Source organism: Coffea arabica, chromosome 6c (assembly GCF_036785885.1).
Source record: "Coffea arabica cultivar ET-39 chromosome 6c, Coffea Arabica ET-39 HiFi, whole genome shotgun sequence".
In the NCBI taxonomy this organism is placed as follows: Eukaryota; Viridiplantae; Streptophyta; class Magnoliopsida; order Gentianales; family Rubiaceae; genus Coffea; species Coffea arabica.
This window is the reverse complement of record NC_092320.1, coordinates 24,290,932-24,435,110: the sequence shown is the minus strand read 5'-3', so window position 1 is coordinate 24,435,110 and position 144,179 is coordinate 24,290,932. Positions and strand designations below refer to the sequence as shown.

The window sequence follows — 144,179 nt, the reverse complement described above, 5'->3', positions numbered from 1 at the left end:
ATTTTTCCATTTTTGGACATACCAAATTCAAGATCTGATTTTTACCAAGTTTGTCGCGCAAAACTGAAATTCTTGATTTCTTAGGAAATGTTTTTAGGAACTTTTCATTTCCTTTTGATATTGATAGTTCGTTTTAAAACCGATTTCATGGAGGATACGAGTTTTCTCTTGTGACTTTAAATCCTCACTTTTGAATCTTGAATTTCAATAGAATGAAGCTCTTTTGAGACATTGTCCTATGTCTAAGCAAATGCACTTTCTTCCTCGAATAATAAGTGGTTGTGAATATATGAGAGTGATTGTTGGTCATTTTTCTTCAGGCGCTCAAGAGGATATTGAAGGAAACCTTGGAGCAAACCACTAAAGACTTTATTTACTCACTTACCTTTGATTTAGTGAGTGTCAAGTGCATGAATTGTTGCTATATACTTGAATTGTTCCTTATGAATTGAGTATTTTGAAATTATCGAGACGAGCGTGTACTTTATTGCACTCATTCTCTTTTAAGTGAATTTATAATTAAATTGTGTGAAGTGAAAATTATATTTGTGTTGAATCGATGTCGATTGGAGTGAATCTCATCGACTTATACTTATAATCGTGGGGGACGCCCAAAACTCATAGGCTAACCTTGTGACTCGAGCTAGCATGGGTTTGGTCGAGAAGTTTGGTGAACCATGAGATAGATTTTAAAGCATAATCTATTTGAGAGATCTTGCTTGGCATACTCGAGTAGTATTGCCTTTTCTAATCGACGTTCGAACCCGGTTAGGGAGTGTAACGGTGGATGGAAACTTGACGTTAAGTGGAGTTCTACGGACTTGATACCTACCCGATTGACAGAGTGTCATCACGTGAAGGTATTGGATCGAGTCTCGACAAAGCAAGTGGAATCTAGCTCCTGAGAGCTCCCGTATCCTTATTGATTGTGTTTTATTATTTATTGTGAATTACATGAACTTTCTAGCTTTATCTTTTATATAAGTGTTATTGTTACTTGAACTATGTGTTTGCATAATTTTCTTGGCCTCACTAAGCGTCAGCTCACCCCATTAGTTTGTTTTCCTTAACAAGAGCTTGGATTGGAAAGATTTTGGAGAAACCGACTTAATTACTTTTGAGTGGAAATCTTGGGATGTAATTGACTAGTCGATTTATGGCGGTTGTATATTTTGGGGATTTGATGTACTTTTGAAAACTTCATGATGTAGGATTTGAATATTTATATAAGAAAGTGACTTTTCTTTATTTTGGCTTTTATTATTGGTGGTGTATCATTAAGTTTAAATTTGACTTATATCGAGTCCTGGCGAGAGCTAAACAGGTGTTCTGCGGATACCCTTGGATTCGCCCTAAGGAGAAGTGGAGGTGTCGCACCTTTTCTCCCTCTTGTTTGAGTACTGAGGTGAAAGAAATGTGGCTTGGTCTCTCTCTCGGTCCTGCTCTTAATATTTGTCTGGTAAGAAAGGAAGTAAAAAGGTGGTTCTCCACTCAGCCACCACCCAACTAATTTGCCACCGCTATCTCCTTTCTCCCTTGGCTATCACCTTACTTAGCAGATAAATGGCAGCTAGCTTAACAGGTGTTGTTCACCGCCCAAGCTAGTAACCAGTTCCTACATGTTTCTCCCTTCCACCGCTTAGATAGCAGATAGTTGCCTAGCTTCCATTCAGTTCCAATTCCTACGAGTATCTTCCTCTCTCTCGGTTTTGTTTTATGAAATTCTGATAGCTCGTTTCTTGGTTGCATGGTAGTTAGTCTAAAATTCCATGGTTGTTTTAGCCTTTTCATTTTAGTTCATTTGGTTACCATGAGTCCGTAATTTTATTGTCTCGTACATTAATTCAAAATTTCGTTTGTTCTAATTTGCATTTACCTTGAAAAAATTCTCTATGTGAATCACGTAGATTTTCACACTTTTGATTTTCAAGAAATTTAACTAAACGTGCAACTGGTTCAACTATATAACATATTCAAATGACACAAATTATATTATGCGTATTATATATTTATTTCACTCATATAATTAATAATTGTTTTAAATTAATTAAAATTTTTTTTCTACACCATTCTAGGACATTTCTAATTTCTCAATTTCCTAGAATTTTAAATTTAGATATTTAATTTGGTTGATTATTTGTTATATATAATATTTCTAATGATGAAATAAAGGTAATAATGGCTAAGCCTATTCATGATTTTCTCGAGTCATCACAGTTCCTATCCTAAATGTGGCGAGACTCCTATGATGGATCCCTCGATTGATGATGAAGAACAAATACCTATGGCAGTGTAGGTGTTACCTAGGAGGTCCAAACGGCAACAAAGTCAACAAAATCTACCATATAGGAGATCACAATGGAGATGTGACTGCTCTATCATTCTGCATGACAAGGGCAAAAACATACGTTGATAGGTAAAATTCAGACAGGATTTTTTTTCCTTAATATATAAATTCTTAGACATTGATATTTACATCATTTTTATACATTTAAACATCCCGACTTAATATATCACAGCACTTTTAATTTATTTATATTCGATAGGTATAATTAGACATTAATTATTAGAGTCTTATAAATAATTGCTATATATATTGAAATGAATACAATTCATTATTCCACATTTGTAGTATGATCCTGTTTGTGTTTACAGATATTAAGTCCCTAATAGTAATTGACCTACCTAACAAATTACACATAAAAACCAAAAAAATTTTGAAAGAAAAAAGTTACAAGCTAATCCAACGGATTTAAATTTGCAATAGAATTTGTATTTTAAAACATAACCTAAACCTCGTTACTGTTCATTGATGATCAATCAATATCTAGGATAAAAAAATTACAATCGTAAAACAAAATTGATGTCTTAAAACAGAACCTAATCCATGTTACTAGATACTAATAGATGATCAATCAATGGCTAAAATAAAAAAAATTTTCAATTTTAAAACCTAAACATCATTATTAGTCATTGATCAGTAGCTGATCAATGGCTAAGATTTAAAAAAAAACCTTTGGGTTGCTACATCCGAACCGAATGCAGTGACTGCAAGAACTAAAAAAAATTTTCTTCGCCACATCAAAAAAAAACTTTTCATGCAGCAACTGGGACATAAATAAAAAAATATTTTTTTACAGCATTTTGACATATAACAAAAAATTCAAAAAGAAAACAATATTTCATGGTTGCTGCATTATGTGGGGAAGAAATTCCTCACATATATTGTTGATATATGAAAATATCATAAATACAGTATTCTATGGGAGTTGCTGCTGAAATATTTGATTTATTTTTTTATTTTTTTATTTTTTTCAGCAGTTTAAGATTTTTATACTGTGGATGTGTCAGACTCAGTGACCATTGATTAAATATGATTAACGATCGTGGTCTTAAGTGGCTAATTTTTTTTTGTTTTATGCTTTCGCGGCAGATTAAATTTACAACAAACGTTGGGTTTTAATATTTTTTTTTCTAAAGCCACAAATCCAATTACGAAAAAAGTTGGATTTGATTTTTTTTGAAAAGCGGCACACTAATTTGAGTCTAAAGCTACCGGACATTGTCTAAAGTGGCTGAAACCAATTTTTTTGTTCTATAGCTGCAGATTAAATTTACGGTGAAGGCTAGATTTATTTATTTTTCTGAAAAGCCACACATTAAATTTGCAGCGAAAGCTACTGGACCGTTGATCAAATGTGATCAATGGTCATGATTAGTTGAATTTTTTTTTATTCTATAGCCACAGATTAAATTTGCGGCGAGGGCTGGATTTAATTTTTTTTTTGAAAGCCGCACATTAAATTTGCGGCGAAAGCTGTTGAACCATGGATCAAATGTGATCAACGGTTGTGATTTAAAGTGGCTGATCAAGGTGAACGGCTTGATTTATTCAATACACATGATATGATCGATAAGCTAAAGTTTTGCTATAAAAATAGCCCAAGTTTAGCTTTTTTTCTCACACTAGTATTTTGTATCCCCAAATCCCCCCTTCTTCTCTAATGTCTTCTAAAGCGAGTGGTCTTTGAAAGGGTCTTTCCGAAAGCAGATTTAGTAGCAAGTATATTGCCAAAACCATTGCCAAAGTAACGTTGTCGGTATTGTCATTCCAATTCTCAGGCAGACTAAAGAAGTGGCGTCCTATCTGGTCCAAACTCTCAAGCAGTCAAAGTAGTGGTCTGAAGCTTTAAAGAAGTTACGTCCTGTTTCAGGGGCGGATTTACAGCGGGGGCACTGGGGGCACGGGCCCCACTGCCCTCCTTAAATTCCTATAATACTCCTATAATTTTGATATAATTTTAATGGTGCCCCCAGAATTTTTTTAAAAAAATATGAAAGAATGGGTCACAAAATTTATATCATTCACTTTCTTCCTCTAAGGACCAAATATCAATTATATCGGTCATTACTTTTGGTCCCTACTCTCCAAGTTCCCTTTACTCCTGTGGTCCCCCATTTCACTTCACAACCCACGATTCCTCTTCTTCCACACCCAACTAACTACTCTTTCTTTTTATTACTTCATCCAATCATCATTAATCATTTACTTCCTTTGTCCCCATTCCCCAATTTTCTTTTCCTCTTTTGCCTCTTGGTTATCCCCACTGAAAATGGTCTCTCCAATCAAATAGTCCGATCCTGGTTTTCCTGTCATGAAAATGGTGTTGTTGACTACTTCAAACAGTGTTCCATTAAAGGAGTAGGCTTTTTGAAAACCAAGACCTGTTTTCTTCAGTTCAACCGCAAGAAACCAGTCCTTGAAGATGACTTCTTTCCAATTAAATAACGTGATACGGGGCACAAAGGAAGTAAAGGGACCTGAGTCTGCCACAGTGCCACTGATTTGCAACTCTTTTCACCAATTTTGGGAGACCATTGAAATCAGGTTTTAAACAATTACTTCTTATTATTATTATTTTAAATTTGTTTGCAAATATATTTCTAGAGCATGAGATTATTACTGTTTTAGAGAAATTTGAAAATTGATTAGTTAATGTAATAACTAATAAATGGGTTATTTGATATTTGATAAATATTTTAACTTGTGAAATGGTGATTTTATAGATTTATAATTTATTTTTTATTTTCCATGATTAGTTTCTTATTTGGAGTTAATGTAATGATGAATAGAGGGCCATTTGACATATATTTTAACCTTTAAATTATTCTTATATGGATCCTTTTGTCTAATTAACTTGATTAGGTTCATATATTCTAATTAATGATTTGATATAGTAATGATATGTTGTGATTAATGATTTAATAAATAATTTTAACTTGTAAAATAGTTTTTGGATAGATTATTAGATTTTATTGTACATTTAATATTTTAATTGGATTAGTATCTTATATATTGATTTTAATTTCTTTAGCTATGGAGAGATATTTCAAGAGGAAATCAATGGAAAAAGAGCCATCTAATAAAGAAGAAGCCAAGGATAATGAAGGTGCAAAAAATGACAATAAAAGAAGTTTTTAAATAAAATTATTATTACATTAATAATTTTGAGTTTGTCTTTTTATGTTTTTCATGGAATATACATATCAATTGTACTTGTTAGTGAATTTATTTATTTTTTGCTCAAAAAATTAAAAAAAGAGTAGATAAAAAATGTTAGTATTATTTGTGCCCCCACTAAGATTTTTTTCTGGCTCCGCCCCTGTCCTGTTTGTGCCTACTTTGCAAGCTTTGAAGCAGTGGCTTTATATTCCTCTTGTCAACTACCAAAACTTGTTGAAGAAGTTTAGATCCGAAAAAGGTAAACAGTTGTCATCCAATTAAGGTACATTTCGTTAGTAATTAATATTAGTAATTATTTTATAGGGAATTTCGCCAATTCGGTCCCTAAACATTTTCACTTAAACCAATTTCCTCTTTAACGAAATATTTTAACTAATTTAGTCATTGAACTAGTTTTTTACTTCCAATGTAGGATTTTTCACTGCATTTTACTCAATTTGGGTGGACCAACGGGGGTATAATTGTCACACTAATTTAATCTTTTGCAATTAATTGACGAAACAAATTAGAGATGATTACAAAAAAGGGGCGGATTGCTCCCATACATTCCAGTTTTTCACCTCCGCCCTCTCTTTGCCCATCAGATTAATTGGCTGCCAATGCAGCATTCAAATGGTAAGACATTTTTATCAATTTGACTGAAAATCAGATTCAAGCAGCAATATTTTGCTCTAAGAAGTACCGCTTACATATGAGAATTCGAAGCGGTGGCCATGACTTTGAGGGAAGCTCCTGCACTTCTAACGTCCCATTTTTCGTCCTTAACATGTCCAACTTTCGTTCAATCTCCATAGATATTAAAGGTCGAACCGCATGGGTTGGAGCTGGAGCAACCGTTGGGGAAGTATACAACAGCATTTATGAGGCGAATAGCACTCTGGGATTTCCAGCTACCTACTGCCCTACTGTTGGCATTGGTGGGCACATCAGTGGCGGAGGCTATGGTCCATTGGTAAGGCAGTTTGGCCTGGCCGAGGACAATGTCATCGATGCAAACGGAAGAGTTCTCGACAGATAGAGCAGGGGTGAGGATCTCTTTTGGGCTATTAGAGGTGGAGGCGGAGCTAGTTTTGCTGTCATTCTTGGATACAAGTTGAAATTGGTTGAAATTCCCGACAAAATTACTGCCATTTCCATCAACAGAACCTGGGAACAAAATGCAACTCAACTTCCGTACAAGTGGCAATATATTGCCCCAAAGTTACCACTGAACCTTGTTATCACACCCCAAATTGTCAGTATCAATTCAAATCAAATAGGTAAGAGAACTGTACAAGTTACATTTGTGTCTGTTTTCCGTGGCAAAGTTGATGAACTGCTTTCAATCATGAACCAACAATTTCCTGAGTTGGGTTGAAGAAAGAGGACTGCACCGAAATGCTATGGATCAAATATTTTGCTTATGCCGGCGGTCTACCAACTAGTAACATTAAAGAGTTCCTGACCAGCAGAGTCTCTTCAACTAAACTGAATTACAAGGCTAAATCCGATTTCGTCCAAGAGCCTATCCCTGAAAAAGGGATTGAAGAGATATTGAGAAAGCTTAATGAATTACCTCCCTTTGTGGGAATGCAGGAGTGGAATCATTTTGGAGGAAGGGTAATGGAAACAATTCCCGAATCATCTCTAATTTGTTTCGTCGGTTAATTGCAAAAGATTAAACCAGTGTGACACTTAAACCCCCGTTGGTCCACGCAAATTGAGTAAAATGCAATAAAAAATCCTACATTGGAAGTAAAAAACTAGTTCAAGAACTAAATTGGTTAAAATATTTCATTAAGGACGAAATTGGTTTAAGTGAAAATGTTTAGGGACCAAATTGGCGAAATTCCCTATTTTATATAATGGATTTCATGCTATACATGAAATTTTGAGTAATTATTACTCCTTCCATCCCAATATTAGAGTCATTTTTTGGGAATCCAACTTTTTCTAGAGACATGATAATCATTATATCTAAATGAGGTGGCATTGATAAATTTACATATGTATCCTTTGAATTCAAAATATTCTCTTAATAAATGTGTATTGGGGTTTTACTAAAGTTACTTTTTTAAATGACAAGATTGAAAAGCATGTGTTAAATTTGAAATAGTAACTCTTATTTTGGGACATCAATAAAGTGAAAACATAACAATAACAATGAAATAGAGGGAGTAGCATTTAGTAATATTTTATGTGAATTACTAAATAGTAAATAATAGGAACCATGCAGGTAGGCGTGGCAGAAGAGGCATCTCAACATATGATGTTGATGTGTCTGACACAGTGGTTACGTAGAGTTCAACACATACTGGATTCGACCCACCTATAGGCACATGCTTTCCTTAAACTGCAGCTTTCTTCACACCTACAGTTGTTCCGACTTTCAGAGATCATTTCAATGTGGCACCTACTCTGATATGAACATGTGATTAATGATGTCAAATTCTAAAGATGATTCAAGATAAAAGAGTGGCTGATCCATTGAAACTCAACAAATCCGGATTCCTTCGTTGGTTTGGAGTAATTTTTCATAGTTTATCATTATTTTAGCTTATAACTATAATGTATCGTTTGCTTGAAAAATTCCAGCCAAGTATATTTCACTATTTTCAGCAAATAGTAGGTGATTAATTAGTTAATGTTGAGTTGTTAGTTTCATACAATAAATGCTAAGGTCATGTTGACTATAGTTAAGCCAATTTGATTTATTTAGTTTCCTATTCTAGTCGAATTACAGTTTTAGAAAAGTAGTTAATTGTTCCAAGTTGGTTTAAGTCTTTGAGTCTTGTAAAAAGCTATAAATAAGCCTCAAGTGTCAACGTTTATTATAGTTAAGTCAAATGATGAATAAAATTTGAGAGTTTTCTCTTTTTTGTTCATTGGAAATGTTCCTTGATACAAAGTGAGTCGTGTCTCTTTTATTCAAGTTTTAACTTATCAATTCAAAACTACGTTGATTTGTGGTGTCTTCCACTAATAAGTCTTGGTTTGCTAATTCGTTAAGTTGTGAGTCACGACTAAATTTAAGATTCACAATTACGGGGTTTAGAGGGGTCGAAGTTTTTTCATCAACTTTTGTTTTATAACCTAATCAAGATAGATTCTTTTGCTACCTGTGCCATTCGTTTCTTTAAGAGTGGGAATTTGGAGAATCGGGTTAACATCAGTTGGTATCAGAGTTTTGACTCTTGATTTAAGTTAATATCTTTTTCTTTTCTTGTTTTCCTTTTTATTCTTCTTACCAAACCCTACCCAATTCAAAAAAAAAAGTCTGTTCATTATTCTAAGGTTTGAATCTCGTGTGACCACCTTTATTATCATTCATTTAATTCTTGTTTCTTGTTGAGTCATCTTTGTTTGTGTTTTATTGAGTTAAAAAAAAAGACTATAGTATCATTACTGTTCATCGGGTGATAGGATGCTAAATTGCTATTCAATTTATAATTATTTTTCCTTTTATTTTATCAAATATTGCGTTAATCAGTGGATTCTACTTATATTTGGTAATTGTACTAATTGTAGGAAAGTGGAGCAAAAAGTGATTAATTGGGGCAATTTTTCGAGAAACTCTTTACCAATTTGACGTGGGTGCGGTGGAGGGTTGCTATCAGGTCCAAAGATGTGGGATTTATCGCGCATGGCAGTTTTTCAATTTAAATTGAAGTTTTTTCCAAGATAATTAGATTTCCATTTTGTATTAGGAAATAAGTATTTATCTTTCGTTAATTTAGGAAGTATTCCTTTCGTGGAAAAGTAAAAGTATTAGTATAGTAGTTTAGGAAAGAAACGTGCGGAAAAAGGATTTGGCTTTTGCTAACTTTTAGAAGTCTGTCTTCGTGTTTCGAAGAGAATCTATCTATTTAGTCTAGGACTAAGGCAAAAAAGAGGAGGTGGCTGGCCCTAGAGGTGATTAGTTTTAGAAATAGAAACAGGAAGCGCCGTCTCCTCCCTTTTGTTTTCTTTTGGTTATTTTCCATTGTTGAATGCTCGCCAGTCAATGAAATTGTGCGAGTTATTCTCAATGGAAAGTAACTAATTCTCTTTTCTAGTCAAGAAACAACGAAGGACTTAGTTCATCTAAAATTTTGAAATCAAATTAATTATATTTATTTCCTTTATTTTATTAGTATTTTTATGTTCTGTAATTTGATTTCTTATGGTTATTATTTAATTTGAATATCAAGGGCGCCCGATGTTTAATTTAATCTAATAACCTAAAACCAGTTAGAGCAGTTAAATTCATAATTGTTTAATTATTTTAAATTAGTGATGGCTGACATGATTGGATTTGTGTTAGGAAACATATGAGATAACTTAAAATAACCCTCGTAGTATATTGTTTGGTTAGAATAGGACTTCTCTAACTCTTAAAGCAATTCGGGAATCGAATTCTAAGGTCGTACCTAAGGTTATTTCTTAATTAGGAAAGTGATTAACGGTCATACCTTGATCACTGATACAGTAAGGAGAAATTAATTGTCATCACGCATTTTGTAGTTATAACTTATTTAATAGTGAGTGAATGAAATTATTATTACATCCATGATCAATTGAATGAACCATCTCCAAAATTATTTCTTGGTTAGAGTTTATTTATTATTGATTAAATTGTAGTGAATTATTATTTAGTCCTTTTTATGGGAGTTATTTAATTAATTTTATTTTTATAAAAATTCCCCATACTCTGAACTCTAGAAGATACAAATTAACCTCAGTTCCTGTGGATTCCACCCTACTTATCCTATATACAAAATTTATATTTTTCTCGAGTAGGTATTTATTATTGAACAGACTTGACACTTGTCAATTTTTAGCGCCGTTGCCAGGGACTGATGCCTGATTAATTTATTTCTTTTTTTAATTCATCTTATTTTTTATTTTTTTCCTCTTATTTTTTTTACTAGTTTATGCCTGCTAATATTGAATATTTTGGGTGATAAACTGGATTTTATTCCTAGAAGAGGTAATGAAACTTGTGTTTTTTTTAATGATCAATATTTAGATTCACTAACCTCTCATATAGAACATTTGGCTATTGTAACTTGTAAAATTTGTTATGTCTCGGATCATTCAACTGACATGTGTCCCGCATTTCAAAATGACCTAAGTGTCCCAATCAATACTTTTGAATATTTTTCACCTTAATCTCGAACATAGTATAACCCTTATTCACACGGGTATGATAAAAAATGATGGGATAACTCCAACTTTAATTATGTAATAGAGTCAATTGAATTTCAACATCAATATCAATAACAAGAGTCTCAAGAATCATCATCCATGTCAGGTATATCTCTTGAAAAAATGATGGAATTACTAACTCCTAATACATATCGATTTCAACAGGAGACACAAATGAGAATTAGAAGCACGGAGACTGGAATGCGCCAACAACCATTATCCATATCAAGTATGTCTTTTGAAGAAATGATTGATCATTTTTAACAAGAGACACAAATGAGAATTAGAAGAATGGAGGATCAAAGGCGTCTATTTGCAGCTATAATGAGCCAATTTTTTTCCAATTTGTGAAAAATTTCTCCCACAAATGAGCATTCATAACCTGGCAAATCAAGTGTGTCTATTGACATCTAGAATAACCTAATTGGATTCTCAAATGTGTGTAGAATTGTTCTCACAGACTATCATCGACTTTGAGGAAGACGAGAGTGTAATTACCCTAACATGTGACGAGAAGCTGCAAGAGTCCTAAGAAGAAGGATCTACAGATGCAGTTGAAAAGGAAGTTGAGAATGAAAAAATAAAACTCCAATCTCTAATCGTTCAAGTGAATGAATCCAGTGAATAATTCTCAAATATGGTGACACCTTCTCCATTCTCTATCCAACATTATCCTAACTCTTATTCTATAATTTCTGCTAGTGCAATTGATTTTGTTATATCAAAAAGTTTTGAATCTCATGATAAGAATAAGTTAGGAGTTTCTATGGCCAAATATCTTGAACCAATAAGTGGTCGTGATAAAGAAGCGAGTGAAGAATTAAGGTCACTATTTAAATGCTCGGTGTCATCTACTAATCAATGGAAGAAAGCAACTCGTGTGCTTAAAAATCATTCTATTTACGAGGGTTATTAGGATTATATAGAGGATGAAACACTGAAACGAGATATAAGATTTTATCATCCGTAAACAAAAATGGCAATGTCTTGCCAAAGATATTAAAGAAAGACGCTTACTGGGAGGCAACTCAATTCACTTTTTAGTTATTTTTATTATTAGTTTCATTATGTTATCTTAAGTTTTTCATATTTGGTGTGTTTAATTTTTATTTTTGATATTTGAAGGGTCAGAAGACTTCCTGCCGACAAGACGTGCCCACGTCTTAAGGGCACGTAGTAATGCGCAAATACCAATTCCACCATCAGAAGATTACTGCCCAACATGACGTACCCATGCCTAACTAATTGGAGAGCTCATGTTTCAATTTCAGAAATTCTGGAGGACTAGGTGACAAGATGTGCCCATGCCTAATTGACTGGAGAGCTCATGTTTCAATTTCAAAAATTCTACAAGTCTAGGCGACATGACATACCCGTGCCTTGAAGGCACGTGCTAATGTGAAATTGCCCAACCTCGCCATTAGAAGACTATGAACCAATAAGACGTGCCCACGTCTTGTTCCAACAAGGGGGAAGTTAAAAAAACAACAAAAGATTTTTTTTTCTTTTCCTTTTCTCTTTCTCTTTCTTTCTTTTTCCTTTCTTTCTTTCTTCTTCTTTTTCTCTCTTCTTTTCTTCTCCCCTTTCCTTTTTCTTCCCCACTCATCAGCCATCATCACGCATTGCTCGCTACCCGCCGTCAACTCAACAACTTATAGCAATTCATTGCCCAACTTGAGGAACTACTCAATGAGGCATCTCACTTGTGTGGTCAAATTCATCAAATGGATAGTCGATTGGCCAACGTCAAATTTTATATGTCTTTTACCCCTTACCCGTAGTTGTTCACGGCCTCTCCCCATCTTCAGGAAAGTTTCATTGTTCCTTTACCTTTCTTTTATTCTTTATTTCTTACATTGTTCTTACATTGGGGAAAATATAAGATTTAGGTGTGGGGGGTAGTATATTGAAAAAGTGCAATTGTGGGCATTTTTGTTAAAATTTTTTATTCGACTTTGTCAAATTTTATCCAATTTTTGTCACTTCTTATACATTTTTGTGGTTATTCCTGATAAGCGATGGTTAGATATGTCAAAATTTTCTATCACTAAGGTGTTATATGATAATGTGTTAAATTTAACGTGATAAGGTTTAAGAGTTTCTCTCTGGTGAATAGTTGAGATTTTGTGACTTTTACAATTTTTTGTCAACTCTTCTACGTATTGTAAATATTTTTTGGACATTTTTTCATGTAAATTGGTTCAACTATTTATCTTAGCTCTCCATATTTGGGAAACGAAGCGGGCTAATGTGGTCTTTAAATTTATTTTTTTGTACTTATTTATGAAAAATATTTAGATATACTCTACTAGTTATCGTTACCTAGTAGTTGGGAGTTTTCACCAAAAGTGTTGACTTTCGCATTAAAAAGTGATAATAACCATGAGTGTGTGGTCCTAAAGCGATGAAAGTTGAGTAACCAAGTTTTTTTCATTTGGTAGAAGTCGGAATTCACGTCAAAAAACTTGAATGGCTAAGAACTAAACTTTCTCCAAAAAAAAGAGAGAGTTCAAGTATAGAGGTATTTTAAGAAAAAAAAAGTTGTGAAAAAAAATGAAAAAGTGCATATGAAAGTAAGAGTGTGTGAATGGTAATATTAGCTTTCTGATCCATGAGTTTAATATTGAGATTTTGCTTAATAGTTGAATCATTTGCTGAAAATGCTAGTTGAATATTTTATATTCTTAGATTGGTTAATCAACAGTTGGAAAAGTCCTTGGTTTTAAAAACTAAATGAAGAGTTATTTTTTGAAGCTAGTCACTCATACTTGACGTGTTTTAATTGTATTTTGGTAATAGAAGACTTGAGTGATAGCCATTGTTTGAATTCAATTGCTGATTTGTTGTTCTCATACTTGAGAACAAGCATGATCTAGGTGTAGAAGGAATTGATAGGGTGCAAAATTACTATTCAATTTATAATTACTTTTCCTTTTATTTTATCAAATATTGCGTTAATCAATGGATTCAACTTATATTTGGTAATTGTGCTAATTGTAGGAAAGTGGAGCAATTTTTCAAGAAACTCTTTATTAATTTGACGTGGGTACTATAGCATAGTATTGTTCATCGGTATTGTAGCATCATTATTATAGCGATATTGTTCATCATTATTGTAGCAGTTACTGTTCATCCGAAATTTTTTTTTTTTAATACCTTGTGCTTGTCTCTTGTTGTTCTTGAGTCTTGTTGTTGGTTTGGGTGTTTTTTTTTAAAATTCTTGGATTGTATTATTGTGATTCTTGAAAATCTTGAATCAAAAATTTCAAAATCTTGTGATTCTTGAAACTCTAGTTCATCTTCTTAAACTTAAAATTGTAGCTATTCTTGTTTCTTGGTTTGAATTGAAAGAAAAAAAGGAGAAAAAACTTGATCCCTGGAAAAAAAAGGAAAGAAACAAGTTCTTGGAGGGATCATAGTTTTAAATTTGGAAATAAGAAAATAGTCTTGAATTTGGAAACCTAATTTGAATTGGATTGTTGCCAAAATCTAGTCATATAAATCCTTGCCCAATTTGATTTGTTAAGCCGCTTGACACACTTAGGAAAGATACTTAAAATAACATCTTGCTTTCGAAAAGTGAATCCAAGAATCAATCGATCTAAGTTTCTAAATTCCAGCCAAGTATAACTGGGTAGAGTCTCTAAGTTTCCAAATTTCTACCGAGTTACTATTTTATTAATTCTAGCCATTTGTTTCTTCTGTTCTAGTATAATTTTGTCCATTTTTGAGTCATTTTTTTTAAATTTATTTGAGTCAAATCTTATCATTTCCTAACCATTCGCCTTAAAACTCCTAGCCATTGCCACTATGTTGATTGAATTGTTAAACTTTCTTGATCAATTGTGAGCAAATTCAATTTGTTTCAAGAATTTGAAAGAGTGGTGAGATTAATAGAGCGTGCTTATTTGAATATAAATACAAGAGTGAGTGCATACACGTAAGGGAATGTTGTGAGCAAATTTCTTTCTTGTCATTAACCATTCTTGTAGAGTCACATACACACTTTTTGTTGAATGGAGAGATTCGCTTCTAGATATTCAAGTGGAGGAACTTATCAAAGTCATGATTGGCGACGTCATAAGAAGGAATTAAGAGAATATCGAGGAGTTGGTTCTTCTAACTCTAAAATATTCATACCATCTTTTAGCAGTGTTAAAGATCCCGATGCATACTTAACATGGGTAAAGAAAGTGGAATGTTTCTTTAGACATCAATCTTATATGGAGAAGGAGAAGGTAAAAGTGGCTACCCATACTTTTAATCATTATACTTTAACATAGTGGAATCAATTTGTGAAGGAACATCAATTACGTGGTCTATCATCAATTGACACTTGGAGTGCATTGAAGAGGATAATGCGTAAGAGATATGCTCCTACTTACTTTAGAGATTTGTTACAAAAATTTCACTTACTTAATCAAGATTCTAAGACTGTGGTTAAGCATTTTGAAGAGATAGAATCAATAATGAAGCAAATTAGGATTGAGGAAGATCTAGACACTACCATTGATCAAATTTTGAGTGGATAGAAAAGGAAGATTGTTGACCGCATTGAAATACTACCTCATATGAAGTTGAGGGATGTGGTAAGTATGGCAATTAAAATTGAAAGGCGACTTCAAAGAAGGAAAGTGGAGGTTCATCTGACAAATTTCACACCTAAGTCTAAGAATGTGTGAGAACTCGCAAAATTCTTCATATTTTCTTAAAATTCCCTATTATTTTGAATAAATTACTTTTTAATACCTTTGCTACTCATTTACTTCCTCAAATAGTTGTAATAAATCGTAGAATCAAGAGTTTCATCTTTAGTTTTATAGTTAGTGTAAATTTTTGCCTATTTCGATAGTGTGATTAGTTGGTGAGGTGTGTGTATTAAATTTGGTGGTTAAGAGTGAGTTTTAGATAAGAGAAAGTGTGTAATAGAAGTACTAATAATAAGTTAGTAAATCATAAGTGAAAACCCTAGTACGTGCGAGTTAAGGAAAATCGGTTTGAACCGACGTGTACCATTGGTTACCGATTGAATATACCACTTGAACACTACTTTATTACCTTAATATTCTTGCTATTATTTCAGAAATATAAGCCCTTCATTAGCCTTAAGTGGCCAAAAATGTTGACCAAGAAAAGTGGAAAAAAACAAAAAATTTGAGCTTTCTTGCGGCGACACTTGGCGACAATCCATCCAACTTTGACCAAACCAATTCCTATCTTCTTATCATTTTTTTAGCTTCATTTCTTCTTCATTTCTGACTTGTTGGCCGAGAGTGAGAGGAGAGAACAACAAATGAGGAAAGCTAGCAATTTCAACATTGAATCCATCTTGTTTGAGTAAAATCTCAAAACCTAAACCGATTAAACTTACCTTGTGGTGTTTGGCAAGCTTTGTGTGGTAAAATTTTTGGAAGTAAGGGGTTGGTTTTCACCTACAAGCAGATTTTGTAAGGTATAATGGTTTCCTTTCCTTTTCTTGTACTTAATCTTGTTAAAATTGGGAAAGAAGCTTATATCCTTGGTTTACTATGGTTAATTATTTAGTTTTGCATGATATGGTGGAATGTTTAGATAGGCTTTACAAATTTCAGCCTTGATTAGGGTTGATTACCTGGTAATTGAGGGTATTGAGCTAGTAATTGATAGTTTTGATGATGTAGTACTTGATAGTATTGAGCTAGGATACGAGGAATAAAGTAGAAGTGAATTTCCAGCAATTGTAGTGGAATCTGTCCTGTTTTTGCACTGCATATTTGTCCATGATAAGGGCCGAATCAGGTCTTACTCAAAACATGAAAGTTATGTCGAATGGAGTTAGCTATCTACCTACAAAAGTTCAGCTCAATCGGAGCACTGTATCTTTTGAAATGACTAAAATACCCCTAACTGCCCAAATGCCCTCTTTCACGGGCAGCTTCTGTTTTCTCTGACATTTCATATTTTGACCTTGAAAATGCACGAACTGGGTGTTGATGTCTTCATAAGAAATGTATCTCTCTGTCTTAGCTTCGAAACTCCATAAACTTTACATCAATCAGATAAACGTAGCTTTAGTTGTGACCAAAATATCGAAAGATGTCAAACCTGTTACTTAGTTATTCTTCTTTAATACTAGTTTCCAGCTTTGATTTGGATAGTTGTATTGCTAGAATTGCCTTGTATTGGGATGACATTGAGCCTAGTGAAGGGCTATTGTGTGAAGATTGTTTATGTGTGAATTTGAACTGAGTTGAGGAAAATAATGAAACCATAAATGACTAAAAAATAGCTAAATACAAAAGGAATGCCGCCCAAATTTTCACTCGAGGGTTAGGTGTGTGTACTCGCGACTTGAGTAAAGATTTCAGGTCGAATTGAACTTGGATTGGCTAAGGTATTCAAGTCTTCTTTTGTAGAGGTATATAAACTGAAATTTGGCCGAAACTCGTACCTTTGGAAAAGTGAAAGTAGCGACCATTCGGAATATGTTTTCCTCGTCCTTTAGCCATTTTTCAAACTTAAACGTTTTAACTGCTTCCTTGCCAAAACTAAAAGAACGAGCATGAGTATTTTAGGGTGTGTTAAGTAATATGAATATTACCCAAATGAGTTTCAGTTACTTGATTTTCGTTAAACGAAAAGCTTAAGTTTCGAACCCTAATTGATTTCAAGCTGTTAAACGGAAATTTAATGCAGATTTGGACTCCAAACAAGGAGTAATACCTGAACGTGATCCTAAGAAGTACTAAATCTTTGGTGAGTGCTTCCAAATACCTGATTGAACTTGACACTTGTTTTCAATACTTGACCAATGTGATCGAATGATTTTGATTGGTATGGTCGGGTAAGGGTGTACTTTATCACACTTGCCCTAATGTGATATATTCTTGTTTATTGGTTGCTATTGACTTGATATACATATATATGATTCATATCTTGTCTGGAATTCCAGAAACCCTGGGCTAGTTAATCGAGTCGAGCCGGCAAGGGTCTGGTCGATTAGATAACGAACCCTAGGTTTCTAGTTTATCGAGTGGAGTATTATCTTCTCGACTAATCAGTATACTCGAGTATTACCACTAGTGTTTATCTTGGAGTTTGGGCCTGGTAAGAGGTTTGGTCAGTGGACGGAGGTTGGAGTTAAGTGGTGTACTACTGGACTAGTTATCTTACTTGAAAATTGACAGAGTGTCAACTACTACTTGATCAAGTTATGGTGGAGCTAGTTTGCAAAAGCAACTGTATCCTTTTACTTAAACTGTTGAATACTTAATGTTTGGCCACACGAAGTGTTATCGCTCATTTTCTTGACTTGTTATACTCGCTACTTTGCCACTTTGATACTTTCACTTTTAATTAATGGTCAATTTATTATTTGGAACCTCACTGAGTTTTAACTCACTCTATTAGTTTTGTTTTCCGTACAGGGGGTACGAGCGAGGCATGAGACTGGTACAGGCTAGCGTAGCCTAGTTTTTAAAAATTTTGTAATTGTACTCGCACTAGTCGCTCGATTAGGGTTGAATGTACTTAGAACTCCAATCTTTTGATGTATTTGGAATTGTATGGAAGTTTGAGACAGAAATGAATGTATTTGTATGTTCCAAACTTAGAAATTGTTGTTCCATTTACGTTCGAGGTCATGAATTATTTTATCTGAAATAAGTGAGTGAGTCCTAACGAGAGTTGGGTAGGTGATCCGCTAAACTCTGGGATACGCCCTAGGGGGAGGTGGGGTCGTCACAGAATGAACCACATGTTGAGTCATGGTGGGATGTCTATCAACAAATTCTACATGAGAAACAACTAAAGGAAAAAGTTGAATGCAATACTCAGGAATCTTCTAATATGGACTTTATGGACACCATTACCAATGAAAATTCACCTAAACCCATTCAAAGTGAAGTTGAATTTGAAGAAATCATTATTGAAACTGTGAAATGGGAGGAGGAAGGTGAGAACGAATTCAATAATGTATGAAGTATGTGTGAACATGAAGTGAAAGTCGAGAGAAGTGATAATGAAAAAGAGAGTACATTGTGCTTGAGTGAGAACATAAGTGAGAGTTCTCTTGAGATCGAGCATATGATTGTAAAAATTGAGAAAATTAGTGAGAGTACTTATTTGTTGACTAACAATCTTAACTTTATTTTGTTTAGTGTTTCTTATTTTGTGCAAATTAAACAAAGTGCAATCACCTTGAAGAGTTAGTGTGTTGCTTATTTTGTTCCATTCCTACATCTATTGGAGAGTTAGAGAGCTTTTAAGGAGTTGGAGTTTTGAGTGTTGCTTCGTTTGCCATTAACATGTGTTCAAACTTCAAGTTAGAGATATTTTACTTGGTGATCAGCCAATTGCTTTGTCAAAGGGAGTAACTACACTTGAATTTTGTTCCATAATTTTTTATAATTTCAATAATGCTATTCCAATCTTTCTTTGTCGATTTTCTGGTTCGTTCGACACTAACTTCATTGTTTCATTTGTAGATTTCAAAACTTTTCATTCTTATTTAGTTTCATCCATGCAAGATATATAAAGTTGTAAAGATGTGCCACATATATATCAACTGGTGATGGATTGTACTACCTTGCATAACCAGATTAGGAGTTTTTCTAGTCTATTTGGGTATCGTTATGAAGATCCCTATCTAGTAGATGCAAATGATAAGTTTTCAAGTGATTTCATATCTATAAGTACTCACTATTTAATTTCTTTTGTAGGTGTCAAATTTACAATCCGTAACAAAGAGGTCATGTGAATGGTTATAAAGATTGTTCGTGAACATTTCAGAGTAAAGTGGTGCTACAATCAATTTCGGATGCATTGGTACATCCTTTGGTTGAAGACATTGCTCGTGAATTCCTTACACTTGCATAAGTACCATGCAACATGGTATGCTCGCATGAAGGTGTTACCTGAAATGCTGCATTTTCTCTAACCAGTTGATTTGAGGGCAAATCATTTTCAAAAGGAGAGAAATGATATGATCATGTGATCAATGGCATCAAATTCTAAAGATGATTCAAGATAAAAGAATGGCTGACCCATTGAATCTCAACAAATCCAGATCCCTTCCTTGGTTTGGAGTAGTTTTCCATAGTTTGTCATTATTTTAGCTTATAACTATTATGTGTTGTTTGCTTGAAATATTTCAGCCATATGTATTTCGCTGCCGCACCCCATTTTTCAATAAAAAATAAATGTGTAGAGAATAAAGAAAAAGGACCTAAAATGGGATTTAAAAGTGTGACGATTTTGCCTCAAAATGATAGTTTAAAAAGGGTTTTTAATGAAAAAATAGGAGTCGCCACTTGGTATTGAGTTAAGGTGTACTAAGTCAGCTAAAATGAATTTTTAATAAAAAAAAATAGATAAAACCCTTTTTAAACGACTCCAAATCTACAAAAATCAAAAGAAAAAATCTCGGGAGTCACGGTTGAAGAAAGGGAAGATAATGATAAAATCAAAAACACCCTTTCAACCTAGCCAAAACTAGTTGTGTGATTTAGTAAAAAATTTTCTTATTTTAATTTGAAAATTTATCACATTTGGATGTCACTATATGAATGCAAATCTAGACCTAATGTATATCGGAAGGGTCAATATGTCTCTTCGAATTTTAGTTGGTGCAAATCGCATTAATTGCGATGCCCAAAAGTGACTCTTTGAAAAGGTCACAAAATTGTAAAAAATGAGACTTGAAGAAAAGAAAATAATAATATACAAATATACATGACCTAAAGGAAAGCATCATAGTAGATACGGAGAACTAATATTCGTGATTTGAATTCTCCCTTTAATAGAGGGAATACGAGCGTGCTAAGACTAGAGAGCCATACTCGTCTATATCCCATATTCGAGGGGAACTTCTTCTATCTAATCAAGCAAATGATCTAACCTAGTTCTAATTTTCTTAAATGGAATGCATGTCTACATGTCATGTTTCACACATAGGAGTAAGAAATATACATATAGGGGATATATGGCATAAGGGATATACATATGGTGAGAATATGGGATAAGCGATACACATATAGGGGGAATATGGGATAAGGGATATACATATAGGGGGAATATGGGATAAGGGATATACATATAAGGGAAATGTCATGCAAAATGAAAAAAACCCTAAAAAGTAGAAAATATGCATACAAACATGATCTAGCGCGTGGATGGTTCCTAAGAGTTTAGCGTTGGACTAACTCATGTCTATAAGTTTTCACTAGCGTTGGACTAGTAAAAAATCGGAACAAATGGCCACAACTAGCGTTGAACAAGTGTAGTGACGTCATACATTTATTAGAACTAAGCAAATCATATAAATCTAATAAAAGCAAGTAAGCACATAAGTCACATAGAGCACATAGCATATAAGCACAATATCTAGATGCAAAAACCCTAAAAAGCGAGTAACATGTAAGCATACAAAACACACCTAGCAAATAAGAGCAAATAGAGACCTAACTATTACATTTGGGGCCCTATCTACAATCTAAAAAAGGGGGAAAAGAATAAAATAAATAAAATAAAATAAATACCCAACTATTACATATTCTATCTAAATACATGTCTTGAACCCTCTAACTATTACAATTTGGCATTTAAATGCCCCTTGAATAATCAAAAATTAAATTAAGATGAATATACGAAATTACAAGAAACAAATAAAATGCATAAATAAACAAAACAAAACAAAATAAAAACATTCAAAAAAACATGCAATTACACACATAAAATCACATAGGAGCACATAGAATCAAATAAAATAAATATAGAGGAATAGAGTATACCTCCCTTGAATTGGTGACCTATTGAAATGAAATTTCTCTTATTTATCCTCCAACACAAAGAAAATGATTAAAGCACCACTTTAATTAACAAATAATCATAAGAGATGGAAATAAATATGAAATTGAATCAATTAAAGTATTTAAATGAAAGTAAACAACCCATATTCAAGAAATTAAAACAAGCAAGGACCCAATTGAAAGAATTAAAGAAGTTTGAGGGGTTAAATCATTATTATTGTAAATATTAAGGGTCTAAATTAAAATAAAATAAAATTAAGGGCTTAAGATGAAGTATACCAAAACCAAATGCTAAACTTCATAAAATGAATGGAAACCCATTTGTTATAATTAAACAACAAAATTACCCAAGATTTTACTAAAATCCAAATCAAAACTATAAATCTATCAAAAATTATTAAACCTTCAAATTCTCTCCTAAAACTTTTGAATAATTTGTTCAAAAATCTCATTAAAGCATGCCAAAAAAAGTTAACATTTTAAAAGGACAAAATTTGATTGATTTTTTCAAATTTTGGGCCATAGTGAAATAAGGAGAAACTTGAGGGGCTAAAGTGAAATTTTGAAAAATGTTTCATGCCAGTCTCGAATACAACTTTCTTCTTCAGCAATAATTCTTCTACAATTTTTCTTATGCAGCCGAAACATGCTCATGCGAAGTAATGCAATAAAGCCTATCGATTTATCCACCAAACCCAAATGCTATAACTTCCAACCCATGTTGTTAACATCGCCCAAATACAATTATCTACCCCCAGAAAATCCAACAAAGAAACTGGACATAAAATAAAGCAAAGTGCCATGAACATTTGATGAAACCTCAAACTCTCCAGATCTTCAAGCAAACAGACCCAAATCATAAAACAAACAAGATAATGAAACACAAAATCCGTTGTTCATATCCCTTCGGCTTCACGGATGAGAGAAAATTGACGACCCTTGTTCATAAGTTCCCAACAAGAAACTTCAGAACCCAACGTTGATTATAAGTCACAAGACTTGGGTTGAGAGCATGACAAAAAACAAGAAAAAGAACAAGGAAACTTTAAAATCTCGGGTTCCTTTCGAATTTCTGATCAAGAAAAATTATTCCAACACTGCAAGCTTACTCACATTCAAACACTGAACTCAAAGTGAGAGAAAAGGGGAGAGGCTATATGTGACAGCTCCACCTCCCCCTAGGGCGAACCCAAAGGGTTAGCGAACTGCCTGCCCAACTCTCGCCACGACTACTAAGTCGAAAACACGAATATCAAGTCAAACGGAACAATGGAACTTCGATTAAACACTCCGACAGAAAATCACAAGGCCAGCTGCCACGTCAGAATCCGGCCAAAAGTCGGATAGATATCCAGCTGATTATCGGTTGGATTCAAGGTAGTGGCTAAACGAAAATTTTTTCAACTTCCCCTGACAATCCGGCCATGTATCCGGCCAAGATATAGCTGGATATACGGCCGAATTCGAGGTAGAACCTCACTCGGGTTTCGACCATTTCATAAGATATGTACAGGTACAACCATAGAGACATCTACCTCAACCAAAACACTTAAATTACATAAACGAGGTCTATTATAAATATACATTGGGATGTTCATTAATTCAACGGCAATACAAGCCAAACTATCCACAAGGTTTCAAAGTACAAATTAGGTTTCGAATATAGAGGAGCTTCATCAAAAAAATGTCTATAACTAGCTCTACTCTTACTTCAAAATCACGGTTCCAAAATATTGTTCCCTGTAAGGAAAACAAAGATAACGGGGGTAAGCTTTCGCTCAATGAGGTACCAAAAGTTCAACCAGTCAAGAATCATGTAACATTACTTTTATTCAATCAAAGGTCTATACCAAATAAAGAGATGAATAGTCACCCGAATTAATCACATTAGTTCAAACAAAAAGGATACTGATGGCTCTCAAGAGCCAAGTTTCCGTTGCAGTACTTGATCCAACCTCGTTGACTCTCCGTCACCGTTTAATGAAGAAACATAATCGTAGACCCCACTTTACACCAAATTCCGTCCACCAACCATACTCCTTACCGGGCCTGAACACCAAACAGAAACAGAGGTGGTAATACTCGAGTATACCAAATATCAGAGGGGTTTCAGTATTCAAATAATCAGAAACAGTATCCTCATGGTTCGTCAATCTACCTTGACCAAACCTCTTGCTGGCTTGATTCGATTAACTATCAATGAGGTTGAGCTCAAATTTTACAGTAAAGTCATTGGATACAAGCCTCTAAACGACATCAAATCATGACAAATATTAGATTCAAATATACACAGTAAACCATTCAAATAAGCAAGAGAAACAAGCGTGATAAATTACACCCTCGTCTCGTCCAGAATAAACGGAAATCACAGTCATTCAAGTCACAGATTTCAAGTACAAATAAATCAACGAATCAACAATTCATGCGAATGATACACTCACTAGTTTAAACAAAATAACTTCAAATGTTTCCTCTCGAAGTACGCCTTGAATCACCGGCACATCCTACGAATAATTAAGGTAAAACAATTATGGTTCTCGCAACTGAAACCTAGTAAATGGAATTCAAAAGTGTGACTCGACTACGTGTTGTACGCCACTAGAACAAGGATGCAAGATGTGATTTTTGGGCAAAAAGGAGACATGTGAACCTAGGGACACGAGCAACCCAAAAGCCTTTCATTTCTATTAACTTAAAAGAACCAAACGACTTCAAACTTTGGACAGCATTTCCCCTAGATTACTTTACTTTTTCCATCCTACAATCAATCACCAATCTCATCTCAATTATCCTCAATTGCACATACAAATCATAAGCTATAGAACACACTTAATTAGGACCATAATACCCTTCAAATACAACCAATTGGTAGCTCCAAAACTAACCCTAATCATGCTCAAATTAGAAACCCTAAAGCTAAAATTTAGGCACATAAGCTGGAAATTCCTTTAGACAAGCTAAACTACCACATAAAACCTCAATATAACACATGGCAAAGTTATCAAACCATGGCCAATCATAAAGCATTATATAAAGGCAGAAAATTTCCCATAAAAACTGAAAATTTTCATATTATCACCTCAAACCACAATATTTCTCATAAATCACAAATATTGCCACCCTAAACCACAAGTATGCTAGTATTAGAAGTAAAGAAAAATTTCTTGTCTTGCATACCTTAGAATCTCAAGAAAGATGGAAACTTAGGGCTTCCTCCTCCAAAATCACTCCACCAAAACCTCTAAACCTTCTTAGTGAGCAACTTTTATGGAGTATTTTGCAACTTAATCAGTTGGAACTCAAGATTCAAGCAAGTTTGGGAGTTGGAGAATGAAGTTTTCTCTCTCAAGGTGGCCAGCCAAGCTAGAAGAAAATGAAGATGATTTTGGTCAAATTTTGTATTTAGTAAAGGTGGAGAAGGTTGGTCAAAGTCCACCTTCCAATGGTTTCGCGACAATTGTCGTCCTAGGGTTTAATTCTCATCTACTTGTTTTCCCATGATAATCTATCTAATTAACCTCTAATTATCTCTTAACACCGTATAAAATAATATCCCTATATGCAAAAGTCACATAGTCATCAATATTTTTATCGCACTAACAGCACTAGCAGGTCCCACGTCCATATTACACTTCAAACTTAGCATGAGCTAACTTGTACCAAAAAATTATTCAAAAATTGTACTCACTGATAAAAGTATCTAGAAATTGAAGATAATAAAATAAAATACGAAAATGCATGGGAGAAAATAACTAAAATAATATTGGAATAAGAAAATTTTTTGCGTCCTCACACTATAGATATTCAGAATGAATACTATACCCAGAGCTACTGCCTATGAACACAAACTTCAGCTGGAGTAACTAATGTTTCAAAATTGCAAAACAATGTCTATTGTTGGAACAGACAATCGAGAATCCCTATCCGAGACTATACTCATTGGGACTCCATGCAATCTTACAATTTCATCCATATATAATTGAGTCAATTTCTTCATAGAATACTTCATGTTCATGGGTAAGAAATGGGCCGATTTGGTTAACCTATCGACGATTACTCAAACAGCATCATGACCTTTTTGTGTCCGTGGCAGGCCTGAGAAAAAATCCATCATAATATTTTTCCATTTCCATTCAGGTATCTCGAGGGGTTGCAACAAGTCAGAAGATTTTTTATGTTCAGTTTTAACTTGTTGATAGATGAGACGAGTTTGCACGTACTGGGCAATTTCCTTTTTCATGTTATCCCACCAATATAACCTTTCAGATCTTGATACATTTTACTACTACTCGGATGGATTGTGTATCTTGATAGATGGGTTTCCTCCAAAATTTTCTCTTTCAACGTTTCCTCATTCGGCACCACTACTCGATTCCGATATCTCAAAATTCTTTTGGGACTTAAATTGAAATCAGGCATTTCCCCCATTTTCATCTTTTTCATACACTTTTGTACCATCGGATCCTCCTTCCGAGCCTCTTTGATTCGATCCAATAGAGTGGAAGTCACCCTAATATTTTCACAAATCACCTTTTGACGTTCAAGGCAAGGGTTCTACTCACTAACTCTTTCTAACATCTCTCATTCTTTAACCATTAATCCAGTCATTTGAGCCTTTTGATTTAAGGCATCTGCTACGACATTTGCTTTCCTAGGATGGTAGTTAATCATGCAGTCATAATCCTCTAGAAATTTCATCATCGACGCTGCCTCATGTTCAACTCCTTTTGAAAAAATAGGTATTTAAGACTCTTATGGTCAGAGTAAACTTCAAAGGTTATCCCGTATAGGTAGTGTCTCCACTTCTTTAGGGCAAAGACAACGACTGCTAAGTCCAAGTCGTGGGTTGGATAGTTTTGCTCGTGAGGTTTTAACTTCCTAGAGGCAAAGGCAATCACGTTCTTATTTTGCATTAGCACGCACTCAATCCTTCTCTCGAGACATCAGTATAAACAGTGAAATTATTCTTTCCGTTAGACAAAACTAGAATTAGTGTCATGGTCAACCTTTTCTTCAATTCTTGAAAACTAGTTTCGCACCTAGCATCCCACATAAAACGGTCATTCTTCTTTGTCAGATCGGTTAAGGGACCGACAAGTTTTGATAAGTCTTTAATAAAGTGACGGTAATACCCTGCCAATCCTAGAAAGCTACAAATCACAGTGGAATTTTCTGACCTCTTCCATTCAGTCACTACCTCTACTTTTGCCGGATCTACAGCGATACCCTCTTTTGAAATCACATGCCCTAAGAAAGAGGTTTTCTCCAGTCAAAATTCACACTTACTAAACTTGGCATATAATTGGTGCTCTTTCAGGGTTTGTAAGACGATTCTTAAATGTTGTTCATGCTTCTCTCGGATATTTGAATAGACCAAAATGTCGTCGAGAAACACAACTACAAATCGATCCAAGTAGGGTTTGAAAACCGGATGCATCAAATCTATAAATGCGGCATGGCATTGGTCAATTCAAAGGGCATGATTGTGAATTCAAAATGTCCATATCTAGAATTGAATGCAGTTTTTGGTACTTCCTCCTTCCTAATTAGCAACTGATAGTATCCTTGTCGGAGGTCTAACTTTGAACATACCACTACTCCTTGCAGTTGGTCAAACAATTCATCAATATGGGGCAGTGAGTATTTATTCTTAACCGTCACATTATTTTAACCCCCGGTAGTCTGTACACAATCTTAAACTCCCGTCTTTCTTTTAACAAAAAGTACAGGTGCTCCCCATGAAGATCCACTTTTTCGAATGAATCCCCGCTCCAATAGGTCTTGTAACTACAATTTCAACTCCTTAACTTCAGCAGGGGCCGTCCAATATGGGGTTTTGGAGATAGGTGATGTCCCCCGTAACAAGTCAATTTTAAATTCTATTTCTCTCTCTGGTGGTAAAGTCGCTAGTTCAATAGGAAACACGTCCAGATATTCCTTCACTACCGGTACATCTTATACTTTTAATTTATCGGTGGAGGTATTTATTAGAAAAGCTAAGAAACCTTACCCCTCTTCACTCAGTAGTTTCCTAACTCGAATGCCCGAAATAAGGGTAGATGAGACTAATCTACCCCTTACATCTAGCCTTAAGATCTTCTTCCCAGGAATATGAAACTCCACTAATTTTCTCTTACAATCTAACTGGGTATCATATCAAGCTAACCAATCCATGCCCAAAATTACATCGTACCCCTTAATGGTCAAGTTTATTAGATCTCCCAACAGTATTTTCTCTCCTATTCAAACCTCACAATTCTTATAAACCATACTAGTGATCAAACGGTGGTCACCCGTAGGAGTAATGACTTTTAGATCATATGGTAAACTAGCAGGTTTCACATCAATTCTACACATAAAATTGGGGTTGACCAAAGAATGAGTAACACTACGATCTATTAAAATTTTCGTTAAACGGTGAAATATAGGGATCGTACCTTCTACGATTTCAAAAGAATCGAGGACCTGCTGTGGCTCTAGAGAATACACCTGAACCAGTACTTTCGGTCTAATCCCTTCCATCTTAGATTGTTCAGGGTTGGTCTTAGTCGGTTGCTGGCTCTCACTCCCTTCTTGTGGTAGAATTGGACAATTGGCAATTTGGTGATCTGCACTCCGTCAATGCAAACATTTCATTTCCTTCCTCTAACAATTGTCCTACGTGTGATTTGGCTTCTCACAATACCCGCAGGGACCACGAGATACAGAAACCGAATCTCCCTGAGAGCCACCCCTTTGTTGTTCTCGCCCAACTTGACCCCCTCTCGACAGGGCTCCCCTTGACATCTCCGGAAGTCTTGCTCCTCTAGTTCTCCTTCCAAATTTAGGAGGGGTACTCTTATCCCCTTACTCTGAGTTACTTCCAGAAAATTCCCGTTTCTTCGTTTGTAGCCTTGCGCTTTCAACTCATTGGATTTTCTCCACCGCATCACTAAAGGCACTGATTTGGGCTATTGCTAGATCCCTCTGAATCTTAACATTTAATCCCTGTACAAAACGTCTTATCCGTCTTTGTTCGGTCATAATTAGTTCGGGAGCAAAATTAGATAATCGAGTAAATTGATTCTCATATTCAGCTACAATCTGAGTTTCCTGGCGAAATCTGATGAACTCATCCTCCTTCCTTTCTTGAATTAGGAGTGGGAAATACTTGGCATTGAATTCCCTCATGAAGTTCACTCACGTCCTTAGTGTCTATTCTCTTTCTCATTTTAGTCTTATCACGTTCCACCAAGAACGGGCTGCTCCCTCCATTTGGAAGACAGTAAATGTCACATGTCTCTCCTCAGTGTAATGCAAAATAACCAAAATATCAATCATCTTCTCTAACCACCTCTCAGCCACGTCAGGATCAAGTCCTTCGAGAAATTTTAGTGGAAAGAACTTCTGAAATCGTTCGAGGGCTCTATCCTGATCCTCTACATGGTTACCGGGATTTTCAGGTTGAGGAATAGGGTTTTGATCCTGATGTTCCACTACATGGGCTAAGAGATCGGTCATACGCTGGATAGCGGCGGCTACCTGAGTATTAGGATCGATCCCTGGTTCAAAATTTGGTTCTCGATTACCTCTTTCATTCGAGGGTTGCCTACGTCCGCATCCACGATCTCGTCTACTACGAGTACTCTCCATTTGGTTTAACCAATTTAGGGTCAAAGTACGAATATAATATTAAAGAGAAATATATGCATGAACAAGTGACAAGAGGTATACACAGATCAAAAGGCAAATAGACATATAACACAACTTTATCAGACAAATCACACAATAACAGTCAGTCAGATACAAACAAAAGTAATCCCATAAAGGTAGCGGGGTCGTCAAAAGTACTATTTACAAACTAGGCCAAAAGTACAAAAGCAACTAATTAAGAGTTTTCCTTAACTACCCCTCACATGGGATCAAAACATGGCTCCAAGAAGCTCTAACTTAGTTTCCGACTGAGCCCACGGACTCTCTCTCATGGCTAGAGCTAGCTAGGTGTGTTTCCTTCTCTAGGTGCTCCATCGCTCGGAACCTCCATTTGTGCGTTAGCACCAATCACTCCCTGAATTAGCGCCTCACACTGATCTATAATACCTCCAGACCGATCTCTAACCTTCCTGACCACCCTTGTAAGACGGTCATTAGCTACTTGTAACTGTTTTCTAAGAGCATTTGTGCTTTTTTGCTCCATAGCTATGTCCCATTAGAACTCCTGAATCCGATCCGCTTGCATCCTCATGACGCCCCTCAATCTCACCATCTCAGTTTGGTCCCTAGCGGTGCCACGCCTAATCCTCCTTCTCTCGTCTAGTACCGTCACGACCACATGATCAATATAGGAGTAGTTCTGGCAACGAGTACAATGCCCAGTCCGACTAGCAGTACTCCAACGCCAAATCGGTACTCCGAGCCTCTCCTCGTAATCGATAACACGAAAGCACCTCCGAGACTTCCCGCCTCCACCCCTACTAGCTCCGTCCATAACTTACAAGGATAACCACAGTTTATAACTTAGACAGGGTTAATCAGATTTAATGATACCCTAACACAAGTTCCGTAGAATCAAATTTCTAATTCGTTTAAGTCATTTCTAACCTAAGATCTGATACCAACTGTGACAGCCCCACCTCCCCCTAGGGCATACCTCAAGAGTTAGCGAATTGCCTGTCCAACTCTCGCCAGAACTACTAAGTCGAAAACATGATTATCAAGTCAAACGGAACAATGGAACTTCGATTAAACACTCCGACAGAAAATCACAAGGCCGGATTATTGGCCGAATTCAAGGCAGTGGCTAAACGAAAATTTTTCAACTTTCCCTGACAATCCGGCCATGTATCCGGCCAAGATATGGCCGGATTCGAGGTAGAACCTCGCCTCCAAATTTTTTTTTCGCTCGAGATGCACACTCACTCGGCTTCCGACCGTTTCATAAGATATGTACATGTACAACCATAGGGACATATACCTCAACCAAAACACTTGAATTACATGAACGAGATCTATTATAAATATACATTGGAATGTTCATTAATTCAATAGCAATACAAGCCAGACTATCCACAAGGTTTCAAAGTACAAATTAGGTTTCGAATATAGAGGAGCTTCATTAAAAGAAAGTCTAAAACTAGTTCTACTCTTGCTTCAAAATCACGGTACCGAAAAATGATTTAAAAATTGTACTCACTGATAATAAAATAAAGTATGAAAATGCATGGGAGAAATAACTAAAATAATATTAGTATAAGAAAATTTTTCGGGTCCTCACACTATAGACATTCAGAATGAATACTATACCCAGAGCTACTGCCTATGAACACGAACTTTAGCTGGAGTAACCAATGTTTCAAAATTGCAAAACAACGTCTATTGCTGCAATAGACAATTGCCATGTTGCAGCCTGTTGTTATACCACACATTGCTGCAAGTTATACATAATAGCACATTCTAATAGCCAGCAAACCGAAAGTTCAAGCAAACCTAGACTTCATGTAACCAAACAACGCATCAGTCACCACTGCTAGAACAAGCCAGGAGGTTGAAGCTTGTTGCAGCAAAATTTGATGCTCAGTTTTCCTTTTTGAAACTTGATGGACTCGACTATCTTAAAGGATCTAAGAGCAAGAACAGGACATCACATCCACAAATAAAAATCATCAACATAAGTCACAACAATGGGCATCCGAATGATAAAATAAGAAACCACAAGCAAAAACAACTCAAAATCCCAGCTTATGCACTTGGATTCTCAAAAAATGGTGTTAAAGCAACAAAAAGGAGAAGCTACAGTTACCCTGGGACCTTTGTGAAGAAGATCAAACGTGAAATGATCCCGAGAGAGCGTGGAAAAGGTGCAAAATCCTTTTGACCCGCAACTCCAGAAGATTGTAAGAGATGATGTGCTTCTGTTTTTAAGCCTCGATTTAGATGCCTTCCTGGTGTTATTTCAGAAAAATCTCTGAACGAAAATTCTTCCCTTCACTTCATAGATATCCTAGATCGCTTAAACCACCCAAGAAAACATCTATTTGATTGAGAAAATTATAACCCAAAATAGCCGAAAATCAACCTGATCCCAAAAGGGTTTCTGCAAAAATTTCTTTCTTTTTTTTTGCCCTTCGTCTCTTTTGCTGTTTTCTCCTCTAATTCCCTCCAAACTCTCCCTAGGTTTTTTCTTTGCTAGTTTCTTCTTTTTCCTTTCCCCTTTTTCTTCATTTTTCCCTTTCCTCCTCTTTTCTTCTTGCCCGAAACCCTCTTTTCCCTTTTTTCTCTTTCTTCCCAGATTTCCTCCACTCTCCACGGTCTCCTCCTTCTTCTCTCACTCTCCTCAGATGCTCCTCCTTCTTTCCCTTCCAACCCTCTTCCTTTGCAGCCTCTCTTCCTTTGCTCTCGGTCCCTCTTTTTTTTTAAGTTTTTCTTCCTCTTGTTTCTTTCTTGTTCTTCCTCTCGCTGCCTCCTTTTTTTTTTGTTTCTTTCCTTTGCTTTCTCTTTCTCCTCATTCCTGTAGCTTCTTTTTCTTATTTCTCATTTTAAGATTTTTTTTTCCAAAATCCCCCAAATCAACAAGTGTTACCATCTAATCTAGTAAGTGTTGTGTTATCAACAAAAAATGAGAACACTTGCCTAACCCTTACCTATCCCACTTAGCTAGTTTGCATGGCCTCCACATATTTTTTCTTTTTAATTTTTTTGTTTTCCAAAACAAATTTAGGATAAATACCAAATGTTACATTCCTTTTTTTTATTTAACCTTGCAAAAATTCATTTTATTTTGTTTTGAAAAAATTGAAAGGATAAAAAAAGATTGGAATTTTTGTAAGAATTTTCTTTTTTCCAAAATTTAATGCAAAAATATCTTAAAAAGAAAAATGACGAACCTAATTTACTAAAATAAGCAAAAATAAACACTAACTATCGTTTTGCAAATTTAATCAACTAAAATAAAATAAAAACAAGAATAAATAATAAAAGTAAAATTGAATTAAATAAAAATTAAAATTTTAGTGTCTACATTCACTATTTCCAACAAATAGTAGGTAGTTAATTAGTTAATGTTGAGTCGTTAGTTTCATACAATAAAGGTTAAGATCATGTTGACTATAGTTAAGCGAATTTGAGTTAGTTAATTTCTTATTCTAATGGAATTAGAATTTTAGGAAAATAGTTAATTATTTTCAAGTTGTTTTAAATCTTTGAATCTTGTAAAAAGTTATAAATAAGCCTCAAGTATCAACGATTTTTATAGTCAAGTCAGATGATAAATAAAATTTGAGAGTTTTCTCTTTCTTGTTCCTTGGGAACGTTCGTTGATACAAAGTGAGACGTGTCTCTTTTGTTCAAGTTTTGATTTATCAATTCAAGACCACATTGAATTGTGGTGCCGTTCTATTAATAAGTCTTGGTTCGCTAATTCGTTAAGTTGTGGGTCACAATTAAATTCAAGATTCAAAACTTCGCGGATTAGAGGGGTCAAGGTTTTTTTATCGACTTTGTTCTATAATCTGATCAAGATAGATCCTTCCGCTGCCTATGCAATTCGTTTTTTCAAGAGCGAAAATTTAGGGAATTTGGTTCGCTTCATACTCCCATACCCGTATTCAGCTATACGTCTACTACTACGCCGCATGCATCATTTCAATCGAAAAATGAGTTTGAGGATGACCTTACTCATATCTACAACTTTCTAGGGATCTGGATGGGCTTTTCACCTGTTTTTCAGATGAAAACCGACTGTGTTCCCGTTCATGTTCCTTTCTCGACGTTTAAAGATTATTGTTGTCTTAGATACAGTTAGACTCCCATGGTTAATCCCTCAATTGCGAATGAGGAAGACCAAATGCTTGAAGGAGTGCATGCACTATCTCGAAGGTCCGAACGGCTACAACTGCGGCAAGATCTACCACACGAGACAGTACATTGGAAATATGATCGTTCTACCACTTCGCGCGATAGGAACAAGAGCCACGTTGGCGGGTGATATTCAGATTTTAAGACTTTTTCTTGTCAAAATTCTCATTAAATGATAACTGAAGTTTTTATCTAGTTACTGTACTAATTTATTGTTGAATGCTGCTGATAAGTGTTTATTATGAGTGTTTTTAAGTAGCTTTTTCTGCTTATTTTTTTGTAAAAATTAGGATGTTTTAAGATGTAACTTACTCCCTAAATTTCTAAATTTTGTGAGTTTTAACTGAGCAACTTAATATGCAAAGTTGGTTATATATGCAGTGCAGGAATTGAGGTGAATTACCAACGTTGGATCGAGATGGATTCAATTCAAACTCAGTAGTGCTTGACTCAACAGCAATTTGGGAAGTAGAAGAGCATCAAATGCAAGTATTATTGGTGAAATGCATGAACAAGCACTTGGACATCTTGCATGCGATGATAGTGATCAACTGGAGCAGAAAAGAAGCAAGAAAATGTGCCTAAAAGCAATACGCGACCTAGAATACCTGGGATTAGGTCACGTATTGTAGGGTTACGTATTGTGCCCCTTTTTTTGTAACTTATTATGCAATTTGCTCTATTTTTACACTGCTTTTCATCTCAATTTTAGCTCAGAATTTTGGCTGCACATGCTCAAGATTCCTTAGGAAAAAAATGAGGTTTATGTCATATCATTTTTCACTTTTTGACTTTCCTAACATTTTATATGTAAGAATCATTATATGCGGTTCTTCGAAATTCTTGCTATTTCTTGGTAGAAATTAGTTGTAGTGTTTTCTTGTTTCTTTAGCCAGAAATTGTAAGAAAATTTTGAAAAACTCATTGTATCACTCATTTTGTTGTAAAAAATAGAAGATTGGAATCTTGTTCATCACCTTGGTTAAGCTTTCTCTATTTTTCTCTTTACTTGTGATTCGTTATGTATCCATGCAATGCAATTGTTCTCTTTTTGGTCTTATATCACATAAGTGACTAAATTTCTAGATCTAGACAGTAGATGAAACTTATAACTACTTGATATGAGTTGAATATGATTTACATTTGCTGCCTCTTGTATTAACTTGTCTATTTATGTATGCTTATTACTTGTTATTGCTTGGTTACCAACAGTAAGTTTTTAGTTATTTTTATTCAATGAAAATTGGTAATAATGATGAAACAACATAAATCAAGTTTAAGAAGTAGACTCATGAGAATATAGGTACACTTAAGTGGATTAACCTTGCATTTCATGAAGAATAAAAGAGTAGATCTAGTTATTCACCATGAGAATAAGGAAAACTAAACTATTCTAAGCCACTATATCATGAGAGTGAGTTTTGGTAAATTTGAAAATGAATCTCTAGTTAAATAAGAGTAGTGACAAAAGATAAATCTATTCACTTGTATCTTTTGTGCAATAAGTGGACTCTATTTTTCTAACTCAAGTATTTAGTGACATTTCTCCATTATTATCTTGCAAGATATTTAGTTAAAATAGTTAGTAAATATTGTTATTTCTATTACCTTTATTTGATAGATAGTCTAAATAATAGAGCAAGTAAAGGACCTAGTACTTGTAATAGTTGTTCGTCATGGGATCAACCCGATATATGTCCTAAACTACTATTTGACCTGTATACTTGTAGTCAAATAGGTACATTTTGGATTAACTAGCAGTTAAATTGAGGACTCATCAAATTTTTGGTGTCGTTATCAGAGAGCGGCAATATTAGGATCTAACAAATTTTATTAATTTAGATATTTTCTTTATTAGTTATTTGAATTATGTCGATAGATAGATTAGAATTTTTATTTATTTTTGCAATATAACTACTACATTATCTCCTTTCTTATAACTTGTAGTATATGCATTGGACATTACGTGTAGTTGAATCTTTTGATCTGAAAATTAAAAGGATACTAAGATGACAAAGAAAGGCATATACCACAAGAGGAAGAAAAGGTTCAACATATCGAGAGAATTGCTATAGAGTTGTCTTTCGAAAAAGAAATGACAGAAAACGAAACAAATAGACAATCTCTTAAAAATTTTGCCCTACCATGGACTCAAGGATCACAAACAAACATAGCACGGCAAAAATAGAAATTATCAAGCAAATGCCAAATCCAAGCAATGTCAAGGGAATAAGGATCTTCCTTAGACACCCTGGCTTTTATAGAATATTTATTAAAGATTTTTCTAAGATAGTTAAACCATTGTGTGATTTATTATGGAAAAATACTCCTTTTCATTTTTATGACAAATGTTTAATTGCTTTTGATAGGTTGAAGAAGGAATTAACTTCTGCACCCATTATAATTTAACCAGATTGGTCGCTACCATTTGAATTGATGTATGATGCAAACAACTGCGCAGTTGGAGCTGTTTTAGGTCAAAAGAAGAACAGAAAGTTGCATGTCATTTATTATGCAAACAAGTTGCTTAATGAAACATAACTTAATTAGGCAACCACGGAGAAACAGCTATTGACGATGATATTTGTTTTAGATAAGTGATCATTTATATGGATCATTTAACTCTTAAATATTTGCTCCATAAGAAAGATGTAAAATCTCGTCTAATCTGATGGATTCTCTTATTGTTGGAATTTGATGTGGAAATAAAAAATAAAAAGGGATTGAAGAACCTTGTGGCGGATTACCTATCATAACTAGAGTACATCCATACCAATGATCAAATTCCAATTAAAGAAAATTTTTCGGATGAATTTGACTTAGCAATTATTAATTCTCCTTAGTATGTAAATTTTGCCAATTATTTGGTATGTGGAATAATGACAAAGGATTTTAATTATCATCAAAAGAAAATATTCTTGCATGATGTGAAAAATTACTTTTGGGAGGAACCACTGCTTTATAAGTATTGTATTGATGGTATGATATGTAGTTGTATTCCCAAGAGTGAGGTACATGATATTTTATGTCATTGTCATAACTTAAAAACGAGTGATCATTTTAGTATTTCAAAAATAATAGCAAAGGTATGACAATCAAGGTTTTATTGGCCAACGATGTACTGGAATATTAGAGAATATGTTAAAAATTGTGATACTTGTCGAAGAATTGGGAACATATTAAGAAAAAATGAAATGCCCCTCACCATTTTCTTAGAAGTTGAATTGTTTGATGTTTGAGGGATAGATTTTATGGGACCATTTCCTAATTCTTTTAATAATAAGTACATCTTAGTAGCCGTAGATTATGTTTCCAAATGGATGGAGACAATCACTTTACCTACTAATGACATTAAGTTTGCACTTCGATTTCTTAAAAAGAACATTTTTAGTAGATTTGGTATATCTAAAGTCATAGTAAGTAATGAAGAAAAGTATTTTTATAATAAATAATTTGATTTCTTATTGTTTAAGTATGGTTGTAGGTACAAGAATTCACTTCCATACCATCCCCAAGCAAATAGACAAGCGGAGTTAACAAATTGAAAATCAAGCTCATCTTGACGAAAACGGTGAACAAATTACAGAAAAATTGGGCAAAAAAATTGGATGATACACTTTGGGTTTATCGGACGGCATTTATGACACTATTGGAGATATCTCTGTATCGTTTGATTTATGGAAAAACTTGTCAATTACCTGTGGAAATTGAACATAAAGTATATTGGGCGATTAAACCAATTAAAATGGATTTTAATCTTGCAGGTGGAAGAAGATTGCTTGAATTAAGTGAATTAGAGGAACATCGACTACATGCTTATGAAAATACTAAAATTTATAAAGATAAGATCAAATATTGGCTTGATAAGGATATTATCCTAAAGCCATTTGAGGTGAAATAAACAAACTTTGATCAAGGAATTCAACTCTCAATTTGAGCAAATGTTATTTTTGCTTTATTAAGAAGGGGTAAAATGAGTGTTTTGATCATTTTACATGTGCGCATATGGATTTTTTTTACAAAAGAATGATTTAGGATGTATTTTGAGCAATTGGGGCAATAAGTATAATTTTTAAAAAGTTAGAAATTTCTGTAGACAAAATGCAAAATGAAGAAAATGCGAGTTCAATACGCGACTTAAGGTTGCGTTTTCATAGTCGCATATTGCATTCTCCAATTTTTTTAACAGGAAACGTGGACATCAAAACGCGACCTAAGGTCACGTTTTCTTGAGCCCACATTTTGTCTTATGTAAATTTAAAGCGAAAAATGCGAGTTTAAAAACGTGAGTTCAAGACCACATTTTCATGCAGTGTTTTCAATACTACTTTTAAAGGCATGAAAAGTGGGGTTTTTTTTTGTCAAGGCAATTCCAGTTTTATTTTATTGCAGGGAAATAATCAAAAAGTCAAAAGAAGTTGCTTTTACATCCGTCTAACTTTCCTAACCGAAGGCATTCCTATCCTATCCAGCCGGACTTCCCCACGGGCTTGCCTCGGAAGCATGTGAAAATATTCATAGATTTTTACCTGCTGCTCAGGATGAGTTATTCCCACATTAGCCAATGTATCAGCAACTTTGTTAGCCTCCCTCTAGCCATGCGAAAACCGAACAGGGTCCTCAACTAATTGCATGATTTGCCGCACATCTCGTCGAATATGCCACGGACATTGAATATGCCGGTGAAGAATTCTAACTAAGACCAATGAGCCCGATTGCACACATAGATTATCAAAGCCCCTCTGCGCATGCATTTGAAGACCCATTAGAAGGGCTCTAGCCTCCGCACGCAAACACGTAGTGTCTCCTAAGAAGGCCGAGAAAGCAAAAAGGGGTAGCCCAGTTGAATCCCGAAGGACCCCACCACCTCCACCTACTCCTGGGTTACCCTTAGAGCAGCCATCCATATTAAGTACAAGCCTCCCAACCTCCTTTGCCTCCCAGCAAACAACTTTGAGGTCATACCCACCAACAGGCGAACACGACCAATCATATAGCTGACAAAACGCCTGTGCTCAAGGAGATTGTTTGAATTGGATCTCGACAATGGATCTAATCTCTGAGAAAATGGCCTGACAGATGGCATCAGATCGCATTCGGACTCCCTCAAAAATTGCCTTATTCCTCGCCTTCCAAATATGCCAACAGGCAATACTCGGAAGCACACAGAATCTTGTACCCGCAACCACCATCCAACTATGTGAGCCCGCAAAGGAACCACTTGGCAGCTCAACCCACATAGGCCCCAAAAATAATTCAAACCTCCAATGCTATTCGACCGCAAGAAAAGACATGTTTGATTGATTCCTCAGACGCCTCTTGGCAACAAAAACACTTTGAGGGCAAGTGAAAGCCAAGAGTACGTAACGTATCCAGGAACGGTAATCTTCCTAATAGCAAGCGCAACATAAAGAAAGACACTTTCACAGGGATCCGAGGGTACCAAACCTTAGCCAACACCATTGACAAGTTATGAGCCTGCCGAGCCTCCCGAAAAGCTAATGCCAAAGTGAAGGTGCCAGAGAGCGAGGATGTCCAAACAATTTCATATGCACATCCTCCATCAGGAACTGGGTGCTATAAAATTGAGGAAACAATCTCTCTTGGAAAGGTGTGAGACAAAAGGCTGACATCCCAGTGCCCAGTGACAATGAAAGTATAAAATGATAAATTTGGAACAACCGGAACACGTAGGAAAAGTGCACCAGTACCCAACCAGTTGTCATACCAGAAATGGCACGACCCGTCATGGACTAACCATAACATAGAGAGTTCCACTTGGCAACTCACATTCAACATCCTTCGCCAGATTGCCGAGTCTGTTACCCATACCTCTGCTTGACAAGGATGGATCTCTCTGCAGTACTTGGCGTGCATGAAAGCCGCCTACAGCGATGACCCTGCTCAGAACACCCACCAAAGCTTACAAGAGAAAGCCGTATAGACGTCCCTAAATCTCTGAAATCCCACGCCCCCTTTCTCAACCGGGAAACGCAACTGTGGCCATCGCATCCAATGAAACTTTGACTCTTCAGAGGAGGACCTCCAAAGGAGGGCCGCGCAGGCCTTCCCTATAGTGTTAAAGACCACACCCGGGATCACCGCCGCTAACAACAAATGCACAAGCATATATCAAGGACAGCACATGCTTAATTAAAGTTATTCTGCCTCCAGACGAGAGTAACCTTGATTTTCACAACAAAATCCTCCTTAAAATGGTCCTACACACCTCCCCAAAATAAGCTGATTTGCATCTCCCAAAATAGAGCGGAAACCCTAAGTAGCGTATAGGGAACGATTGCCAAGCAAAAGCGGTGACTCATTCAACCACCCTTCTTCGAGCCGGTAGCAGCGCTGGATGAATCAAGTAGCAACTCTTTTGAGCATTTATCAATTGGCCCGAGCATCGTTGTACCTTTCCAGCACTTGCATAATGTCCTTCAGAGAGGAGGAGGACCCATTCGCAAATATAAGCACATCATTTGTGAATGCCAAATGAGTAATAAGGGGGCACCCGGACGAGACTATGAACCCCAAGAACCCTGGGTTTGCCATGAGACTATTCAAGCCTCTCGACATAACCTCGACTCCTATAATGAATAATGCTGGTGACAGTGGATCACCTTGCCGTAGCCCTCTTGTAGATTTAAAGAATCCATGCGAAGACCCATTTATAATGATCGAGAACCAGACGTTAGACAAGAGCTGCCAAACCATATCTATAAATCGCTCCTCGAAGCCAAACTTCCGCAGCATACCTATAATATGACCCCATGATACTCTATCATAAGCCTTTGACATGTCTAACTTCAAGATAACGTTGTTGCTTCTAGATTTCTTGCCAATCCCCGACACGATCTCTTGAGCTAGCAAATAATTCTCTGTTATATTCCAGCCCTTCACAAAACCTGTCCGCTGGGGGGATATAATCCGTGGCAACTTGTTAAAAAAGTTGCACAAGCAGATTGGCCGAAACTGAGAGAAATCCCTAGGGTTTGGAGTTTTAGAAATCAGCACAATCGAGATAGAGAAGATGAACCGAGGCAACTCTGCCCCACAGAAGAAACTGACTACCGCATTATAGACATCCTGGCCGATCACCTCCCATGCAAAGGTAAAAAATTTACCAGTGAACCCATCCGAACCAGCTGTACTATCCCCATCCATTGACCTCATCACCCGATGGACCTCCTCTATAGAGGAAAATGCCTCTAGCATCCTATTATCCTCCCCTGACAGTGTGGGAGGGATGAGGTGTAGCATATCCGAAACAGCTATCGAAGGGCCCGAGAAGAGGGTAAAAAAAATAATTTATTGCCTCCCGTGCTATATCAGCATCCGTATCCACCCAAGTACCATCGGATGTATTAATTCGATGTATCATTCCTCAAGCCCATCGCTGCCTTACTACCACATGAAAATATCTCGAGTTACGATCCCCATGACGAAGCCATCTTACCCAACCCTTTTGACTCCAGAATTGCTCTTCAGTAGACAGCGCATAGCGCAGCTCCACCTGAGCTTTCCTGAGCTCGAGTTGACCATCCTCCGAATCAACTTGATCCGTGGCCTCCTCTGCTTGTTACACTGCAACCTCCACCTTGCGAACAGCATCGAAAATATCCCCAAAGCTTTGTTTGTTCCAGGCCTGAATAGCCCTCCTCTTTACTAGTAACTTTGAGGATAGAACTCGCAAAGGAGGCCCACTAACCTCTTGACCCCAGGTCTGCCGAATCACCTCTAACAACTCGGGTTTAGTCATCCAGACATTCAAAAAATGAAAAGGCCGTGGCTTGTTGTCTAAACGAGTAACAAACGACATCTTCAATGGTGCATGGTCCGAGGGATGTCGTGCCAAATGGGTCACCGAGATGGCTGCAGAGAGATCCGAACATGCCCCACTGACTAAGAGTCTGTCCAGCCATTTTGAAACTCTAGCTCTACCTCTTCGGTTATTACACCATGTGAAATTAGAACCCAAAAAACCTATATCAAATACCCCAGTCTCCTCCATGAAGGACAACAGTTCCACACCCTCCCCGACTGTAAACGGACGGCCCTCCCGTTTTTCAGAGGAGCCATGATTACGTTCAAGTTACCCCCAATACACCATGGGGAAGAGCTAGGCTTATCAGCCAATAAATTGCACCATAAGTCCCTGCGTTCCTCTACTGAGCACTTTGCGTGAACAAACGACATGGTAAGTGACCTAGGCAGCAACGGATAGTGAACAAAGAGAGATATATGCTGGTTCGAATTGCCAACAACCGAACACACAAAAGGACTACTATAAAATACCCAAATATCACTCGATAAATTAACACACACAAAATCAAATGATAACCGTAACCGAATGGAGTATAATTTCGACACCGCTAACTTTGGCTTACAAAGTACGACAAACTTAGCATGATGCAACTTAACTAATTTTACCAATCTACGTAGATTAGGGGCTTTAGCCACCCCTGTAATATTCCAAAAGATGTCATTAATCATGAGAAACAACCTGGAAAGAATTGTAGGAAGATGTCGCCGACCGTAGCTGTCGATTAGATAGAATACGAGCCCGCACGCCTTTCCCTCGTACTTGTTTGAAGTCAGTCTCCGCCAGCATAGGTTGATCAATGTTCAAAGCAGCCACCGACGGCTCTAGCACCCTTGCTTGTTGGTCAAGCCTCCTTGGAGATAAGTTACCTGCAGCGCTTGAGATCGCAGCGTCGGGCTCCCCGTGGATTCGTCGATCACCATCCTTCTCCCCACACAAATCGACAAACAGACTATGAATACTCTGCTGCCCATCACCTACCCCTTGCTCTATCGCTTCATACACTACCTGATTCCCTTGTCCAGCAAGCCCCAAAGCTCCAGTCTCCTCACTTAACGATCGCGCAACGCCAAAGGAATGATTGGGGTCAGTCTCTGCCATGGCGTCTTCGTGCACAGCTGCAGGTACAACCTCAGTAGAGCTACTGGGGTGGTCATTCACTGCCACGGCGCCATCGCTCCCAGCCGCAAGCGCTTCCCCTGCAGCACTGGGGTCTGCTGTCATGGAACTTTCGCGCACAACCGACCCAACATGGGTCCTGTCCTCCGCTTCAGTTGCAAGCCTGGCACCTGATGCATCAGAGTCTGTTAGCGGCTTGTGCAAGAAAGAGCCCTCCCCTGCCGCCTGCTGTACCTTGTCCCTGCTAGCCGTGACATCCTCACCAGCCTCCTCATTCTTGCCCCCAATAGCAGCTGGGTTTCGCACAGGAGCAGCTACCTGCCCACCGCGCCCCTCAAAGCGAGGGTCACGCTGCAACCTCCTGTGCTTATGCCCTTGGTTCAGAGACAGACTCTCAGACGATACCTTCTTGCACTCCTTATCTGAGTAACCCAACCTCCAACAGGAAGAGCAGTACGCCGGTATGTTGTCTGTTACAACCCGTTGCCAGAAACCAGTCTCTCCTTTGACCGCCACCCACACTCTCGAAACGACTGGCCTCGCCACATCAATTTCAACGCACACCCTGGCCATACTATGACGTGTGCCAGTGGCCGTTGCCGAGTCCAGAAAGAGCGGTCTGCCGATAGGAGACAATATAGAGAACAGGCAATGTTTATCAAAATAATGTATAGGTAGAGCCGGTAGAGACACCCACACCGGAGCCAACGACGATTCCTTATGCACATGGAAATCCCTTGTCCAACGTAACACGCGCATTGGAAATTTTTCCAGATGCCAAATCCCCCTTGTCCAAATCCTATTGAAATCTACCTCTGCTGAACACTTAAGCAGCACATGCCTGTAATCCATCAAGCCAGTAGAGACGTGGTCTCTCAAATTTAACGTAGCAAAAAATTTCCTAATCCCCTCCAAAGCAGGGCGTCCATGTGAGAATTTTCCAACCAAAGCCCAGCGAAACAGAGCCGCAAGCCTGTCCGCATCTGCTCTAGAGAAGATGATTGCAGCCTCGCCCTTGTACACTGTCGCCAGCTGAATTTGGATAGGAGATGCTGCCGGCTGTGAGAAGAGGGCGGAGAATGACTTCTTCGCCGAAGGAGACACACTTTGCCCCTCAGCCGCGGGCTGAAGGGCTGCCATGAAGCACCTTCGTGGAGCAACCGCAGTCACAAAACCCTTCCGTGAAAATCGCTGATAATCAAGGACTTTTTGGACCTTGCAAAGCGGGTTTATTGTTGTTGTTCTTCTCTTCTTCTCGTCAAGGCCACATATTCTCACACACTACCACACACACTTCACAAATCTTTATTTTTACTCCATTTCCTTGGACGCAAACATCAACCCAATACCTATTAACCTTTCAAGAGTCTTTTTAACCGATTGAAATCCAAGAAAAACAATCCAAAATTTGATTTTTAAGAAATTGGAGGTTAGGGTTCTTAACTCTTAAATTCATCAATTTGAGGTCAATTAGGGTGTTTTTCATAGATTTTTTTTTAACATAATTTTCTTCTCTAAACATTCTTCTACATGATTGAGATAAGTTTCTACATTAAATCTTTGTATTTTAGAAGTTAGTATTTTTAAATTTCCTAAACTTTCTGATATCTTCTAATTTCAAATTTTTGATGATGTTTATTGATATTTTTGGCCAATAATATGTTTATTAAGGTTGTTTAAGCATGTCTACATGTTCAAATGTAGCAATTTGATGTTTTATTAGTTGTTTAAATTTTAAAATTGCTATATTTGGATAAAATTGAAGAAGTAACTTAGATTATTATTTGAGTCCTTTTTATTATTGATTATGACTAACAATGGTTAGTTGATGATGTTTTAGCATGTATATTATGTATAAAGAGCAATTTTGATGAATCTTGTGATTTTTGTGGTAATTTTTGTTTAATCATGTTTATGGCTAAATATGATTTATTGTTGCTAATTAACTATTTTTTTATCAAAATGGCATTGTATGTATCGTTGTTAATTAATATTTGTTTTAAACTTGGTTATTGCCAAATTCATGAACTGGAACATATTTGTTGTCTATTTTAATAAATTGGTGATTTTGACAATTTTTTGCAAATTTTTAATAATTTTAATGTCATGTCTCTCATGTTATAATATTAGGTATTGTTGAATATTTAATTCATTATTTATGACATGGAAATGTGTATTTGTGGATAATAGAGCTAATTTTAATCCCTATACGTGAATGATAATTCTATAACATGCCTACGGCTGCTATAAGTAGCAAAATTCTTCTTTAGACATTTTATAAAAATTACTTCTTGTATAATATGTGAGGTGTACAAAATTTTGGTCTAGTATAAGAAACTAATTGTACTTTCTTTCTTCGAGCACCGATGATAGTGAAGGAAGCGAAGAGATGGAGGAGAACGAGAAGAATGAAGAAAGTGAAGAAGAGATGTCTCCTTTGCTCCAACCTGTGACGAGGCGTCAACGGGGGAGTATATTTAGATGCTCAGAGGCCATTGTTTATGATAGTGTCAAGCTTTCAACTCGAACAAACCAAGAGTGGCACAAAACACATGCTAATTTAGAGTTCATCTTTGAAAAGCATGTTAGTTCAGAGATAGAGACGGTTTATCATATCTCTGAGGTGTTTACCCAACTTGATTGAGCGCATACTCTCACTTTACTGACTCATTACTACTCAAATTTGGTGCATGAATTTTATACCAATATAGTCAACAGGCAAGCCACAATGGAGAGTTGGTAGACTCCTGGGTACGCGTTACTCAGATTTACTTGACTCGTGATCTCATCACATGCATTTTGGGTTGTAAAACAATTGGTCTAGTCATCGATTTGAAGAAAGGGTTCATTGCTCCCAATAAGAGATGGGATCCATTGCACGCCATGTCTCGATTTAGTCCGAAATACCAACCTTTCTCTCCTCCAGGAAAGAGAAGATGGTTGCTAGCGTTTTCGACACTCGCAATCGCCTTATTATGTGAGAACTCGAAAAAAATATATGTATGCTATGAATTTCTTTTATTTTAAATACTTCGATATTAGAAATGTTATAACGAATAAATTGTTAAATTAAATGCCTAATTGAATTTATATAAAAATTGAGAATTTTAAAAAATATCCTAGAATGGTGGTGTAGGAAAAAATTAAAATATTAATTTAAAATTAATAATATGAATCACATAAACATATGATATGCATATTACCGTTGGTGTCATTTGAATATACTATATAGATGAATAAGTTACATGTCTAATTAATTTCTTTAAAATCGAATATGTGAGATCTACGAGATCAATATTAAAAAAAAATTTCCAAGGTACATACAAATTAAAACAAACGAAATTTCGAGACAATGTGTGAGACAATAAAATTACGGACTCATGGCAACCATATAAACTAAGATAAAAGGACTGAAGCAACCTTGGAACTTTAAACTAACTACCATGCAATTACGGAACCAACCCTCAGAAATTCACAAAACCAGAACCGAGAGAGGGAAAATAATTGGAGGGATTGAAACCAAATGAAAGCTAGGTAACTACCTACCAAGTTTAAGCGGTGGAAGGAAGAAATTAGTAGGACTTGGTTTTTAATCTTGGGCGGTGAATAACACCTGTGATGACAGCTGCCCACTCAATTGCTAAATGGAGTGATGACCAAGGGAGAAAGGAGACAGCGGTGATAATGCTTGGGCGGTGGCCGAGTGAAGAAACACATTTCATTTCCCTTCTTACCGACCAAGATTAAGAGCGAGACTGAGAGAGAGACGAAATCATATTTCTTTCATCTCAGCACTCAAACCAGAGGGAGAAAAAGGAAAACAACTCTGATTCTCTCTTCCATCCAGTTGCGACCGAGAGAGTGAGGAGGAGAGTTAGATATTGCTAGTTGCATTTCTCCAGTTTGTAACCTCAGCACGGTGAGCCAAAGTCAACATGAAGGGGAGTCTGGTGCGGTTTGGAACTGAAACAGGAAAACTAAACGTGCAGCCTGCGACTTTCTTTCAAACACCAGGTGGAAAGAAAGAGGTAAAGTGACTGTGATATTCTTTAGTCCTTCTGGAATAACCGACTGCCTAGGTTGCATGCTAAATTCCAGATAGGAAATGAGTTTTAGCTGAAGAATAACGTTACTAAAAGACCAACTAAAAGTTGAAAGGAAAAACTGGGAAACCAGAAAGAGTAAGCTGGAAATGAATGGCGTTAGCTGCAGGAATTCTTTCAGTTTGAGCCGAGGGAAAAGAAAGAACATTATCAGGTTCCCATATCGATTTTGGCTCCAAAATTTTACCCTGAAACTTGATTCGTTACATAGTATCTCAGCTTTAACCTGCATGGAAGATTGGTATATAACTAAAAACACTTTGAAGAGCTTTATGTTGCATAACTAGTTCCTGCAAGAATTTTGTTTCAAGTTGGCCGAGAAGGAGGCCTGTTTCAGCTATGGGTTTCAGTTCCCTTGGCTGTACACTTTACGTTGCTGTTAAGATATACTGTGGCTGAAAGTTACCATTTGTATGATAAGTAGGAAGTGAGGAAATGAAGAACTCGAGAAGGATAGTTTTGCTTTTGGAATGTTTATAGCTGACATGTTATCATTCGGTTTCTGATGTGGGAGGTGCGAGTTTGCAAATTGATTTATAGCGGATCCGGAGTTAAACATGATAACATTAAATATCATGAATTACAGATCTTCATGTAAAATACAAATGGAGGGCAAAACAGCCACAAACTCTAAGGAAAATATTAGTTATATCTACTGTCATTTGGCTGGAGTAAAGTTAACATGTTGCGGTAACAACTAAGAACTCATCCGAATAGTGTTAGGGGCTGATTTGAGTTTAATTATGAGCTTGAACTATGGGCATGGATGAACCTTAGCAAGGCATGTGTTGACAGCAGGTAGGGAAAGCTAGAAGATTAGCAAATTTACGTAAACTTTAAACTATAGGCAGCTTAGAATCTAAGTTGGTTAAAAACAATGCATGTAAAGGCTACTTGCCTTAACCTTAGAATAGTGGATAGAAATGGTTTAATCTTGATCTAAATATTTTAGAAGTCTTTAAACTTGAATTATATGTTTACTTCTTCAGTTAAATTGACAAAATTGATAAGTTTGAGGTAAAAATATAAAATAGAAATTAAATATATCTTGTTCTAAACCAAGACGTGAATTTAATAAGTTCAAGTATAAGGTGACAATGATAAAGGCAATAGGTTACAAAATAAAATGTAGAATAAATAGTGAATATATTATATTTTGTATTTTAAGGTCAAACTTGATTTTAATAGTTTAAATAATAAGATAAGAATAATAAATGATCCTCGACAAATTATGTATTCACTTGAAATTATTAATTTGCCCCACGAAATAGCTGTGAGCCAAGAAACAAACTCGAGACTCACGAATAGTTCATTGAATCTTTGGTAAGTGTTTTCCGAATTTATGTGTTTAACCTTTTATGTGTACCTAAGTGTAATTATGTGACAAATGTGCTTATTATGAATTATTACTAAATGATTTATTGTAAAGTATATTTCAAATGTCCCTTACCTTCTAAGTCGAGGGTGTACTTTATCGCACTCGGTTTAGTTGGGCTTGAAGGTTGATAATTGATCAAGTGATATTGTAAGTGTGCATGACTGTAAGCCGTGTGTGTACTTTATCACACTAGCTGAACTGGCCCCAAAACCCTCTGTTCAACGGACTATTCGAGCTAGCAAAGGGCTTGGTCGGGTAGGACGGTAGCTTTGGGTAAGTCTTTCGATATATTCGAGTATCACCACAGTGTAGCAAATCACTGATATTGATATGGCCATCTAAAATTGAGGAAGTGTTTATTGTTTTGGAGGTTATAAGGAGGAGTTTGGTAGAATGTGTAGTGCATTGAAGTGGCTCTAATGCGAGTACCGTATCCTTTTAAAAGTGATTGTTCGGTGAAGTGTTTTCTCAATTGTTTAATGAAAGTGATTACACAGTGAAATGTGCACCACTCGCTTAATTGTACTGATTTAAGTGTTTATTAAATGTATTTGCTCGGCAAACCTCAATGAGCTTTAGCTCAACCCGTTTAGCTTCGTTTTCCTTACAAGAGTTGGAGATTGAAGAGTGATTGGGTTGAATTAGAAAGTTTATTTTAGAAGATCCGTTAATGTGTATATATTGTACTCAAGGTTTCTTTGGTACCTTGAAATGGTCGAACTTTTTATCATGAGTTTGGTGTGCTATTAAGAATGGATGTTTAGAACATGTATTTTATTTCATTTATTGGACAAATTTATGTTTCAAGCTGATTGAAGTTGTGCTTAAGAGTGAATATTCAGTTGTTCAATGGTAATGTTATCTCTGAAGTTAATGTGAGTGAGTGAGTCCTGACGAGAGTCAGGTAGATGGTCTGCTAATTTCTAGGATACGCCCTAGGAGAAGGTGTGGCTGTCACATATTATTTATATGATGACGCACAATGTGATCCCAAAGAAGAGTGGTCACGGGGAGATTTGAAAAAGTGATATCTATTTGCTAGACTACATGTTTCACAATCAGGAATCCTCCTACGCCCGCATTCCGCTATCAAACATCATCATCAGTTATATAAGGTTGACGGTGAGATGGCACACTACTTCCTTCAAGTTTGCATTTCCCCGTCTCCTGTTGTTAGTGTTCAAGCAGATTGGAGTTAATTTGAATGGAGTAACTCCGATAGCTGTTAGCCCCAACACAGAACAATCCGTTTCTTCATTCCGTGTCATGGGAATTGCTATATAGCATATTCCTTCGCCTACTCAGGAGCGACGATAGAAGGCATGTCATTGCCAAGATGAAACTGGACTATCAACTGCTGCTTCACCTCCTCCACCACCTCAATCCAATTGGCGGCAATTTTTTAATTGATTGGATACAATTGAATATCAAGTAAGGTCAATGGATATTCGCATGCGGCAGATTGAAGAGCATTTGGACATACCTCCAGCTCACTATGATAATGATGATGCCGTCGATGATTGAAGACATGCCGGCCTCTTGATGCCTTTTGCTTTTGCTTCTGTGTTTATTAGTAGTTTTCTTTATATCTTTTCCTTGTAGAATGTTTAACTTGCACTTATCTTTTTGCACTTGGGACTTATGGAAATTCTAATTGATTTTCGTCATTGATTGCCAATAGATCGTGACTCAAGGTTGAACTAGATCTCAACCATTGATTTGGGGAGTAACTTCTTTTTATTTTCTTTATTTTTTTTCCCTACACATTGAGGATAATGTGTATGTTAAATGTGGGGGAAGGAATGTCCTACATAGAAGTTACTTTAGCATTTAAATATTGGACATGTTATTGGAAAATTATTTTGTGCTTTAAATTGTTGATTCTTGGGTATTTTTGACAGGGAGTTTCATCTAGTTTTAAGGGGAAGCTCTATTACAATTTTTTCAAAATCTTGTCCACAATTCAAAATTTGCCCTAAATTTTTAGTACGTCATTCATTTGAGTCCATAAATGCATGACAATTAAGTCCCTTTTTATTTAAAATTCTCCTATATTAGTGAAATGAAGTAAGTAATTGGAGAAGTCAATGTTCACTTGACTTGAAAGCAATTATTATGTGATTACTACTATTACATATGAGAAAATATCTTATAAAATAGGAAAAATTATGCCTACAATTTTGCAAGATAAATGAAATATCTCATCTTACTTGTTTTTACATGTAATTAATTTATATAGTTCCTAAAGTTTTTTCTTTCTTGTATCTACATTATTGAAAGAATTGCTCATAAAAACAAAGAGAGTTTCAATAAATTATTATATTGAGTAATCGGGAGTTTTCATCTACAAATGTCGACTTTCATGTAAAAAGATACTTGAATTAAGGAGAAATAAGTGAATTGTTGAATAATCGAAAATCTTCATCTAAAATATCGATTTTCATGTAAAAAGACACTTTCACCCTTTTAAGAATGAATAAAAGAGAAGTAAAGTGAATAGTTCCCTCTTAAAGTTCGTAAAGTTAACATTTCATTTCAAAGGAAGAAATTCTAAGGTGATTATATAGGTTAGTTATTTGTGAGACTATGCGAGATAAAGAGATTGATTTTGTTAGGTTAAATTTTGGTATAATTATCTCTCTTTTGCTTGATATGATGAGTATTGAGCGTGCTATGAATGGTTGCATAATGAAAACTTGCCGAGTCGAGAGAAATTGATGTTCAAATTCATTTGATTCATTTTACTTCTTAAATCATTATTGGATCATTTTTCTTATTGTTTGATGACAAACAATGGTTCAAGTGTGGAAAAATTTAATAAATGTTTATTATGAGTGTTTTTAAATAGCATTTTGTGCCTATTTTTGGTACAAATTAGGATGTTTTAAGATGTAACTTGCTCCCTAAACTTCTAAATTTTGTGAGTTTCAATTGAGCAACTTAATGTGCAAAGTTAGTTATATTTGGGAAGTTGAAGAGCATCAAATGCAAGTATTATTGGTGAAATAGATGAACAACCACTTGGACATCTTGCATGTGATGATAGTGATCAATTGGAGCAGAAAAGAAGCAAGAAAATGTACCTGAAAGCAATACACGACCTCGAATATGTGGGCTTAGGTCACGTATTGTAGGCTCACATATTGTGCCCTATTTTTTTTTTGTAACTTGTTCTGCAACTTGCTCTATTTTTACACTGCTTTTCAGCGCAATTTTAACTCAGTATTTTGGCTGCACATGCTCAAGATTCCTTAGGGAAGGAAATAGGAACTTTATGCCATATCATTTTTCACTTTTTGACTCTCCTAATATTAATATGCAAGAATCATTGAACAGAGAAGGAGTTCTTAGAAGTTCTTGGTAGAAATTAGTTGTAGTATTTTCTTCTCATCTCTAGCTAGAAACTTTTAGGAAAAATTTGAAGAATTTCATTGTATTACTCATTTTATTGAAGAAATAGAAGATTGGAAGCTTGTTCATTACCTTGGCTAAGATTTCTCCATCTTTCTCTTTACTTGTGATTCATTATATTTGCATACAATGAAGTTATACTTTTTATGGTCTTATATCACATGAGTGGCTAAATTTCTAGATCTCGAGAGTAGATGGACCTTATAGCTACTTGATATGAGTTGAATATGATTTACACTTGCTATCTCTTGTATTAACTTGTCCATTTATGCATACTTATTACTTGATCACCAATAGCAAGTTTTTAGTTATTTTATTCAAAAAAAATTTATAATAATGATGGAACAATATAAATGGAGCTTAAGAAGTAAACTCATGAGAATAAAGGTACACTTAAGGGGATTAACCTTGCATTTCATGAAGAACAAAAGAGTAGATTTAGTTATTCACAATGAGAATAGGGAAAACTGGACTATTCTAAACCACTACATCATAAGAGTGAATTTTGGCAAATATGGAAATGAATTTCTAGTTAAACAAAAGTAGTGACAAGAGGTAAATATATTCACTTGTATCTTTTGTGCCATAAGTGGATTCTATTTCCCTAAACTCAAGTATTTAGTGACATTTCTCCATTGTTATCTTACAAATTATTTAGTTAAAATAGTTAGTTAGTAAGTATTGTTGAGCAAGTAAAGGATCTAGTACTTGTAATAGTTACTCCTCGTGGAATCGACCCATATATATTCTAAACTATTATTTGTCCTTTATACTTATAGTCAAACGGGTATATTTTGAATTAACTTGCACTTATATTGAGAACCCATCAAGTTTTTGACCCCATTGTCGGGGATCGACAATATTTAGATCTAACAAGTTTTATTAATTTAGATGTTTTCTTTATTAGTTAGTTGAATTGTGTCGATAGATAGGTTAGAATTTTTATTTGTTTTTGTGATATAGCTACTACATTATCTCTTTTCTTCTTACTTGTAGTGTATACACCGGACGTTGTGTGTACGTTGTTGCACCTTTTGATTCGAAAATTAAAAGGACACTAAGATGACAAAGAAAGCGTGTACCACGAGAGGAAAATGAGACTCAACATATCGAGAGAATCGCTATAGAGTTGCCTTTCGAAGAAAAAATGGCAAAAAATGAAACAAATGGGCAAGTTTTTAGTGATTTTGCTTTATCGAGGACTCAAGGATCACAAACAAACATAGCACGACCAACGATAAACGCTAATAATTTTGAGAGTAAACCATCACTCATTCAAATGAATCAATAATCTCAATTTGGAGGTGATACTATAGAGGATTCAAATGCACACTTAGCCACATTTTTTAAAATATGTGATACTATTAAAATGAAAGGAGTTAGTGAAGTAAGGTTAAAGTTAGCCACATTTTGCCATTAGGTTAAAGTTGTCCCTGTTTTCTTTGTGAGATAAACCTAAAGTTTGGTTGTATTCTCATGCTCCAAATACTTTCACCATTTGGGATGCTCCAAATACATTCACCAAATACTTTTCACTCGATAAAATGGCTAAATTTAGAATGGACATAACTATTTTTAGTCAACAAGAGAGTGAATTATTGTATGAACCTTAGGAAAGGCTTAGAAATTTGCTATGAAAATGTCCTCATCATGGACTTCCTGATTAGCTCATTGTCCAAATCTTCTATAATGGTTTATTTTTCTTGACTAAAACTACAATTGATACAGTTACAAAGGGAACGTTAGTGGGTAAATCACTCCAAGAAACTCAAAATTTAATAGAAAAAATGGCGGCAAATAACTATCAAAGGGCGAATGATCAAAGTAATTCTCGACAGCAAGCAGATATGATCGAAATGGACACTCTAAATATGTTAAGTGCCCAAATAAACAACATAGTAAAATTGCTAAGTAGACAAGTCAAAGTTGGTCCAAATTCTTCACCTAATGTACATGTTGCTTATTGTTCTACATGTGGGGGTGAACATAATACGAATGAGTGTATTGATTTTGAGCAAACTTAATTTGTCAATAATTACAATAGAAATATTCAAAATAACCCCTACTTAAACACATACAATCCGGAGTGGAGAAATCATCCAAATTTTGGATGAAGAATCAAAGCAATCCTTAAAAGTTGACTAACTTGCTAGAATTTCAACCAAAACAATCACAAACGGACACTAAATCAGGTTCGGAGATTGCGATGGAAAAACTGGCCAACAGCACCTCGAAAAGATTTGAGCGACTAAAGGGGAGATTGGATCAATTGACCGGGATGTATAGAAATATGGAGGTCCAAGTAGGTCAAATTGTCAATTCTATTAACAATAGAAACCAAAGAGAAGGAAGGTTAGAGCTGTTTTAGGTCAAAAGAAGGAAGGCTGCATGTAATTTATTATGCAAACAAGTTGCTTAATGAAACACAACTTAATATGCAACCACGAAAAAAGAACTATTGACAGTGATATTTGTTTTAAATAAATTTAAATCCTATTTAGTAAGATCTAAAGTGATCATTTATATGGACCAATCAACTCTTAAATAGTTGTTCCATAAGAAAGATACAAAACTTCATCTAATTCGATGGATTCTTTTATTGTGGGAATTTTGATGTAGAAATAAAAGATAAAAAGGGATTGAAGAATCTTGTGATGGATCACCTATCACGACTAGAGTACATCCCTACTAATAATCAAATTTCAATTAAAGAGAATTTTTTGATTGAATTTGTCTTAGCAATTGTTAATTCTCCATAGTATGCAGATTTTGCCAATTATTTGGTAAGTAGAGTAATACCGAAAGGTTTTAATTATCACCAAAAGAAGAAATTCTTGCATGACGTGAAAAATTACTTTTGGGAGGAACCACTGTTTTATAAATATTATACCGATGGTATGATACATAGTTGTATTCCTGAAAGTGAACTACGTGATATTTTATATCATTGTCATAACCTAGAAACGGGGGATCATTTTAGTACTTCAAAAACTGTAGTAAAGGTATGACAATTGAAATTTTATTGACCCAACAATGTACTGGGATGTTAGGAAACATGTTACAAATTGTGATGTTTGTCAAAAAATTGGAAACATATTAAGAAAAAATGAAATGCCTCTTACAACTTTTTTAGAAGTTGAATTAATTGATGTTTGGGGGATGAATTTTATGGGACCGTTTTCTAATTCTTTTAATGATAAGTACACCTTAGTAGTCGTAGATTATGTCTCCAAATGGGTGGAGTTGCACGTTTCACCTATGAATGATACTAAGGTAGTATTTCTATTTTCTAAAAAAAATATTTTTAATAGATTTGGTATACCTAGAGTCATAGTAAGTGATGAAGGAAAGTATTTTATAATAAAAAACTTGATTTCTTATTGATTAAGTATAATTGTATGTACAAGACATCACTTCCATACTATTTTCAAGCAAATAGACAAGCGAAGTTAACAAATTGAAAAATCAAACTCATCTTGGAGAGAACAGTGAACAAATCACAAAAAGATTGGACTAGAAAACTCGATAATACACTTTGAGCTTATTGGACGTCATTTAAGACACTCTTGGAGATGTCGCCATATTGTTTGGTTTATGAAAAAGTTTATCATTTACCTGTGAAAATTGAACATAAAGCATATTGGATTATTAAATCAATTAACATAGATTTTAATCTTGCAGATAGAAGAAGATTGCTTGAGTTAAGTGAATTAGCGTAACACCGACTACATGCTTATGAAAATACCAAAATTTATAAAAAAAAGATGAAATATTGATATGATAAGCATATTATCCCTAAACAATTTGAGGTGGAGCAAAAAAGTACTTTTGTACAACTCACGCCTTAAATTATTTTCAAAAAAACTCAAGTCAAGATGGTCAGAACCATTTGAAATGACTCAAGTATTTCCTTATGGAGCCGTTGAAGTAGTTAATGCAAGAAATGGGCGGTTCAAGGTCAACGGACAAAAATTAAAACCCTATTTGGCGGGTGAAATCATCCCCAAGGGACTTATATGTCCTTTGGGTGATTCTTCTTCAACCTTAGGAGTCAATGCTTTTGAATCGAGAAAGCAGCTATGAATAAAAGCACTAATTGGGAGACAACCTAATGTCTTTATGATATATATTAATTTAGTGTGATTTTGTGTTTAAATTATGTATTTAAATTATTTTATTATTTTTGTATTATTGGTTTTGAATATAGAAGCAAGGATGATCATTTGATGTGAAAAATGTGAACTTTGATCAAGGAACTCAACTCCTCGATTTGAGCAAATGCTGTTTTTTATTCGTTAAGAAGGGGTAAAATGCATGTTTTGATCATTTTACATGTGTGTGCATTGATTATTTTGACAAAAGAATGATCTAGAATGTAATTTGAGCAATTGGGACAACAAGTATAATTTTAGGAAAGTTCGAAATTTCTGCAGAAAAAATGCAGAATGAAGAAAATACAGGCTCAATACATGACTTAAGGTTGCATTTTCATAGTCACGTATTGCATTCTGCAATTTTTCAACAGAAAATATGGACATCAAAACGTGACCTAAGATCAAGTTTTCTTGAACCCACGTTTTGTCTTTTGTAAATTTAAAGTAGAAAATGCGAGTTCAAAAATGTGAGCTCAAAGCCATATTTTCTTGCTGCATTTTCAATACTTCTTTTAAAGGCACTAAAGTGACTAAACGTGGGTTCATTTTTCTTCTTCTTCTTCTTCTCCTCCTCAAGGCCACGTATTCTCACACACTTCTCCCACACTATTACACACACTTTACAAATCTTCATTTTTATTCCAATTCCTTGGAAAAAAATATCAACCCAACACCATTTAACCTTCCTAGAGTCTTTTTAACTAGTTGAAATTCAAGAAAAATAACCTAAAATTTGATTTTTGAGAAATTCGAAGTTAGGGTTCTTAACTCTTAAATTCATCAATTGGAGGTCAATTGGGGTGTTTTTCATAGGGTTTTTTTGCATAATCTTCTTCTCCAAGCATCTTTTTACGTGATTGATGGTAGTTTCTTCATCAAATTTTTGTATTTTAGAAGTTGGTATTTTTCAATTTCTTAAGCTTTCTGGCATCTTCTAATTTCACATTTTTGATGATGTTTATTGATGTTTTTGGCTTCTAATAGGCTTATTAAGGTTGTTTAAGTATGTTTACATGTTCAAATGTAGCAGTTTAATGTTTTATTAGCTGTTTAAATTTTAAAGTTACTATATTTGGATAAAACCAAAAAAGTAATTTAGATTGTTATTTGAGCTATTTTTTTTGTTGATTATAACTAACAATGGTTGGTTGATAATGTTTTAGCAAGTACATTGTGTATAGAGAGTAATTTTAATGAATTTTGTGATTTTTGGGGTAATTTTTGCTTAATCATATTTATGGCTAAATGTGAATTATTGTTACTAATTAATGCTTGCTATAAATTTGGTTATTACCAAATTCATGAATTGGAAAATGTTTGTTTCCATATTTTAATAAATTGGTGATTTTGACAAATTTTTGATCATTTTAATGTCATGTCTTTCATGTTATAATATTATGCATTATTGAATATTTAATTGATTCTTTATGACATGGAGATGTGTATTTGTGGATCATAGAGCCAATTTTAGTCCCTATATATGAATGATAATTCTATAATATGCCTATGGTTGCTATAGTGGCAAAATTCTTCTTTAAGCATTTTATAAGAATAACTTCTAGTATGATATGTGAGGTGTGCAAAATTTTGGTCTGGTATAAGAAACTAATTATACTTTCTTTCTTAGATGCCATGACAAGAGGAAAAAGACATGTTATTCGTAAGCCTTCCTCTTCGAGCACCGAGGATACTGAAGGAAGCGAAGAGATGGAAGTGATTGAGGAGATTAAATAAAGTGAAGAAGATAGGTCTCCTTCACCCAATCCATGACGAGGTGTTAATGGGGGAGTACATCTAGATGCTCAGAGGTGAATGTTTGTGATGGTGCTAGGTTTTCAAGTCGAAGCAATCAAGAGTAGCACGAAACACATGTTAATTTGGAGTTCATCCTTGAAAAGCATATTAGTTCAGAAATTGAGACGGTTTATCATATTTGAGACGTTTACCCAGCTTGGGTGGGTGCCTATTCTCACTTTGCTGACTCATTACTATTCAGACTTAGTGCATAAATTTTATGCCAACATAGTCAACAAGGCAAGTCACAGTGGAGAGTTGGTGGACTCCTGGGTGTGCTGTACTCAGATTTGCTTGACTCGTGATCTCATCACGCACATTTTGGGTTGCAACACTAGTCCAGTTGTTGATTTGAAGAACGGGTTTGTTGCTCCCAATGAGAGATGGGATCCATTACATGCCATGTCTCAATTTGATCTCGAGTACCAACCTTTCCGCTCCTCTAGGAAAGAGACGATAGTTGCTAGCGTTTTTGACACTCGCCATCGCCTCATTATCTATATGATGGGGCGCAATGTGATTCCAAAGAAGAGTGGTCACGAGGAGGTCTAAAAAAGTGACATCTACTTTTTTGACTATGTGTTTCACAATTGGAATCTTCCTACGCCTGCATTCCACTACCAAACATCACCATTAGTTATATAAGGTCGACGATGAGATAACGCACTACTTCTTTCAAACTTGCATTTTCCCATCTCCCATCGTTAGTGCTCAAGCAGGTGGGAGATAATTTGAATGGAGTAACTCGGATAGTTGTTCGGCCCAATACAGATATGATACCTCGACTTTTAAGATATTACGGTTTCTATATTTTATTTTGTTTTAAGACATTGTTTTGTTTTAAAGATTAGAAACCCTACTTGTACTTAAAACCCTAGTTTTATATGTGACTAACAGGTTTTCTTAAATCTCTCATATTTTACTCGAAACCCTACTTTTAATCTATGGAATTGTAAAATCCCTTATATTTTTCTTAAAATTCCCTTTTATTTGGCATTTATTACTTTTTTAAAAGCCTTACTACTCAATCACCCCACAATAAGTGCAAATGAACATAGAATTAAGGGTTTTCCCTTTCGTTTTCAAGTTATCACAAATTAGGGTTTTTACGCCTTTTCGTAGTGTGACTATTCGGTACGAAGTGTGTATCAAATTTGGTGATTAAGAGTGAGTTTTAGATGATATTAAGTGTGTGATTAAAAGTGATAATACTAGGTTAGTGAATTATAAGACAAAACCCTAGTATATGCGATTTAAGGAAAATCGGCTCGAACCGACGGGTATTGTTCACTATCGATTGAATACACCACTTGACCACCACTTCATTAACTTAATCTCATTGTTATTAGAGCCAAAATATCAGCCCATAATCAGCATGTGATGGCCGAAATTCTTGACTAAAAAATCCGAGGAAAAGAAAAAATTTTGGAAGCTAATCTCTTGGTGACAAGTGGAAGCAATCTAACTATCTTTGACCCAACCTAAAACCAACTAATTTCTGCCATATTTATCACCAAAAACACTACTCAAATTGTTCTTCATTCCACCATGCCAGCCGTGAGAGAGGAGGAGAAAAACAAGAGAAAAAGAGCTTCAATCCATCTTGGGTTTTGCTTGATTGATTGAGAAAATGAAAAAACTAAACCGATTAACTTGTAAATTGAGAGCTTGGGAAGTTTAGGGAGCTAAATTTCATAAGGAAAGGTGAAGGATAACTCTTGCAAGCCCTTTTATTGAGGTATTATGGCTGACCATCCTTTCCTTTTCCCTTACTCTTGTTTGAGTAATGTAGTAACTTGAATTCATACTTGGTGATACCTAATTTAAGTGATTTTGATGATTGTAGTGATGAATTTTGAGTTAGGGTTTTAAATGGTTTACTTGTAATTCTTGTTTTTTGGATGGTATATGGTGTATTTAGACTTGTATAGGAGGTAGTAGTAGTGGTTTTAAGCTAGAAATGTGAAATTTCACCTTGAATACCTTAAATTCCAGAATTGAGATTCTTCATTGCTCTGTTCTGCCCAGTTCTGTTTGACCATGATGGAGGCCGAATTAGATTCAGCACAAAACATAAAAGTTATAGGGAATGATGTTTTATAGCTTTCTGTAAAATTTCAACTCAATTCAAGCACTGTAGCACATGAAAAGACAAAAATACCCCTAACTGCCATAGGTAGAGATCTGTGGACAGTGTCGACATTTCACCTATCTGACCGCATCTGTTCACCCTGATACGTACTGAATTAGCATTTGGCTAAAACACAGAAGTTGTAGTGTTATGTCTTAGCTTTCCAACGGCCCTGAAAAAGCCTCAATTGGACTTCAGTAGCGTGAGTTATTGTCATTTACGTATAGTGCGGTTAACTAGCCTGATTGTGAGATTCTGGTTTTGTAATTTGAAATTTTGACCTGGATACACTACAAACTGGACTGAGTGGTCTTCATCAAAGTTGTAGCCCTTTATCTTAGCTTCAAAATGGTATGAATTGCACATAAATTTGATAAGCGTAGCTTTGGCTGTGTCCGATACGCTAAGCGACGTTAAATCTATCTTTTGTTTTATGACTTAAACTTCATTTCCGGATATTTTCCTAACTTGATTTTGTACTGTACGACATTGAGCCTATTGAACGGCTATTGAAATGAGATTACTTTATGTGTGACTTTGGGACTGATTGAGGAAAAGAATGGGGCCATAAATGGCTGGAAAATAGGTAAATACAAAGGGCGTGCTGCCCAAATTTGCACTCGAGGACTAGGTAAGGATTTGAGGACGAATACCACTTGAACCATCTAGGATATTTGTGTCTTCTTTTATCGAGATATATAAATTAGAATTCGGCCAAAACTTGTACCCTTGAAAAAATGAAATTTACGACTAAAAGAAATACGTTTTCTCCATTTCTTCGACTCAAATGGTATGTCAAATATAATTGCTTCAAAGTTTCAAAGTTTTAAGAGCGAGCATGAATTGTTCGGAATTTGATAAGTATTTTGAATACTACTTAAACGAGTTGCATTTACTTAATTTTCTTGAAGCGAAACTCCTATGTTTCGCACTCTAGAGAGTTTTACATTCGCAAATGATATTTATCGCAGATTTGGACTCCAATCAAGGAGTTGGACCTGAACGTGACTTTGAGAGGTACTAGACTTTTGGTGAGTGCTTCCAAATACTTGATTGAGTTGGACACTTATTTTCAATACTTGACCAATGTGATTTAATGATATGTCATTTGTTTGATTGGGCAGGAGTGTACTTTATTACACTTGCCCTAATATGAGGTATATTTGTTTATTATTGCAATGGATTTGATATATTTGTGTATATGGTGCGCACTTCCTGGAATTCCAGAAACCTTGTGGCAAGTTACTCGAGTTGAGCCGGCAAGGGCTTGGTCGATTGGGTAACGAACCCTGGGTCTTTGTTTTGTTGAGTAGAGTGATATCTCCTCGACTAATCGGTATACTCGAGTATTACCACTAGTGTTTATTGAGGATTTTGGGCCCAATAGGGGGTTTGGATGGTGGATGGAGAGTAGTTTAAGTGATGCTCTACGGGATTGGTTACTTACTTGAAAGTTGACGGAGTGTCAACTATTACTTGATCAAATTCTGGTGATGTTATGGGAATTTGGCTCCGAAGAGCCATCCATATCGTTATACTTTGGAATGATTAGTACTTAGCGTGTTATTGTTTCGTTTTAAAAGAAAACTTTACACTCGCTCATTTTGAGAATTGCTACTTGAAGTGTTATTGTCCACTTTTATGAACTTTTCATGCTCATTACTTTGCTACGTGATACTTGCACGTTTAAAAAAATGGTCAACTTGCTATTTGGAACCTCACTGGGCTTTTAACTCATTCCACGTCATTTGTTTTCCTTACAGAGGCTACGAGCGAGGCGTGAGACGTGTACAGACTAGCGTAATCTAATTGTTTTGAATTTTGAATTTGTACTCATGCTAGTACCCGACCAGGGTTGATTGTACTCGAATTGTAAACACTTTGAAGTATTTTGGTATGTAGAAGTTTTGTATCTAGATTTGAACATCAATGTATATATTAAGTTGAAGTGGATGTGTTATTTATTTTCTGTGGATGTACATTATTTTTCCTAAACTATAAGTGAGTGAATCCTGACGAGAGTTGGGCAGGCGACCCGCCGAACCCTGGGGTACGCCCTAGGGGGAGGTGGGGCCGTCACAACAGAGCTATTCGTTTTTTCACTTCGTGCCATGGGAATTGCTATAGAGCATATTCCTTCACCTACTCAGGCGTGACGACAGAAGGCATGTTATAGCCAAGATGAAAGTGGACCATCAATTGCTGCTCCACCTCCACCACCTCAATCCAATTGGTAGCAGCTTTTTAGTCGATTGAATACAATTGAATATTAGTTGGGGTCAATGGATATTCGCATGCAGCGAATTGAAGAGCATTTGGGCAATATCTCCACCTCACCATGATGATGATGGCGCCACCGATAATTGAAGATGCACCGGCCTCTTGATACCTTTTGCTTTTGCTTCCATGTTTCTTAATAGTTTTCTTTTTATCTTTTCCCTGTAGAATGTTTAACTTGCACATATACTTTTGCACTTGGGACTTGTGGTGGTTCTAATTGATTTTGGTCATTGATTGTCGATGGATCATGACTCAAGGTTGAATTGGATCTTAGCCATTGATTTGGAAAGTAACTTGTTCTTATTTTCTTTATTTTCTTTCCCTACACATTGAGGACAATGTATATATTAAGTGTGGGGGGAGGAATGTCCTCAGTAGAAGTTACTTTTGTATTTAAATGTCGGACATGTCATTGAAAAATTGTTTTGTGCTTTTGAATTGTTGATTAGTAGGTATTGTTGACAGGGAGTTTCGTCCAATTTTAAGGAGAAACTCGGTCAAAATATTTTTAATAAATTCTTGTACTGAGTAACTGGGAGTGTTCATCTATAAATATCAATTTTTACATAAAAAAAAGTATTTAAATTAAGTATAAATAAGTGAAATGTTGAGTAATTGGGGATTTTCATCTAAAAATGTCAATTTTTGCATAAAACGACACTTTCACCCTTTTAAGAATGAACAAAAGAGAAGTAAAGTGAATAGTTCCCTCTTAAGGTTCGTAAAGTTTGCATTTCATTTTAAAGGAAGAAACTCTAAGGTGACTATATAGGTTAGTTATTTGTGAGACTAGGTGAGATAGAGAGATTGACTTTGTTAGATTGAATTTTAGGTATAATTATCTTTCTTTTGCATGATATGATGAATATTGAGGGTGATACAAATGGTTGCATCATGAAAGCTGGCCAAGTCAAGAGAGATTGATGATCAAATTCATTTGATTCGTTTCACTTCTTAAATCATTGTTGGATCATTTTTCTTATTGCTTGGTGATAAGCAATGATTTAAGTGTGGAAAAATTTGATGAGTATTTATTATGAGTGTTTTTAAGTAGCATTTTGTGCCTATTTTTGGTACAAATTAAGATGTTTTAAGATGTGACTTGCTCCCTAAGTTTCTAAATTTTATGAGTTTCAATTGAGCAACTTAATGTGCAAAGTTGGTTATATTTGTAGGAATTGAGGTGAATTATCAACGTTGGATTAAGATGGATTCAATTCAAACTCATTAGTGCTTTGACTCAACGGCAATTTGGGAAGTAGAAGAGCATCAAATGCAAGTATTACTGGTGCAATGCCTGAACAAACACTTGGACATCTTGCATGTGATGATAGCGATCAACTGAAGTAGAAAAGAAGCAAGAAAACGTACATGAAGGCAATATGCGACCTCAAATATGTGGGCTTAGGCCACGAATTACAAGGTCGCGTATTGTGTCCTGTTTTTCTGCAATTTGTTTTGCAATTGCTCAGTTTTCTTACTGCTTTCCAGTTCAATTTTAATTCAAAATTTCGGCTGCACATGCTCAAGATTCCTTAGGGAAGAAAAAAAGAGGTTTATATCATATCATTTTCCACTCCTTGACTCTCCTAACATTATATATGTAAGAATCATTGAAGAGAGAAAAAAGTTCTTGAAAATTCTTGCTAGTTCTTGGTAGAAATTAGTTGTAGTCTTGGTAGTTCTTGGTAGAAATTAGTTGTAGCCTTTTCTTCTTCTCTCTAGTTAGAAACTTATAAGAAAAACTTGGAGAACTCATTGTATCACTCCTTTTGTTGAAGAAATAGAAGATTGGGAGCTTGTTCATCACCTTGCCTAAATTTTCTCTATCTTTCCTTTCACTTGTGATTTATTATGTTTAAATACAATGAAGTTATGCTCTTTGTGATCTTATATCACACGAGTGGTTAAATTTCTATATCTAAAGAGCAGATGAAATTTATAACTACTTGATATGAGCTGAATATAATTTACACTTGCTACCTCTAGTATTAACTTGTTCATTTATGCATACTTATTACTTGTTATTGCTTGATCGCCAATAACAAGTTTTTAGTTGTTCTTATTCAATGAAAATTGGTAATAATGATGAAACAACATAAATCGAGTTTAAGAAGCAAACTCATGAGAATAGAGGTACACTTAAGTGGATTAACCTTGCATTTCATGAAGAACAAAAGAGTAGATCTAGTTATTTACCATGAGAATAAGGAAAACTAGCTATTCTAAGCTACCATATCATGAGAGTGAGTTTTGACAAATTTGGAAATAAATCTCTAGTTAAATAAGAGTAGTGACAAGAGGTAAATCTATTCACTTGTATCTTTTGTGCAATAAGTGGGCTCTATTTTTCTAACTCAAGTATTTAGCGACATTTCTCCATTGTTATCTTGCAAGTTATTTAGTTAAAATAGTTAGTAAATATTGTTATTTCTATTACCCTTATTTGATAGATAGTCTAAATAATAGAGCAAGTAAAGGATCTAGTACTTGTAATAGTTGCTCCTCGTGAGATCGATTCGATATATGCCCTAAACTACTATTTAACATGTATACTTGCAGTCAAATGAGTATATTTTGGATTAACTTGCACTTATATTGAGAACCCGTTAACTGCATTATTTATCATAATTTAAATTAACGTTAAAACCAAAAAATTCAAAAATGGAGGACTTGGGAAATTTTCATTTTAAATTAATTTTGTATTTTCAATTGGAACCTAAAGGAATTTTGAAAGGGTGATTGATCACCGTTTACGAAAATAGCACAATTTTTAGGAGAATTTTTGTTTTACATAATATCAGATTGTAGGATTTAGGGTTTATGGTTTAGGGTTTAGACTCTAGGGTTTAGTACTACAAAAATTAAATTTTTATATTTAAAATAAAAAATGGTAGCCACTATGAATAAAAATGCTTCACCGCGTGTCAAATGGGTGGCAAAGCCTTTTCAACAAATAAAAAAAATCGTTCATTTTTACTTCCTTAGCAGCAAAAAATAAAAGAAATTTAAATCAAATTTTTAATAAAGCCTCAATTGTCAATTGCTGCGACCCTTAGATTAGAAACCAACCTCAAATACACCACTTTTGTAATATTTTCTTGTAGGGATAATATATAGAGAAATTCCCCCACAAAACACCAAAATTGTGAATTTTTTTAAATTGAATATTATTGGTTGAAATTTGTCTCTTTCTAATGGATGCTCTGAGTACTTGTTAATACATCTAAATTATATTTAATTTATCATGTGAGTGTACAAACTCACATCTATTGTACTCCTACATAAGAGTGTAAATGAGTTTAAATAAATTGAACACCCTAGTGTTCAAGTTTATTTGATTATTTTGACGAGATTGAATATTGTTCAAATTTGTCTTGTTTACTTCTCGAGTCGAGATCGAACAAACTTTCATCGAATCGAACTCAAGTCAAGTTCGAGTTGCTTGAATTTTTTACACATACATTTTACTTATATGCTAATCAAGCTGAGTTCGAATTAAATTTAAAAGTTTATTAAACGCAAGTTTTTATTTAAACTTGATTTGATAAATTAGCGAATTAAATTTGAACGAGTTTTAACTCGATTCGAGTAATTTGATTTGTCTTTTAATTCTACTCTTATATTTAAATACTTTTTTGAATTTATTTATAAAAAATAAACACGCTTAACGGGTGCCAATTAATGTCCCTTGGCCAAACTCAATAATAAATAAGTACTTTAAAGTATGGGATGCTTGAGTGCTGCGCACAACTGATCAACATTTTTTTTCCCCACCGAATAAAGTCCTCTGGCCGTGCGAGTGTAGAATTCCAGCAATTAGAAAGCGAACACATATGGCTTTCTTGGCATGGAACATTTTCTAGTACAAGAACTATTAGTTGTAGTATTCTATATTGCCTTGTCACCGTCTTTTCTTCACTTTATTTTTCCTTTCTCTGTCGTTTTCTCTAGCTCCGCTCATGTAATTTGTTACTATTCGCGTTGGTCTGACGTTGTACCCAAGATGAAAAGATATGCTCAATTGATTTTGTTAGCTTCTAATGCTCATCAACAGATACATAATTGTCCCAATTCAGTTGCATCTATGCATTTCCAAGGCGTCTACAACTCCTTTCCTCTTCTCTGTTCCTGGATTTTGGACTAGGTTTGTATCAGTTTGTTTACTTGATTTGAATTCTGATGCATGCATGATTAAAGTTCTTGTTTAGTTTCTATGGGTACATGTGTCGAACTGGTGTTTTGTTTTTGTGTAATTCTTTAAAGCTGGATTGAGCTAATCAGTTGTTTCTCTGTGTCTCTGCTATGCTGGCTTTGTTCTGAGACGATTCTTGCTTCTATGTTTGTGATTTTTTTGAGTTTTGAGGATACAGTTCTTGAAACTTGCTTCTTTAGGATCATAATTTCTTTGAAAACGGCCACTCTGCTCTGTATTCAAAACTCATCAGTTGAAAATTTTTATTTTATTATGTGCAATTCTTTGTAATTTGATTGAACAAATCAGCTACGTCTTCCCCCCTCTGCTACATTGCTTTAGTCTGAAATAATTCTCGGTTTCAGTTATGTGGTTGGTTGTTTTTTGACTATACAGATCTTGAAATTTTTTTTCCGTTAAGATCATAATGTCTTTGCTCTGTTCTGTATTCTAGTCTCATGAGGTGTGATCAGTTTAAAGTCCTTATCAACTGGTTTTTTTTCGATGGGCCATTTACTAATCGTACACAGGACAGCAATCAAAAATTAAACTTGTTAGATTTAGAATTTTCAGAAGAAAGTATATATCTAACTCTTTAATTTGGAATAACAAAAAAAAAAATAATGAATGGTGGAAAAACGCACTGTATGATATAAAAGAGAGTCTGTGATCCTCAAACAAATTGGTAGAAGCAATATGCAAGAAAAGAAAAGACAGTCTTAAAGGAGATGGCTCTAAAGGAAAACTGATAGCTGATGGAAGTAAAAGTTATTTGGTCCTTAAAACCCTTAGTTGTGTTTTAGCGCTTGCAAAATCTCTGAAGAAAAAAATGAAAATGAAAAGGGAAAAGTACACTTCAGTGTTCCTCTCAATAATATCTGAGTGTTGTCAATTATTTTTTATCTATTCAAGTGACAAGGGGATTGAACTTACTTTTGCTGATGTTGGACTTCAATATTCAAAGTGATTGTGTCATAGCTATTCACTGTTTTCAATTAAGTATTACAATAAGGGTATGTTGATGTCTATTCAGAACTTTTGAATGGTGTACATAGATCAAAGAGCATAGGGTACTTCTTCTTTTTCTTTTTCTTTTTCTTTTTAACATTGATAGATTTCTTGAGTGGCTATTGTGCAAAAGCATATTTAGCTGCCAGTTATGTGATTATGAATTTCTTTTCATTTTGGAAACCTTAGCAACTGAATGGTTAATTGGTGCAGCTTCAAGATGGAGGGAAAAGCTAGTAAGGAACGCAAGTCCTATAGGAGTGTTCTATCAAACTACAGGCTGGGCAAGACATTGGGTGTTGGATGCTTTGCTAAAGTCAAACTAGCTGTTCATAATTTGACAGGGATTAAAGTTGCCATAAAGATCCTTGATCGTCAAACGCTTGATGAGTTTGAAACTATGAAAGGTACATTTTAAAGTTACAAGTCTTCTGATAAATGGACCACTGCGTTTGCTTCATTGTTTATCGGGTCTTTGCAAGAATCTGGTTTTATCTTGCACTTAAACAGACTTCTTGATGACATGCATGTAACAGCAGTAGAAAAGGAACAAAATCTGTTGCAGTCCATTCCTAATTGTCTAATGATGAAATTATGTTAATGAACTTTAAAGTAAAAGGACTAAACATATATTGTCTGCATGTTTACCATTCTAAGTGTTCCAACTGAATTGGTTAATTTTGAATATGATAGGGAATAAAGTTTCTAAGTCACTCTCTGATAACAGCTATTGAACCTGAAACAATAGACCAGTGGACCCTCCAAAGCATTTCTACATCAGTGTCATTACGGTTATTTGTTGGACATACTGGGAGTTCTTTCTTGAGAGCAGGTTTATAACATAAATTTCTTGTATTTTAGTTCCTTTTTATTTTCTTTTTGGTGGGACAAGCAGTACAGCCTGTAACTCAGAAATAGGCCCGCCTATTTTCCCTTTATGCTTAATCATTCTATATGGAGGCACAAAGCAGGGAGCAAAATTTGTAAGATAAAGCTTTAAGGAGTTATCAGTGAATGGACCATCTTCTTCAGTAGAGTAAATTCTCAGGACCATCTTCTTCAGTAGAGTAAATTCTCAGCACGAAAAGAGTACTTAATTTTGATTTAAAATACCAAAAGTGAATCTGGTGCTGTGTATGGTAAATAATTCAGAATCTAACATCACTGTCCACCAAAATTTCATCTTTTCATATGGTCTGAATTAGACTCTAATTTAGTCCAATAAAAATGTTTTATTTTTTTTGTATATTCACTTGCAATTTATATCTTCAAAACATTTAATGTCCTTCTATAGTAAAGTGTTCTCTATGGCAATGTTCATTAATAAGGTACTTTTGATTAGTTTGAGCCCACAACATATTAATAAGATTATTTCATAAGATTTTTCATCTGTCCAAGATTTGCAATTTTAAGTATACAGTTCACTTGCCTGAACTTCTATGCCAGCTATCTGTGTTTGATAGGCATTAAATATTCATTGCAACAATGAATACTCTTAGTCATGTATGGACTTTGATTAGAAACTGTGATCAGTAATTTGTTCTTGTACTTAAGCTCAGTCCATTTGACGAAATTCCAGTGCATTTAAACCAACATGGGTATTTGTTGTTTCAATAATATATCTTTAAGCAGAATATGTTCTTACTTAAACTTGATGATTGTGAAGTTTAGGTTGGCTTTATTGCTTATGTTCTCCATGATTATCAGAAAGCAGCAGAATTTGGGTTGTGAAATGCATGTGTAAGAACATTTAGGCGACAGAATTTGACTGGATTCACATTCTGAGTGTGTATCTAATCATCCTGACGACACAACTATTTTGAATAACCACATAAGTTTTTTCGAATAGATGCAGTCGAATGGTTTTCCAATTTTATGACAGCAAATGTGCTTTAGCCACTAGCTTTATCCCGAAGCTTTTGGGAATTTTTTTTCCTCCACTGTTCCAAGCTCACCATTGCCTCCTTAACTTGATAACCACCACAGCAAGTTTGATATGTGCCTTGTCCCTGATGAATTCCATGGTATTATTCTTGTTAATCTTTATTCATCAGTTAGCTAGATCTATCTTGAGTTTGGATTAAATATCCAAATTTGTCAACTGATTCCAGGTCTGTGACAGTGGGCGTTGGATTTAAACCAGTAGAATAAAGATGGTCTTATGTGCTCTCTAGTTGAAATGTTGTTGCATATATCATTATCTGAATTGGATATGTGAATCTGAGCTATCAATTGATCATATTCTCCTCTAACTTGTTTTCACGTTTGTGCCTCCTACTTTTCACCAACAACCAGGAACTCCACTTGGTGAAGCTCTGCCTCTAACCTATCCCATATATCTCTTCTCTATTTTTCCATCTTGTGTTTGAAATGAACTTAAAATTTTAATGAGCAAATAAAATTCAAGAAACATGGCACTTGGAATTACTGGAAATTTTGAGATTATAAATTTCAAGTATGCTTGCATTAGAGGAAGACTGGCAAAAATTGATGGAAGTCATGGCTTTCTTGGTTCTGTCGATATGCAATTTCAGTATGTCCTGTCATTCGCAGTATGCATGACCTATGGAAAAAATTACTCAGTGTCGAACCAATATTCTGTTCAAAGCGTTTCATGCCACCAAAAAACTTGCTTCTTGATATAATTGATCTTTTGTCCTAATTTATTACTAGAAGGCTGAAGCCTTTCTAAATTTAATATTTGACCAAATAAACATCCTTTTCCTCTTCTGGTCCAGTTAGACGAGAAGTTAATATAATGAGGCAGCTTTCACATCCTCATATTGTTCGGCTCTTTGAAGTTATAGAAACAACTTCCCACATATATGTGGTTATGGAGTATATGAATTCTGGTGAACTATTTTACTACATCACAGAGAAAGGTAGATTGAATGAGGATGAAGCCCGCCACTTCTTTCAACAGGTGCATTCAGTAGCTGTAATGGAAAATTCATCCCAGTATTCATTTTCTATATGGTTATATGTTATTTTATTCAGACACGTGTTATTGACTAAACAAGCATGCACCTTGAATAGTTTAAGTTTCTGCACATCTTGGTTAGTTTGATTCAAGTAGCTTTTTTGTTTCATCTGCTTTGATATTTTATGCAGCTGACATCAAATATAAGTGGACAATCAGAAATCACTAGCTTGGTCTTTTCAACTAAAATCTTCTCGTTCATTAACTTAAAGGGATGGGACAGATGACAAATGTGCCATAAAAACTGAAAAGGAGCTCCCATATATGCAAACAAAGAGAATCTTATATTATGTAAGAATGGAAAAGGGAAATAGGAGCATCACCTGAGATGAATCAATCATTCAAGTACTTTCACAAGCCAAAACCAAGATATAATTCTTATTCATAATTAAGAGATTGAGAAGGTCGAAATTGTAACACTAATAAGATATATGAATATTTACTCCAATGAACATAAGACTATTATCTGGAAATAGAATTTGAAAAGTCATTTATCTAGGAAAGCTAGAGTTAGTAGCAGAAACATATTTAGCAGGGCAAGGCAACCTGGATAGGAAGCAGAAAATAAATGTGTAAAGGGAGTCAGATGCTGGTCCTATGCATATTATCTACTTAGACCTTTTTTTTACCCTTTTCTCCTGAAGTTTGAAACAAAGTGGTTGCAAAAGATGTCAAAGCGGATCAATGTGCAAGAGTTCAATGAAGTATGGATGAAACTCTTGTGGCTATTAATGAAATGAGGGTTTTCTTTTGGTTGTGAAAAGTTCAACCAAAAAAATCCTCAAATTGTCAGCTTGAACTTTATGGTGGCAGTAGCTGTGATTATAAAATAGCTCACCAAAAGAAGGTGTCAACTTTCTTGGGGTGAATGAACCCAGAAACATGTTGAAGCCAAAATCAATGGCCTAAAGTGGTTGGTCCCTAGTTGCTATTATTGTATTGGCTGTAGTTTACAACTTTAGTTGCAGAATTAGAGTATTTCTCAAGTGTTGAATTGGAATGTACTGGGGAGTACTAATTCTCATCTAAACACTAGTACCAATCAATATGCTTTATGGTACTGGAAGGAAACTTGGATGGGTACTATAAGGAGCTAAGACTCCGACCTATGCAGCAGATAGTGAAAAGCTTTGGGAATAGAACTGTTTTGGGCATAGAACTGTTTTTCTTTGTTTGAAAAGTTTTGGGCATCACTTTCTTTATACCTCTTGCAATGGCTTGGGTATAGATGGTCAATAATGAAGGCTCAAACCATTTGTCTAAAACTCCTTAAGCACAAGTCTGCATAGAACCATTGTAACCATCTCCATAGAATATATGTCTGACAACGTATTACATTTCAGTTATGCTAATGGTTGAATTAAGCCATAATATCACTTGATATTTTTCTGTCCTAGTTGACTTCTACATGTGATTAATCAACTTAAAAGCTTGACTTCTAACAGTGAACGAACCAAACAGAAGCATATCATGTAAGGGGCAGAGAAAGACTGGGATAGAAAACACTCATAGGCACTTTATTGGCATTAATGTTTGGTATGTAATTTCTCGTGCAAGTAACATAAAAGTTTGTAGTCAAACTTCTCCTTGGATGTAATTCATCTCAGAATTTGGATTCAAGAGATAACTTAAATGTGTTTCTTTCAAGTGTTATAGAAGTTACAGTTGGCCTGAAAATGGACTGATTAAGATAAATAAACATTTTAACTTCATTTGAACTCTTTTCTTCCAGGTTGAATCATTTTTTTTTATTTCAATTTCCAATAATACTGTCATACACTAACAAGGATTGTAGCCATACAAGTCTGAGAGAGCATATGCGTGTGGAAAAGAAGAAACATCTCGCTGGTATAAAAGAATGATTGCCATTATATACGTGTAACTCATACTTCTGGCCCAAAAACATATTGATTACTGATAACAGAGATTTTAAAGGGATTGCTTATTTTAGTTTCTCGTATTCTGGAATAAAGCTTTCTGCTTCTTTGGCCTGAAAGTATGTTTAAACAACATATCACGGACTTCACGCCAAATTGGAGACTCTGAATTTGGACTAGATAATTATTACTAAAAAGTTTCACATCAATTATTTGTGGATCCTCCTTAGCAAAAGATTCAAGTCCTTCGGCTCGAGGACAACATAGTGGAGAATCTTCACTTTAACCTCCCAAGCAAGAAAATCTTCTGGTCCTGTCAAACTCTTGCTGTAAATAATAGTTATGTTTGCCATGTAAATAATAGTTATGATGTTACATGGCAAGCAAAGCGGGCCCTGACTAGTCTAGGGTGCAGAGAAGCGCTCATAGTCAAACACAAGCAAGATATAAATTGTTTTGTTGACAATTACCCAGATAATTCAAAATTTCTTCAAAGAGTGCCATTCATTTGAAAGTAGTTGAAGTATGAATCTTTCTTACAAGTTGTTTTGTGGGAAAGAGAGCAGTGGAGGGGCACAAGGAGGAGAACTATTATACAAAATACTGAACTGCATTATATTATATTACAGATGTGGAGTTGCTTGTATGTGGGGTTGGGGGATGGGAACCTGTGAACCCCTTGCTCACATGTTTACTTAGTATATGGTGTCACTCATACCGTAGACTTAGCTAAAACCTAATGCATTAGCCTCTGATGTTTATGAAGCTTGCAATCTATTAAATATGCTTTATCATCTTTGCAAGTGAATGCACATATAATTCCTTGTATAATAGTACGCAATGAGATTGAATGCTTGGAAAAGTAGTAGTTAGGGAACAGATACAATGGGACGTTCTTTATGTTAAAGCATCCTTCAACAGTTTAAACTTAGGATAAATTATATTGCTCAAGCTTTTTTGGATGGTTTCACACTTGGATGTGTTGGATTCTTTACTCTGGATGACTTATATGCTACAGTTCATAATACTTAATTAAATAAGAAAATGTTTCAACTTTAATTCTTTGGATGTAATCTAATGTGCTTTCTAGATTTTGTTTAAGAGATAAATGAGGTTGTCTGTACTAATCAGATAAAGTTTAAAGTAGATAATCTCAGGTATTGAGTATTGCCACCATCACATGGTGGTTCATCGGGACCTCAAGCCAGAAAACCTACTGTTGGATTCTAAACGCAATGTCAAAATTGCTGACTTTGGACTTGGGAATATAATGCGTGATGGCCATTTCCTCAAAACAAGCTGTGGGAGTCCAAATTATGCTGCTCCAGAGGTTGGGTCTACATTCTTAATTGGTTACAACTATATAATGTTGTGCACAATGACAATTGCATTGTTCTGAACTCAGGTTGTGGGTAATCGACTTTATGCTGGTCCCGAAGCTGATGTATGGAGTTGTGGAGTTATCTTATATGCTCTAATCTGCGGAAGGCTTCCTTTTGATGATGATAACCTTCCTGGATTATATGCAAAAATAAGGGTAGGTTAGATAATTGAAATTCTTTTCCTAAATGTTCACTTTTTCACTCAGCAGTCTTGGTTCTTTTGCTGCTAGAATGGTAGTTACACAGTCTCAAATCACATGTCAAGGGGTGCAAATGACTTGATTGCAAGGATTTTTGAGGTCAACCCTGTGGACCGCATATCCATTCCTGAAATACGCCGGCATCCATGGTTTCAGCAACACATCCCGCGGTATATATCAAATGCAACAATTGAGTCATTATATGATACAACAAAGGTGATATGAGCAGTCTCTTGATCACAAAGTAGTCCAATTTTTGGTAGATTGCATGTCTGCCATTGTTATAATTTTAGTTTTTTAATTGGCAATACTGCAATAGCAACTTATTATAGGAGGAAAACATGAAGGATATTTGCCTTAGAAATGAGGAACATTTTGAAACATAATGAGTTAGTTTCTTTCAGGCTTAGATCTCATCATTGGATTCATGCTATTATTTATCCATCATATTCTACAACCTGGTAATGCAGTTGCATTGATAGGATTAGTAAGGTGCTTAACTTTATTTTGTTTCTCTTTTGTTGTTTTTGTTAAAAGCTAGTGTTTAAAAGTAAAAGGTAATTATTTGTCAGATAGGATTGGTGTCATAATTAATAAGAATCACTTTACCTGTCTCAATAATGATTTCCTTCTTATGCAAGGGCATGCATGTTAAACTTTGTCTCTGTCACTGACACTGTCACAATAATTTACCTATGTGATTTCTCTAACCAATGCTTATGCGCACAAGAAACATTAATCAGTGCCCCGGAATTTTGAGTATTTTTCTCCAACTGCTTGTTATATGTTTGGTACCAACTATTTTATTTCCTGCATATTTCCAGTAGCACTTGTCTTAACTATAATACCCTTTGGTTTTCCCTAACAGGACTTCAAAATTTTCTTCCCAGAATATATATACACTGGACATTGAAATGTTTTTCTAAAATATATATTTCCAAAAGCTTTGATAAAAACAGTATCATGTTCCTTAATTCAACTTTAGGTCAACTTGAAGGTTTCTTTTTCTTCTTGAAGTATATTATGAAGCCATAGTCCCATATATATGGAATTGCACCTTACATTAATTATGTAAACAATGAAATGCTTGACTTGTGAAAACTAAGAAAAAGGGAGAGAAAAAATACTCTTTTTCATATCTCTTTGGACTACACAATATACAAATATATATACACAAGTGGATACTATAATCATATGATACTATAATCAATCAAATCTAATCTTTCCTAATATTTACAATATCAAATCTTTCCATAATATCAGATTACATATCTTCAACACTCCCCCTCAAGATGGAGCATAGATGTTAATCATGCCCATCTTGCCACAAATGTAATCAATTCTCGGACCATTTAGAGGTTTAGTGAAAATATCAGCTAACTGTTCTCCAGTTCTCACATGACTGGTTGAGATCAAGTTTTGTTGAATTTTTCACGAACAAAGTGGCAATCAACTTCAATATGCTTTGTTCTCTCATGAAAAATTGGATTTGATGCTATATAAAGGGCAGCTTGATTGTCACACCATAATTTCATTGGAAGTGAATTATTGATTCCCACCTCACACAATAATTGATGTATCCATATAAGCTCACAAGTGGATTGTGCCATAGATCAGTATTCGGACTCTGCACTAGAGCGAGATACTACACTTTGTTTCTTACTTCTCCACGATACCAAATTACCTCCAACGAAGACACAATATCCAGTTGTAGATCTTGGATCAATTTTAGAACCTGCCCAATCCGCATCTGAGAAGCATTCAACATGAGAATGACCATGATTACCATATGGTATCCCACGTCCTGGAGCTCCTTTAAGATAACATAAGATTTGCTCTAAAACTGCCCAATGGGTGGTTCTTGGTGAGGACATAAATTGACTCACAATACTAACTGGATATGCAATATCCGGACAAGTCACAGTAAGATAATTCAACTTCCCCACTAATCTCCGGTACATTTCAGGATCTGAAAATAACTCCCCATCATCTGCTGTAAGTTGCATGTTGGGGATCATTGGTGCACTGCATGGCTTAGCACCTAGCTTTCCTGTTGCTTTCAAAAGATCAAGAACATACTTCCTTTGGCATAAGAAGATACATTGTTTACATCTTGTAACCTCAATGCCTAAAAAGTATTTCAACATACCCAAATCTTTTGTCTAGAAGCGCGATTGAAGAAAATCTTTAAGAGCTGTAATACCTGCATTGTTACTACCAGTAATAACAATATCATAAATATAAACCACTAATAGAATAATATCAACTTCAGATTGTTGATAAAAGACAGAATGATCAGAATTACACTTCTTCATGCCAAACTCTTGAACCACCTCACTGAATCTCCCAAACCAAGCACGTGGATTCTGTTTTAAACCATATAGTGATTTTCGGAGTTCACAAACCTTACCAGACTCCCCCTGAGTAACAAATCCAGGTGGTTGCTCCATATAAACTTTCTCTTGCAAATTCCCATGAAGGAATGCATTCTTAACATCTAACTGGTACAAAGGCCAATTATTAGTAGCAGCAAGGGAAATAAATAATCGAACAGAGGTGAGTTTTGCTACGGGAGAAAACGTGTCTGAGTAATCCACCCCATATGTCTGAGCATACCTTTTAGCAACAAGACGAGCTTTGAGGCGAGCAACAGAACCATCAGGATTGACTTTTACAGCAAACACCCATTTACAACCAATAGGTTTCTTACTTGTTGGTAGATGAACCAAATCCCAAGTACCATTATTATCTAGAGCCATCATTTCTTCCTCCATAGCAGCCCGCCAACAAGGATGCTCCAAAGCCTCAGATAAGTGTTGAGGAAGAGATATTGAATCTAAGGAAGCAGTAAAACAACGCAAGGAGGGAGACAAATGGTCATATGAAGCAAATGATGAAACTGGATAAGTGCGCTGTCTTTTACCTTTTCTTAAAGCAATAGGCAAATCAAGACTAGAATCTAAAGACTGAGGAAGCGGTGGATCAGGACTTGGATCTGTAGACAGAGAAGATGGTGGAAGATGCGAGTTTATGTGTTGAGAACGACGAGAATACACTTGAGTGATCGGTGGTCTTGTAGGAACAGTTGTTGTAACAGTGTAGACTAGAATATCATCTCCCTCCCCTTGACTACTGTAGACATTAGACTCAAGAAAAAATAGATGTGCCTCAAAAAATGTAACATCAGCAGAGACTAAATAACGATATAAAGTTGGAGAATAACATCTATACCCTTTTTGAAGACGTGAATAACCCAAAAACACACACTTGAGCGATTTGGGATCTAATTTAGACACCTGAGAACGGGTATCACGAACAAAACAAGTACACCCAAATATGCGTGGCTCAATGGGGAATAAAGATTGGGTTGGAGACAAAATTGAATAAGGAATCTCACCAGCAAGCACAGAAGATGGCATGCGATTAATTAAAAAACAGGCTGTTGAAACCGCATCTGCCCAAAATTGCTTAGGAACCTTCATGTGAAATAGAAGGGCTCTAGCAATTTCTAGTAAGTGCCTATTTTTCCTTTCAGCAACACCATTTTGTGGTAGTGTGTCAGGACATGAAGATTGGTGAAGGATTTCATTTTCTGACATATATGAATTAAAGGGTTTAGAAAAGTACTCTTTTGCATTATCACTTCGCAAAATGCAGACAGACACATTGAATTGTGTTTTTATTTTAGAACAAAAGGAACAAAAGATATTAAATAAATCTGAATGACTTCTCATTAAATATAACCAAGTAACACGAGAATAGTCATCAACAAAGGTGACAAAATACTTAAAACCAGACATAGATACTATTGGACAAGGGCCCCAGATATCAGAGTGCACTAATTCAAAGGGAAATGAAGCCCGTTTATTGACTCTAGGCAAGTAAGGCAAACAATGATGTTTGGCAAATTGACATGACTCACAATCTAAATGGGATAAATTCTGAAAATTTGGACACAACTTTTTCAAAATGGGTAGAGATGGATGACCCAAATGACAGTGAATTTCAAGCGGAGTCAAGGTGGAGGAACATGCAACAGGTTTCGGCACTTTTGATGAAGGGGTTTCAAGTGTATACAGACCGCCAGACTCACGTCCTTTACCAATAATCTTTCCGGTCATAAAATCCTGAAAAACACAATATTCAAGAAAGAATGAGACAGAGCACTTGAGAGCTTTTACTGACTGAGAGTAAATTAAACGAAAAATTAGATAAGCATAAGACTGAATATAAGGGGATAGATGACACAAGAATTGCTATACCAGAACCCACAACTAAAGCACATGACCCATCAGCCAAAGTAACATTCGGATGATCTTTGTTAGGATTAAAAGAGGAGAGGATACCTTTATTACCGGTCATATGATCTGTTACACCGGAATCGATGACCCATTTGTTAGAAGATGACATAAGGCATGTAGTAGGTTTACCTGAGTGATCAATAGAAGGAAGATTGGTACTAGAAGATGGGTTAGCAGATTTTTGTGAGGCTTGGAACTCAGTAAAGCGGGCAAACTCATCAGCAGAGATGAGTATGGATTTGTCAGACGGCACATAATTATTTTCCTGGGATGCGAAATTTGCAAACGGGGGCTGCTGTTGAGGTCTACCATGAAGGTCCCAACACGTACGCATGGTATGGCCTGGTTTCTTATAGTGATAACAGACTCGCTGATTTGAGTTGTATTGTCCATGACCAGCAATCCCACCAGTTCCATTTTTGCCACTGTTTCTACCATTATGACCAGCTCCACTTCGACTCGCGAGAGCACTAGTAACATTGGAAGTAGACAAAGATCCCTCGGTTCTCAACACTCGTGTGAAAGTTTCATGGAAGGAAACAATCTCTGGGCTAGAGAGAATTTGTGTTCGAGCAGCATCAAACTCAATTGGTAATCCTAAAAGAAAACTCATTACAGCCATTTGTTCCCGTTGAGACTGTTGAGTTTTTACATCAGTACTCAAAGGAAGGAGAGAATTCAATTCTTCATACACGTTTAAAATTCATAAAATATTCTGTAAGAGATCTTTGCTGTTTTTCCGGACCGTAAAATTCCTTGCAAACATCATATATATGATTTAAATTACCCTTACCAGAATACAAGAAAGCCAAATAATCCATGAGATTTTTAACAAACTCACAATGATTGATGAGATTGACTATCTCATTATCAATAGAGTTTCGGATTTGCAAAAAAAGTTTTGCATCTTCCCTTAGCCAAACCTTCTTTTCTTCCCCATCAACGGGTGGGTCATCAGTGAGATGATCATCTCTATCGATGCTGCGCAGATATATCCGAATAGTTTTACTCCAATCCAAAAAAATTTTTCCACTCAATTTATGTCCAGTAATTTTTGATGTTGTAGGAATAACATTAGAAATTACTGTTTTCATCTCTCTACTACTACCTTTCATATCTGCCATTATAATTCACACAAGAAAGACCTAAAAGTGACTCAATAGGGTCATGTCAAAAGACAAACTGATAACAGAGATTCACACAAGAAAGACCTAAAAGTGACTCGATAGGGTCACGTCAAAAGACAAACTGATAACAGAGCCTGAAACTCTGATACCATGAAAGCTAAGAAAAAGGGAGAGAAAAAATACTCTTTTTCATATCTCTTTGGACTACACAATATACAAATATATATACACAAGTGGATACTATAATCATATGATACTATAATCAATCAAATCTAATCTTTCCTAATATTTACAATATCAAATCTTTCCATAATATCAGATTACATATCTTCAACAACTTGAATATCATTCCATATTTGGTGTTGTGGATTATGCTTAACAGCTATTTCTGAAGGACTTATCTTCTTTACATGAATATTACACGCAATCCTAAGCGTAATTGACTTAAATTATTTCACAAATGGTGATAAGTCCAATAACTTTATTACACTTGCATGCTCAAATATTCTATTCATTTTTCTTGGTCTATTTTAAACATTGTTAGGATTAAATCTTAAATTATTATGCATTTGTATGGTGAATTTTGTATTGCAACAAGTTTCTGCTCTCTAAATATTGCATGTACTTGGTGATGTCTGATCAACAATTTCCAGCAATTAACCAAGTTTTCTGTTGCCTTTGACAGGTAGATGAGGAAGTTGTTAGAGAAATGGTTAACATGGGCTTTGATATTTGTGAAGTGATTGGGTCTGTTCTCAATCATCTGCAAAATGAGGTGTTAAAGCTTTATCAATTACAATCTGAATTCTCAATTTGATTGGTCGTCTGACATGCTGTAAAATTTCAGATCACAGTCACATATTATCTGCTGTTGCATCGTCAGTTTCAAGGTCGCTTTAGTTATGGTAGAAGCGAGCTTGGGGAATCTTCCGTAAGTTGATTCTTTCCTCAATCCCATCTGCACCAAAGGAGGGGAAGAGAAAAAAGCAACCTAATTTAAAAAAAATTATTTTGTTATGTAGATGAAAACCATTTTCTTATGATTTTCCACTGATTTTTCAGTGGAAGTTGTGATAGGAATATTTATATAAATGGCCTGGGAAGGTGGGGTGGGAAGGTAAAGCTGGAAAATGAAGGTAGACTAGAGCACCACTTTGTCTTTGATAATTGACAGATTCCTGGTAATTCCTGTATAAAGTGCTATTAGACTAGCAAAATTGTCCAAGGCCAAATATTTTCTAACAGTAACAACAGATCCTTGAGACAAAACTGCATAGAAAACCATATCATGCACTAGTAAATTACTTAGCAAAGACTTTCAGTTGAAGTAATTTTGTTGTAGTCGCAGGAGTTGTTCGACCATACTCGAATTTTCTTGAGGTCTGTTTCTGCTCTTGAACAGAAGTGGACACTTGGGTTTAAGGTAACATTGATCAATCATGCGAACATAATTTTAGTTGTGATAACGGATATTCTTCTCTGAATTTAAACATTGCTGGTTTCATTTATGTCCAGTCTCAGGCATCTCCGCATCAAACTATGATGGATGTTTTAAAAGTTTTTCATAGCATAAATGTGCAGTGGAAGCAAATAGGACCTTATAACATGAAATGTCTATGGAACCCTCCATCTTCCAAAGCTTTAAATGGAAAATTTGTTGATCAGTTCCCCCAAATACCTCAAACAAAGCCTGTCGATGGCAAAACAGAGCCAAGTACAGCTGCTAATGGGATGGGCATTAGAAAGCATGATGTTGTTAAGTTTGAATTGCAGGTGAGAAACAGTTTTTGGTTTTCTACTTATGTTCTTGAACTTGAGAAATGGAATATCATGAGAAAATGTTGTTACCATTTGGTTATAAGTTTACTGCATAATCCACAAGGCAGCATGGTACAGCATGTTGTACTTGACTACAATAGCCACTTTATGTTCAAACAAAAGTGGCTCTGATAAGCAGTTTTTCTTGATTTTGAGTCAAAGTTGATTAGGGCCTTCTAATTAGTCTGAACTTGTGTGATCTTTGATCAGCGTCAGGCACTAATTGTACCAGTCGTTGAGTTTATGTGCTTGCTTGTTGAGGTAAAGCTATTCCTTCTAATGGATGAATTAAACAATAAGAATAATGCAGTGTGTAAGAAGAAAAGCATCATTATGCACTAACAAGAAAGATGAGATTTCCTTGTTTTCATATTTAGCCAGTAGCTGGTTTACTCGTTTTTGATACATGAGGAACTAGCAATGTTCAGTAATCACTCAGCTAAAGCATAGAAACTGTGCAATAAATTGCAACGTTCTTCAGGACTTGTCCGTAACATATTTTTCTTTTGCATGAGATCATATAATTTCATGAATTAACATTCCTTTTTCCCTACAGCTTTACCGAGGTAGCACAGAGTTGTACGTTGTGGATTTGCAATGGTTGAACGGGCCACCATTTCTCTTCCTTGAAATTTGTGCATCGTTTCTTTTTGCTGTTGGAGTAATGTAGCCTGCTGGATGCAGAGTGCAGAATGGTTTACAGCTCCCTGAGAAGCTTTTGGCAGTCTGCTGTCTTCTTTGCTGAAGAATTGAACCTATACAGGTGGACTGATGGGTTAATTCATAACCTCTTGCTGTTTCATGAGGGCACATCTTATATTGATGCTACCTTTGGATGTTTTAGCATGATGATTATACAATAACTAGTGACTTCTACAGATGAGAAATCTTAACGTGTATTTGACGAGTGCTCTGGTCATTGCTCAACATTTCATATATACAGAAATTTGCCTTTGATTTATTCGAAATTTTTGCCTCTTATATGTGGGACTTTGTTACTTTCCTTTGTTTCTGGTTCAAGATTGTGTTCAGTTTGGAGAGCTTCCATGGATACAACAGCCTATATGCTTAATTGCTTATGCAAAGATTAGACAAGTGATGAAAAGGTCCTATGTCGATGGCAATAGTTGATAAGGAACCATAGATTTTTGTTTTCTGAGACCTCTAACAGGATGAAATTCTGTTTAGTCATTGTGTGCCTGAATCAAGGACAAAAACTTGCATGGAGAGACATCTCTTGGTTATTAACCAAGTTCCCCCTTCCAGCTTCCACTTCTTGAGAAAAATAGAGGTGTCGTGACTCGTTAAAGTTATTTTTAGCAAGATTTGATGTGACAATGCCTCTGTACCTCCCTCGCTTCTCCCTCGCTTCATGTGGCAGCCCTAACTAAAAGGGGGAAAGTCTCCAAATTGCAATCCGAACAGCATAACCTGAGTATTCCCATTACAAAGGGCAATCCCTTGATCGAGAAAGTTTGTGATCCAAGAATGTAACCTTGTCCATGTCATGAAGCAGAACTTAAGCTATAGGAAATGTGAAGGCGTGGTTCCAGAAGAGAAGACGTGGAATGAAGTGAAGAGGAGCTACGGAAGGCGTGGAAGTGAAGTCAAACTTTCACTGGGAAAACAACTCAGAGAATGTGACTGCAATGGTGTAACAAATTTTGACATCAGCAGGACATGTGGACCAATAGGATTGTAGTTGTAGACAATGGAATTTTAATTAATTCTTAAAATACCATTGGTCTATAAATTATTTTTGTGGCTTATTTCTATCCAATCGGGTATTGTCGTATGTCATGTACATTTGAAAACATTGGTTATTAAATGGCCAATTATATTTTGCCACGTGTCAAGGAGAGGTGTTCCAAATTCAAATTGCAGGGATATCTCCACCAACCAAATCATATCATATCACATGCCTATTAGATAAATATCTAAGTACTTATTTTTTAATACTTAGAGTTGTTTAATCCAGGTATATTTCTTATATACTGTGATAGGTTGTCCAATCAAATGGCGCCACGTCACGTGTTCCTACAAGATTGGCCAATCAAGGAATTAGTTATTAGTATTATCTCTTTATTAATAAATACAAAATAAAGAGATAATATTTAACTGGTACAGTCCTAATATGACTGCACGTCTTGCAAGACAAGTAAAGTAGTACACAGGTCTTCAACCTCTACCTCTTGCTACAACTATAAATAGAGGTCTGTCAACCAAAACATGGACACAGAAATCCAGAGGTATCTCATACGCTCAAACATTGAAGTTCCAAGCCACGAGAGGTCCGGGTCTTCAAACTCTTCAAGTCTCCCATATATCAAGACTTGAGTTTCAAATATCTTCCAAACCCTTCAAGTCTTCCATATCAAGATTTGGAGGAATTGGTGGTGGATCCAAGAACAAGCTGCGAAGCCCTTGGATTGGTGTTTGAGGAGGAGAATCAAGGGAAACTCTCCACAAGTTCGAGAAAACCCTAGAGATTGTACTCACATATTTTCTTAAATTTATATATCACACATTTGTCGTGTATTTTTCTTGTCTTTTACAGATTTGAAACTTTATCGCGTACAAATTTTTGGCACGCCCAGTGGAACCATCTCTACCTTCCATCTCTTTTTCTCGAATATTCAACTACGTATATCACCAATGACACCAAAGAGCAACAAAATCATGATTGCACGTTCCAAGACTACTGATGCTAAGCCTGTTCAGGAAGCTGCACATGTTGCCACCAATACCCGCGCTATTGGGCCTGTGACAAGGAGTATGACAAGAGCCTCCACCCAAAGTAGCATGGAAGCTCCATCAGCACCAACTCCCGTCTTCAGTTCGACATCACCAATGAGCTATTCCTCCACGATGGGGATCCAAAACGTTCCTGCCTCTATTGAGAAGGCTCTTGCCATGCTCGAATTTGGATCCGAATCCAAGTTTTCTAAGCATGACGATGATTCATCAAGCACTGGATCAGCCTCTTCACATGAAGCTCTTCATTCAAAATTTTGTATTGAAGATTCTGCTGCTGCAATGCCTGCCATGATGACAAATACTTTGAGTCTCGAAGAACAAGTTTCAAACATGTCCAAGATGATGGAAACCATGATGAAACACATCAAGGACCAAGATGTTCTCATTGCTCAACTGCTCACCCAGAAAGATCACGCTCCTGAAGGAAGCCATGCGAATCCTAAGAAGCACCAAGAGCGTGAAATTTCCTCATCTAAAGACAAAGACAAGGTGAAGGAAGTATATGTGACCGCCGATGGAACTATCCCCGTGGAACAACTAAAGGAACTTGTTGAAGGCGTGATCAAAGATAAAAAGGAGGATGGTTCAAAGTCAAGCTTTACCTACTGCAAGTCTTACACTGCTAGAATCGACAACCTAGCAATGCCTGCTGGATATCAACCACCTAAATTTCAACATTTCGATGGGAAAGGTAGTCCAAAGCAACATGTGGCCCATTTTGTCGAAACCTGCAATAACGCTAGAACCTATGGTGACTTGCTTGGTGACTTGCTAGTCAAACAATTCGTCCGATCCTTGAAGGGCAACGCGTTTGATTGGTACACTGATCTCACTCTGGAGTCCATCGACAGTTGGGAACAGTTGGAACAAGAGTTCTTGAATCGCTTCTATAGCACTAGAAGAACCGTTAGTATGCTGGAGTTGACTAACACTCGTCAATGGAAGGATGAACCTATGGTCAACTACATTGATAGGTGGAGAAGTCTGAGTCTTAATTGCAAGAACAGACTGTCTGAACCCTCTGCCATAGAAATGTGCATCCGAGGAATGCATTGGAGCCTAAGCTACATTCTACAGGGTATACGTCCGAACACATTTGAAGAATTAGCTACTCGTGCTCATGATATAGAGTTAAGCATCACGGTCAATGCAACTGATGGGTTTCCTATTCAAGCTCCGCGAGTGCAACCGCCTCGTCAAAGCAATGAAAGGCAAGAAAATAAAAAGAGGGGCAAGCCTCCTTCAAAATTCAGTAATAAGGAGTCCATGGCAATAAACACAGCTCCCATGAAAATTGCTATCAAGGTGAGTCGAAAGGTCACCGAAAAGGTAGACTCCCCTCAAAATAGGTCGGTAAGAAGACCTACTCAAAAAGAAATGCAAGAAAAGGAATACCCCTTTCTTGAATCCGATTTACAAGGGATGTTTGATGATCTTTTCAAGGAGAAGCTCCTTGAACTTCCTGACATGAAACGTCCAGAGGAAGCCGGTCAAGTCAATGATCCAAATTATTGTTGTTATCATCGCTTGATTGGCCACCCTCTCACTAAATGCTTTGTCTTTAAAGACAAAATTATGGAATTGGCTCGTCAAGGAAAAATCCTTCTCGAGGAAGATAAAGCATCGGCAAACCAAACAACACTAATGTTTGGGTCTGTGTGTTGTCCGATAGAAGTTCTATCCACACCAAGTAGTGCTTTGTCTAAGGAACTTGAAAAATCCTCAATTGAAGACGTTATTGAAGATGACAACGATGGATGGATTTTTTTTTTCTCAAACGGTATTCTTCTTATATTTATATATGAACTTGATAATACAAGATTTTAGTTACATAAAAGGACATTGGTCCTATTATCCTCCTGTATACTCTCTTTGAACCACAGGGGGAAACTTTGTTTCCATATTATCTTGGAAACAAGTTTAGTTGCAAATTGTGCCATTTTATGAGCATTTCTATTTCCATCTCTATACACAAAAGAAAAAGTACAGTCTTGGAACATGTCACTCAAATGTCTAATATCTTCTATGATCGTGCCAATTGGTGTTTCACCCAAGCCTGTCTTGCATATTGTTTCAATGGCAGCTTTGCAATCAGTTTGCATTTCAATTCTTCGCCATCCAGCTTCTCTAGCCATTAGCAAGCCTTGTCGAAGTGCATCTGCCTCTTCCATTTCCGCACCTCCACTGCTATACTTCCTGATGCCTCTTGCTTGGACAATGTTTCCATCACTATCTCTCGCTATCATTCCTAACTCAGCTCCTGCTGGTTTAGTAGGAATCGCAGCATCAGTGTTTATCTTCATTACCCCTACGTCTGGTGGCCTCCATTGATGGTTTTGCATTTGGTGACTTGTTCCTGTCCTGTGCTTTTTTTCATTTTCCACCTGCTCCTCTTGGAACTCCAGCCATTCATTTTTTGCAGTTTCTAGTATGGCCATGTGCTCTCCACGTTTCCTTTCAAATTGTCGAGCATTCCTTGCCTTCCAAATTTGCCAGATGTTATGAAAGTGATGTGGTCTTCTCCTCTTTGTCTGCTCCTTGCCTCTAATATAGCTTCCAACCATCTCCAGAAATTTGATCTCCATTGCAATAATCCGTCCCATTGTATTAGGGCCAGCTTCCATATAGGTTCAGCATTATTGCAAAAGAAAATCATATGTTCCACTGTCTCCTCCCCCTCCCCACAACATTTGCATAATGGAGAGCCTTTTCCTGTTCTTTTGTGTATCAACTCATTTACAGGAATGCTGTCGTGTAGGCATCTCCATATGAAATGTTTTATCTTTGGCTTCATCCTTAATCCCCACAAGCTCTTCCACACTTTTCCTTTATGGTGTGCGTAGCTGGTTCCTTCCTCTCCATGATTTTCCTTGTTTCTTTGGTTGACCTCTTCCTTTTCTACTGCATAACCCGACTTCACAGTGTAATTTCTTGATTTTGAGTATTTCCAATAGACCGCATCCTTTTTGGGAAACAAACTTAATGGCACCTGTAAAATTTGTGAAGCTTCCTGCTCTGAGAACGTCTCCTCAATCAGCTTCGTATTCCATTCCCTCTCTATCAACAAGTCTGCCACAGTTTGCAAGTTACAAGCTGGAGGTTTCTGAGTTGCTATTCTCCCGGTTGGTAATACCATGATCCATTTGTCCCTCCATATGTTGATAGTGGTCCCATCTCCCACTCTCTTCCACATTCCTTTTTTTAGCACCAGTCCAGAGTTGTATATACTTTTCCACACCCATGATGCGTTCTTTGGAGCTTCTCCATCCCAGCCTGTTTGCGCTATTTTGTACATTGCTCCTAGCACTCTGCTCATTAATAGGTCTGGTTGCATCAATATCCTCCAGAGTTGCTTTGCTAACAAAGCACTATTAAAGTGCTCTAGATCTCTAAAGCCCAGACCTCCATTTCCCTTCACCTGTGTAATTTTCTTCCAACTTACCCATTGCATCTTCCTATTCTCTTTATTTTGGCCTCTCCAAAATTTTGCCAGTTGACTACATATTTCATTACAAAGTCCTTTAGGCAACCTACAGCATGACATTGTGTAATTTGGTAAAGCCATTATGACTGACTTAAGAAGTACCTCTTTTCCTGCATAGCTGAGTAAGTTGTGCTTCCATCCCTGCATTTTGGATTTTGCTTTATCAACAATGTAGGCGAAAACTTGCTTTTTTGATGCTGTTATCACCAAGGGAAGTCCCAAGTATTTGCCATTGTTTGCCTCCTTGATGTTGTTCATCTTTTCACATGTCTGCCTCCTATGTTGTCTGCTACAATTTTTGCTAAAGAAAGCAGCAGATTTGTCATAGTTAATGCACTGTCCTGAGGCTAGTTCATATTTTGCAAGTATCCTTTGCATGGCTCTAGCTTCTTGTAGGTGCGCTTTACAACAAAATAAAGAGTCATCTGCAAAGAATAAATGAGATAGCACTGGTCCATTTCTACTCAGTTTGAGGCCTGTAATCTGCCTATCTTCAATTGCCCTTGCCATGAGATTAGACAACCCTTCCGAGCAGAACAAGAAAAGATAGAGGGATAAGGGATCCCCCTGTCTAATATCCCTACTAGGTTTCACATACCCCACCCTTTCCCCATTAAAGTTGAAAGAATAGGACATGGAGGACATACAACTCATAATCCATCTTACAAAAATAGGACAGAACCCCATTTTTAACATCATTCTGCCCACAAATTTCCATTCCACTCGGTCATAAGCCTTTGCCATGTCAAGCTTTAAGGTCATAAAAGCAGTATTACCCTTTCTTTTGCTTTTTAAAAAATGCATGATTTCATGGGCCAAAATGATGTTGTCTACAATCTGTCTTCCAGGAACGAAGGCAGATTGAGAAGAGCTAATGCACAAAGTGATAACTTTTTTCAATCTGTTGGCCAAAATTTTTGCTAAAATTCTATAAAGCACATTACAAAGACTGATAGGCCTATAGTTTGCCAGAGCTATATGGTTTTCAACCTTAGGAATGAGGGTTATGCTAGTCTCATTTATGCTCTTTAAAAGGTGGCCATTGCTCAGAAAACTTTGAATAGCAGACACCACATCAGTTTTAATATCATTCCAATATCTTTGAAAAAATAAAGGTGTCATACCATCAGGTCCAGGTGCTTTATTTGGGTGCATGGAGAACACGGCTACTCTAACCTCAGCTTCCTCCATAGGTTGTATCAGAGTATGATTTAGTCTGCTAGTAATTGATACAGGCACCCCTTCCAACACTTCTTCCATGTCTCGTGGCTGAGATGTGGTGTACAGGTCTTCATAGTACCTGCAAATCTCCTGGATGATTTGTTGATTATCTGAACACCATTCTCCATTTCCTTTCTGCAACTTTGTTATCTGATTTCATTTCCTTCTTGTCTTCACACAAGCATGAAAATAGGTTGTATTCTTGTCCCCTTCCTTTAGCCATTTGCTCCTTGCCTTTTGTGGCCAGAAGATTTCCTCAGCTTTATAGGCACTACTCAACTTTAGTTTCAATTCAGCCATTTCCCTACTTTTCCCTTGAACTGCAGATTCTTTGAGCTCTTGTATCTTCCTTTTAATCTCATTAATCTGTGTAGCTGCATTTTTTTTATTCAGTCTATTCCAACTTAGAAGAGCTATCCAGCACTCTCTAATTTTCCTAATAATCTTGAACATTTTTGAGCCCACCTGTGGTCTTGCCCAGGCCTGTCTCACTACCCCTTCTGCTTCTTGGCTCTGAGCCCAGAATTGGTCGAAGACAAACCTTTTTTTCATTTTCTTTTGAGCTGGTATAGTAGACAACACCAGCATTGAGTGGTCTGAAGCCTCATTTTCCACATGTTTGCAGGTTGCATCCCCAAAAATTTGGAACCACTCTGTGCTACTCAGGCATCTATCCAACCTTTGTTTAATCTCTCCCCCCCATTCTCCCATTGGTTACTCCATGTCCATGGGTTGCCTTCGAAATGTATGTCTACCAGGCTAGCTTTCTATATAAAGTTTCTGAAGCATCTAAAGCTACCCTCACTTCTTTTCCTACCCCCCCCCCCCCATTTTTCTTCATTTGATAGAATATCATTGAAGTCTCCCAACAAAATCCATTTATCTCCCCACGACTTCATTCTTTCCTCCAGCCCTTCCCATTGCACTCTTCTGGCTGCATCATCCGTACTTGCATAAATTACAATGCACCACCATTCTTCTTTTACTTCCTCATCATATACCCTCAGCTCGATTGAGCATTCTGAAGTATGGAGCTGTAGTACTTTTACTTCCTTTTTTCACATCATAGCTATTCCTACTGGTTCTACTACTACATTATAATCAAAACGAATCTGTTTCATGATACCATCAATAACTTTTTTTTTATTTTTCGTTTCTGATAAAAACACTACCTCTGGAGAGTGGAGGCGTAATACCTCCCTGAGTTGGGGAACTGTCAAGGGGCTCCCAGCACCTCGACAGTTCCAAGCCACAACTCTCATTTACACTGTAGAGGATTTCTTGGGCTTGCCTCCATTGCCCTAGTTGTATATGCAAAATCTCCCCCAGTTTCTCGAAGAATGGACTTTAGTTACTCGAAAGAGAACTTGCAAGCCAAAAATAAAGAAATGCATCTTTTTGAAAAGCATCCGTTCGACAAAGCCTAAAGTGACAATGAAATAACGAAATGTAACAAAAAAGCAAAAAGGAGTGCTCTTTTAGATTTTCAGCTCCTTCAAGAGATTCGATAGCCCGTGACACTGAGGAAATTTATACCCAAGGGGTATTTAAGTGACGATGCTGATAATTCCACTTCTTGTAATGTCGTCAAGGCTGAAAATCCTCAAATCACACAAATTGGCACTAAATTTGAGGAAAAACTCAAAATCGATGATAAACCACCAGTAGATTGTGCAACGACTATCATTTTTTATGATGACGATTTAACTATTGAGTTCAAAACTCACAATCGACATTTGTTTATTAGTGCGTATGTCCGAAAACAGAAGATGAATCGGATACTCATTGATAGGGGATCTGCTGTCAATATTATGTCCGTACGTGCTATGAAAGAACTAGGAATCTCAAGCGATGAACTCTCCCAGAGCCGCCTCATGATCCAAGGATTTAACCAAGGGGAGCAAAGAGCAATTGGTCTCATAAGGTTTGAATTGCTCATTGGTGAGTTATCTTCAAGTGCGTTATTTCATATCATTGAAGCCAAAACCTCTTATAATATGCTCTTGGGACGACCCTGGATTCACGAGAATGAAATTATACCGTCTACTCTGCATCAATGTTTCAAATATTATCAAGATGGTATAGTTAAGAAGGTTGTTGCCAATAATAAACCATTCACTGAGGCCGAGACTCACTTTGCCGATACGAAATTTTACCTTCAGAAAGAAGCAAAAAGAAAAGAATCAGTAAAAGAAGAAAGTCAAGATTTCAAAATATCCATTTTGTGGTATATTTCAAGATCAAAAAGAGAAGAAGATTAAACTTCTTTTATCAGGAATGACACATTAAATGTTCCGCTCACCAAAATAGAGTCTGTTAAGAGTGAGAAAGTAAGTTTGTAAGGATTTGTTCGTCCCAAAAATGAACCGGCAGTAGAGCATTACTCACTACCAACTAATCGGACTCAAGAAGGTTTTGATCCAAACGCGTATAGATTTTTTGCTAAGGCCGGTTATAACCCAAATAAAAAGCATGCATTGGGAAAACTCCCTCCTGAGGTGACTGGCGAGAAGACTCATGGATTAACACCTACGCAGAAAATGTTGAAAGAAAAAGGCTATAATGTTGAAAGTTCATCGATGGGTCTTGGTTATCAACCACCTTCTCTAGTGCGTATAATGATCAAAAGGGTAAGTTGTAACTACGTGAACGAAGAAATAGAGGTCACAAGCCGAAAGAGATCTGTGTTCGATAGGTTGGGAAATAAGTCAAAGCGTACTTCTGTGTTTGACAGACTTAGCGCGCAGTCGAAATATTTGAAACCACCCGTCTATGAAAGATTAGGTAATAAAAAGCAAGAGTACCAAGTTGCCAAGAAAGAAAGTCTTACTCTAATAAAGAAGAACGGACCAAGAAAGTGAGTCTCCAATTTCTTCATGCACCATGGAGACTTATTCAATGTAAGAATTGAAACTATTTTTGAAGAACATGATCAAAAAAATATGGCTTCCTGTCATCATATTACGATCAGTGATCCTGAAGAAGAAGAAGAAGATGCAGATGACGCTCCCGCTGAGTTTGAACTGGGAGTAAAAACTACAGTCGATGCCCTAAAAGAAATTAATCTTGGCACAAGTGACGATCATTACCCAATTTACATAAGTTCTTGTATGACTTCTGAAGAAGAAAAAGAGTATGTTGATTTGCTACTCGAGTTCAAAGATGTCTTTGCCTGGAATTACTCAGAAATGCCCGGTTTGGATCCTAGAGTCATTGTTCATAATTTATCTATCAAGCGAGGAACAAAACCTGTCAAGCAAACTCAAAGGCGCTTTCGACTTGAATTGATTCCTCTGATAGAAAATGAGATAAATAAACTGATTGAATCTGGGTTCATACGAGAAGTGAAATATTCAACATGGATTTCAAGCATTGTCCCTGTGAGGAAGAAGAATGGTCAAATCCGAATTTATGTTGATTTTTGAGACTTAAATGAGGCTTGCCCCAAAGATGATTTTCCGTTCCCCATCACAGAATTGACGGTAGATGCTACGACCGGGCATGAAGCACTATCTTTTCTCGACGGATCGTCTGGTTACAATCAAATACGTATGGTGCCCGAGGATGAGGAGCTCACTGCTTCCGCACCCCCAAGGGAATTTATTGCTATAAAGTGATGCCGTTTGGCTTGAAGAATGTTGGAGTGACATATCAAAGGGTAATGTAAAGAATTTTTGATAATATGCTCCATAGAAATGCGGAGTACTATGTTGATGACCTTGTGGTGAAATCAAAGAAGTGAGAGAATCATAATCAAGACCCTCGAAGAGTTTTCCAACGCCTTCGGAGATACCAACTGAAGATGAATCCTTTGAAGTGCGCATTCGGAATCACTTCTGGCAAGTTTTTCGATTTCATCGTTCATCAACGGGGAATAGAGGTCGATCGATCTAAAATTGATGTCATTGTGAACATGCCTGAATCGAGAAATATTTATGAATTGAAGAGCCTTCAAGGGAAGTTGGCATATATCCGAAGGTTTATCTCTAATTTGACCGGACGATGCCAACCCTTCAGTCGACTGATGAAGAAAGGGGTGCCCTTCGAGTGGAATGAATCGTGTAGGAATGCTTTTACAAGCATCAAAACGTACCTCATGAATCCCCAGTGTTGGCTGCACCCATCCCAGGAAAATCATTGATCCTCTATATTTCCGCTCAAGAACCATCAGTTGGGGCCTTATTTGCTCAAGAAAATGATGAAGGCAAGGAGAATGCGCTGTATTACTTGAGTCGGATGATGACACCTAATGAATTGAATTATTCACCCATCAAGAAGTTATGTTTGGCACTTATATTTGTCATTCAGAAGCTAAAACATTATTTTCAAGCACACACTATTCGACTCATATCTAAGTCTAATTCCATTAAATATGTCATGACAAAACCTGTACTATCTGATCGACTCGCGAGATGGTACCTCCAGTTTCAACAATTTGAAATTATTTATGTACCTGCGAAGGCTGTCAAAGGACAAATATTAGCAAATTTTTTAGCCGATCATCCCATACCTGCCGAGTAGGAGTTAACTGATGAACTCCCCGATAAAAAAGTGTTTATGGTCGAACCGCCGTGGTCGATGTATTTCGATGGAGCTACTCATCGTGATAGAGCTGGTGTGGGAGTTGTCTTTATACTCCTGAAGCAGATACATTACCGTACTCTTTCACTTTAACACGCCAGTGTTCAAACAATGTGGCCGAATATCAGGCGTTAATTCTCGGTCTTGAAACGGCTGTGAACATGAATCAGTTGCATCTTAGAGTTTATGGTGATTCAAAATTGGTAGTAAATCAACTTCTTGGTATTTATGATGTCAAGAAACCTGAGTTGATCCCATATTATAAGTATGGAAGACAACTCATGGGATATTTAGATAATGTCACTATAGAATATATCCCTAGAAATTTCAACCAACAAACTGACTCTTTGGCAAGGGTGGCGTCCATGATCACTTTACCTTCTCATCGAAATCAAATTTCAATATGTCAAAATTAGGTCATACCTCCGATGTTTGATGAAGAAGATGATGGTGAGGAAGAAAATACTTATCATATTTTTGTCCATGAGATCGAAAAGGAGGATTGGCGTCACCTCATCATTGATTAGCTTAATCATGGGAAGTTACCAGAAGATCTTAAGAAAAGGGTTGATATACGTCGTCAAGCACCACGTTTCATTTACTACAAAGGGATGCTTTACCGAAGGTCATTCGATGGGGTGTTTCTACGATGTTTTCGAGAAGATGAGGCCATGCAAGCAGTGGAGGAGACTCACTCTGGGATATGCGGTGCTCACCAGTCTGACCCAAAATTACACTTTCGCATTAAAAGAATGGGATACTATTGGCCAACAATAGTGAAGGATTGCATTGACTTTGCTAGAAGATGTCAAGCATGTCAATTCCATAGCAATTTCATCCATCAACTTCCTGAACCATTGCACCCAACTGTGGTTTCTTGGTCGTTCGATGCTTGGGGTTTGGATATAGTTGGACCACTTACAAAGTCTTCTGGCGGACACATTTTCATTTTGGCAGCGACAGATTACTTTTCAAAATGGGTTGAAGCAGTTCCTCTAAGAGATGTCAAAAAGGAAAATATAGTATATTTCATTCGCTTGCACATCATTTATCGGTATGAAATCCTGCGTTATATTATCACCGATAATGGGTAAGCCTTTTTACAATGTAGCAATGAACAAACTTTACAAAAAGTTTTATTTCAAACAATATAATTCGTCCATGTAGCTGCCGCAAATGGACTCGTTGAAGCATTCAACAAGACCTTATGTAATCTGTTGAAAAAAATCGTGGATAAATCGAGAAGGAATTGGCATCTTCGAATTGGAGAAGCACTTTGGGCATACCGAATTACTTTTCGAACTCCCACGCAAGCGACCCCATACGCGCTTGTTTACGGTGTTGAAACTGTTCTTCCACTTGAGTGTCAAATACCTTCGCTAAGAATTGCGATTCAAGAAAGGCTCAGTGAAGAAGATAATGTTCGTCTTCGCTTTGAAAAGTTAGAAGCACTCGACGAGAAGAGATTGAAAACCCAACAACGGATTGAGTGCTATCAAACCCGCCTTTCAAAAGTATTCAATAAACATGTCCGGCCACGCTCTTTCTAGATTGGAGAGTTAGTACTCGCCGTTCGGAGACCGATCATTCTCACTCATGGAGGCCAAAGAAAGTTTACTCCTAAGTGGGATGTTCCATATGTTGTTCGAAAAGTGTATACAAATGGCTCATACAAGTTAGTTGCTGAGAATGGATTAAGGGTTGGCCCCATCAATGGCAAGTACCTAAAAAAGTACTATGCGTAATCGGAACCGCGTGATGCTCCTGGTCCGCATGAGCTAAAACTGTGGATGGCAACCACTAATAGTGTAGTATGTGGTTAAACTGCTAAAACACTCCACCAAATTTAAGGTGGTAAACAAATAGATACTCTTGACCCGCATGCGGTTAAAATGTGAACAACAGGAACTACGTGTGACTTGATTCCCTCCGGGGATACGTAGGCAGTTTAGAGGGTAACTTCTAAATTCAATTACACCTCCTAAACCAAATCTACTTTCCTTGCAAAAAAAAAAAAAAGAAAAAGAGAAGAACTTCTTTTTTTTTTCTTTGAGATAAAATGCTAAATTTAAAAGTTCTTTTCTTTTAAAAAAAATAAGAGATAAGAAATGAAAAGTATTTTATTATTCAAAAAAAAAATCATTACCTGAAGAAAAAAATGATTAAAAAATTCAGGAAAAAGAAGAACATGGTGGAAAGCTTAAATATCAAATTTGTATTCCACTACAGCTACTTCATATGATTCAAATGCAGATTTCATGTTTTCAAGTTCCTTCACAGCGTTATCAGTCAAGATACTAATATTTTCAATGGAAGATAGCTCATCGTGCGCTTGAGTTATTTCGGTCTGGATCTCTTTGAAAATCTCATGCTTTTGATCGATAGTTAAGCTGATTTCCAGGCTTTGTTTCTCCAAATTGATGTGTTCCTGTTGCAGAACCTTCTTCCTGCCTTCAATGGACTGCAATTTTTCTTCAAGACTTTGCAAATGACAAGTTAGTTCTTCTTCATTTGCCTTAACTCTCTCGAGTTGGACGGTCGCTTTGGAAAGGAGTTCTGCATGTGTTTCTTTGCTCATCCTTTCCCATGATGAAGATGCCAGAACATCATACGCCTCCGTCTCGGCAAACAATTCCATCAAGTGGTCTTTTAAAGGGAGACCATTGGTGGGATCCGTTCTTGTGATTTCTGTAATGATTTTCTCTGCACACTCTTTTAAAGAAGAGATCTGCTCAATTGGAGTGTCAAGAATCTATCTGTGAAAATCCATCCACAAACTCTGCAAGTACTTTCTTCAATGTGCCTGGATCAACTTTTGGCCATGAAATTCTGAAACTAGCACTACCTTAGGTCTTTTTCGGGTTTCGTGTGAACTAGTCAGCTCCTTCTTATTCATTGACAAGGTATCTCCACTGGGGGCAAATTGTTTTGGGGTACTGATAGATATTTCGTCACTTTTGTTGTTTGAAATTATATCATCAGCTTCAAATTTGGGTGATGAGTTGTTACCAATACCTTCTTGGCGGAATTCAAGGAATGGGGGCTGAAAAGAAAAAAAAATTTTACAAAAAAAAAAGAAAGGAAGAAAATGGAGAGATGATTATTTTAAGTGGCGACACTCCAACCGACGGTGGTGTAAAGGAAACCTCCTCCAAATCAGAAGATGTCATCTTCTTTGATCTGTTCCAATGACGGTCTTGACTACTACTACCGCTCGCCAACGAATGGGCTCCTCCTTGGGTAGATCCGATGCCCTGAACTTGAGTCCCTTCCTTTTCTATAGCCTCGATAGAATCACAATCGTCCGTCGTTTCAATTTTGACATCTCCTTCTGTACGAGTCACTGATAAGGATTTTGAAACTTTAGGTGACGTTTTCTTTGTTGGAATCACTGGTTACGCCTTTTTGATGGCCTGTCGAGAGTCCTTCGAAGACTTATTTTTTGTGACAATATTTTTTCGAGGGACTGCTAATGATTTTGTTCTTCTGCAAGGTGGATGAAGTAAGACCCGTTACAATCTCTATAATTCCATTAGGATGCACTGACTCGTTGGCGGAGGTAACCTTACCCTTTTTCGATGATTGCTGAGGGATTTTAACGGTGAGTTTAAAGGGAGTTGAAGAGACACTATTTGACCGAGTCGACCACCAGGCATCATAGTCTTTTGTGATCAATGGATGCTTTCTGTGCATGGGTATAGTCATCCGAGATCGCGTCTACGTGCGAACTGAAGAATCCCATAGTTGAATAGCCTCACCCAAAGTATAAGTATGAGTGATCTCTTTCAAGTTGTTGGGAATGTCCTGACAAAAATCGAATTGTCTGCTAAACCTGCAAGGATTATATTTCTCAATGATGAAAGTATTGTCCTTACGTAGAGTTAAATGGCAAGAGCGTTGACTAATGAAGTAGCTCGTAAGTCTTGATGATAAGGACTCATCGTCGATCAACACCTTCTCTTCATTCTCAGTCCAACACAATTTGGGAAGCATCAAAGGATTCACTTCTTTGAAGATTTCCTCAACTTCTGATCGGCCATGAAATATTGCCATTTTCTCACCACTAAATCTTGTCATGCGAGCGTGGTGGCTACTCACTTGATTGTTTTCATAATATACATTGAAATATTGGCCAATCCAAGCATAGACGTAATGGATAGGAAAGGTTACCCCGCATTCTCCAAGGTTAGGGGCGTGGACGATCTCCCTCAATCCATGATATATGCTCGCAAGAATGGGAATTGCAAAACAAAATCTTTTCCCTATGGCCATTAAGCATGCAACCTTGAAGACACTTGGACGAATACAATCGACCTTTTTGCTTAGCAAAAGGAACTTGCAAATCCAACGCGCTATGAATGCCGCAATATAGGTTTCCTTTCTTAGAGACTCTGGGATACCCAGGGTGTCAAAAGGGACATTGGAGTCATTCGTATCGGCAAGGTCGTAAGGCTCCACGCTTCCAAAAGGGTTGTAAGTCATTTTTGGTTTAGATGTGGTCTTCCTTCTGTTCGCTCTACTCGGAGGAGCCATATACCTAGCCTCTCCTTTGAATCAGAAACGAATCCAGTCCTTCATCCATACCCCATAGTCATTCGTCCAAAAATGGTAGTAAGCGGAAAAGAGGTGCCTGCAACTCTCAGGGAGAAGTGGCTTCCCTTCTTTGTCACGAGTGAGGAGCTCCTGCACGGAAGAAACAACTTCATCGAAGAATGAGCCATCGATCGAAAGGCCACCAAGTCGATAAAGGTCCCAAAGTGTGATGGACAACTCCCCAAAGGGCGTATGGAGTGTGTTCGTCGAGGGGCACCAATATTTGAAGAAGGCTCGCAAGATATTTTCACAGCGGTCGTAGGAGTATCTCGACGCGTAGACAGCTTTAAATATGCCAGTGCGTGTGAGTATGTCTTTATATCTTCCAAGCATGTCCTCAACCCACTCCCAATAATGAGAGGTGAAGCACGCCTCACTGAAGAAGGATGAAGGAATTTTTCATGTAGTTTTGTCAATATTGAATCCCACGAACGGAAGCGTAAATTTGGCTATTTCCGGATCTCCATTATGAAGAGACGAGTTTAACACGACCACTTCTTCTTCCCTCGACGTAGTGGAGAAAGTCGACGGTGCCACCACTTCCTTAGTCCACTTGCTAGTCCAATTTTCAAGATGAAAGCATCCTTCAAGAGGTATAAAAGATTCGGTGAGCGCCCCAATTGCTGGTTTATAAACATGTGGTGACAAGCTCTTTGATTGAGGTCCACCCCGTTCGTCCGTCAATGAAATATATGGTAATAGCGTGGCGTAGTCCTTAATTTGCATGATTGCTGAAACCTTAGGTGACGAAGTAAAATCCTTACAAAACTTTGGTAATTGAATTACCTAATTGGTTGCTTTCTTCAAATCCCTGAAATTGTTTCAAGCGTCTTTTCAAGCACGAGATGGGGTGTCTACAAAAGAGCAAGTTAGTAAAGTTGAGATATTGATATGGATTGGGGCAAAAAAAGGAAAAAAATTAAGATTAGAGTTCTAGCAAAAAGAAGGAAATTTTTTTTTCTCAAATATCATATTTGGTATCATCCTAATAGATGAGCAAAAAAAAAATGGTACGAAAATTGAGATTAAATTTTCAGCCCCAAGGAATAGCTCAAAAATAATATTTTGAGCTAATCTTCATTCTCAAATAATATTTAAAGGGCATACATGATCTCGAATAATATTTAAAAAGGCACCACAATTAATATTTCGAACCAATCTCCATTCGGTCAATTTCAGCCTTCCAGCCAAGACCCAAGCGTCATTCTCAAATAATGTTTTGAGAATTTATTTGGTAAGGCCGTGAGGCTCCAAGCATCACAATTGACTAAAGCTTCTTGGGATAATTAAATATTGCAAGTAAAAAAAAATAACGAAGCTGCAAGATGACTAGAAGACTATGTTATCCTACGGGTTCAGAATGCAACATGCGTAAGGTGCAAATTTCAAGTACCAAGGATGAATTAAAATAAACGTGTAGAGTCTATTGCCGAAAGTTCCTTTTAATGACTAGGTGCTGAAAAAAAGGGGGGTCTTGGGTACCTAAATGTTAAATATTCACGAGTGGCAGCCATAATGTAATCACTTCCCGCAGTAAGAAGCTTCATTCGAAACCAGTAAAAAGAGATACATGCGATGCTTGGTACCTTGCACGAAAACAGGGAAAAAAAAAAGGAAAGAGCATACAAAGTGTAGTGTATGTAGCTCCAAGTCAACAATGGTGACTAGTTGTTGCGGGAAGACAACAAATTGGGGCGAATTAGTAGATAACGAGTAGCGGCAACAGTGAAGAAAGAAAGCAGCGGCAACCTTTGTTGAGTAAACTACAAAGTACCGGCGACAAGCAATAACCGAAGCTTCACAATTTTGGCCTTAGTCTTGCGTATTTTATAGCAGGGGTCTCACTGAAGACTGACAGGAATTCAAGTCCAAACACAAGTAGAGTTATGGCCTGTTCATGGGTTTTCTTCAATCCTAACTTCTCTATTAATAAGAGTTTGTCGCGGGCAGGTCAGATAATTCTTTTAGTTCGCACAGGAAGATTTGGCTGCGGGAATTACACTGGCTTATTAGAACTCCAATAAATAGAATTCAAGTCCAACATGAAGTCCTCTGGGTCAACTACAGTATGAGATGGACACTTGCATGGAAAATCGAGTACTGATATAGCTCATATTTTTGAGGGATGAAGGAATACAAATTCCTTTTATAATTGAAAGTTTGCACCTTATCGGAGATAAGAATCCTGGTCAAGCCTTGAGCTGTCATGCGTGTATCCTCAGGTGCAAAGGAGAACTTGGCAGGTTAATATAAAGATATCATCTGGTCTTGGAAATTTAAAGTGTTGGCCCCACCAGATGATGCATGCATTTAATACTATGGCCGTGGGACTTAAAATGCCTTACATGACAATCTTATATTGGTTCAAAAGCCATGGCATGCAAAGCTTTAAGTAAATCCATCAGTGGGCTTTATTCCAACAATAGACACGAGACTTTGGCATGAATTAATCCGGCCTCGGGATTAATATGTGGTATTTCACATTGGAAATTAATTGGAAATTGAGATCATTAAGGGATACATTGGTGGTTTTTGACGTGGAGTTTGGGGCCACTAAGTCATTAAACTTTATTTGAAGATCACTAAACCACTAAAGCTCCAAGTTCAGTCTATTTATGGACTCATTTGAAAATTAATTCCGACCGTGCTCTCAAAAAAAATGTCGAAACTCGTTCACTCAAATCCCACTTCAATTTTCAGCATTCGCAAACAAGTTTCGATGGGGCATTTGTAGACAATGGAATTTTAATTAATTCTTAAAATACCATTGGTCAATAAATTATTTTTGTGGCTTATTTCTATCTAGTCGGGTATTGCCGTATGTCATGTACACTTGGAAAAATTGGTTATTAAATGGCCAATTATATTTTGCCACGTGTCAAGGAGAGGTGTTCCAAATTCAAATTGCAGGGATATCTCCACCAACCAAATCATATCATATCACATGCCTATTGGATAAATATCTAAGTACTTATTTTTTAATACTTAGAGTTGTTTAATCCAGGTATATTTCTTATATACTGCGATAGGTTGTCCAATCAAATGGCGCCACGTCACGTGTTCCTACAAGATTGGCCAATCAAGGAATTAGTTATTAGTATTATCTCTTTATTAATAAATACAAAATAAAGAGATAATATTTAACTGGTACAGTGCTAATATGACTGCACGTCTTGCAAGACAAGTAAAGTAGTACACAGGTCTTCAACCTCTACCTCTTGCTACAACTATAAATAGAGGTCTGTCAACCAAAACATGGACACAGAAATCCAGAGGTATCTCATACGCTCAAACATTGAAGCTCCAAGCCACGAGAGGTCCAAGTCTTCAAACTCTTCAAGTCTCCCATATATCAAGACTTGAGTTTCAAATATCTTCCAAACCCTTCAAGTCTTCCATATCAAGATTTGAAGGAACCGGTGGTGGATCCAAGAACAAGCTGCGAAGCCCTTGGATTGGTGTTTGAGGAGGAGAATCGAGGGAAACTCTCCACAAGTTCGAGAAAACCCTAGAGATTGTACTCACATATTTTCTTAAATTTATATATCACACATTTGTCGTGTATTTTTCTTGTCTTTTACAGATTTGAAACTTTATCGCGTACAGTAGCAATAGGAAGTTAGTTATCAGTCGTTGGCTTTATATAGGAGCTTTTTGTATGGTTAAGGGCAGAGAATATTCAGAATTCAATGTATTGATTTGAGAGATTTTCCTCTCATTCTTTACTTTCCTTTTCTCTAGTTTTCCTGCATTTCTATTCATCTTCTTCACTGTAACCACTAATTCTATATCTGAGCTTATTTCTTAATACAATCTTATTCACAATTCACTCAAGTTAGCTTTACTTCTGTTATTATTCCATTGCTTCAACATTAAGCTGCTAGAGTTAGTTGCCCTCTGGTTCGATACCATTACAGTGGTAACAGAGCCACCTACGAGCCATTGGGATGACTAAATCACAGGAAGACATCAGGAAGGACCTTACTGACTTGGGGAGTGTTATGAGAACCTTCGCCAAAAAGAGTGATGGACTGGAACAGGCAGTGAGGGCCATAGAACATCGACAAGAAGGTACTGATAAAGCTATTAAGAGTCTGGACCAAAAGTATGAAGGGATGATGAATATGATAGCTCAGATCATGGCCAAATTGAATAACAAGGGAAAGGAGGTAGAAGGGGGTAGTTCTGGGAATGATCCAAGGATGGACACAACCACAAATAAGGCTGAGAGGATGGGGGGAAAATGGGGAGCCAAGTTACCAAAGATGGATTTCCCTTCATTTGATGGAGATAACCCCAGAGAATGGGTCAGGAGGGCAAACAAGTATTTCCAAATCCACGGAGTAGAAAAGGGGATGAAATCAGACATATCTCAGCTCTATTTCAAGGAGAAGGCAGATATCTGGTTCCATGGGATGTACCATGAGAGGGGAATGGTTCCATGGAAGGAGCTTGCAGTAGCAGTGTGCAAGAGGCTTGGAGAAGGAGATCCAGAAGAGGCCATAGAAGTGTTTAACAAGCTGATGCAGACTGGAAGTGTAGCTGAGTACCTGGAGAGGTTTGAGCAGCCGAAATCCATGATAATGATATTCCTTCCTGGACAACTTGATTCTTATTATAAATCATGTTTTCTCAGTGGCTTAAAGGAGGAAATAGTGAGTATGGTTAGGATGACAAAACCCCTTACCTTAGCAGACACCATTGAAGCTGCTAAACTGCAGGAGAAGAACCTGGAAGCCATTAGAAAAACACAGGGGACGTTGATGCAAAAATACTCTTCCTCATCCACTACCCCACCTGTTAACATACAGAACTTTGCCCCACATACTAAAATGAAGTGGCCTAACTTCTAACATAAGAGGCCGGAACCCATTCCCAATAAAAATATTAGAACAGGAGCTCATACAACAGATCATTTCAAAAGGATCACTCCATCTCAACTTAGCTATAGGAGGGAAAAAGGGTTGTGTTTTAAGTGTGATGAACCATATACCTTGGGACATGTTTGCAAACAAGCTCACATGAATTACATACTGGTGGATCAGTCTGTGGGTATAGGGGGGACTCAAGAGGAACAAGGGAACGATGCAGAAGAATTCTGTGACTGTCCTGAGGGAGAGTTGAGTAATGAAAACATAGAAGTGTCTATCCATGCATTGGCAGGGGGAACTGAACATAAGACTCTTAAACTGAAGGGTAGACTAGCAGGGAGATAGATCATAATACTGGTAGATAGTGGCAGTACTCATTGTTTTGTTGATGAAAAGTTGGTGGAGAACTTACAACTACATGCCATTGGGACACCCTTGATTGTCAAGGTTGCCAATGGAGAAAAATTGGAATCTAGACAGTTGCATGGGACTTTGCAGTGGGAAGTACAGGGGTATAAATTCCAACATCAGTTCAATACATTAAAACTGGGGAGCTGTCACATGGTTTTGGGAGTTGATTGGCTAGCTAGGTATAGCCCTATTGAGTTTGATTTCAGACAACTCTCCATGAGGTTTCTGCAAGGAAGGCAACCAGTGGAATTGAAGGGGGAAGTCAGTGAGCTAAAACCTAGGGCCATCAAGGGAAGTAAATTAGCCAAATGGAAGAGAAAACAAGCATATGGGATAACTGCCCAGCTATATGTAGTAGAGGAGGAAGGTGAGGACCCTGAAGTGATACCAGCAGAAATGAAAGATTTACTAGGCAGATTTGAAGGAGTATTTGCTGAGCCACAAGGCATGCCTCCAATTAGGAGCCATGACCACAGTATTCCATTGAAGGAAGGAGCTGCCCCATTCCAGATCAGGCCATACAGATGCCCCTACGTACAAAAATCAGAGATAGAGAGGTTGGTGAAGGAGATACTACAGATGGGAATTATACAACCTAGCAATAGCCCTTTTGCATCTCCAGTGCAGCTAGTTAAGAAGAAGGATGGTAGCTGGAGGTTTTGTGTGGACTATAGACAGCTTAATGAGCTTACACCAAAGGACAAATTCCCTATGCCACTGATAAATGAACTGCACGGCTCCAGATATTTCACCGAAATCGACTTGAGGGCTAGTTACGATCAAACCAGAGTTAAGATAGAGGATAGACACAAGACAGCCTTCGGGACTCACCAAGGACTATATGAGTTCAAGGTCATGCCCTTTGGCCTGACCAATGCTCCAGCAACATTCCAGAGCCTCATGAATCACATTTTCAGGGATCAGTTGAGGAAATATGTCTTGGTTTTCTTTGATGACATATTGATCTACAGCCTTTCCTTGGAAGTACACATCCAGCAGGTAGCAGAAGTGCTGAACATACTGAAGGAGCAACAGTTGTATGCCAAAAGAAGTAAATGTTCCTTTGCACAGACAAAGGTGGAGTACCTTGGCCATATTATCTCAAAAAAAGGAGTAATGGCAGATCCTAAGAAGGTGGAGAGTATGATGAACTAGCCCAAGCCAGTCTCTATTAAAGAACTTAAAGGGTTCCTTGGCTTAACAGGGTATTACAGGAAGTTTGTGAAGGGGTATGGAACGATTGCAAAACCTCTCACCATATTACTGAAGAAGGAGGGATTTCACTGGAGTGCAGAAGCAGATGAGGCTTCTCAAAAACTCAAGTTTGCAATGTGCAGCACCCCTGTGCTGGCCTTACCTGATTTCACTAAGCCTTTTGAAGTGGAGACTGATGCTTGCTATGGAGGTATTCGAGCAGTGTTAATGCAGAACAGGAGGCCAATAGCATTCTTAAGCCAGAGTTTGGGACCCAAAAATTTGGGAATGTCCATTTATGAGAAGGAATTTCTAGCCTTGGTAACTGCTGTCAGAAATGGAGGCACTACTTGGAGAGGAATCACTTCATCATTAAGACTGATCATCAGAGTCTTAAGTACCTCCTGGACTAGAGAGTCACCACAACACTTCAGCAGAAATAGCTCACCAAGCTATTAGGACTGAGCTATGAAATCCAATACAGGAAGGGGAAAGAGAATGTGGCTGCCGATGCTCTATCCAGAAGAGCAAGCAGGGAGGAAGGAGACTGTACTGAATTGACTTGTGTTGTTCCAGAATGGATGAAGAAAGTCATAGAGAGTTATCAAGGGGATAAGAGGTGCAGAATCTGATCAGGCAGCTGTTACTCACGCCTGGTAGTCCACCAGACTACTCTTTATCAGGATGGAGTGCTCAGGTACAAAGGCAGGATGGTAGTTGGCACAGCAGGAGAAGTAAGAAGGAAAGATTATTGCTACACTACATGAGTCCCAGCTAGGAGAACACTCGGGAGTACAAGCCAACTATCTCAGGGCCAGGCATGTATAGGGACATCAGGAGTACTGTGCTGCAATGTGATACATGTAGGAAGTGCAAGGATGAGCACACAACCTATCCAGGACTCCTATAGCCACTCCCTATTCCCCAATACTCTTGGAGCCATGTCACCATGGACTTCATTGAGGGGCTACCCACATCTGAGAAGAAGGACACAATTATGGTAGTAGTAGACAGATTCACCAAGTCAACTCACTTTATCAGCTTATCACACCCCTTTAATGCACCAACAGTGGCTAGGTTATTCCTAGATCAAGTCTGTAAACTACATGGATTGCCTCTCAGCATGCTTTCTGATAGAGACAAGGTATTCACTAGCCAATTGTGGACTGAGATGTTCACTCTGCTATGGTCTAAATTGGACCTAACCACTGCATACCACCCTCAAACAGATGACCAATCTGAGACCGTGAATCAAGTGCTAGAGATGTACCTGAGGTGTATGACTCACCTAGAGCCTAAGAGCTGGCTCTCTCTCGCGGAATGGTAGTGTAACACCACCTACCACACTGCCATTCGAATGAGTCCATTTGAAGCTCTATATGGAATACCCTCTCCCCAACTGGCACTAGGACCTTACACTCATCCCAAGGTGGCCACTGTAGAAGACCATTTGAAGGACAGGCAGAAACTGGATGAGCTACTTAAAAGGAATCTACAAGAGGCTCAAGACAGAATGAAACTATATGCTGACCAAAAGAGGAGTGCGAGAACCTTCAGTGTAGGAGACTGGGTGTACTTGAAGTTGCAGCCTCACAGACAGACTACTGTGGAGCTGAGGGGGAACACCAAGCTGTCTGCCAAATATTTTGGACCTTATCAAGTGATACAAAAGATAAGGAAGATAGCATACAGGCTTAAGCTGCCCAAAGGATCCAAAATACATCCTGTCTTCCATGTGTACTTGTTAAAGAAGAATGTGGGAAACAATACAACTCCTGTACTCCAGCTGCCAAATGTGGACGAAAAGGGACATCTTAGAGTTGAACCAGTGGCTATACTAGATCGAAGAATTGTCAGGAAGAAGAATGCTGCAGCTGTGCAATGGCTCATTCACTAGTGGGATACTACACCAGCTGAAGCTACGTGGGAAGATGCTGAACGAATTGAAAGGGAATTCCCTGAGTTTGAATCTTGAGGACAAGATTGTATAAGGAGGGGCAATTGTCATGAAGCAGAACTTAAGCTACAGGAAATGTGAAGGCATGGTTCTAGAAGAGAAGACGTGGAATGAAGTGAAGAGGAGCTACGGAAGGCGTGGAAGTGAAGTCACGCTTTCACTGGGAAAACAACTCAAAGAATGTGATTGCAACGGTGTAACAAATTTTGACATTAGCAGGACACGTGGACCAATAGGATTGTAGCAATAGGAAGTTAGTTATCAATCGTTGGCTTTATATAGGAGCTTTTTGTATGGTTAAGGGCAGAGAATATTCAGAATTTAGTGTATTGATTTGAGAGATTTTCCTCTCATTCTTTACTTTCCTTTTCTCTAGTTTTCCTGCATTTCTGTTCATCTCTTCACTGTAACCACCAATTCTATGTCTGAGCTTATTTCTTAATACAATTTTATTCACAATTCATTCAAGTCAGCTTTACTTCTGTTATTATTTCATTGTTTCAACCTTAAGCTACTAGAGTTAGTTGCCCTCTAGATCGATACCATACAGTCCACTTTACAGATTTCACATAATTAATGTTTGTGCTAAAATTTTTCTTAAACTCGCAAGCAAACAAGTTAATTATGAAATATCGTGGACATAAGTGACCTTCCAAATGATTACACTAATTAACAAACTGCTGCAGATGAAACGTTTGTATACTTGCATAAACTATACAATGATTAACATTCTGTATCAATGAATCTATACAATATAATACTAGTCATTGCTTCCGTGCAATGCACGGGTGAATGATACCTATGTAAGTTCTTTGGGTTGGTTTGGTTTTAGCGCTTTAATTCGATGTATCCTTGAGTTGTTGTATATTTTATGTTTTATTTTGGTGAAATTCATATCAGAAATTAAATGATCAAAATTATTTTACATGGTGTTAAACTCGCTATTTAATTTAAAAAATATTATGAAATGTTTGTTGTTTTGAACATTTAAAACATTTATCATTCATTAAAATTGAGATTTGTTGTAGTAGATAATTACTCCTCCCATTTTCTTTTGCTAGATTGGTGGAAGGGGCAGGATGGCGAGGGAAACAGAGAGAAATGAGAGGAAAGGGTGGGAAAAAATAAAAATGGCGAAAGGGAAGATAGCGGGAATCGAGGAGGGAAGAAAGCAACAAGTGGGAGTTGGTGGAGGAAGAAGTAGGTGGTGTGGAGGAGGGAGTGGTAGAAGCTTAGGTTGAGGGCTTTTTGAAAAAATATTTCAAAAATACTTAAAACATACAAATTTAAAGTAAAAAAATACTTTAAAATTACGTGTCGAGACTAAAAAGTATTAGCATTAATTTGCACAAATTACATACTTTGGACTAAATACAGTTGGCCGAAATATCAAAAGACTGGAAAGCAGTTTGGTTCAAAATTTTGACCCAAAAAAATTGTTTAATTGCATTTCCAATTAGACGTAGAAACGAAACCTCCTTTTGTCATAACTAACTTGCCATCCAAATTTTTTTTGTCATTAAACTAACTTGCTTCCAACCTTTTTCTTTTTTGCTCAAACTAATTAGCTTGCGAGTAAAATATTCCTTCACAGCAACTCAATACACAATAAAACAACACATTCTACGCGGAGGAGACTAAGGCAGAAATGGGACTGGAAATTGTGGAACCAAACACATGCATTCGGGGTTGTTGTCATAGCCAAACAATCCCTCTTCATCTCCCGCCTTCTTCTTACTCCCTCTCATCCCCAATTGCTCGAGGTAGTAGATTGAATCCACCAATTTCCCAATTGTTTTTTTTTTCTGTGAAAATATGAACTTGACGAGATTGATGCGGTTGCTTGCTTTGTGTTGAATTTGATTTGCAGGGGCGGAGAGTGTGGTGTATGATGCTATTCTTGATGGTAAAAAATTGGCAGTGAAAAAGCCCATTTTGTCCACCTCTGAAGACATTGATAAGTTCCATAAGCAATTGCAATTACTCTGGTCAAATTTCTCTTTACTAACCCTTTTACCCATTAGATATGATTGTGCAATTTTTATTTGTTTTTGTGAAGATTGAACTTTGTTGCTGATTCTTTTCATTTTTACTTTTCTGTTCCTTTTGTTGCTGGGGGGCTTTTGATGTTTTGACTAATAAAGCAAGTTGGATCATCCGGGGATAGCTAAGCTAGTAGCAGCGCATGCTCGGCCGCCAAATTATATGTTCTTCTTCGAGTTTTATGAGTGTGGAAATCTTGCGGAGAAATTACATGTGGATGAATGGGTACCAAACTTCGATCAAGTGATTCACATTGCGTTGGATTTAGGTATATTCTGTTCGTGTGAATTTTGGTAGCATTTTGTTGGTCTATGTTTTTGTTTGTTCGATCTCACGTGCATAGACAGGAAGTTTGGGATTGAGTTGGAATGATGATAAGTGTGATGAACTTTTTACGGTAAAATGTGAGCTTTGATTATCCATTTAGGGTACTTGGGAATTAAGAACTGACGAGCATTAGCATAGGCCTTCGGGTAGAGAATTTAACTGAGTCAAGATTGAAGAAATTCTTGTACTTGCTTATTCACTTCTGCATTTTACTGTTAAAAATTTTCATGCGGAGGACTCATAGAATGATACTGAGTAAAAAGATTTGTGTGGTGTGCTAAGAATCCAACTTTGCGATGGACAGAATGACCGATCCTCCTCCTTATTTGAAGTTCATTTGACATTTGGATCTTTTGAAGTCTGTTTTCTACCATGCTCAGCACATTTGTGCCCTTGAATTTTGGTCAACAGCATTTGGCCATCAAATATGATAATAAGTTAAAGTAGTAGAACAATATGAAACTGGCTCATATGAGGGAAAAAAGCAAAATTTGGAGGCCAGTTGTTCAGTCATACATTTGGTTTTTGCTTGTTACTAATTGATGTTGGTGAACTGATCACTTTTTGAATCTAAAGATTTTTATAGAAACAAAAATTACGCTTTTGATGCTGTGAAAAATGAGCTATGCCAGACAGAGCTGAATATTTCATCAAAACATAAGCAAACCGAGCTGGAGCACCATTTCAAGATAGCTTGGGATCTCAAGTTGGTTATTTGTACTCTGCTTAGCTGACTAACACTCCATTGATCTGTTTGATTGACCATAAACTCTAAATTGTAACAGAGAGTGCCAGAAATACAGTATTGAAGTCTGCAAATTAATCATTCCACTTCTGCAGAAAGTTTGTGAGTTATGTGACAGTTCACACTACTTCACAGAGACCATTAATTGATTAAAAGTATATTTGGAGTCAGTTGTCTGGCACAGATACTGTATAGCATTTAATGTGCCAAACTTTGTTGTAGCTGTTGTATGTTGCCTTATTTGACCTACAGGCACCCATATATGACTTTTTAGATAGAACTTTGTGCTGTATTGAAGGACTTAAGTTTTATAATATCAAGCATTCATGTGCATCCTTCGTGTTTTAGATTTGGTTTGAATTACCTGCATTCCTGACCCTTTACAATAGTTCGAGTATCTGCATGAATTTTTGTCCTAGGATTTGTTCATTTACAGGTCAAACATTTTTTCCCTTTGATCTGTAAAACAGCTGTAAGCTCCATTATGCATCTCTTGCTTTGTCTAGAAGCATGATAGCTTCTTTCCTTTCTTCTTCTTGTGTAGATGCTGCGTTCTTTCTATAGGTATCTAATTTTGAAGGCTGGAAAAGAAACAAGAACTACTTTGAGGAAATAGATATTTTTTCTTAAGATCATATGACATCTTATCAATGTAGGAAATGATGTGTTAGAAGAATATTTTATAAATACAGGACTTGAGATGATGCTTTTCTGTTGATATGCTAACATCTTAAAGATGGACGAACTTTAAAGTACTTGTTCAACATAGCAAGATATTAGAACAATTTGGAAAGCTCAAATTCCCAGTTTTTATGCAAATCCTGTCATAAAGTTCCTATTGAATCAACAGAATTTGAGAACTGCATCCATGATAAGCATGGTGGTTTATTACAGTGCTTCTTGTTTCTGTTTACAGCAAAATCTCTGAAGTATCTACATAGTCTTGGGATTGTACATAGAGATGTGAAACCATCAAATATTCTTGTAAGGTTTTTGCCAACTTTCTAATTTTCCTGCACAAGTGCTATGTGTCTGGAATATGTATTTTTGGTTATTCCCTCAAAAACATAGTTATACTTGATTGGTCCAACTGGAAGTTGCAAATTACTTTGTACAAGAAAATTACTTTGTTTTATTGGCTGTTAAGGTTTGCAGTGTTGTATTAATATATTTGGATAACAGACATTTGGGTCATGCAGCTTGACAGGAACCTCCGTCCACATTTGGCAGACTTTGGTTTGGCAGAATACTTGAGAGATCTTAAGCAAGTTTCAATTGGTAATTGGAAACCATCAGGTAAACCAACCGGAGGTTTCCACAAAAGGAATATGGTTGGCACCCTCATATACATGGCACCTGAAATACTGACGAAAGATTTACAGACAGAAAAATCTGATGTCTACAGTTTTGGTGTATCGTTGAAGTAAGTACTGATAAAAGCTAATCTTCATGTATTATGGATGAACCTGTTAACAAATTTAACTAAAATGCATGTGTACTAGAATTAATTTTGCAAACTAAACATTCCTGACAAGTTATCCTTTTGGTTCCGGAGATTGAATGTTTTTTTGATGTCACGGTGTTTTCATGGCATAGTTTTTCTCTAGGTCTTTTGGTAGCTACAAATGCATTTCAGCATTACATTGCATATATTTTGGTATCTCCTCATCATTTGACACGGCAACTATATATATCCAAATTTCATTTTCAATTTAAGGCAGTTGTGTTGAACTATCATGGAAGTTGTATCATTACAGGAAAAATGAGAAATACCTCTACCAGACCATCCAATCTGCTGTCTATTTAAAAGATCAATTATAATTCCTAGGCATAAATCGACTTCTCCTAGACATTTCCTCTCCATTAGTTTGGTAAACAGCCAGAAACAGGTAAATGTGCAGAAGCTTCTAAAGATTGAGAACTGGAAAATCTACAGCAGTTCTTGTCTTGAACTTTCATGGAAGTTACACAATCACAGGAAAGACAAGAATTGCCTCTAGCATGTTATCCAATGTGGTGTGCATTTACTGAATCTAGCGATAAACCTGTTCTTTTTAGACATTACATCTCCGTTACTTCAGTGAAAATCCAAAGACAGGCCAAGGTGCAGAGCCCCTGTAGGTTGTGAATTAACAATCTGCTCTGCTCAGGTTCTTGTTCGGGGGGGATATAGTGCTATTTGGAATAAGGAATTAAACGTCATATGAAACTGATCTTATGCAGTTAAGTGAAATGGAAAAAGGGTAGTAAGATTCTTTTGGAGGATGTGCAGAATGCTAATGCTTTAACCCAATGTCTGTGCATTTAGTGGCTATAATAAACTGTGCCTGCATTTATTTATTTACTTCTTTTGGTGTGAACTTTTACTATTCAATAGTAACTTGTACCTTGGGGTGAGTACAACAATAGGAAACAAAAAAATGGGGTCATTGAATGGACGAATCAAGGTTAACAAGGCCGTGTTTATTGTTGGAATGCCTTCATTCTGTTTTGTTTTGCCTATTTCTAAAACCTGTTATCTTGGTAGGGACATTGATAGAATGGAACGGAACAAAATATGGGTTCATTGAGTGAGAGAATTTTGATGTTTACAACCTTATGGGATTTTTTGAATACCTGAGCAGTGTTTTATTTTTGACAAATATATCCTGGTTTGGCTGGTTCTTTGTACAAATTGAGAGTAAACAGTACCAAATGATGCTTTCTGATGGTAAGAGACACCTACAAACCATCTATGATATTTTAAATAGGTCATAGTCAAGAAAGCATGAAACCTGAAACTCTTAGTTCCTGTGTTTCATTCTTATTTTAGATAAATAATAACTAACTTTTTTTTAATTTCGCTGAAATGTTAAGGTGATGTTCAATAAATTCCTCGACCTAGATTGTCACTTATTCTGTTTAACAAGAATTGCTGAACAATCCATGAAGAGCATGTTAGCTTCTGAAAAATGTTCAGTGTCGTCTAAGCAAAATGCATCTTCAATTTCTTTTGTTGTATGTACTTAACAAAACTTGGCTGAAGTTAATTTTTTAGTTATTATCATCTTGCTCACACAAGTGCGACTGCTAGTTTGGTATTAGAAAAAGACTTAACTAATGATATGTGCATTTATTATCATCTGTACTTCCTATTAGCTGTGTTCTATTTTGTGTTGGTGCCTGATCCTGAAATTTATACTTTCACTCTTCTTTTATCAACAACAATTTTTTGTCATCATTTTTTCTGATTATTCCATGTGTTTGATTTCTTGGAATTTTGTCTACTGCAGCGAGCTTCTTAGTGGGGTTGTCCCATATACTGATCTTCGTGCAGAAGCCCAGGTTAACTTTCTCAGTGTTTCCTATTTGATACTTCTTACCATTACGATGATAGCAATAAGTATTTATTTCTTGTGGCTCACGTTCGTTTCGTCTACAAGCTGTATTGCTTATTCTTTTCTTCTTTTAACCCAGAAACTGAGACTTGAGATTCATTGAAGTGGGAGTTTTGTTACCTAATGGGAATTGATATGTCTCGAACACAAGCTGATCGATTAGTTTTATAATCCATTAGCATAATGATAATTATGTGAAAGTTTTTTTTTTATTTTATCTACGTGAATGGTATTTGTACTAAAATGGCTGATAAGTGGAATACTTTTATGAGAACTCCTAGCAATTGACTTTCTCATTATGCTTTTCACCTTGCTGTAAATTTTTTAGAGTATATAACGGTTGAAGAAGATGAACGAGTTTAGAATGTGTTGTTTTGTGTGAAACTGGATTTTGATTTTCGCTAAGGTTCTCTTCCTGGCCATCTTCATGATAAGTCAGGCGTGTTTAAGGCTAAAGAACTGGCTGGTTTTAAAGGGTTGCAAGCTATGGTTTTGGTGAAACTATGCTGTTTAGAAGGTTAAAGAATGAAGCCTGTATCTCAGATAATGATATTCAATGTTCTTAGTTTTTGAATCAGCTGATGAGATTTCGTTTCGAGATGTATCACAGGGTGGGTGCGATGTTGAGAGAGGATTTGTCCCACCCCTCCCCCTGTCCTTGGACTTTATGGCTTTAAGTGTACCTATCAAAGCCTTATGTAGTTTAGCAGTTTATTTGCAATTTAAGCAGCATGTCTCTTAACCATATGGTCCTCCAATGTCCTGTTGTCTGTCAAACTTCTGCTTAAAGAGTTCTTTTCAATGTCGTGGTGATACTTTTAACCCTTCTCTCCTTCAAAGAAAAGAAGGAAAGAGCAAGGAATTTATTTATTTGTCTTTCAAGTGCTTTTCTGTTCTATGCAAAATTAAGTAGCTCTATATTGCAAACTTTATAAGTCTACTTGTTCTGTTAACTAAGTGATCTTTGGCAACTTTGCTTTATAGGCCCACACTGTGCTAGAAATGAACTATACTGAGCAACAACTTACAGCAGCTGTTGTATCTGAAGGATTGCGACCTGTACTTGCTAGTAGTAAATTGGGTGCATCAGCAAGTGTGTTGTCTTTAATTGAGAGATGCTGGGATGCAGATCCTGAAAGTAGGCCTTCTTTTGATGATATAGTTGTGGAACTGGATGCAATTCTTGAAAACAGCAATAATACAGAGGAAATGGCCGTAATTCAACCTTCTGTAACCCCAGAGCATTCAAATGTTACAAATTCTAGAAGTTTTCATGAGAGCATAAACTGGTTCACGCAAGGAAAATATTCTTCAAAAGAAGCATCTATTATGCCAGAGTCCTTTTTCAGAGTCTCGGTTGATTCATCTGCTGATTCTTTTGCTTATTCTCCAGTAGTATCTTGGGGTTCCTTTGCAACGTGTGGAAGAAGGGAAACTATGGAGGATAGGCACTTTCTTATGCCTCATTTGTGTGATGAAAAGGATATTCATGCCTTTGGAATTTTTGACGGCCATCGTGGTATGTACCTACTTTCTAATTCTGATGACATGCCTTTGATACCCTTCTAGAAACCATAGGCTTTACTGATTTCTGTTTTTGGATGGGAACTGGAAGATGGATTAAGTTGCTTCAGTACCATGCTTACTTTCATTCTTCTCTTTGTTTGAATGGTTAGTAGTATCTGGTTTGAGTGTTTGCCAAAGTTTATTCATGTTATGGGACTGAAGATTAACTTTCTTGTTGGGGAAGAAAGATTAGAGTAAATAAAACAAAAAAGAAAAAAAAGTAGAGGACAGCTATTTCCGTCATTTTATATGCCTAAGAACTTTCTGTTGCTCTCCTGTCTTTATCTGTTTTTCGTATCTATTTTGCAATATTTTCTTTCATGCTCTTAATTAATGGCTATCAAGCTCTAGAATGAACCTGAAAACTCTGAATTGCTCTCTTCCCTTCATCTGTTGTTCCTAGCTAGTTTGCAATCGTTTCTTTTCTGCTAGTTAAAAGGCCATTATGCTGAAGAAGTGATCTGTTAGTTATCACAGTTCTTAAGTCAGATACTTAGTGGACATCATTGAATAAAATCTGTTAGCTAATTTGTCCTTTTATTCATTAGGAGGAATGCGAAGAGGTTTGAAAGATGTGCTCCATAAAATTACTTTCTAGAAACCAATCTTGTGTTGCTTATGTAGAAAACGTATTTAACTATGCATCCTCAAAGACAAACTTTAAATTTCTTGTATCTACTTGGAGCCTTTTTTGTTTTTCTCTAGAAGACTTACCTTTCATGGTAAAGAGTAGATGGGGAAAGATGTATTCAGAGGGTTGGTAGCTCTCCACCTGTAAATAAATTCCAACAACTAGATGCAACAGAAGTGCAATTTCTACATACAGTTTTTGTGCATTCACAGACTAGTTAGCCTATCTCTTAGTCAGAAAAGTGGAAGGTAGTTTTGCTTTGATCCCATATCCGTTTACCCATCATGAGTTGATATTGGAGATTGTTCTCGCAAGTGTTAAGGTGTTTGTGGCAATAATATTTAAAAGTTCTTGTAATATTTTGAGGGACTATAAGCTCAAGAATACTAGCTAATCAACTGAAGCACATGCAGGTGCAGCAGCTGCAGAGTTTTCAGCTGGAGCACTACCTGGATTTCTGCAAACTTTAGCTTCCATGAGCAGGTTTTTCTTGCCCTATTTGACTGTATATTTTATGTATATCCTGATTGTTACCAGAAAAAATCTGTCTTATTTTCTGTTTTGTTGATAAGCCCATCTGATGCCCTTTACGAAGCATTCGTCAAGACAGACTCTGCATTCAGGGAAGAACTAGATTCTCGTCGCAAATCCAAGGGAGTTATTAAGAAAGACTGGCATCCTGGTTGTACTGCAGTCACTGCTCTTATTGTAAAAAACAGGCTTTTTGTTGCTAATGCTGGTGACTGCAGAACCATGTTGTGCCGCTCTGGTCATCCATATTCTTTAAGCAGGGTGAGTTGGGACTTGACTTTCTAATAAGTGAGAGACCTTGTATCCTTGTCTTGGTGGTGTCTTGTTGCACAAAGTTTCAGGTTTACCAATTAAGTGACGTTAATATAGTAGGATCATGTTGCAAGTTGCTCTGAAGAGAGAGAACGTGTCATTAGTGCTGGTGGCCAAGTCAAATGGCAAATTGATACATGGAGGGTTGGTCAAGCTGCTCTCCAGGTTTCTCCAATCTTTTGCTTTTTAACACTGTTTTTTTGTATCTTTTTGGCTTATTAATAATAGTGAGTGTTGGTCTCTCCAATGTACTTTTTCCTATTTTTTTTCCCATCCATATTGCAATATACAAGTGACACTTTCACAACAAAAAGGAGAAAATAATGATATTGCTGTAGCACCCAAAGTTGACTATGTAGGTAGGAAATTTGGTAGGGCACAAAATACCAATTAAGAAACAATCAGGGGCTGCAAGCAAAAAGAGGCAAAGAGCTGCAGCAAAAAATGGTGCTAGAATAAGACAAGGAGGAGTCTTGGAAATTGTCTTAGAAACCTTTAGGCATCACAGATCTGAGGCAATAATTGCATCAGGAATCTCAAGAAAGTTTCCAAAATCCTAAGGACATTTTGTAAATGGTCGTATCAGTGAACTTAGTCTTGTTCCTTTTCGATTTCCTTCAATCCATATAAATATCACAATTTTAGTTTGTTTTCCAGTTGGAACAAGAATCATAAATTTGAATTAACTTGAATTTTATAGGACTTTTTGTTGAAAGGAAAATTCTTATTAGAGGTAGTTATCATTTGAGTTTTTGATGAATTAAGTGACTATATGGTGATGTTGATGCAGTTCTTTATCCTTATGGGTTCTCTTATGTTTTCACCATTTGAAAAGCATAACAATATACATACCCTTATGTGGTGAGGATAAGGTAAACATCTCCTTTCAATGCATCCCAAAAATGCTTCACCATTGAACAAATCGAACAATTTTCATGCAATTTCTATCTTGCAAAACAACTCCATTTTCAGACGTCTAAAGAAGAAAAGCAGTTGATGTTTACAAATATCAAGAAAGGCAATTTTGTGATTAACTTTTGCATATTGAAAGAATTATGTGGTTTTTCAACTGACTGATCAAACGTTTTCCCTCAACAGGTTACACGGTCTATTGGAGATGATGATCTGAAGCCTGCTGTAACAGCTGAACCTGAGATAACTGAAACCATACTCTCTGCAGCAGATGAATACATTGTAAGAAATTGAGTTTTGGTAACTTGATGACCTTTAGAATTTGGATTCAGCAGAGGATTAACGATATTAATGCTTCCTAATTTCTAATTTTGGCATTTCTTGATGAGTCATTACTGTTATTTCTTCAAAATTCAAGGCCAAATTTTGCAAACTGTGACTATTTGAATCTTTCTCTGTTTTGTTGTTTGGAATTGTTTCTAATGGAGATGCAGTTAGCATAGTTATAGTACTGCTATATTGCAGCTGTAAATAACTTCAAGAACTTCATGGTAAACGGTTCTGCATGTTCTGTGGTGGAAATCTCCCTTCTGCTCCTTTTTACCAAAAAGGAGAAAAGGAAAGGAAGGAAAGCTTTATAGCAATCATCTCAATTCAGGTGTCTTTGTACCTTGAAGTGGCATAGATTTGCTTTTACTTAGTATTGAAGTCCATTTAGTTTTACCCAAGTGTTAGCACTTAATCCAGAATAACAAAGTATTTTTTATTAGACAAAATTAGATTGACGTCGGAGTAAAACTGCTGTTAGAAATTGACACCTTGGTGTTTTCACTTTAAAAAAATAAAAATACAAACTACTACTGTTGATTAGCCAAGAATTTTCGAAGAGGAGGAGACCTCTTAAATTATATAGAGTATCTGCAATAATAGGTAAAATGGAGGCTGTGTAGCCTGCCTATGGAAGATTTTTTTCATTTGATAAATTCAAACGAAATCCTATGCTCAACAATCTCCACTTGCATGGAGAAATCCCAATTTATCTTGGTTTAATAGATTTTCAGCTAGCTACAAGACACTGAATATCAGTTCTTGTTCTATTAGCCATTAGAGGAGCAGCTAAAGTAGTTATCTCCTGATTGTGACAATTTATTCACGGTATTTAGTGGCAGCTGTAGCAAGTTTGAGAACCTTACACAGACAGGAGTTCTGAGGAAAAAGCTGAAGGAGCCAACCAAACTCAGTATGCCATTACTGAGCTGTTCTGATCATAGGATAGTGATAAGTTTCTTGCAGGTAGCTGTGTTATTACTGTTAAATAGAGAGGATTAATGGGTTTCTCAGCCTGATTAAAATGAGAAACTGTACTAGCAAGTTGATACCCCATTGTTCCAGCTTGTCCAGTCCAGGTAAACTTTTATAAGCCAGCCACAACTTGGAGACAAACCAAGGAACAATTGTAAAAAATCATGCCAGATATAGCTAAAGACCATTGCAAAGAATCCTGAATTTGTGGATTGGGAGTAAAGGTGGCCGGTAATTTTTACCAATTATCTGAATATAAACTAAGAAACAAGTGTAGAAATTATGCCAGGTTTAGCTAAAGACCATTTCAAAGAATCCTGAAATTGAAGTTTAAGAGTAAATGAGACCAATAGTAATTTTAATCAATTATCTGACTTCATGAGTTACCCTCCTCCCTTCAGGACACTACCAATTAATTTCTTGAATAATAGAAGAAAGCATTGCTTGTGTTTTTGCCAGTGAAGTATCCAGCCATCTTCTTAGAAAATATTGTAGAATTGAGCCTCACAAGTGCCAACTATGAAATTAGAGGTGAGAACATTTCCAACCTAAACTTTAAACTGGAAACTTTTTTTCTTGCTAATGGATTATAGAATCTAAAGATATTCCTCCTCCAGAAAAACAAAATCCTCACATGGTTCAGAGACTTCTATTCCTGGTGCAGATTCTGGTGAAGGCCTGGAACCCCATTCTGATGGTGTCATACTTTAGTCTGCAGAGGATGATTCCTCTGGCCCAGGTCATAAACTAGCTTCTAATCCTCTCGAGTGTGGTTGTGGGCAGCACTAATTTGATGAGTTGCGGCCCTCCTAGTCTCTTATGGGCCCAGCTTTTAGTCCTGGCAAGTACTTTCTCCAAAATGGGCTGGCAATCTCTGATTTTCAAACTAGTCAGTATATAAGCAATGCCCGATTATCTTGCCAGCAATACAGCTTTTGGCAATTCCCACTGGATATTGCACAGAATAACCTCTCTTTCATCTTTAATCCCCAGAGAGCAGCAATTACTCTTCTGAAGGCTTGGTGAAATAGAATTGAGGATTGAATAGAATTCTGGATGGATGAAGAGGATTTAAAGTTCATAATCCTGATATATGCTGTTTAAATAATACGTGTCTTGATGCTAGCTTAATTCTATAGTGTCATTTGAGTTTGTGCCTGAAATTATTAATTCATGTATTTGGCATGTATAAGTTGTATGTCACTAGTCCATACAAGTGAATCATGGAGTATGATTTATTCACGGTAATCACATGTCAATCATTGCGTGTTTTGTTAAGACTTCTTCTTTCTCTATCTCTACCTCTTTTTTTTTTTTTATTATTATTTTTTGTTTGGCTGCAAGTGACTTGTCTGATTGTCAGGTAATGGCCAGTGATGGGCTTTGGGATGTTATGAACGAAGCAGATGTAGTAAGCATAATCAAGGATACTGTTAAAGAACCTGGAATGTGCTCAAAAAGATTGGCTACTGAAGCTGCTGAACGAGGCAGCAAAGATAACATAACAGTCATCATTATTTTCCTCCGCCCAGTCTCCACAGCAGAGAGAGTTTACTAGCTTTTAAAGAGTTCTGCATGGTGCAAATTACAAAAATTTACATGTTTTACCCTGTATTTTACAGCTTCTTGTGTTGTAGCTACCATTATTTATTCTTTGAATTTGCGTTTACAATGCAGCACGAAGGATCATACTCCCAAATCATGTTCTTCCGTGTTATTAAACATACTGATCCTATTTTGTCTGCTGTCATAGTTTTTTACATTCCATGCCTGCTTCTAGGTTGATTGAAGTCTGATGTGTGTTTTTCGGCAATTTTTGAGCTTCTGAAAGGAGACTCGTACAGGTTTAGGACAATTTTTTGTCATCTTTTGTTCTTAGTTCTAGGATTCAAAACCAAAGGTACAAAAGTTTTGAGGCAATTTTGCAGTGTTTCCGGGAAATTGTTCATAAAACCTGATATCTATGTTTGTTTTGGCTAATTATGAGGTTGCACGGAACAGAATCGCACTGCAGTTTGGTTTTCATTCCCTAACAGATGGGCAAAGTGAAAGATTCAATCAATGCTTGGAGCCTTTTCTTAGATGCATGACTAGTGAACTACCATCACAATGAAGTAAATGGCTTGGTATGGCAGAGTGATGGTATAATATATCTGATCACTCTAGCTGGAAACTCTGTGTTTGAAGCACTTTATGGCTATGAGACACCGCCACTTCCAATGGGACCTTGTTATAATATTCTAATCCCTGCTGCAAATGCTGGGCTACATGATAAGAGTGCTGATGCTGTAAACAATCGAGGAACATCTAGACAAAGCTTAGAATAGAATGAAGGTTTTTGCTGGTAAGCATAGAACAGAAAGACAATTGAAATGGGTGATTGGTTGTATTTCAAATTACAGCATATAGACAACAATTCATTGTAACCATTTCAAGTTACAGAAAAGATCAGTACTGTGGCTTATAAACTAAAACTGCTAGCAGGTGCTAGACTGCACCTTGTTTTTCATGTTTCTCTTCTGAAAAAGAAGATAGGACCCGCTCAGCAACTGACTCTCACTCTCCCTGAACTGGACAGCAATAATCACTGCTGGCTGGAACCTGCTGCTGTGTTGAAAGGATGAATGATATTAAGAAATTCTCAACCTGCGATCCAGTACTTGGTCAAATGGTACCAGCTGAGTGAAGAGGAAGCATCTTAGGAGGATATATCTTTCATTCTCAGGCAGATTCCAAGTTCCAGCCTTGGTCAAGACGAATTCTTGTTCAGAGGGGAGAAAGTTGTCAAGCTTTAAAGAATTAGTACTGAATTTCTAGTTGTGTTAATAGTAGTAGCAATTTTATGGGGGTGAGGGGATTTAAGTGTTACGGTGTTGTTTGGGGTGTTAATTCAGTGGTTAACCAATTAGTTTAAGACTGTTATTGCATTAATAATGAGTGAGTTAATCAATTGGGAATTTGTTACTCATTAGAGTATAAATCCAACATGTACGCATCATTTTGGCATCTTGGAAGAAATAACAGAAACTCTTTAACTCTCTCTCTCGTTCCTCTGTTTTTCTTCCTCTTATACTAAACTGTATCTTCATTCCTTCATCAATTGAAGGAATAATTTTCAAGGAAACCATAAATATCCTCACACCTTGCTCTTGCTTTGACCTTGCACAAGTCTGCCTTGGTTAACATTATTTTATTTTTACACCTATCTCAAATTCCTTAACAATCCAGCCATTGTAGCATTGGTCATCTTCGAAATAGATGGACCATACCACTTAAAAAAATTACCACAATTGACAATTGCACATGTTCAACTGGTTATGAGACATTTAAGAATCATAAAAACATTCAAGCTTTTAAAGATCAAAATTACCACATGTAACAACTGAATTCGGGTTGTTGCTGATGAAGATCAAACCAAAATTCCAGACTAGCATGCTCATGGAAACTGTCACTCCACTGCACCAATATCTGTGTAGCAGTCACATGACCGCATTTTACTAATCTTCCATCCAGAATTGCCACTAGTTCCCGTAGCAAATGACCTTGAGCAATCAAATTGGAGGGAATTTGCTGCTCAACCATCTGAGATCCAACCTTCTTTTTTAGCAGAGAAACGTAGAAAGTGGAGTGTTTCTTAGCAATTGTTGGTAACTGAAATTGATAAGCTACAGGTCCAACTCTTTCCAGAAAGGCACAAAGTGATGCGGTGATAGCTTCTGATTCTTGTTTCAGCGAATGCAGCCTATAAGGCTGAAGCTTGACATAAACCAAATCTCCAATGTCTAATTGCCTTATCTGTTATGCATAAATCAGCCTATTGCTGCCTTGGACATACTTCTGTCAACACTATGGTTCAAAGATGAAGCCGAGTCCAAGATGACTCGGCCGATTCATCACCAAAATGGAGGACTGCGGTCCACAACCATTCCAAGTCCCCTCGCAGAGAGAAGAATCATTGAGAAGTCGGCCAAAACTCGATTGACGCGGACCGATTCATCTTCGAGTCCAACAGAAACAGATTCGTCCGAATCAAGTCAGGCCAAACAAAAACCCGACGACAAAAAAGAAAAAAGGAAAAAAAAGTTACAATGGGTCTCCAACTCTTTTCCAAGTAAAGTTTTAGCCCTTCAATAATTAACGATAAAGTTTTGCCTCTCAGTCTAATAAAATAGCATATTCATGATCCTTTTGTTAAACCCAACAATTAAAATTGACGGAAAGCATTATCCCGTGAGATACACGATCAAATATCAAGGGCATTTTAATCTCTAAAAGAGGGAACTTGCAAATCTTGAAAAGGAGAATCTTCTAGCTTTGGCTGACCCGTCAAGATCGCAGACTTGAATTATAAATTTGAGGCTTGAAGCAGCAGAAGGGGTGGAAATTGTTGGCAGCTGGCAAATCACGGTTCATTAAATTTTGGAACGGCAGGACAAAAACGTAGGCAGTTTGCGCTGCACCACAACCTGCCATGTCTGCAATAGCATTACTACAAAAAGCTGCTCAGATTGGAGCAGCAGCAACTAATGTTCACTTCTGAGAGGGTTCGGGATTGTTTCTTCGGCGTCAGCTTCCAGCGGGCAGCAGAAGTTGGGTGGGAAGGCAATTGAGTCTGATAGTGCATCATTGGCAGCAGGCCTAGGACTTGGGCTGCCATGTGATAGTGGGTCTAGCTTGAAGGAACTGATGTTGGGAACTCCATCTGTATTTGGTCCTAAGCATACTACACTTGACCTTCTTGGATTAGGGATGGCAGCTGGTGGAGGCCTATCAGGCGGATTTTCTGTTTTAATGACATCAATTGGTGGCGGCCTTGATGTTGCTGCTGCAGCGGCATCATTTGGTGGCAGCGGCGAGTATTCTGGTAAAGATATGGGAGGGGGATCATGACACAATTAGAACATTTGTTTTCATGAAGTCAAGGCTTTCATAGTTGACATATGGGGAGTGTGATTTGTGAGGTGGCATCGAGCTTTATTATCAATTAATCTTGCAGTAGCAAATAGCGACTCTTGGCCCGGCAATGCTCCTTAAAAAACTAAGCAATTGGCCATGCAGATTGGTTTGCCAGCTGACAGACAGCAATATAAACATCGACTAGGTAGAACTGGACGCAAAGGCAAAGAAGGACAAGGCATGTTACTATTGGACCCTTGGGAGGAATTCTTCTTGTCAACCATTAAAGACTTGCCAACAACGAAGGCAGAGGTACCTTTGGTTGATCCAAACACAAGGAAAAAGGTATGTTTGAGATTTAATACTTCCACTTTTGCAACACCAAGATACTCTACCACTTCCGCAAGTACTTTGTCAGTTAGCTTGGGATCCGCCAGTTTCTGGACATAATTATTAAACATGGGGAATGCAGTGTCTTTTCCATCTTTCAATTGCCATATTAGCTTGACACTAAGTTTCTTGGACCCTTCAGAACCTGAAGTCCATTTTATATATTTACCTCCAACAGCCCAAGATGCAGATGGTGAGAAATTTGAGTTCTGTGAAGGCGTATGGACATTGATATGCCCAAGCACTGCAGAATACTCGGATTGACTAAGAGCAAGCGATGAATTGTGACCATCTGGTTCCAGTTGACGCACAACAATTAGCACTTTCGCTGCAGCATCCGGATCGAATAGTTTGATTTTTTTCGCACTAGGGTTTTGGAGCAAAAGGGGTGGAAATTGTTGGAGGGAAAATCAGTGGTGAAAGTGTTTTTACTCTTACTTTGCTCAGAGACTATAATGCCCTTAATATTTAGCCGTGCGTCTCACGAGATGATGCTTCCCGTCAAATTTAACTGCTAGGTTTGACAGAAGGGCTACGAATATTCTATTTTATTAGATTGAGGGCCAAAATTTTACTGTTAATTGTTGGAGGGCTAAAACTTTATCTGAAAAAGAGTTGAAGGCCCATTAGGACTTTTTTTCCAAGAAAAAATGATTACATCTGAAAATCTGACAAACGAAGCTCAAAAGGCCAAATGAGGACAATAATTCAAGCCGACAAACAAAACGCAAAAGAAAACTTTATCAGGACAATAATTCAATCAACGACAATAATTCGAATCACAAAATTTCATCACTTTACCTTTTTCTTTCCCCTCATCTAGAAATGTTTGCATACTAAACCAAGTTTAGAAGTATTTATTTATTTATTTATTAGTTTTATTGGAATTAGCTTTTAGTAGTGTGATTTAGAAATTTGTGTTTTATTTGATAATTTCTTATGCAAGTGATTTCTTTCCCAACAAATGTAGTGATTATAAATAAGATATTATTTAGGATGTTTTCTAAAGAGAGAATCTAGAAGAGTCTATAAAATTTTCTATTGTTGTGTGACTTTTTCCATTGATTGAGATTATAAAGTGTAGTAGATTATAAATAAGACATTATTTAGGATGTTTTCTAGAGAGAGAATCTAGAAGAGTCTATCAAATTTTCTATTGTTGTGTGACTTTTTCCATTGTTTGAGATTTCAATAATATTGTGAATTGAGTTTATTATTTTCTTCTCTCCCACATTTATTTTGAGTGTCTTTTTTATCCCTTCAATTTTATAACCCTACATGCATTAATTATTATTAGAACTCTAAAATTTGGGTTCTACAACTGGCATCAAAACCAGACTATGAGATTAGTTTTGAGCATTTCCGCTATCAGAGAATTATGGCACAAAGTTGCAAAAAAGTATTCAATTAATCGAGTTAGTCCACAAAGTTGGTCCTGGAATGTGTAGTTGGTGAAAAATTCAACCATAAGATTGGTCTAAAAATTGTTAGATTACTATAGGTACTGCAGGTGTGAAGACGGAGATTAGAGAGGAATTATGTTAGATTTATTGATTGCTATGAGTTGTCAGATTAAAAGATTTGATTGATCAATCAACTAGGGAGACCAGGAAACTTGACAGAAAGGAGAAAAAATTTATTCAGGTATATGAATTATTAAATAATGGAATATTATAGAGATCTGATTAATGGTGAAAATTTTTTTATGTTGACTCCCATAAGTACAAATAGATATACATATTTTGGTTGGATTTTAATAATGAAAAAATATCTCAAATAATGTAATTTAAATGATATTCTTTGTTCGGTTGATGCAAGTGAGTTGCCAAAACATGTTTTTAAGAAGAAAGCACGATTATTTTTTCAAATAATGTGTTAAACAATGGCAAAATATATTTACAAAATTTTTGTTCGTCGTACTAAAATACCTTAGAGATTTTAGAAGAATATTTAATATGTTTTGCAGACGATTGAAAAGAATTATGCTTTCAAACCAAAGTCTGGTTGTTGGAGATGGTTTGTGAATTTTGAGAATGATAAATTTATTGATGATATAGGAAAGATTGAGAATCTTGAATCAGTTGATAGTTTTGATTTGCATACTTTGTTTGGAGAAATTGAGAGTGATGAATTTATTGAAGGAAAAGAATGCAGTAATTTGGTAAAAGAAGAAGAGAAGTCTGATATGGTATGCGAAGAAAAAAAATTATTATTGAAAAAATCATTGGTTTCGACTCTCCTCAAAATGATGGAAAGATATTTGATTTGATAGATATGAATTTCATTGGAATTCAAAAAATTTTACTCCAAAAAAATTTATTGACAGTATGAAATTTTTGGTTAATTATGGTAGTGGCTATTTTGAATTATTTGGTGATGATAATTTTGGTAAGAGAGCAATCTATGAATTTTGTATTTTTGGGCACTTACTGTAAGGTCCAAAGACAACCTAAGAGGGGGATGAATTAGGTTGATTAAAATTTTAATCAAATTTATGCACTTTTTCTTTAATAAAAATTTATCTTCTTTTCTAGTAATGATCAACCAAGTAGATTAGAAGAGAGAGCAATGTTGATTAGAAAAACAAGTATAGATAAGCAATGAGAATTTTATTAAACAAAAAGAATAAGATAGAATATCAAACCGATTGTCTACCAAACTTTCCTCAAACTTGAAAACCAATCACTAAGTTGAGCAACTTCTCTTTGATGAAAAATGATCAACTAGATGTACAATGGAGGGAGCACTTCCTCCTTGCCCTAAGCCTCATTTAGTCAAGCAAAGAAGTTTTACAATCACTCAGATAACCCTCAACAAAGCTACACTAATGAAACTTTCAACCACAAGAGAAATGCTCACAAGAAATTCACACCACTTTGAGAACAAATCTAGGTTTGGAGACTATTTTCTATCTAAAATATCTCTTGAGATCTTGTAAACAAAGTGTGCAAAAGTCTCTTCTTGGTTCAGAACAGTTTGTATTTAAAGGGGACCAAAAATGGGTTTCATTAATGCTTCAAACGGATAGAAGACAGATGAAGAGTCAGCTAGCCGTTGGGACTGTCGGACGTCCGACGACCAAATCATCGTTCGAACCCATCGTCCGAACCCATCGTCCGAAAACAGCCAAATTGTAGTTCAGACGTCCGATGCATTTTTTATCGTCCGACAGCATCAGCGTCCGATCGTCGCCAGAGAGTTGGCAAGTTTTCTTGGAATTTTTCGGACGTCCGACGCGGTTGATGTGCGTCCGAGGCGTGCGTCCGATCCTTCCGGACGTCCGACGATTCCTTATGAGCATCCGACAGAGCTTCCTTCTTGATGTTCTTTATCCTTTTGGACGTCCGACAGATTCCTTCGGACGTCCGACATGAGTGTCCTGTTTTTGCTTCTTCTTTTGGTTGATTTTCATTTCTTGACATATTCGTACCTGATTCTTTGATAGGCAAAAAACACTTATATTTGAAGAGAGTTAGATAAACATTTCAAAGTACTTTGTGATCATCAAAACCAAGAATAACATTCTCCCCATTTTTTATGATGACAAAACAATGATTTGAAATGAGATTTGATGATTGCAATATAAGCTCCCCCTTTCTCAATTAACAAAAACTCCCCCTTACTTTGTGGATCATAGAGCAAAAATTTGAAAAACTCCCCCTCACTTGGCTACCCTACCGAATTAATCAATTATCCAAAAACATAACAATTAAGCAACCAACATCCAACATTTTACCAATCCAATCCATCAGCCAATTCAATTTCAATTAAATCATCAATCAATCCAATCCAGTCCTCTCCCCCTTTTTGTGATCACAAAAGGCCAATCAATCAGGTCTAAACGTTATCACATCCAAACATTCATCATTCAAAATACTTAAACATCCATCCACATATCCATAACCATTACAGCCATAATCATCCATCAAAAAGTACTAAACGAACACAACATAAACATAAGCATTACATCTACATATCCATTGTTGAACATCACAAACACTAGAAACACATGAAATAGTCAAACAAAATGCAAATGGCCCTATGTGATCCTAAATGGTGAACTAGGTGGATCCAGGTGTCCTTCGAGGGAGCTGATATTGGGAGAGATCCTCCTCTTCAGTTTCTTCATCATTTTCAGCAGCTTTTTGAACTGGTACCTTGCCTTTATCTGATGTGGAAGAGTCATGAGGAGTCACGGGAGTTGATGAGCTCGGGTCTGGAATTGATGAACTTGGATCAGTGGGGCGTGGCTCTTTGCCATGGGAAACTTCCTCAACCACAGGTGGGGAAAAAAGAAGGTTCTTTTTGTCTAGGTAGGCTGTTTGTTGCTCAGAGGACATGGTGAGCATTAGACCATGTTTCAGAAGAAGAACATGCTGTTTGAGTTCACGAAGGAGCTCAATCATTTCATCATTGGAGGAGGAAGATGCCTTAGTGACAGACTTCTTGGGATGAATGAGAGTGAGTGCAACAGATGAAAGAGTGTGTAGTGGATCATGTGTAGTCTTAGACCTACGTTCACTAGATGATGCCCCCTTATAAACCCATAGATTATCCTTAAAGACAAGATTTTTCCTTTCAAAATATCCTTTGGTAAAGGCATAAGAAGATGCTTCTTTGGGACAAACATCTAGAATTGGTACTTTGTAAAATTCAAAAATCTTTTGAAGAAATTTTCCATAAGATAATTTTTTGCGAGAATCAGTGGCATAGCGAAGTAAAAATTTGCACATGACAAAACCAAAATCAATACGAATCTTTACTCGAAAACAGTAAAAGAAATACAACTCCATTTTGTTGTGGAGTTCTTGCAATAGAAAACTCATGTGTTATGCCATTATGATAACAAAATTTTGAAAAACCACAATACTTGAATTCCGTTCCATTATCACTTCTAATCCTAACAATTTTTAAACCAAGCAAATTTTGCACTTTAGCAAACAATGAAGTGAAATTCTTGAAGGCATCATCCTTATGAGCAAGAAATATCACCCAAATATATCTAGAATAATCATCCACAATCACAAAGCAGTATTTCTTACCTCCCAAGCTAGTGATTTGAGTAGGACCAAATAAGTCAAGATGCAAGAGTTCTAAAGGTTTAGAAGTTGATACACACTTCTTTGGTTTAAAAGAAACTTTTGTTTGCTTTCCAAATTGACATGCATCACAAATTTTATCCTTTTCAAAACTGATTTTTGGCAAGTCTCTAACCAGCTCCTTTTTCGAAATTTCCTTTAGTAAATCCATGTTAAAATGACAAAGTCTCCTATGCCACAACCAAGGATCTTCATTTGAAGCTTTAAGACATTTGAAGCTAGATGAATCAATTTTATCAAGAACCACAATATATATGTCATTAAACCTCTTACCTTTGAACACAACATTATATTTGGAATCAAGCACAATGTATTCATGCTTTTTAAACAACACATTCAAGTCTTTATCACACAATTGATTAACACTAAGCAAGTTATAACATAAGTTATCAACTAAGAGCATATTATGAACAAAAGTGTTACCATCCTTACCAACATCACCTATTCCAATTGTCTTAACTTTCACATCATCACCAAATGTCACCTTTCCACTTGATTTTGATTTTAGCTTTATGAACAAAGAGGGATCACCGGTCATATGCCTTGAGCAGCCACTATCAATAAACCATTTGGACTTGTTTGAGCCTTTTTCCTGAAAAGAGAAAGTGTTTGGTACCCTTTTTAATTTTTGGGTCCACAATAGTTAGCATTATGTCTAACTAACCACATGCATCTCATCCATTTGTTCAGATTTCTTTTCACATAGCAATCTCCTTTCAAATGCCCTTTTTGACAACAAAAACTACACATAATGGAAGAGTCATTAACATGTAATGGTTTGACATATCTCAATCCAATTCTTCTATATATTGTGAAATCATGTGCATTTTTGTTGTGTGCTAATGTTCTTTGATGAGCAGTAAGAAAGGTAGATAACATGTTCTTTTTGAGAAAATCTTGCTTTCTTGCTTTCAAAGTCTCATCCAAGTTGTCCATTCTTTTCTTCAAATCACCATGCCTTTCCTTCAGCATTTCACAAATACTTGTCTTTCTATCAAACTCATTTTGAACATCAAATCCGGCTCTTACAAGATATTTATTGTCAGTCTTTAGTTGTTTATTTTGTTGAAGAAGACTTGCATTTTCATGAATGAGAAAAGCAATTTTCTGTTTTAGCTGCTTGTTTTTATCATAAGATTCCTTCAAGGCATTATGCAGTTTTTCAACAAAGGATTCACGATCATCATCTTCTTCATCATCACTTTCAGATTGAGAGTGTATGGAAGTTACCTCATTATCTCCAATTGCCATGAAGGCCATTTGAACTGATTCTTCCTCTTCTTCAACTTCCCCTTCGGAGTTGCATTCATTCCAAGTAATCTGGAAGTTGTTGAATCTTGGCTTTCGATCAGCTTTCCCATCTTTCATTTTCTTCATGGGGCATTCGTTTGCATAGTGTCCAGGCTGTCCACATTCATAGCATTTGTCCACTTGCTTCTTGTTGAATTCTTATTTTCCTTTGTTCCTTGCATTTGATGAATAATTTTGAAATTGATTGCTAGGTCCTCCCCTTCTAAACTTCCTTTTATTCAAGATTCTCTTGAAGCCTCTTGTGATGAGAGCAAGATCATTATCATCACCATCCGAGTCTTCATCATTCAAGTGAGCTGGATCATCTTCATCTTGGGTATTCTTTAGAGCAATGTTTCTCTTTGCTCTAGCATTCTCTTCCTCCTGCACTTTAGATTTCAACTTCAACTCATAAGAGGTTAGTGAGTTAATGAGAGATTCAATAGGAACAGAATTTAAATCCTTAGCCTCCTCTATTGCAGTCACTTTATTTTTCCATTCTTTGCCCAATGCATTGAGAATTTTCCTGTTCTTCTCTCTCAAGGTGTACTCTTTGCCCAACACCTCGAGATCTTTGATCAAGTTATTGAACGTGCAATACATTTTGTCAATATCCTCAAGAGGTTCAATTTTGAATGATTCATACTTTGTGACCAAGATAGCCTTTTTCTGTTCTCTCACGTTGTCACCACCCTCATGGATTTCTCTTAACTTATCCCACATTTCTTTAGCCGATTTACAGCCTTTTACTCTAATTGATTCATTTGAATCTAAGGCACTATAAAGAACATTCATGGCTTTGGCATTCAATGTGAGATTAGTTCTATCTTGAGCATTCATTTCAGTTCTCATTTTTTGCCGATGCAAACCTGTATCTGCATCAAGAAAGTTAGCTTCATGCGGTCCTTCACTCACAATAAACCATAGCTCAATATCAATAGATTGCAAAAAGATAATCATTCTTTCTTTCCAACTAACATAATTGGAGCCACTAAACATGGGAGGCCTAGTAACAGATTGCCCCTCAACAAACATAGCATGACTGGTTGTCATCTTTACTCCAAGCCACTTGAGCTTAATCTCTAGGAGACCAAGCTCTGATACCAATTGTAAGGCCCAAAGACAACCTAAGAGGGGGGTGAATTAGGTTGATTAAAATTTTAATCAAATTTATGCACTTTTTCTTTAATAAAAATTTACCTTTTTTTCTAGTAATGATCAACCAAGTAGATTAGAAGAGAGAGCAATGTTGATTAGAAAAACAAGTATAGATAAGCAATGAGAATTTTATTAAACAAAAAAAAATAAGATAGAATATCAAACCGATTGTCTACCAAGTTTTCCTCAAACTTGAAGACCAATCACTAGGTTGAGCAACTTCTCTTTGATGAAAAATGATCAACTAGATGTACAATGGAGGGAGCACTTCCTCCTTGCTCTAAGTCTCACTTAGTCAAGTTAAGAAGTTTTACAATCACTCAGATAACCTTCAACAAAGCTACACTAATGAAACTTTCAACCACAAGAGAAATGCTCACAAGAAATTCACACCACTTCAAGAACAAATCTAGTTTTGGAGACTATTTTCTAGCTAAAATATCTCTTGAGATCTTGTAAACAAAGTGTGCAAAAGTCTCTTCTTGGTTCAGAACAGTTTGTATTTAAAGGGGACCAAAAATGGACTTCATTAATGCTTCCAACGGATAGAAGGCAGATGAAGAGTCAGCTAGCCGTTGGGGCTGTCGGACGTCCGACGACCAAATCATCGTCCGAACCCATTGTCCGAAAACAGCCAAGTTGTAGTTCGGACGTCCGATGCGTTTTTTATCATCCGACAGCATCAGCGTCCGATTGTCATCAGAGAGTTGGCAAGTCTTCTTGGAATTTTTCGGACGTCCGACGCGGTTGATGTGCGTTCGAGGCGTGCGTCCGATCCTTCCGGACGTCCGACGATTCCTTATGAGCGTCTGACAGAGCTTCCTTCTTGATATTCTTTATCCTTTTGGACGTCCGACAGATTCCTTCGGACGTCCGACATGAGTGTCCTGTTTTTGCTTATTCTTTTGGTTGATTTTCATTTCTTGACATATTCGTACCTGATTCTTTGATAGGCAAAAAACACTTATATTTGAAGAGAGTTAGATAAATATTTCAAAGTACTTTGTGATTATCAAAACTAAGAATAACACTTACATTGGTGGTAAATATGGTGACTCTAATGATGAATGGATTTGTATGAATGAGTAATTTGATCAAGAAGAAATTGCACGCAAAATACAAAGTGCGTCCACTACTACGTGTAAAGATGAAGTTAATAACTTGCAACAAGATGGAGTTGCATGTCAATTATACCGCGACAGAATTTTGCATAGAGATTGTTGTTCGAGATGGTGTTGAACCTATGTCAATAGAGAGGTTGGTTTAAGGGAGACAGTGTTGGCATATTAAACCAAATCTAGAATTATTTATTTATTTATTTATTAGTTTTATTGGAATTAGATTTTTAGTAGTTGTGTGGTTTACAAATTTGTGTTTCATTTAGTAATTTCTTATGCAAGTGATTTCTTTGCCAGCAAGTGTAGTAAATTATAAATAAGCCATTATTTAGGATGTTTTCTAGAGAGAGAGTCTATAAGAGTTTGTCAGATTTTCTACTGTAATGTGACTTTCTTCATTATTTGAAATTTCAATAATATTGTGAATTGAGTTTATTATTTTCTTCTCTCTCACATTTATTTTGAGTGTCTATCTTACTCTTTCAATTTACGCATTGATTATTATTAGAACCTTCTATACCAAACTTCAAAGGAGGAGAAAACAAAACTCCAATGATCCATTAAGAAGTTACAATGTAAAAGGAGCAGAGGTGAAGGGAGGTGAAAAAATTCATCATCCTCTGAAGCTCAACTCTTTGATGCATTCCCTGGCTTCTTTATTCGAGCAATCACAACTGGACCAAGCAGTTTCACAAAGGCTAAATTGATAACAATCTCTCCACACCTGAACTGAAGATATAGAGCCTATGTAGGGGGAGGAGAGCACAAGCAAACATACAAAGAGCTCAGGTTTGGTTTTGATTTTTGATTTTTGATTTTGTTTTTTTTTTCAAGTTTGGTACATGTGTAATTTTAGGTTATAAATTAGAAATCCATTTTGAATTGATTGTGGCCTTTGTGTATTGGGGGCTTCTATCCTAATTAAAGTTTAGGAATTTGGATTAGTGTTACTTATTTCTTTTGTTAGATCAATTTGGAATGTAATCCGTTTATCTATTTGATAGGTAGTGAAAATAAAAATATTCTTACTATACCTTTCATATAATTTTTCTCATCTAGTAATTGACTTTTACTAAATATTTAGTGGTAAAGGTTCCATTTTTATTGACTTTTAATGCTTGAGTTTCTGAAGATTTTTTGTAATATATACTAATTATTGCAATAAACATTTAAAATTTACTAAAAATTTCTTCAAAAAATTGAACAAATGATCATGCAAATAAATTAATATTGTAGATGATATTTTTAACTTAGTAATATAATCACAACAAGTTATTATTTTTGCAAAATGTCTTAAATTACTTATAATATTTTTTGACACATTATTATTTATTTCACATTGAACTAATTAATTATGATGGTGTGTATAATAGTTGAAATGACAAATAAGGATAGTGGTTGGGAACATGATATAGTGGTGGTTAGGAATAAAAAAATTGTAAGGTGCAATTCTGAAAAAAATAATATATGGTGAAATTACAAGACGTATTGATCATGTCACAGGACAAGTTGAAACCTATCCAAGGGTTGCAAAAAGAAGTTGTGGATGTGATAAAAATGCATCTAAGGGCTAGTAAAGCTCAAAGAGCTTCATTAAAAACGTAAAAAGCAAAAATATTTGAACTCTCTACAAGAAAAAAAAATGTGTATGGTGATTTTAATGTAATTAGCGATGAGGATGATGAAGACTTCCATGAAATTGATGAAGAAACCAGGATGACATTGAAAAAAATAGATAAACCAAGCAATTAGAGATAGTTAATACTTGCAATTTGTTGAAAAACAATCAAGGTGTTTAGAGGTCAACCTCTATGTTCATGTCAGGTATTATTTGTAGACTAAAATGTTATAAAAAAAAATTTTACATTCAATTATAAAATAAAATGAAGCTATAATTTATTTATTGATTTTGTTTTTTGAAATATTGTTAACTCCAGGAAATATGGTTGTTGGCACTTTGAAACCAACAATTTTCGATAGTAAAAGAGGATTTTCACATAATTTTAGTGTCAGACAAGCACATAAAATGACAAGCAGGGGAGTCGGCTTATATATGTTTCCTTGGAAACAAAAATTAGTCAAATCAATATTTGCAAGAAAAAATATATAGAGAGCTGATAAGGCAATTTCAAAGTTTTTCCATTTTTCAATGCTATACCATTCCATGCAACTAACAATCCATAATATCAATCAATGGTTGATGAAATTGCCAAAGACACTCTGGGTATTAAAGGCCCTTTAGCATACCAAATTGTAAATGAATATTTAAATGAAAAATTTCAAGAGTTTGAGCAATATCTAAAAGATATTTATGATAAATTGCCAATTTTTGATTATACACTTATCTGTGATGGGTAGAGCACTCGTACAAAACATCCAATAATAAATTTTATGATACACTATGATAGACACATGATGTATAATAGTGTAGTTGATTGTACCAATGTAAAAATCAAAACGCTGAATGTATTTTTAAATTTATAGATGTAGTAGAGGTTGTTTGAGAAGAAAATCTTGTACATGTTACACATAGCGAATCTAGCATAAAAGTAGTTAGACAACTATTGAGAAAAGAAAAAAGAAAAAAAAATATTATGGTCACCTTGTGCTACTCATTGCGTTGACTTGATGTTAGAAGAGATGGATGATGTGAAAGAAACCACCATTGCACAAGAAAAAGAAGATAAGTTTCATATATAAAAGTGACAAAGTAGTGAATCTAATGAAGATACATACCAAAAAAAGAGAAAATTGCCACATCCAGGCATTGTCAGATTCACTACTGAATTCATTTGTATGGAAAATCTTCTTTGGCATCATACAGAATTGAGAAAGATATGTACCTCAAATGAGTAGGTAGAGTTCAATAACACTACTAAGAGAAGAGCAGAAGCTATTTAAGTAGCTGAATTGATATTATTAGAAAAGTTCTGAAAAATGCCCGACATTTGTGTGTAATAATAGAGCCTCTAATTAAAGTTTAAAAACTATTGATCAAGATAATAAACCAATTTTGCCAATTATTTATGAGGCAATGAATAGAGCAAAAATGGCTGTTAAAAAGTCGGTGAAACGTTATAAAAAGATTTGGAACATGATTGATGATAGATAGTACAATGAACTTTATGTCATTTACATGCAGCAGACAATTTAAAATGTTTCATGCAACTTAAATGTGTGATATATGTGTATTTGTTTTGTTCTCTAATTTTATGATTTTATCTTTTGTAGCATATTTTTTTTGAACCCAATCCTTCAATACTCTGGAATGTGTGAATTTAATCTTGATGAAGTTTGAAAAGATCAAAGAAATTCATTACAAGCTAAAGCCAAATTTAGATGCACAAGTTGATGTCAAAAAAGAGGTATTCTTTTGATTATTTTATTTATATATATACTAATGATCATATTTATTAATAAAATTTAGAATTTTAATATGTATGCATCTATTATTTTTGTAGATCAAAATTTTGATAGAGAAAAGGAAGAATTTGGAAGTGAAGTTGCAACAAGAGCATTATTGAAATCCTTGCCAAGTTTCAACTCTATTTATACTTATATAAACATTTAAATGGTATTAAATTATAATAATTTTTATAACACTAAAATAATTATTATTTTATTTGTTTAGTTGAATGGTGATTTAACTATAGTGGAAAAAAACACCAAATCTAAGGAAGGTTGCAGTCAAAATTTTGAGCCAAACCGATACATTTTATGGTTGTGAAAGAAATTGGCATACATGGTCATTAATTCATACAAAATTTTGCAATCGTCTGGGAATTAAAAAAAATACATAATTAGTTTTTATGTGAAATCTAAAATAACATTACACTAAAAATTTAGAATACCCAATTGCAAATCAACTTGAGTATTGTTGTGTGTTACCTTGCTGGCACGGTTTTTTACAGCAAACATTTGAGGCTGAACCTATGTATTTATGTATAAAACATCAAGCCTGTATTTTAATATTCTAATTGCTTTTCATTTTAGTGTTGGAATACAGATACATTTAGGTCTATGTAGTTGGTTGAAGACTCAGTTACTTGGGGTGTATGCTTGCAGCTTGCTTCACATGAGTAGTGCACATCTAAAAAATGAGGTTTAGACATAGTGCACATCTAAAAAATGAGGTTTAGACATTTGTTAGGCTGCTCAAACCTATCTTATGTGTCATTCTACCTGTCCTATAGAAAGTCATTCTACCTGTGCTGCATGTACTACTATTATGATATCGTGTATCGTTTACTTCTAAAGGTTGCTGTAATGGCAACCTATTAGCTTCATCCTTACTACTCTGCCATTTTCTTCTCTTATAAGCCTCTTGGTGCTTTTGCCACTATAGCTCTTTTTCTTATTCAGTCAATGATGCATATTTGGCCCCTACTTTTTCATTTCGCCGATGCTTTTATTCTTCTAACTTGTTATCTTTACTCAGTATGGTCATTTTAGGTTACGATAACTTTACATCCTAAGAATTTTTTGAGATTGAAACATCCTTGATAATAAAGGCCTTAATAATAACGCTGCAAATGCACTACATCATATATTATTTAGGATTTCATTATCCTAGATAACAAGCAGGACAAGAAGCTTACACAGGAAAATGAGATTTCTGAAGATACAAGCATACTAACCAACAGATATAGCTCAAGTAGAATAATAAATAAGAGATGTGTACTAAATCATCTATGTTATCCTTGATTAGTTCACATGCCTTGAGATAAGTCTAACTGAACGATAGATAGTTGTTCAAAGTGCACACCCATTGCTGAGAGCTGGTTGTTTTGAAATTTATGTCTTCATTCTCACTGTTAATTAGCTAATTCATCAAATTTTCTATACATCAATTCTTCATAAGGAGGGAATAAGTGTATTTAGTCTTTATCTTTGTTTCGCATCTTTGAGGTTTGTTTTCTAATTCAATTGTAAAAAAGAAGATAATGGTGAAGCAAAGATTCTGATACTTGATATCAGATTAGTTGTTGTAAACTATAACATCTTGTGACATCTTCTTTGTGTTTCAGGTCTTATTAGTATCTTTAATCATCTCTATAAAGGCAATTTAATCAAAAGTTCTTATTAGTATCTTTAACCAACTTGTATTTCACCAATTACAACTAATTTCATTAGTTATGTAGCTATTCTTGATATTAAAATGTTAATCAACCTGTTGATCAATAAGGATTGTAGCATCTATGAAAAAGTAATATAAGTTTCCTTTTCGTAAGATTGCTATTTAGTTTACATCGCATGGATTACAAGTAATTTCATTACCTATATGTCTATTTCGGGGTTAAAATTCAAAGCGACACTCATTCTTGTGCCATGTAAGGTTTTCTTTCACATTATTTTGGGTAATTTTCTGATAACAAAATACACATCCTTTTTTTGTTTCACATATTTTTGGTTTCTTTTAGGTCCATCATTTTTTGTTTTTCAGTATAAGAAGGCATTTGTTTTTGTATAATATAACAAAGCACCCATTGAAGCTCAAATCAATTTAGTCATTTTCGTATGTGTTTATTCTATAAATTTATCCGTGGGTAAACAATTGAATCTCAAATCTACAGTAAACCATATAACCTATCAATTCACAATGTTTTACAATCAAATTACTATCAAATTAAATTCCATATATGAAGCTCTTACTACATGCAGTAGAAAACGCATCATAACTGAATTCATAAAGATACTTTTCAAACTGACCTTATTCCAAATACCCCTCCGAAAGCTTTTCCTTGCAGTTGCTCCAAACCTATCACATTATAAGCACACAAGTTAAATTACATAGGCCAACCAAATTTGTGCATAATACTGTAGCTAAATTACGCAACCAAAGGCTCAAATTTTATGATAGGAGCATACAGCCAACGCTACACACCACAAAAATCACCTATATAAACAATAAAACTAAGGAACAAAACTAATCTCAAGCTAAACCACCACGAATAGCTTCGGCAGAAGACCATTCTGAAATGTTGGTATAAATGCAGCAAAAATAGGCCAATCCTAGAAGGTGAAAGTGGGAAAACTGAATAATGTGAAGGAGGAGGCACTGGAACAACCATAACTGATGCTTAGACATTAATTCATCAACATACACACGTTTTTGGATGTTTAATTGAGATGTAAATAGTGTTATATTGCTAGTGAGGAAGCTGATGCGAACTCGATTCCCCAATCTCCCACTCTCAAAGAAACGAATTGTACAGACAGTGAAAGGATATATCTTGATCAAGTTATGGATACAAATGATGGATTCTAAACCAATCAAGGACAGCTCGAGATTGTTTAGAATGGTAGAAAGGCACCACAATTCAACGCAATTTTGAATTGATAAGTTGAATTTGAACAAAGGAGACACAACTCACTTTGGATCAAGGAACGTTTCTAAGGAACAAAAAAGAGAAAGAACTCTCACAATTTTATTCATAATCACCTAACTTTGAAAAGTTGCATAAGGTTGGCTATTTATAACCTTACATGACTCAAAACCCTGATTCTAATTGGAAAAACACAAGTTTCCTAATGTGACTTGAACACTAATAAGACACAACTTATTGTATTAAACATGCTAGATATGCCTTAGTAGGCTTACAAGACCCAAACAAATATTATGAAATAGAAAATTACTTAAAACTATGAAAGTCACTAAAAATTCAAAAAGTTGGTCCGACAAAAACCATCAGATAGTTTTTACGTTTTCTCCACTGGTTTTGTCAACCAATTATAATCTGTTCCACGGTTAGTTCGGTTAGGTCCTCCGGTTACACTTCTTCCAAGCCTGGATTCGAATCATTCCCTCCATCTTGAAGGCAATTTACTCTCAAATTGAGTGCTTGCCTACAAAGAAGCAACTCGGGGAATGTCTTAATGAATGCGAGCCAACAAACATGCCATCTACTCAATTTGATCACGAGCCCACTCACACGTCTCAACTCATGAACCATGAAGCACGAACACTCTCCACCAGGTTTATTCGATCCTCTATCACTCCTTCCCCCATGAAAATGATTCGATTTTGAATCGATACATGAGTCAAAGACAAAAGAAGAAGAATGAATGATGATGAAAAATTTGCAATTACTAAGCTCACCTAATTGAAAACAAGTAGGAAAAACTTGGACACCATGCATAATTCAAAAACTCTTAACATGACGTAAAAACACACTAGAACTACTAAACGAATAAGTATAATAGATACTGACACAATGATCGCATGACTCAAAGACAATGAATGAATCATAAGGACTCAAAATGAGATTCTCACAACACAAACAACTACAATGCTGTAAAGGACTTGATTCGACGCTAGAACTACTAACACCATGCAAACCAATAGGACAAACACAAAAATCAGAATTTAAAGTAGTAATTTCAGCTTTAAAATTATTTAAAAGATAACTCCCTTCCAATGTAAGAAACTTGTTTACGAAGGCGTGCACTTTGTCATAAATTGATAGTAGAAATCTGTTATCTCTCGAAAGATAGTCAATCCATCAAAAGATTTATAAATGGTGCATGTCAAAACCATCTTTACTTCACCTTGTTCAACCTACAAATGACCATTAACACTAAACCAAATAAAGTTAAGATCGTTAGAAGAAACATAGGATGTCGTACCCTTACTCAAAATTAGCTGACTGTCTTTCTCTAACTTAATAACTGACTCAATGGCTAACTTTTCACTCTTATTACTCTCAGCCTCTTTCTCTTTCTCAGCTTCCTCGGATTTTACCTCATCAATCACTATTTCCTCAACTAGCTCTTTTTTCATATTATAACACTCCTGCTCACTTTTCATATATGTTGGATATAAACAAAGTTGGTCATAAGCAAGTGCTACAAATGTAGAATAACGACTATTAAATACAAATAAATTATTAGTATATCCACCATATTTAATTCCTCGCCTCAATATCCATGGTTTACCCAACAACACATGCGTCACTTGAATTGGCACTACATCATACAACATCTCATCAATGTACTTGTCAATTTGAAAAGGTATAAGTGTGTACTTAGTAATCCAAACTTCACCATGAGCATTCAGCAACTTATACAGTCGAAAATGATTAATGGTTCGAAAATTTAGTTTCTCAACTATGATAGCACTTGCGAGATTGACCTCACAACTCCTATCAATGGCCAACTATAAATTTTAGCTTTGACACCACAATGAGTATAAAACCATCCATACATCTGAGATTTGATGATGTCCAATTGTTCATCTACACCGCGTAATGCCATATCTTTGATTCCTTTCAGAAAGATAATGTTGTAAGTTAGTTTTTATATGCCTTGTGTCCTCCATGATGTATGAGGGAACCTGCAAAAAGTTAGTGAAAGAAAAGATATTTCTCCTCAGTACACAAGCTCACATATTTACACTCAACCCTCGTGTATCATTCAAGTGTATTACACTCTATTGATCTCATCAACTCTTTCAAATCTTTGATCACAACCCTTGAGACAATATGAATTGCTCACAATTGATCAAAAACGTTTAACAATTCTCAAGGAAGTGACGTATATGAGATTGGTTCACCTTGAGTTGAGATTTTGAACACAAAAGGACTGATCTAAATGACTCAAAAGTGCTGAAACAAGATTGAAAATTTACATATTTAATAGCAAAAAAATAAATACTTTGCGACACAAAGAAACCCTAGACAACAAGGTCAAAATTTTGAACTATTTTGGTCTGATTGTGTGAATTTTGGCCTAGATTTTAACTCACAAAAAGCACTTAAATTCTTGTTATAAATAGACACCAAAAACCTGATTTGATTTGGTGTTTAATTCTGCCAAGAGGACTCAAATTAGGAAACTTATGACTCAAATTAGGAAACTACTTGACTCTTTGTAAACTTAAACTGGTTTGGACTATTTTTGGACCATTGAAACTCGAATAAAACTGCAAAATTTGACTCATAACATGACAAAGTGTGGCTGGACAGATTACAAATGAAAATTTGACCAATAAATGACTTGGTTGAAATTTTTGAAAACCTAGAATGCTCTCTACTTGATGTGTTTGTTTGATGATGATGGCTGGAATTTGAAATTTTGGTTTGATGGTTCTTGGATGGAATTTGGAAAGCAAGATGATGATTTAAGAAGCTTTCCTAGGGGTGTTCAATGGCTAAACCAAATTGGGCAAGGAAAATGTGACCAGATTTTGGAAACAATCCAAGTCACCTTTGGTTTTCAAATCAAAATTGTCTTCTTGTTTTCAATTCAAGATTGTGATCCGTATGTCTTGTCCTCTTCTTTTTTTTCACGGATCAAGACCAGATTCTTTTTCTTCTTTTCTTCATTTTTTTTTCACTTCAAATCATCAAGATTCAAGAAACAAGAATGCCGCAACTTCAAGTTCAAGAAGATGAACTTAGGATTTTCGAAAGTTCAAGATTTGGAAACCTTTATTCAAGATTCTCAAAATACCCAACTATGCAATCCAAGAACTTTAAGAAAACTCCAAACCAAATACAAGACTCAAGAACAACAAGAGACAAACACAAGGTATAGAAAACAGTGTCACTATAATAATGATGAACAGTAACGACGTGATGAATAGTGCTGCTACAGTAGCGATAAACAGTACCCGATGAATAGTATTTTTTTACTCAATTAAAACACAAATAAAAATGACTCAACAAGAAAGAAGAATTGAACAAATAATAATAAAGATGATCGCATAAAATTCAAACCCTAGAATGATGAACAATTTTATTTTTGAATTGGGTAGGGTTTGGTAGAAGAACAAAGAGTAAAACAAGAAAAGAAAAAGGATATTACTTAGATCAAGAGCCAAAATTCGGACACCAACTGATGCAAATTCGATTCCCCAAACTCCCATTCTCGAAAAAAAGAATTGCATAGGCAGTGAAAAAATCTATTTTGATCAGGTTACGGATACAAAGGATGGACTCTAAACCAATCAAGGACAACTCGAGATTGTTTAGAATGGTAGAAAGGCGACACAATTTAATGCGATCTTTGTGATAGCCCTACCATCCCTTAGGACGTACTCCGAGGGTTAACAGACTGCCTGCCCAACACTCGTTAGGACTAACTAATCCGAAAATTCACAAAAGTACTAAAACACGCAATTTAACTTCCAATCATCAATCCAGAACTATATACAATGGAGTCTCTAACGATTCAACTTAAAGTACAAGCCAGAGTATCTAAACTTATACAAATACATGTGAGGTTTACTAATACAGAGAAGTTTAAACAAAAAAAAATCAAAACTATAACTAACTCAACTCCATCCCCAAAAATCACACTCCCAAAATTTCGCTCCCTGTAAGGAAAACAAAGGCAATAGAATGAGCTTTCGCCCAATGAAGTACCAAAAGATCACGCAGTCACAAATCACATAATTAACATTTTAATCTATCAAATATAAGTATCAAATAATGGAATAAGTAAATACCACAACTTATACAGAGCAGTTCAAGTAAAAGGATACAGATAGCTCTCAAGAGCCAAATTTCTCATTGCATTAACTTGATCCAACTCGTTGACACTCCATCAACCTTTAAAGAAGCAAAAATAATGACCGTAGATATTCACTTTACACCAGTTTTCGTCCACTAAACATACCCCTTATTGGGTCGGAACACTAAACAGAAACAGTGGTGGTAATACTCAAGTATATCAAATATCAGAAGGATTCAGTATTCAGTGAATCAGTAACAGTTTCCTCATGGTTCATTAATCTACCTCGACCAAATCCTTGCTGGCTCAATTCGATTAACTACCAATGAGGTTTGAACTCAAATTTCACAGTAAGGTCGTTGGATATTAGCCTCCAAACGACATCAAATTCATGCACAAGTAACAGATTTCAATTGAATAGTAGACCAGTCAAACAGTAAAGTGGTAGCGAGTGTGATAAAGTATACACATGTCCCGTCCAAGATAAACTAAAGCCACAGTCATTCAAATTATAAATTTCAATCACAAGTAAATCATTTAAGCAATAAGTTATGCGAGTGGTACACTTACCAGTTCAAGCAAAGTAACGTCAAAAGTTCGTCCCTGAGTTATACCCTTGATCACCAACAAACCCTAAAAACAACCAAGATAAAAATATTATGGTTCAACCATCCAAAGTTTAGGTGAACCAAGGAAAATCCAAGTAACTACTAAGGCAAAGATTCAAATATGATTTTGGAGTGAAAAGAGAGCATTTAGACTCAAGGGACATGAGTAACCAAGAAGTTCCTCATTCCAATTCATGGCTGGAAATTTCCAGCAGCAAAATAGCAAAGAAAACAACCAACCTCGAGCTTAAAGTGGAATAAATGCAACTAGAAAGCATGTTAGAAGAAACCAACACTTTTCCTCTTATTTTACAGATGATTTTGTCAAAATTTCAGTTTGTACACCACCACCAAAGTGAACTCAAGCAATCACATATAACCTAAGTCCAAACCAACCCAAAATCACCCCTTTAACATCACTTATTTCACAAGAAAGGAAGTAATAAAAATTTCAGCAGCACCTTCCCTTATTTTCTTAACTTTTCCATCCAAACTCAATACCTATATTTATAGCAATCTAACCTCAATCACAACCACAAGTAATAGGCTATAAAGTACACTTGTTTAAGGCCACAAAACCATCCAAAATAGCCAATTATTTAGCTCAAAACCAACCACAATAAAGCTGAAAATTTGTAACCCTAAGCTGAAATTTATCACTACAAGTTGAATTTTTCTATAATCAAGCCAAAATAACATATAAAAGCTAGAAATTTCACATGGTAAAGTTACAAGATCATGGTCAAGCTCAAATCATCATATCAAAACTGAAATTTCTCACTCAAAGCTGAAATTTTTTAACCACCACACAAACCATGAAATTTTGCATGAAAACTACCAAAATCAAGTCTTAAATCTACTCATATGCAAGTAACAAAAGAGAAGATGGTTTCTTTATATTGTTACCTTGAAACCCTAAGAAGAAATGGAAACCAAGAGCTTCTTTCTCCCAAATCTTTCCACCAAAGCCCTTAATCCTTCCTAAAGGTCACTTTTTATAGAGTAGATTGCAAGTTTATGGTGAAAACTCAAGGATTTAAGCAAGAATTGAAGGTTGAAGATGAACTCTCTCTCTCTTTTCCTCTCATGAAGTTCGGCCAAGGGAAGAGGAAAAATGAAGGGTTTTTGGTAAATTTTTCTTTTAATTAAAGGCTAAGAAAGGTCTTAGTCAAAGTCCGAGCTCCATAGCTTGTTGACAAATGTCCTTCCAAGGTTAATAATTCTCATGTCTTTGTTTTTCAAATACTAAAATATCTAACCAACTTCTAATTATCTCTTAACACCTTATAAAATAATATCCCTTTGCACAAAACTCCTCTTAATCTTCAAAAATTTATCACACACACCTTACTAGTGGGTCCAATTTCCATAATGCACCACGAACTTATCATGCACTAACTTATACAAGAAAAATGGTTTAAAAACTTAACTCTCTTATAAAAATATCTAGGAAATTAAGGCAATAAATTAAAGTAAAAAAATGTATTCAAAGAAATAAAATAAAATAAAGAAATTTTTTGGGTCCTTACAATCTTGAATTGATAAGTCAAATTTGAACAAAGGAGACACAACTCACTTTGTATCAAGGGACGTTCCCAAGAAACAAGAAAGAGAAAGAACTCTCGCCATTTTATTCATAATCATCTAATTTTGAAAAGTTGCGTAAGGTTGGCTATTTATAGTCTTACATGACTAAAATCCTAATTCTAATTGAAAAAAATATAAGTTTCTTAATGTGGGTTGAACACTAATATGACATCACTTATTGTACTAAACATGCTAGAAATGCCTTAGTAGACTTACAAGGCCCAAACAAACATTAGAAAATAGAAAATTATTTAAAAATACAAAAGTCGCTAAAAATTGGAAAAGTTGGTCTGACAAGAAACCGTCGGACGGTTTCTATGTTTTCTCCACCGATTTTGTCAACCAATTATAATCCATTCCACGATTAACTCAAT

General features: G+C 36.2%; 6 protein-coding genes and 1 non-coding gene across 12 annotated transcripts; 3 read left to right on the top strand and 4 right to left on the bottom strand.

The window, feature by feature from the left end:
• Positions 1-40,891: 40,891 nt before the first annotated feature.
• On the bottom strand, positions 40,892-41,323 carry LOC140008698 (uncharacterized). The gene has a single exon (XM_072053552.1). The coding sequence runs from the start codon at positions 41,321-41,323 to the stop codon at positions 40,892-40,894; it is 432 nt and encodes a 143-aa protein (XP_071909653.1).
• An 11,372-nt stretch (positions 41,324-52,695) lies between these two features.
• Positions 52,696-52,803, bottom strand: LOC113694439 (small nucleolar RNA R71). The gene has a single exon (XR_003449389.1). It is a non-coding gene; the product is annotated as a small nucleolar RNA R71 (small nucleolar RNA).
• Positions 52,804-65,271: 12,468 nt separating this feature from the next.
• Positions 65,272-81,360, top strand: LOC113694077 (SNF1-related protein kinase catalytic subunit alpha KIN10). Of its 5 annotated transcripts, XM_072053337.1 has the most exons (13): positions 65,351-65,387; positions 65,562-65,651; positions 66,921-67,114; positions 67,435-67,539; positions 69,446-69,630; positions 72,712-72,894; positions 72,970-73,101; positions 73,177-73,362; positions 79,260-79,349; positions 79,422-79,505; positions 79,917-79,997; positions 80,090-80,347; positions 80,949-81,360. In XM_072053337.1, exons 3-13 carry the CDS (start codon positions 66,928-66,930, stop codon positions 81,060-81,062), a joined length of 1,605 nt encoding a protein of 534 aa, XP_071909438.1. In that variant the 5' UTR covers positions 65,351-65,387; positions 65,562-65,651; positions 66,921-66,927; the 3' UTR covers positions 81,063-81,360. The 5 variants fall into 5 exon arrangements, with proteins under 5 accessions (XP_071909439.1, XP_071909438.1, XP_027068732.1 ...); XM_072053338.1 differs by lacking the exon at positions 67,435-67,539 and having other exon boundaries at positions 65,272-65,387; XM_027212931.2 differs by lacking the exon at positions 65,351-65,387 and having other exon boundaries at positions 65,401-65,651; positions 79,923-79,997.
• A 3,612-nt stretch (positions 81,361-84,972) lies between these two features.
• Positions 84,973-85,452, bottom strand: LOC113693185 (uncharacterized). The gene has a single exon (XM_027211757.1). The coding sequence runs from the start codon at positions 85,450-85,452 to the stop codon at positions 84,973-84,975; it is 480 nt and encodes a 159-aa protein (XP_027067558.1).
• Positions 85,453-88,010: 2,558 nt separating this feature from the next.
• On the bottom strand, positions 88,011-88,565 carry LOC140008696 (uncharacterized). The gene has a single exon (XM_072053551.1). The coding sequence runs from the start codon at positions 88,563-88,565 to the stop codon at positions 88,011-88,013; it is 555 nt and encodes a 184-aa protein (XP_071909652.1).
• A 16,296-nt stretch (positions 88,566-104,861) lies between these two features.
• Positions 104,862-105,401, top strand: LOC113693183 (uncharacterized). The gene has a single exon (XM_027211756.1). The coding sequence runs from the start codon at positions 104,862-104,864 to the stop codon at positions 105,399-105,401; it is 540 nt and encodes a 179-aa protein (XP_027067557.1).
• A 1,475-nt stretch (positions 105,402-106,876) lies between these two features.
• Positions 106,877-118,952, top strand: LOC113692862 (protein kinase and PP2C-like domain-containing protein). Of its 2 annotated transcripts, XM_027211459.2 has the most exons (13): positions 106,877-107,224; positions 107,332-107,449; positions 107,606-107,772; positions 109,493-109,560; positions 109,776-109,999; positions 111,849-111,900; positions 112,938-113,091; positions 113,347-113,472; positions 114,564-114,633; positions 114,723-114,942; positions 115,054-115,158; positions 116,092-116,187; positions 118,571-118,952. In XM_027211459.2, the coding sequence occupies exons 1-13, from the start codon at positions 107,110-107,112 to the stop codon at positions 118,763-118,765; spliced, it is 1,710 nt and encodes a 569-aa protein (XP_027067260.1). In that variant the 5' UTR covers positions 106,877-107,109; the 3' UTR covers positions 118,766-118,952. The 2 variants fall into 2 exon arrangements, with proteins under 2 accessions (XP_027067260.1, XP_027067259.1); XM_027211458.2 differs by having other exon boundaries at positions 112,938-113,472.
• Positions 118,953-144,179: the final 25,227 nt, after the last annotated feature.

What these genes read in the sequence shown, in the direction of transcription:
- LOC140008696 (XM_072053551.1), bottom strand. Translation starts at nt 88,565, where the DNA reads ATGGGAGAATGGGGGGGAGAGATTAAACAAAGGTTGGATAGATGCCTG.
- LOC113693183 (XM_027211756.1), top strand. Translation starts at nt 104,862, where the DNA reads ATGAGTCCATTTGAAGCTCTATATGGAATACCCTCTCCCCAACTGGCA.
- LOC113693185 (XM_027211757.1), bottom strand. Translation starts at nt 85,452, where the DNA reads ATGAAGATAAACACTGATGCTGCGATTCCTACTAAACCAGCAGGAGCT.
- LOC113692862 (XM_027211458.2), top strand. Translation starts at nt 107,110, where the DNA reads ATGGGACTGGAAATTGTGGAACCAAACACATGCATTCGGGGTTGTTGT. An exon ending in AAGCAATTGCAATTACTCTG is followed by an intron (nt 107,450 to 107,605) that starts GTCAAATTTCTC and finishes TGACTAATAAAG; the next exon opens with CAAGTTGGATCATCCGGGGA. An exon ending in CTGCAGCAGATGAATACATT is followed by an intron (nt 116,188 to 118,570) that starts GTAAGAAATTGA and finishes TCTGATTGTCAG; the next exon opens with GTAATGGCCAGTGATGGGCT.
- LOC140008698 (XM_072053552.1), bottom strand. Translation starts at nt 41,323, where the DNA reads ATGGAGGAGACTGGGGTATTTGATATAGGTTTTTTGGGTTCTAATTTC.
- LOC113694077 (XM_027212930.2), top strand. Translation starts at nt 65,548, where the DNA reads ATGCTCATCAACAGATACATAATTGTCCCAATTCAGTTGCATCTATGC. An exon ending in CCCGCCACTTCTTTCAACAG is followed by an intron (nt 69,631 to 72,711) that starts GTGCATTCAGTA and finishes AGTTTAAAGTAG; the next exon opens with ATAATCTCAGGTATTGAGTA. An exon ending in TCAATCATCTGCAAAATGAG is followed by an intron (nt 79,350 to 79,421) that starts GTGTTAAAGCTT and finishes GTAAAATTTCAG; the next exon opens with ATCACAGTCACATATTATCT.